The 143,026-nt window shown below is 44.6% G+C and overlaps 2 protein-coding genes across 2 annotated transcripts; one reads left to right on the forward strand and one right to left on the reverse strand.

Annotated features, from left to right (window-relative positions):
• Positions 1 to 20,963: 20,963 nt before the first annotated feature.
• On the forward strand, positions 20,964 to 49,453 carry LOC144686917 (mannose-1-phosphate guanylyltransferase regulatory subunit alpha-A-like). Its single transcript, XM_078552756.1, has 12 exons — positions 20,964 to 21,117; positions 24,673 to 24,770; positions 30,864 to 30,967; positions 33,381 to 33,573; positions 34,732 to 34,791; positions 37,725 to 37,855; positions 44,324 to 44,458; positions 46,260 to 46,357; positions 46,799 to 46,845; positions 47,232 to 47,324; positions 48,321 to 48,489; positions 48,896 to 49,453. The coding sequence occupies exons 1-12, from the start codon at positions 21,078 to 21,080 to the stop codon at positions 48,994 to 48,996; spliced, it is 1,269 nt and encodes a 422-aa protein (XP_078408882.1). The 5' UTR covers positions 20,964 to 21,077; the 3' UTR covers positions 48,997 to 49,453.
• Positions 49,454 to 52,735: 3,282 nt separating this feature from the next.
• Positions 52,736 to 88,697, reverse strand: LOC144686233 (rac GTPase-activating protein 1-like). The gene is made up of 9 exons (XM_078551324.1): positions 88,574 to 88,697; positions 78,680 to 78,733; positions 70,529 to 70,662; positions 66,646 to 66,810; positions 61,073 to 61,168; positions 60,523 to 60,721; positions 58,575 to 58,677; positions 56,761 to 56,893; positions 52,736 to 53,087 (listed from the first exon to the last, which is right to left on the reverse strand). Exons 1-9 carry the CDS (start codon positions 88,695 to 88,697, stop codon positions 52,860 to 52,862), a joined length of 1,236 nt encoding a protein of 411 aa, XP_078407450.1. The 3' UTR covers positions 52,736 to 52,859.
• Between the last annotated feature and the right edge of the window lie 54,329 nt (positions 88,698 to 143,026).

Genomic DNA, 143,026 nt, shown 5'->3' on the forward strand with positions numbered 1-143,026 from the left:
TTCAACATATATCATTCATCACATCTGGAGACCAGCACTGTGCACAGTGCTCCAAGTGTGGCCTAATGAATGTGTAAGGAGACCAAGGCCAGGATACTTCAGACCATAAGACCATAAGACATAGGAGCAGAAATTAGGCCATTCGGCCCATCGAGTCTGCTCCGCCAAAATCATGGCTGATAGGTTTCTCAACCCCATTTTCCCACCTTCTCCCCGTAACCTTTGATCCCCTTACCAATCGAGAACCTATCTATCTCGGTCTTAAATACACTCAATGTCCTGGCCTCCACAGCCTTCTGTGGCGATGAATTCCATTCAGATGACGACATTTTTCTTCCCACCCTCTGAGGAGGCAAACACAGCCCCGCCCTGTGGCCAGCTCACGCTCCAATCAGCATTCAGCGGCTGCAGGCGGGACTTTTGCCCCCTCAGTCTGGAGGAAGTCCCGCCCCTGGGAGCTCTCAGCTCATCTGATTGGCTGACAGCTCTGTGTCCCTGTAGCGCCAGAGGCCGCAGTGGACAGGACTGGAACTGCGCGCTATCCCCAGGGTCGAAGTCCCAGGAGTCCAGGACCAGGGTGTGGGAGTCTCAGGGTGGGGAGGGGAGTGAGGCTCAGGGGGCTGGACAGGGGTGGGGTGAGGTTGGGGGGGACGTGGTTGGGGTGTTGGTGGAGAGGGAGCCCTCACACTGGCCATCCCTTCTGAAGGGGTGCCCGATGTTAAAAAGAGGCTGCTGAGGGAGGCACCCACCCCCACGCCCACCCCCCCGACCAAGATTCCACCTGAGGCCCAAACACGATTAACTTTTGGGCTACACAGCAACGCATCCCCCCCACCCCCCACCCCCCCACCCCCTCCCCCTACCTGCCCCCCTGCCCCACTCCTCCCACCAGCCTGAAAATTGAGACTGGGTGGGAAATGGCTGTTATGTGGTCAATAATTGGCCACTTAAGGGCCTAACCCGTCCCAGTGTAAAACTGCCAAGAGGTCAGGGTGGGCAGGAGCCTGATAAGAAGGTCACCTGAGAAATTTTACAGTCACCCCCACCAACCCCTCCCCACCACCTATAAACCTGTTGGCAGGGGAACGTAAAATTCTGCCCCATTGCTGTGCAAGGTGCTCCACACATGGTCTGACCAAGAGACTAGAACTGTGCACAGTGCTCTAAATGTGATCTAACCCAGGCGTATGGAGACCAGAACTGTGCACAGTGCTCCAAGTAGCCCTTGGTTACACCCTATTACTAATGGACTCTATTCTTCCCTTAGCTATCATCTTGCTCTTTATGTATTTATGAAACATCTTTTCGTTTTCCTTGCTTTAACTTGCCAATAATTGTCATGCCCTCTCTTTAATTTTCGAATTTCCTTTTTTAATTTCACACCTGCACTTCCTATACCTCTCAAAGCCTTCTGCAGTATCGAGCTCTGGTTATCTTGCATAAGCTTCCTTTTTTTGCCTTATCCTTACTCTACATGTTCCTTGGTACAAAGGTGGGCTTGATGTATGAGTCTCATCAATTTTCTTTCTGGGAACATGTGTGTTCTGAACTCTACCACCTCCCACTGCCTCCCACTGCTCTGACATGGATTTACCTTCATGTAGCTGTTTCTAACTTTTTCCAAATCACATCTCGTCTTATTAAAATTGGCTTTTCCCCAATTTAAAACTGTTACTCTTGGTCTGCGTTTATTGTTACAGGGAAGAGATGGTCGGATGGTTCCTCCTTTTCCCACCTCTCGACTGACCGAAGATGTTTTTTAAAAAAGCTGTTTTAACCCCTTGAGTTCTGTATATTTTAAGGACAGACAAATGACAAGTTTTCTCAAAAGTCTTAAAAGAAAAAGTTTATGAATCAACAGTCAAAGATATTCACAACCACACCTACTCTCACACTCCAGGAAAGATGGCGATTACAGGCACTTAAGCCGTAAACGTCCAAATATTCACACCTGCTTTTTTTAAAATTTAATTCATTCATGGGATGCAGGCATCGCAGACTAGGCCAGCATTTATTGCCCATCCCAAATTGCCCTTATTCAGAGGGAATTGTTCACATTGTTGTGGGTCTGGAGTCACATGTAGGTCAGACCAGGTAAGGATTTCCTTCCCTGAAGGACATTAATGAACCAGATGGGTTTTTACAACAATCAGCAATGGCTCCATGGTCATCAGGCTTTTAATTCCAGATTTTTATTCAATTCAAATTTCACCATCTGTCGTGGTGGGATTCAAACCCAGGTCCCCAGAGCATTACCCTGGGTCTCTGGATTACTAGCCCAGTGACAATACCACTACGCCACCACCTCCCAAGATGAAGTCTTGAAACATTGCAGGCCTATCGTTCATTTTGTGATCCATTGAAGATTAGAAACTGGAGGTTACAGAAGACAAGTTTGCTGTGGCGTATTGTTTGTGGTAGCAGGTTCCTCCTACTTCACTCTAATCGAGGTGCAGTCAAACCCCTGTAGAAAATGATCTCATTAAATGGCGGAGCAGGCTCAAGGGGCCAAATAGCCTACTCTTGCTCCTTGTTTGTGTTTTCATATGTTCGAAAACCTGGTTTGGTTCCTCAAATAAAGAGGTAAAATAGGTCAACCCGAATTCTCTACCTGCTAATGGTTCTTTGGCAGGGTCCTGCTCATTCATTAATCTAGGTATTGCTCCCTTTTTCTGCTCAAAAGATATGTCTTATTAAAGGGCTTTAATCAGAAATCCAGTTTCTGTCATGTGACCAAAGTATCTGTCTTTCATCATCTGCACAAATGACCTCTGATGACTTGGTCATTGTCAAACAATGAAATCTGAGTTTCACCCCTTCACATGTTTCTTTCCCCATACCATTCTTTGGGATTCCACTCTGAAGTTGAAAAGTTTGCAAACAGTTTGTGAACTAGTTTCTTCAATTATTTGGATGATGGCAGACATTAACCACAGGAAAGGTTTGTTGCAATTTAATGACTTCTCAATGAGATGCGTCGAAAGTTTGTTTGTATTTTAATGTCTTGTGCAGACATGATTGGCTCCAGGGTCTTGTGTAGTTCAATGTATATTGACAGGAAAGAAAAGGTCACCTGACCTCTCATCTCCATTTTGTTTTAAAAATAAAGTATACATTCTCTATTTTCTTTTAATGTAAAGTGTTCATTTTGGATGGACCCATGAGTCCATATTGCATGAACGTGACATTATCTTTCACCACAACCACTTTAAATCTAACTGATCACTGCCACCAAAATGTTCTCTCCCACCCATTCACCTTCCCACCCTTATTCCCCAAATCTAAATCCAGGACTGCCCCATTCTATCACCTTCCTCTGTTGTGCACATACTGACTAAAAAAGTTTGTTTGACTGCATCTTAAGAATTCTGCACCCTCTTTATCTTTTCCATGAATCATAAAAAATTAGTTTGCAGGTGCAGCAAGTGATCATGAAGGCAAATGGAATGCTGGTGTTTATTGCAAGGGGAATGGAATATAAAAGTAGGGATGTTTTACTGCAGCTGTACAGGGCCTTGGTGAGACCACATCTGGAATACTGTGTACAGTTTTGGTCTCCTTATTTGAAAAAAGATATAGTTTTGTTAGGAGCAGTTCAGAGAAGGTTCACTCAACTCATTCCTGGGATGAGGGGCTTATCTTCTGAAGAAAGGTTGAACAGGTTGGGCCTGTACTCATTGGAATTTAGAAGAATGAGAAACATATTATTGAAACATATAAGATTCTGAGGGCATTTGATAGTGTAGATACCGGGAGGATGTTTCTGAACCAGGGGGCACATTTTAAGAATAAGAGGTCTACCGTTTAAGTCGGAGATGAGAATTGTTTTTTTCTCAAAGGGTCATTAGTCTGTGGAATTCTCTTCCCTAGAGAGCAGTGGAGGCTGGGTCATTGAATATATTGAAGACAAGGTTGGACAGATTTTTGATAGACAAGGGAGTCAAGGGTTATGGGGGACAAATGGCAAAGTGGGGTTGAGACCACAACTGGATCAGCCATGATCTTATCGAATGGCAGAGCAGGCTCATAGGGCCGAATGGTCTACTCCTGCTCCTAATTTCTATCTCCCTATTTACACTGATTTTATCCCTATTAATATCAGGTAGTTGAAATCCCCTATTATTATTCCTTATTGTTTTTGCACTTCTCATCAATTTGCCGACATATTTATAACAAAGAAAAGTACAGCACAGGAACAGGGCCTTCGGCCCTCCAAACCTGCGCCGATCATATTGCCCGTCAACTAAAACATTTTGCACTTCCGGGGTCCGTATCCCTCTATTCCCATCCTATTCATGTATTTGTCAAGTTGCCTCTTAAACACCACTATCGTACCTGCTTCCACCACCTCCTCTGGCTCTTTTATCTCTGACTGTGTGGGAATTTACAGTGCACCCCCAACAGTGTGACTGCCTCTTTTTTCTGCCTCAGTTGAACACATAATGGCCTCATTTGATGTTTCTAGCGTATCATCCGCCCTCACAGTTATAATTGTTCATTTAACCAATCCTGTCCCCCCTCCCCTCCATGTTTACCCCCCTCTCTATCTCATCAGAAAACCCTGTAAGATGGAATGACATTCCTATCCCTCTTTAAGCCACGTTTCAGTACCCTAGCTGTATCTGTGTCCTAGCTAGGATACAGTATCTTAATTCCAGTGTGTCTCTGTGTCCTTGACTCACTTGCGTTACCATCAAGCTGTAAAATATTAGGACCCAGGATCTCCTGATTGGCTCCATGTTCCTAAGTTGGAAAAGCATCAAAGATCTAATCAGGGGTTCCTGCCCAAGTTATAGTCCAGGGATGTTCTTCAATTCTGACTGGCAGTGTTGAGCTTTAACACTCTGGCAGCATCACTCCCATCGCACACCTTGGACAGAGTTTCCTGCCTGTCGGGCGGGCGGACCCGACCCAATCACCGGCGGGCAGGAAGCCGATCCCCGCCGGAGAAGCGGGCCCCGCCGCCATTTTATGTGGGCGCCCTAATTAAGGGCCTCCCAGCTTGACGTCCGGCGGGAAGCGCTGTGCACTTCCTGTGTGGGGGAGGGGGGGGAATCCCTAAAATCGAGAGTGTGCTCTTTCACACACACGCATGAAAGAATGCACATCCCCCTGAGGCTAAATGCAGCCTCGGGGAGATCACTTCCACTTTTAAAACTGTTAAAAATAGAGAAAAGAAAAATCCCTTACATGTCCCCGCCATGTGACAATGTCACATGAGTTGGGACATGTTCATAGTTTACATAACAACTTTATTAAACTGTTTAAAACCCTACATGAAGCCTCATCCCGCCGGTGGATGAGGTTTCATGTTTTCTCTATTTGCCGCCGGGGCTCCTGGCCGACCCGCCAACCTTAAGGTTGGACGAGCAGGTCCTTTAATTGTTTAAATGATCCTGTCAGTGGCCTCAATTGGCCATTGACAGGTCGGTGGGCCCACAGCTGATTTTGCTGAGCCCCCGCCTTCCTGAAAATTTAAATGGGGCGCGGTGACATCGGGGGTTCCGCCCGACATCACCGCGTCATTTTATGCATTGGCGAATGGGCCCCGCCCCCTGCTCACCGACAGCAAAATTCTGCCCCTTATGTCTCTTTCTCTCTCTGTTTGTCTCTCTCACTCAGCCTCTCTGCCTCCCACACCTCCCTGAGAATCATATAGCACAGAAGGAGGCCATTCAGCCTGTCATGTTGGTTCATTTCAATGAGTTGGCCAGGTTAATGCCAGTCTCCAGCTTTTTGCTCCTAATCATGTGAATTAGTTCTGTTCAAATGCCTTTTGAAAGTTCCTTTGGAATATGGTTTCACCACTCTTTGATGTGGTATGTTCCAGAACATAACAATCCCTCGTGACAAGGAGATTCCCCTTATTTCTTCTCTAGTTCTTTTACCAATTATTATAACTGTGACCTCTGAATAATAACCTCCAGAGCAACCAGTTTCTCCTTATTCACTCTATCAAAGCCCCTCATGATTTTGAACATCTCTGTTAAATCTCCTCTTAATCTTCTCTGCTCTAAGGAGAACAATCCCAGCTTCTCCAGTCTCTCCACATTAACTGAAGTCCCTCATCCCTGCTCTCATCCTGGTAAATCTCCTCCGCACCCTCTCCAAGGCCTTCACGTCCTTCCTAAAGGGTGGGGCCCAGAATTAGACACAATCCTCCACTGGGGTCTAACTTACTTTCCTATCTACATTTGTGTCATCAGCAAATCTAGCATATGTCCTTTCTTCCAAGTCATTGATTTAAATTGTAAACAGTTGAGGTCCCAGCGCTGATCCCTGTGGTACACCACTCGTCACATCTCACCAATCAGAAAATGACCCATTTATGCCAACTCTGCTTCCTGTTAGCCAGCCAATCCTTTATCTATGCCAATGTGTTACCCCCTACACCATGAGCTTTTATTTCCTGCAATAACCTCCGATGTGACATCTTGTCAAATACCTGACGGGCAGGACTCAGCAGGTGAGCGCGCACCAGACCTAACTGAGCGTGAAATGCCGTTGGCCGGGTATGCCAACGTCTGCATGCAGTCGCGCGGAAGTTTGGTCGGTGGGTGTGCGTAGAAGACGACAGCGCGCCTGCCAACAATTAAAAGGCCAATAAGGCCATTAAGTTATCAATTGTGCTGAATTTTTCACTGCCCGTCCAACCTAAACGGCTGTCGGGCAGATGAAAAAGCCAGGCGGCTTTTGCATTTTTTTGGAAACTTCATCCATGGGCGGGATGAGGTTTCCAAAATAAAATACGAATGAAATAAAAACTTTAATTTTTAATTAAAAACATGTCCCTGCTTATGTGAGAGAGTCACATGTGGGGACATGTTTCATTAATTTTTTCTGTCCTTTATTAATTTTTACAATATATTATATTCTTCTGTGCCTCAGGGAGATTATACAGCGCTCTTCGGCGCACGAATTGTGCGTAGGCCTGCTCGCCCTCCTCCCCCCTCCCGCACAGGCAGCACTCAACGTTGCCGCTAGCGTATCACAATGGGCGGGCCTTAATTGGCCACCCGCGTAAAATGGCGGAGCGCTGCTGACCGTGGGCGGTGGTCAGCTTCCCGACCACTCCCACTGATCCCGCCCACCAAGGGCAAAATTCTGCTCTATGGAAATCTAAGTACAGTACATCCACCAGTTCCCCTTTATCCACAGCACATGTGACTTCCTCAAAGAACTCCAATAAATTGGTTAAACATGAATTCCCTTTGACAAAATCTTGTTGACTCTGCCTGATCACCTTGATTTTTTCTAAGTGCCCTGTTATAACATCTTTAATAACAGCTTCTAACGTTTTCCCTATGACAGATGTTAAGCTAACTGGCCTATAGTTTCCTGCTCTCTGTCTCCCCCACTTCTTGAATAAAGAAGTTACATTCACTATTTTCGATAAACTAATGGAACCTTCCCGAATCTAGGGAATTTTGGAAAATTAAAACCAACACATCAATTATTGTACTAACCACTTTGTCTAAGACCTTAGGATGAAGTCCATCAGGACTCGGGGATTTGTCAGCCCGCAGCTCCAACAATTTACTCAGTACCACTTCCCTGGTGATTGTGATTTTTCTGAGTTCCTTCCTCCCTCCCTTCCATTTCCTGATTTACAGCTATTTCTGGGATGTTACATGTATCCTCTATAGTGAAGACTGATGCAAAATACCTGTTCAATTCATCTGCCATCTCCTTATTTTCCATTATTAATTCCCCAGATTCACTTTCAACACTCACTTCAACTTTTTTCTTTTTAAAATATCTATAGAAACTCTCACTATCTCTCATTATACTTTTAGCTTGTTTTCTCTCCTACTCTAATTTTTCCCTCCTTAATAATATTTTTGTCACACTTTCCTGCTTTTTATATTCCGTCCAATCTTCTGACCTGCCACCCATCTTTGCACAATTATATCCTTTTCTTTAAATTTGATACTATCTTTTACTTTTTTGTTAACCACAGATGGTGGGTCCTCCCCTTGGAAGTTTTCTTTCTCGTTGGAATGTATCTATTCTATGTATTCTGAAATATCTCTTTAAATGTCTGCAACTGCATTTCTATTGACCTATCCCATGACCTAATTTGCCAGTTCACTTTGTGTCATCAGCAAATTTAGCATATGACCCTTCTTCCCTCATAATTGCCATATTTAAGTTTAAAATACTAGTCTTAGACCCACTCTTCTCTCCCTCAAAGTGAATATAAAATTCAACCATATTATGATCACTGCTACCTAGGGGTGCCTTCACCATGAGGTCATTAATTGTTAATTAATCCTATCTCATTGCACAATACTAGGTCTAGTATAGCCTGCTCTCTGGTTTGCGCCAGAGCATGTTGTTCAAAGAAACTATCTCACAACATTCTATGAATTTCTTATCTAGGCTACTTTTGCTCATCTGATTTCTCCTGTGTTATATGTAGATCTGGTCCACAGAAACTGTTCCACCATTCAATAAGATCTGGTTGTGCCTTAAGTCCACTTTCTTGCCTGCACCCATAACCCTTGACTCCCATGTCGATCAAAAATCTAACGCAGCCCTGAATATATTCAATGACCCATCCTCAACTGCTCTCAGGAAAAGACACTAACAACCCCCTGAAAGAAGAAATTTCTCTTCATCTCCATCTTAACTGGGAGATCCCTTATTTTGAAACTGTGTCCCCTAGTTCCATATTTTCCAACGAGAGGAAACATTCCCCCAGCATCAACCCTGTTAAGCCCCATCAGAATCGCATGTTTCATAAGATCATTTTTCATTCTTCTAAACTCCAATAGGTACAGGGCCCAACTTGCTCAACGCCTCCTCGTAAGACAATCCCTTCATCCCAGGAATCAGCTGGGTGAGCCTTCTCTGAACTTCTTCCAATGCAAATATATTCCATCAGGTAAGGAGACCAAAACAATACACAGTATTCCAGGTACGGTCTCACCAATGTCCTACAATTGTAGCAAGACTTACCTACTTTTATACTCCATCCACTGCAAATAAAGGCCAACATTCCATTTGTCTTCCTAATCACTTGCTGTACCTGGATACTGACTTTTTGTGATACAGGGAGTTGAATCCTTGGAATTCTCTACCTCAGAGGGCTGTGGAGCTCAGTCATTGAGTACATTTAAAGCAGATGTGGATAGAATTCTAGAAACCAATGACATCAAGAGATACGGGGATAGTGCGGGAAGATGGCATTGAGGTAGAAGATCAGCCAAGGTCTGGCTGAATGACGGAGCAGGCTCGAGGGACCGAATGGCCTACTCCTGCTCCTATATTCCTATGTACAAGGACACCCAGATCCCTCTGTACCGCAGCATTCTGCAGTCTCTCTCTCTCCGTGTAAGTAATATTCTGCTTTTCTATTCTTCCTGCCAAAGTGGAGAAGTTCACATTTTCCCACATTCTACTCCGTCTGCCCATTTTTTGCCCACTTATTTAACCTGTCCACATCCCTTTGCAGACACTTTGTATCTCCACAACTTGTTTTCCTACCTATCTTTCTATTGTCAGCAAATTTGTCTACAACACGGTCTGTTTCTTCATTCACATTGATGGTAAGTAGTTGAGGCCCCAGGGCTGACCCTGCAGCACTCCACTAGTTAGTTTGCCATCCTGAAAATGACCCATTTAACCTGACTCTGTTTCCTGTTAGTTAGCCAATCCTCTATCTATGCTAATATATCACCCCCAATACCATGAGCTCTTACCTTGTGCAGTAACCTTTTATGTGGCACCTTATCAAATATATCTTGGAATGCTATGGTTATCTATAGGATTATCTATAGGGTTCTCTGTGAGAGTATCTATATGCTATGATTCTCTATAAGATTCTCTATAGGGTTATCTATATACTATGATTCTCTATAGGGTTATATGTATATGCTATTATTCTCTATAGGATTATCAATATAGTTTTCTATGGGATTATCTGTATGCTACGATTATCTACAGGATTCTTTATTGGGTTCTCTATAGGATTATCTATATGCTATGATTCTCTATACGATTATCTAGAGGGTTCTCAATAGGATTATCTAGAGGTTCTTCTAAAGGATTGTTTAGAGGGTTATCTTATAGGATTGTCTAGAGAGTTCCCTATAGGATTATCTAGAGGGTTCCCTGTAGGATTATTTAGAGGGTTCCCTGTAGGATCATTTAGAGGGTTCCCTGTAGGATCATTTAGAGGGTTCCCTAAATGATTATCTAGAGTGTTCCTCAATAGGATTCTCCAGAGAGTTCCCTGTAGGATTCTCTAGAGGGTTCTCTATAAGATTATCTGGAGGGTTTCCTATAGGATTATCTGGAGGCTGACCTCCAGGGACCTGAAGGGGACTAGGCAGCTGGTGAGGGAAGCCCCCGAGTGCATCTCGCTTGCAAACCGTTTATCGGCCTTGGACAACGGTGAGAGTGACGGTTCCTCTCTGGAGGCCAACCAGAACCAAGGCCATGGAACTGTGGGTGGTCCAGCTGCTCGGCAAGGGAGGAAGACGTGTGGAAGGGCAATAGTGGTAGGGGATTCGTGAGTGAGGGGAATAGACAGGTGCTTCTGCGGCCATAGACGTGACTCCAGGATGGTATGTTGCCTCCCGGGTGCCAGGGTCAAGGGTGTCACGGAACGGCTGCAGAGCATTCTGAAGGGGGAGGGTGAACAGCCAGAGGTCATGGTCCATGTTGGGGCCAATGACATAGGAAGAAAGGGAAACTAGGTCCTGCAAGCAGACTTTAGGGAGTTAGGTAGGAAATTGAAAAGCAGGACTTCAAAGGTGGTAATCTCCGGATTACTCCCGGTGCCACGCAATAGTGAATATAGGAACAGAAGGATAGAGCAGATGAATGCGTGGCTGGAGAGATGGTGCAGGAGGGAGGGCTTTAGATTCCTGAGGCATTGGGACTGTTTCTGGGGGAGGTGGGACCTGTACAAGTTGGACGGGGTTACATCTGAACAGGAATGGGACCAACATCCTTGCGGGGAGGTTTGCAAATGCTGTTGGGGTGGATTTAAATTAAATTGGCAGGGGGATGGGATCCTGAAAAGTAGTTCAGAGGGGAGAGAAGCTGAGATGGAATTGAAGTTAAACACTGGTGAGTGAGTGTGGAAAGCAGAGGAAACATAGACTAGATAAGAAAGGAGTGAGTTTAGAGAGGCTAAATGGAATATATTTTAATGCAAGGAGCCTGAGGAATAAGACAGATGAGCTGAGGGCACAGATAGGCATGTGGGAGTATGGTATCATATCTATGACCGAGACTTGGCTAAAAGAAGGGCAGGATTGACAGCTCAACATTCCTGGTTAAAGGGTATTCAGATGAGATAGAGAGGGGGATAGAAGAGGAGGTGGAGTTGCAATATTGATCAAGGAATCAATTTTAGCAGTGAGGAGGGATGATATCTTGGAAGGATCAAAAAATGAAGCCATATGGGTAGAAGTAAAAAACACAAAAGGGGTAAACACGCTGTTGGGTGTGTACTATATGCCCCCAAACAGTCAGGGAGAGTTAGAGGATCAAATATGTAATCAAATTTCAGAAAAGTGTAAGAATAATAGAGCAGTAATAATAGGGGATTTTAACAATGCAAATATTAGCTGGGATAGTTTTAGTATGCAAGGTAGGGAGGGAGCAAAATTCTTAAGTTGCATCCAGGAGAACTTTTTTAGCCAGTACGTAGTAAACCCAGCAAGGGAGGGGACAGTTCTGGACCTAATATTCAGAAATGAGCCCGAGCAGGTGGAAGGCTTATCAGTAGGGGAGCATTTTGGAGATAGTGACCATAACTCAGTTAGATTTAGGATAGTTATGGAAAAGGATAAGGTTGGGCCGTGAATAAAAGTTCTAAACTGGGGAAAGGCTAATTTTACTAAGATGATATACGATTTGGCCCAAGTGGACTGGGAGCAGCTACTCGCAGATAAAACGGTGTCAAAGCAGTGGGAGGCATTCAAGGAGGTAATAGCGGGAGTACAGGGCAAATATGTTCCCATAAAGACAAAGGGGGGGGAGGGGGGGGGCAAGTCCACAGACCCCCAGATGTCAAGGGACATAAAGGTTAGGATTAAGAAGAAAAGAGAAGCTTATGGCAGATACCGAGGGCTCAATATGGCAGAGTCCCTAGAGGAGTATAAAAAGTACAGGGGGGATCTTAAAAAGGAAATTAGGAAAGCTAAGAGAGTGCATGAGAAAGCATTGGTGGGCGGAATAAAGGAAAACCCAAAGGGGTTTATTAAATATATAAAGAGCAAGAGAATAACTAGGGAAAGAGTCGGGCCAGTTAGGGACCATGGGGTAATCTGTGTGTGGACCCGGAAGACGTGGGTACAGTCCTCATTGAATACTTTGCGTCAGTCTTCACAATGGAAAAGGACGACACAGGTATAGACATTAGGGTGGAGGACTGTGAAATATTAGAGGAAATTAACATAGAGAGAGAGGAGGTACTAGCGGGCTTAGTGGCCTTAAAAGTGGATAAATCTCCAGGCCCGGATGAGATGTATCCCAGGCTCTTGAGGGAGGCACGGGAAGAGATATCAGGGGCCCTGGCAGTAATTTTCAAATCCTGTCTGGCCACAGGTGAGGCGCCAGAGGACTGGAGGACAGCTAACATTGTCCCATTATTAAAAAAGGGAGGAAGGGATAGACCAGGAAATTACAGGCCAGTCAGTCTAACCTCAGTGGGGAAGTTACTAGAAAGAATTCTGAGGGACAGAATATATCTGCACTTGGAGAGACACGGATTAGTCAGGGATAGTCAGCATGGATTTGTTAAGGGAAGGTCGTGTTTGACAAATTTGATCGAATTTTTTCAGGAGGTAACCAGGAGTGTTGATGAGGGTAATGCATTTGGGGCAGAATTTTACACAGCTGGATTTTACGTCCCCGCTGTTGTCAATGAGGTTTAGAATGTCTCGCCGCATTTTACAGCCCCATCCTCGCCGAAACGGAACCGTAAAATTCTGCCCTTGATGTGGTCTACATGGACTTTAGTAAGGCTTTTGATAAGGTCCCTCATGGCCGACTGGTCAAGAAAGTAAGAGCCCACGGGATCCAAGGCAAAGGGGCACATTGGATTCAAAATTAGCTGAGAGGCAGGAAGCAGAGGGTGATGGTAGAGGGATGTTTCTGTGACTGGAAGTCTGTTTCCAGTGGGTTCCGCAGGGCTCATTGCTGGGGCCCTTGCTGTTTGTGGTGAACATAAATGATTTGGACTTAAATGTAGGGGGTATGATCAAGAAGTTCACGGATGGCATGAAAATTGGTCGGGTGGTAAATAGTGGGGAGGATAGCCGTAAACTGCAGGAGGATATCAATGGACTGGTCAGGTGGGCAGAGCAGTGGCAAATGGAATTCAACCCAGAAAGGTGTGAGATAATGCACTTGGGGAGGGTAACAAGGCAAGGGATTACACTATGAATGGTAGGACCCTGGAAAGTACTGAAGATCAGAGGGACCTTGGTGTGCATATCCACAGATCCCTGAAGGTCGCAGGGCAGGTAGATAAGATGGTTAAGAAGGCATATGGGATACTTGCCTTTATTAGCCTAGGCATAGAATACAAGAGCAGGGGGGTTATGCTGGAGCTGTATAAAACGCTGGTTAGGCCACAACTGGAGTACTGTGTGCAGTTCTGGTCACCACATTATAGGAAGGATGTGATTGCACTGGAGAGGGTGCAGAGGAGATTTACCAGGATGCTGCCTGGGCTGGAGGGTCTGAGCTATGAGGAAAGATTGGATAGGCTGGGGTTGTTTTCCTTGGAGCAGTGAAGGTTGAGAGGGGACCTGATAGAGATGTATAAGATTATGAGGGGCATAGATAGCGTAGATATGAAGGCACTTTTCCATTAGTAGAGGGGTCAATAACCAGGGGGCATAGATTTAAGGTAGGAGGTAGAAGGCTAAGAGGGGAGTTGAGAAGAAATATTTTCACCCAGAGGATGGCGGGAATCTGAACTCACTGCCTGAAAGGGTGGTTGAGTCAAAAACTCTTGTAACATTTAAGAAATATTTAGATATTCACTTGCGTTGCCATAGCCTCCAGGGCTATGGGCCAAGCGCTGGATAGAGGTTTCTCTATAGGGTTATCTATGTGCTATAATTCCCTATAGGATTATCTAGGTGCTATAATTCTCTAGAGGATTATCTAGGGGGTTCTCTTTGGATTATCTAGAAACTATAATTCTCTATAGAATTATCTAAATGCAATAATTCTCCAGAGATCATCTATAGGGTTCTCTGGTGGATTACCGAGATGCTATAATTCTCTCTGGATTATCTTTAGGGTGCTCTATAGGATTATTTAGATGCTATAATTCTCTAGAGGATTATCTACAGGGCTCTCTAGAGGATTATCTAGACTGTATAATTCTGTGGAAGAATAAAATCCATGTATAATGAAATTACTACAGAGTGTCCTTGAGCAGTCATGCAACCAGCACATAAACTAATAGACTAGTTTTGCCATCAGCTACCTTCCCAGACTAATGGGCGCCAGATGTCAGATATGGTTGTAAACTAAGAAAGAACTATTGTGTGCATGCCCAAGATATGTCACCATAACCATGTTACCAATTAGTGAGGGTTAAGCAACCATTGAAACTGCCTAACCTCGTCACGTACTTTTTTGCTATAACTATTTGTGTACTCCAATGCTCCTCAGAGTGCCGGATCGCTCCATTGCATGCGACTGGGCTCTCCATGATATCACGATTTAATTAAGACTTCCAAGACAAACCTCCTGGGTCCGAGTGTTCACTTCGTTTTCCACGACAAATTCTCTATGGAATTACCTAGATGCTATATTTCTCCATGGGATTATCTGTAAGGTTCTCTAGAGGATTATCTAGATGCTATAATTCTCTGTGGGATTATCCATAACGTTCTCTATAGGATTATCTAGATGCAATAATTCTCTATGGGTTTATCTATAAGGTTCTCTATAGGATTATCTAGATGTTATAGTTCTCGATGGGATGATCTATGGGCTTCTCTGCAGGATTATCTAGATGCTCTGGTTTTCTGTGGGGTTATCTACAGTGTTCTCTGTAGGATTAACTAGATGCTATAATTATGCATGGGGTTGTCCATAGGGTTCTCTAAAGGATTATCTAGATGCTATAATTATCTTTAGGATTATCTATAGGGTCTGCTATAGGATTATCTAGATGTTATAATTCACTATAAGATTGTCTATAGCATTCTCTATAGGATTATCTAGATGCTATAATTCTCTAGAGGATTATCTAGACTGTATATTTATCAATGGTCTTATCTAGACGCTATAATTCTCCATGGGATTACCTATAAGGTTCACTAAAGGATTACCTAGATGCTATAATTCTCTATTGGATTATCTATAGGGTTCCCTAGAGTATTATCTAGAGGCTATAATTCTCTATAGGATTATCTATAGTGTTCCCTAAGGGGTAAACTAGATATATGAATTATCTATAGGATTATCTACCGGGTCCTCCCGTGGATTATCTAGATGCTATACTTCTCTGTAGCATTATCTATAAGGTTCTCTATAGGATTATCTAGATGTTATAATTCTCTATAGGATTATCTATAGGGTTCTCTATGGGATTATCTAGATGCTATAATTCTCTATAGGATTGTCTATGGGGTTCTCTATAGGATTATCTAGATGCTATAATTCTCTGTAGGATTATCTATAGGGTTCTCTGTAGGATGATCTAGATGCTATAGTTTTCTATAGGGTTATCTATAAGGTCCTCGATAGGATTATCTAGATGCTATAATACTCTATAGGATTATCTGTAAGGTTCCCTATAGGATTATCTAGATGCTATAATTATATTTTGGATCATCTATAGGGTGCACTATAGGATGATATAGATGCTATAATTCTCTATAGGATTATATACAGGGTTCTCTATAGGATTATCTAGATGCTATAATTCTCTATAGGATTGTCTACGGGGTTCTCTATAGGATTATCTAGATGCTATAATTCTCTATAGGATTATCTAGATTCTATAATTCACTGTAGGATTATCAATAGGGTTCTTGATAGGGTTATCTAGATGCTATAATTCCCAGTAGGACTATCTACAGGCTTCTCTAGAGGATTATCGAGATGCTATAATTCTCTATGGGAGTGTCTTTAAGGTTCTCTATAGGATTATCTAGATGTTATAATTCTCTATGGGATCATCCATAAGGTTCTCTATAGAATTATCGGGATGCTATAATTCTCTATAGGATTATCTAGATTCTGTAATTCACTGTAGGATTATCAATAGAGTTCTTGATAGGGTTATCTAGATGCTATAATTCCCTGTAGGACTATCTATAGGGTTCTCTAGAGGATTATCGAGACGCTATAATTCTCTGTGGGACTATCTTTAAGGTTCTCTATAGGATTATCTAGATGTTATAATTCTCTATGGGATCATCCATAAGGTTCTCTATAGGATTATCGAGATGCTATAATTCTCTATAGGATTATCTATAAGGTTCTCTATAGTATTATCTCAATGCTATAATTCTCTATGGGGCTACCTTTAAGGTTCTCTAAAGGATTATCTAGATGCTATAATTCTCTATAGGGTTATCTACAGGGTTCTCTATAGGATTATCTAGACTCTATAATTTACTGTAGGATTATCTATAGGGTTCTTGATAGGGTTATCTAGATGCTATAATTCCCCATAGGACTATCTATAGGGTTCTTTATATGATTATCGAGATGCTATAATTCTCTGTAGTATTATCTATAAGGTTCTCTATAGTATTATCTAGATGCTATAATTCATTATGGGATTATATATAAGGTTCTCTATAGTATTATCTAGATGCTATAAAATTATATTTAGGATTATCTATAGGGTATTCTGTAGGATGATCTAGCTGTTGTAACTGTATATAGGACTATCTATAGGATGATCTAGATGCTGTAACTTTCTATAGGATTATCTACGGGTGATCTAGATGCTGTAACTCTCTATAGGATTATTTATAGGATGATCTAGTGTGATGGCCTAGGCAACTATAGGGAACCCATTTAGTGCTAAAAGGTTTAATCGGGAAATTGAATTATATGCCTAGCCTGAGAGATAAATATTGCAACCTTGAGAACAATACCGTCTTGCCTGACCACAGTTGTAGGATGAGCCCTGAGACATTCCATTTTGTTCTTTCTCAGGCCAAATGTAATCGGGATTGTGATAAGCGCTTATGTAAGCGCAACATCTGTTGCGCTGGGAATGTAAATGTACTACTCTGTAGATTGGTCGGCTAATTTATGCAAATAAGCGGATAGGTTTACGCAAAATTTACTGATTGGCTGTAAAAATGCTTTTAACAGGCCTGTGTGTATTGTGCTACGAGACGGTACAGTAGCTCTCGTTGTATTGTTCTCCCTTGTGCACAAGTAATAAATGGGGTTTCAACGTATTAATGGTGACTTGGTGTGATTAATCTCTGACACTAGATGCTGTAACTCTCTTTGGGATTATCTATAGGATGATCTAGATGCTGTGACTCTCTATAGGATTATCAATAGGATGATCTAGATGCTGTAACTTTCTGTAGGATTATCTATAGGATGATCTAGATGCTGTAACTCTCCATAGGATTATCTATAGGATGATCTAGATGCTGTGACTCTCTATGGGATTATCTATAGGATTATCTAGATGCTGTAACTCTCCATAGGATTATCTATAGGATGATCTAGATGCTGTGACTCTCTATGGGATTATCTATAGGATGATCTAGATGCTGTGACTCTCTATGGGATTATCTATAGGGTGATCTAGATGCTGTGACTCACTATAGGATTATCTAATAGGGTGATCTAGATGCTGTAACTCTCCATAGGATTATCTATAGGATGATCTAGATTCTGTGACTCTCTATGGGATTATCTATAGGATGATCTAGATGTTGTAACTCTCCATAGGATTATCTATAGGATGATCTAGATGATGTGACTCTCTATGGGATTATCTATAGGATGATCTAGATGCTGTAACTCTCTATAGGATTATCTATAGGATTATCTAGATGCTGTAACTCTCTATAGGATTATCAATAGGATGATCTAGATGATGTAACTTTCTGTAGGATTATCTATACGATGATCTAGATGCTGTAACTCTCCATAGGATTATCTATAGGATGATCTAGATGCTGTAACTCTCTATGGGATTATCTATAGGATGATCTAGATGCTGTAACTCTCCATAGGATTATCTATAGGATGATCTAGATGCTGTAACTCTCTATAGGATTATCTATAGGATGATCTAGATGCTTTAACTCTCCATAGGATTATCTACAGGATGATCTAGATGCTGTAACTCTCTATATGATTATCTATAGGGTGATCTAGATGCTATAACTATCTACAGGATTATCTATAGGGTGATTGAGATGCTGCAACTCTCTGTAGGATTATCTATAGGTGATCTAGATACTGCAACTCTCTATATGATTATCTATAGGGTGATCTAGATGTTGTAACTCTCCATAGGATTATCTATAGGATGATCTAGATGCTGTGACTCTCTCCGGGACACCCTGGTCCACTCCTCCATCACCCCCTACTCCTCAACCCCCACTTATGGCACCTCCCCATGCGCACGCAGAAGATGCAACACCTGCCCCTTCACTTCCTCTCTCCTCACCGTCCAAGGGCCCAAACACTCCTTTCAAGTGAAGCAGCATTTCACTTGCATTTCCCCTAACTTAGTCTACTGCATTCGTTGCTCCCAATGCGGTCTCCTCTACACTGGAGAGACCAAACGCAAACTGGGCGACCGTTTTGCGGAACACCTGCGGTCTGTCCGCAAGAAAGACCCAAACCTCCCTGTCGCTTGCCATTTTAACACTCCACCCTGTTCTCTTGCCCACATGTCTGTCCTTGGCTTGCTGCATTGTTCCAGTGAAGCACAACGCAAACTGGAGGAACAGCACCTCATCTTCCGACTAGGCACTTTACAGCCTTCCGGGCTGAATATTGAATTCAACAACTTTAAATCTTAAACTCCCCCTCCCCCCATCCCCACCCCGTTTCTTCCCCCTCCCCCCACCCCCCGCTTTTTTTTCAATAATTTATATAGATTCTTCTTTCCCCACCTATTTCCATTATTTTTAAATCTAAAACTAAAACCTTGTTAGCCTTTCCACCCCACCCCCACTAGAGCTGTACTTTGAACATCCTGTCCTCCATTCTTAATTAGCACTTTTCTCAGACAAAACACCTCTTTGACCCTTTTGTCTGTGACATCTTTTGATTATCTGCTCATCTCCACAATCACCACACCCTCAATGTCTCTCTCTCCCCCCACCACCCCCCCCTCCCACCTTAAACCAATTTATATTTCTCCCTTCTTCTAACTATGCTTCAGTTCTGCCGAAGGGCCATGAAGGCTCGAAACGTTAACTGATTTCTTCTCCGCCGATGCTGCCAGACCTGCTGAGTTTTTCCAGGTAATTCTGTTTTTGTTTTAGATGTTGTAACTCTCTGTAGGATTATATATAGGGTGATCTAGATGCAGTAACTCTCTATAGGATTATCTATAGGGTGATCTAGATGCTGTAACTCTCTATGTGATTATCTATAGGGTGATCTAGATGCTGTAACTCTCTATAGGATTATCTATAGGGTGATATAGATGCTGTAACTCTCTAATGATTATCTATAGGATGATCTAGATGCTGTAACTCGCTATAGGATTATCTATTGGGTGATCTAGATGCTGTAACTCTCTATGGGTTTATCTATTGGGTGATCTAGATGCTGTAACTCTCTATAGGATTATCTAAAGGGTGATCTAGATGCTGTGACTCTCTATAGGATTATCTATAGGGTGATCTAGATGCTGTGACTCTCTATAGGATTATCTATAGGGTGATCTAGATGCTGTAACTCTATAGGATTCTCTATAGGATGATCTAGATGCTGTGACTCACTATAGGATTATCTATAGGATGATCTAGATGCTGTAACTCTATAGGATTCTCTATAGGATGATCTAGATGCTGTGACTCACTATAGGATTATCTATAGGATGATCTAGATGCTGTCACTCACTATAGGATTATCTATAGGATGATCTAGATGCTGTGACTCACTATAGGATTATCTATAGGATGATCTAGATGCTGTGACTCACTATAGGATTATCTATAGGATGATCTAGATGCTGTCACTCACTATAGGATTATCTATAGGATGATCTAGATGCTGTCACTCACTATAGGATTATCTATAGGATGATCTAGATGCTGTCACTCACTATAGGATTATCTATAGGGTGATCTAGATGCTGTGACTCACTATAGGATTATCTATAGGGTGATCTAGATGCTGTGACTCACTATAGGATTACCTATAGGGTGATCTAGATGCTGTGACTCACTATAGGGTGATCTAGATGCTGTCACTCTCAATAGGATTATCTATAGGGTGATCTAGATGCTGTGACTCACTATAGGATTATCTATAGGGTGATCTAGATGCTGTCACTCTCTATAGGATTATCTATAGGGTGATCTAGATGCTGTCACTCAATAGGATGATCTAGATGCTGTGACTCACTATAGGATTATCTATAGGGTGATCTAGATGCTGTGACTCACTATAGGATTACCTATAGGATGATCTAGATGCTGTGACTCACTATAGGGTGATCTAGATGCTGTCACTCTCAATAGGATTATCTATAGGGTGATCTAGATGCTGTGACACTATAGGATTATCTATAGGGTGATCTAGATGCTGTCACTCTCTATAGGATTATCTATAGGATGATCTATATGCTGTGACTCACTATAGGATTATCTATAGGGTGATCTAGATGCTGTGACTCACTATAGGATTACCTATAGGATGATCTAGATGCTGTGACTCTCTATAAGAACCTCCGGGGTCCTGAGGAAACTACAGTGAAACCTGCTGATGACATCATCAGGCTGCGACACCGACTTCGCACTGACGGAATCAGAGTGCGCCGGAACTGGTTGGCGAAGCGGAATCACCGACACCGGGAGCTGGAGAAGCCGCTCCTGACCCCTCTCCCGGTCCCGGACCCGGTCCCGGTCCCAGCCGCCGCCGCCATGTTGAAGGCTGTGATTCTGATTGGGGGCTCCCAGAAAGGTACCGGCATTGGGGGGGGGGGGGGGGGGGGGGAGAGAGGATGGGGACAGACGGGAGGCGGGGCCAGGGAGGGGGAGGGGCCAGGGAGGTGGGAGCTGGGTCTGGGAGCTGGGTCTGATGAGAGTGGGCGGGGTTGTAGAGAGGGGCGGGGTTATAGAGAGGGGCGGGGTTATAGAAAGGGGGCGGGGTTATGTCCAGTGGGCGGGTCCCCAGGTCCAAATATTTCATCCAGCTCCTCATTCCCCATGGCAACATCTCCTGTCTCTGTCTGTCCACAGACAACATTAACTCTGTATCTAACCCCGTGCTGTACCTGTCCTGGGAGTGTTTGATGGGGACAGTGTAGAGGGAGCTTTACTCTGTATCTAACCCTGTGCTGTACCTGTCCTGGGAGTGTTTGATGGGGACGGTGTAGAGGGAGCTTTACTCTGTATCTATCCCCGTGCTGTACCTGTCCTGGGAGTGTTTGATGGGGACGGTGTAGAGGGAGCTTTACTCTGTATCTAACCCCGTGCTGTACCTGCCCTGGGAGTGTTTGATGGGGACAGTGTAGAGGGAGCTTTACTCTTTATCTAACCCCGTGCTGTACCTGCCCTGGGAGTGTTTGATGGGGACAGTGTAGAGGGAGCTTTACTCTGTATCTAACCCCGTGCTGTACCTGTCCTGGGAGTGTTTGATGGGGACGGTGTAGAGGGAGCTTTACTCTGTATCTAACCCCGTGCTGTACCTGCCCTGGGAGTGTTTGATGGGGACAGTGTAGAGGGAGCTTTACTCTTTATCTAACCCCGTGCTGTACCTGTCCTGGGAGTGTTTGATGGGGACAGTGTAGAGGGAGCTTTACTCTGTATCTAACCCCGTGCTGTACCTGTCCTGGGAGTGTTTGATGGGGACAGTGTAGAGGGAGCTTTACTCTATATCTAACCCCGTGCTGTACCTGTCCTGGGAGTGTTTGATGGGGACAGTGTAGAGGGAGCTTTACTCTGTATCTAACCCCGTGCTGTACCTGTCCTGGGAGTGTTTGATGGGGACAGTGTAGAGGGAGCTTTACTCTGTATCTAACCCCGTGCTGTACCTGTCCTGGGAGTGTTTGATGGGGACGGTGTAGAGGGAGCTTTACTCTGTATCTAACCCCGTGTTGTACCTGTCCTGGGAGTGTTTGATGGGGACGGTGTAGAGGGAGCTTTAGAACCATAGAACACTACAGCACAGAAAACAGGCCATTCGGCCCTTCTAGTCTGTGCCGAAATATTATTCCGCTAGTCCCATTGACCTGCACCCAGTCCATAACCCTCCAGACCTCTCTCATCCATGTATCTATCTAATTTATTCTTAATACTTAAGAGTGAGCCCGCATTTACCACGTCAGATGGTAGCTCGTTCCACACTCTCACCACTCTCTGAGTGATGAGGTTTCCCCTAATGTTCCCCCTAAACCTTTCCCCTTTCACCCTAAAGCCATGTCCTCTCGTGTTTATTTCTCCTAATCTAAATGGAAAGAGCCTACTCGCATTTACTCTGTCTATACCCCTCACAATTTTGTAAACTTCTATCAAATCTCCCCTCATTCTTCTACGCTCCGAGGAATAAAGTCCTAACCTGTTTAATCTTTCCCTGTAACTCAACTCCTTAAGACCCGGCAACATCCTAGTAAATCTTCTCTGCACTCTCTCAATCTTACTGATATCCTTCCTGTAGTTAGGCGACCAGAACTGCACACAATACTCCAAAGTTGGCCTCACCAATGTCTTATACAACCTCACCATAACATCTCAACTCCTATACTCAATACTTTGATTTATGAAGGCCAGTATGCCAAAAGCTTTCTTTACAACCTTGTCTACCTGTGACGCCACTTTCAGGGAATTATGTATCTGAACTCCCAGATCCCTTTGTTCCTCCGCACTCCTCAGTGCCCTACCATTTACTGTGTATGTCCTACCTTGGTTTTACCTTCCAAAATGTAACACCTCACACTTTTCCGCATTAAATTCCATCTGCCATTTTCTGGCCCATTTTTCCAGTTGGTCCAGATCTCTCTGCAAGCTTTGAAAGCCTTCCTCACTGTCCACAACGCCTCCAATCTTAGTGTCATCAGCAAACTTGCTGATCCAATTTGCCACATTATCATCCAGATCACTGATATCGACAACAAACAACAATGGTCCCAGTACAGATCCCTGAGGCACACCACTAGTCACAGACCTCCAGTCTGAGAAGCAATCATCCGCTACCACTCTCTGTCTTCTCCCACACAGCCAATTTCGAATCCAGTTTACAACCTCTCCATGGATACCAAGTGTCTGAACCTTCTGAACTAACCTCCCATGTGGGACCTTGTCAAAGGCCTTACTAAAGTCCATGTAGACAACATCCACAGCCTTTCCTTCATCTACTTTCTTGGTAACCTCCTCGAAAAACTCTACAAGTTTCGTTAAACACGACCTACCACGCACAAAGCCATGCTGACTATTCTTAATCAGCCCTTGGCTGTCCAAATAATTGTATATCCGATCTCTCAGAACACCTTCCAATAATTTACCTACTACTAACGTCAGGCTCACTGGCCTGTAATTACCTGGTTTACTTTTGGAGCCTTTTTTAAACAACGGAACAACATGAGCTACCCTCCAATTCTCCGGCACCTCACCCGTGGCTAAGGACATTTTAAATATTTCTGCCAGGGCCCCTGCAATTTCTACACTAGTCTCCCTCAAGGTCCGAGGGAATATCATGTCAGGCCTGGGGGATTTATTTACCTTTATTCGCTGTAAGGCAGCAAGCACCTCCTCCTCTTTAATCTCTATATGTTCCATGAAACTACTGCTTGTTTCCCTTCCTTCCTTATACACTATGCCAGTTTCCTGAGTAAATACTGATGCAAAAAAACTGTTTAAGATCTCCCCCATCTCGTGAGGCTCCACACATAGACGGCCATTCTGATCTTCAAGGGGACCAATTGTGTCCCTTACTATCCTTTTACTCTTAATATACTTGTAGAAACCCTTCAGGTTTACCTTCACATTATCTGCCAAAGCAACCTCATGTCTTCTTTTTGCCTTCCTGATTTCCTTCTTTAGTATTTTCTTACATTTTCTATACTCTACAAGTACCTCATTTGCTCCTTGTTGCCTATACCTGCTATACACCTCTCTCTTCTTCTTAACCAGATCGCCAATATCCCTTGAAAACCAAGGTTCCCTATGCCTGTTAACTTTGCCTTTAATCCTGACAGGAACATGCAAACTCTGCACTCTCAAAATTTCGCCTTTGAATGCCTTCCACTTACTGAACACATCCTTGCCAGAAAACAACTTATCCCAATCCACTCTTCCTAGATCCTTTCTCATTTCCACAAAATTGGCCTTTCTCCAATTTACAATCTCAACTCGAGGACTTTACCCTGTATCTAACCCCGTGCTGTACCTGTCCTGGGAGTGTTTGATGGGGACAGTGTAGAGGGAGCTTTACCCTGTATCTAACCCCGTGCTGTACCTGTCCTGGGAGTGTTTTATTGGACACTGGATCTCTCTGAAATTGTTGTTTGCATTTTTCCAGGTACAAGGTTCCGGCCTTTGTCCTTCGAGGTACCAAAGCCCTTGTTCCCAGTGGCAGGTGTTCCAATGATTCAGCATCACATTGAAGCTTGTTCCAAGGTAACACAGACATTTCCTCAATTTCACTTGCATAAGTTACCAAATAATTGTCATAATTGTTTATTCATTCCTGGGATGTGGGTTTCATTGGCAGGGCCAGTACTCGCTTCCTGTGAATGGATACCATAACCTATCTGAACCCGAGTGGTGCAAGGAGAGGTCCAGCAGCCCTCCTCCGACTGTGTTCCCCAGCACACTGTAGCAGACCTGGTGCTAATGCTAGTCAAGGCTGAGTTACACCCTCACAAGCCCGTTCACAGCCAGAGCACCTGGGTTGCTTTCAGTGTCTCTGATGGTTAGCTGTTGACTCTGGCTGCCCTGTGTGTGTATGAATATCAACAGACGACAAAGTTGGACTTGGTCTTGGTGCAGCCCCTATGGTCAAATAGCCTACTGGTAGCCTCACACACCTAATAATTACTTCCATTCAAATAGCCCAGTTAGCATAGAAAAGCATCCCAAGGTGCTTATCAGGAGTGTTAAGAAAGAGAATTTCATACTGAGTCACATATGGAGATATTAGGGCAGATGAACAAAACCTTGGTCAAAGGTGGAGTTTAAGGAACATCTTTAAGGAGGAGAGACAGATGGAGCAGTTTAGGGAGGAAATTCCAAAACTTGGGGCCCAGGCATGACCACAATCCTGGAGAGATTTAAATTGAGGACGCTGAAGAGGTCAGAATTGGAGGAATGCAGAGATTCTGGATGGTTATGGGGCTGGAAGAGATGACAGGGATAGGGAGGCGAGGCCTATTCACTGACCACCTTGGGGAATCGGCCCCTCTCCCAGCATTCCATAATTTTAAACAAGGTCAGTGAGAGCATCGCAGACTCCCTCACCACAACCTTGCAAAGCTCTCTCAGTTTGAGAACCATTCCTTTAGATTGGAAAATTGCACATCATTCTGCCATTTAAGGGAAACCAGGAAAACATTAGAGACCAGTTAGCTGAACATCTGTTGTTGGGACTTTACTAGAGTCTATAATTAAAGATAGAGTGATGGGACACCTTGAAGATTCTCACCTGATAAACGAAGGCCAGCATGGATTTGTAAAGGGTGGTTCATGGCTGACAAACCTGACTGAATCTTTTGAAGAGAGGACTAAAGTAATGGACAGGGAATGTATATGGCTGTTGTTTATATGGACTTCAAAGGGCATTTAAAGTCATCTCTGTTGGCTAAAGTTAAACCTCATGGAATTGAAGGCAAACTATTGACCTGGTTAGGAAATTGCCCGGGTGACAGGAGACAGTGTGAGGATAATGGGAGGTATTCTAATTGGCAGGATGTGTGTTGAGGCCTCAACTATTTATCATATTGATTAACGACATAGCTGATGGGATAAAAAGACACATATCCAGATTTTCTGATGACTAAGAGATAGGTGCACAGGACAGATGGAAACATAACAGGACAGAGAGATTGACGGATTCAGTGAATGGGCAAAACTGCGGCAAATCGATTCTGATGTAGACGGGTGAGAGGTCAACCATTTTGGATTTAAAGACGATGGAACTGGGTCTTTTTCAACGGTGTAGAACTGGAAAAGTGGAGCTGGAGAGACACTTGGGAATCGTCCCAGATTTGCACTGAGTGCGGTGGTGAGCAGGTAAAACGATGTTTTACCCCCCGGCCGCAATGGGGATTTCTCACACCGTATCGTCCCAAACCCGCTGCATTAATTATTCATTCCCGGGAAACAGGCCGTTTCCATGGTGGGCAGGCTCTCAATCACCCACCACACCCTCACCTCGCCACTTCATCACTCCGGGCACCAGATTTAAATCCCAGCCACATACACACCTCTCAGAGCTTCCAGCCCAGGACCAGCTGCACGGGAGACATGGCCCCGAAAGGCAGGACGGCTGCTGCCCCCAGGTTCAATGATGTGTCTCTCGAGCGCCTTTTGGACACAGTGGAGGCTCACGTGATGTCCTCTACTCCCCGCTCTGGCCACAGGATGGGCAGCAACATCACCAATCCAGCACGGGGGGCGGGGGCAGCGGTGGTCAGTGCCAACACCCTGCAAAAGTGGACACTACCCAGTGCCACAAGAGGATGGTCGATCTCCTCTGTTCCCCAGGGTAAGTCACTCTTCTCATCGCTCTCAACTCACACACTCACAAACCCATCCCACACCCACAGGGCCCTCACTCACTGCCAGTGCAAGGGACATCACCATCACTCTCTCACACTCACCGTCATTGTCCTCATCCTGTCCATGGGACCACTCACCACCCACACAGGCCAGGCACACTTATCATCTGGCCTGGCTGGTATCCTGCTTACACTCTCTCCATCTCTATCCATGCAGGACAAGCTGGCTCACAGCAACAGGGAGAGGTCACAGACCGATGGAGAAGTGCCTGAAATCAAGGTCCTCACAGACTTTGGAAACAGAGCCATCCAGCTGGCCGGCGATGACCGGGACCGGTCCTGTGCTGACGGTGAGGTCAGTGCTGCTCTACCAATGAGGGCCCAGCAGTGCAACATCCATCAGATAACCAGGCTGTGAGTGATGTGTCCTGTTTCACAGGCCACTGCCAGGCTCTCATTATCTCCCCTTGCTTTCACAGGCACATCTGGGAAACAGCTGGCAGAGTCCATGGCCCAGGGCCTCCAATCAAGCCCCGAGGGAAGTTCAGAAGAGGAATCTGAAGGCACCGTCCCTGAAGTCCCATCACAGCCTCACCCACACCCTCCACCAGCGCAGAGACACACACCTCGGTGGGACCCAGTTTAGAGTAGCCTCAGGATCACAATCTGGTGAGCACATCGCACTGTCTGATCCACAGCAGGCGAAGGCAGGGACTTCCCAGGTCCCCGGCACTCGGAGGGTTGCTGGAGACCAGAGCGTTGCTGAGTCCGAGTCAGGCGATGAGCCTCTGGACTCGGTCATGTCACAGTTGCTGGAGCTGCAAAGACAAGCTCAGGAACATTAGGAAGGGATGTCCGCTGCACTCCTCAGATTGCAAAGCACGATGGAGAAGTCTGTCCATCTTCAGGCTGAGGTGATAGCTTCAGCATTGCCAACGCACCGAGGTCAACACTGGCAGGATGGCGGCCGCCATGGAGACCTTGGTCCAGGACGTTGCTGCTGCACAGGCTTAACTCCGTCACTGATGCCATAGTTGGCCTCCAACAGTGTGTATGCGAGAGGGGTGTGGGGAAACTCAATCTCACTCCAGCTACCCCTTCTCCTCAAGGAGTCAGCCTGGGTCCCTCGGGCACCCACAGGGAGGAGGATCAGCAGGTGCACATTCTGGGCCCATCCACCCAGGTGATTCTGGGAGTGTCCGGCCCATCCAAATCCCCTCTTCCTGTGACCTCAGCAGCTCCAGCTCCACAGGCCAAGGAGGGTGTCACTGCCACACAGCAGGACCCTGAAAGCAGGCCAGGGCCCTGAAAACAGGTCTCAGTCCTCCAGAGGACGCCCGCCAAAGTCACAGACAGGGTGTCACAGACAGGGTGTCACAGACAGGGTGTCACAGTCAGCAGGCTGCCTCCACCTCCACTGTGGATGTCCGGGGAGCACCAAGACATAGCGGCAGGGTTAGGAAAGCTAAGGAGAATTAGTTGCACAGCCTGGCCATGGGTGTTAATCACTTGTACTTAATGTTCACTATTGTCAATAAACTCCCAAGAATGTCTCCCTGCCTATGGCTCCTTGTTCTGATGAGCAGTGTTTGTGTCACTCAGATGTGAAACCTTTCTGCACAAGATAAAGGCAGGTGTCTCAGTCCAGGGCCTCTTCCCTGTGTCTGTGCAGCCTTCAGACCACAGTGACACTCCAGCCTCACACTCCCTGGACACATTACTGATGCCTGCACCTCGGCAGTGCTGGTCATTGCTGCCTGAATGTAGTGGGCAGGTGTCACAGAGTTCCCTCATACTCTCTGTGTGCTCTCAGCACCTTTAAGGTGGGGCTGGCCCCCATCTCTTCAGCATCTGTGACCAGTGATGCTGTGCACCAGCTCCTGGAGGGCTGAGGTGCTGAAGGCGGGCACAGCATCAGATGCTGCTAAAGTTTCATGGCTGTGTCTCTATGATATGACCCTGCTCACAGAGCCCAAGTGTGTTGCCCTCGGCCAGACAGGAGTCAGACATTCCCAGAGGCCATGTGGAGATTTATGGAGTGTCCTCACTGCCTGTCATCATCAGCGACTATTAGGACCTCCACTGCGTCTCAACAACAGGAGCATTCTCACAGAGGGTATTGGTGCTGCCATAAGCCAGACTGGAGTCAAACGTTCACAGATGCGATGTGAGGATCTATGGTGTCTCCTCACTGCATGTCATCATCATCCTCCACAAATCTAGCAGGTATGAGGGCCTCCCGAACGTGTCTGCCTCATCTGGTCAGTGCAAGGGCCTCATCACCATCATCATCGCCTCTGAGGACCTCTTCAGCCTCACCCCCATTGGCATCCTCCTCATCGGAGGAGACATGCAGATCCTCCATCTCCTCCTCAGCTCCTCTCCCCGTTGCAGCGCCAGGTTGTAAAGGGTGCAGCAGATGATGACGATATGTGACACCCTCTGCGGACTGTATTGCAGGGCTCCACCAGACTGGTCCAGGCACCAGAACCATATCTTCAGCATCCTGATGGTCTGCTCCACCAAGTTGTGAGTTGCTGCATGAGCCTCATTATAGCGTCGCTCTGCTGCAGTCTGAGGCCACTGCACAGGTATCATCAGCCACGGCCTCTGCCCCTTGTCCCTGAGGAGCCAACCCTGCAGCCTCTGTGGACCCTGGAAGACGTCAGGGACCTGTGACCGACTGAGAATGTAGGAGCCGTGGACACTCCCTGGAAACCATGCGCAGACCCGCAGGATGTGTTTGTGGTGGTCACACACCAGCTGCACATTCAGCGATTGGAATCCCTTGCGGTTGATGTGATTCACCGTGTGTTGCGATGGAGACCTGAGCGTCACATGAGTGCAGTCGATCGGACCCTGCACCTGTGGGAAACCTGAGATCAGGGCAAACCCAATCTCTCTTGCATTTTGGATGTCTTGGTCTTGGGCGAAATGTGGACAGTTCTGGGCATTACACCTTAGGAAAGATATATTGACCCTGGAGGGAGTGCAGTGTAGGTTTACCAGGATGATACCTGGACTCCAAGGTTAAAGTTACAAGGAGAAATTCCACAAACAAGGGTTGTAATCGCTGGAATTTAGAAGGCTAAGGGGATGATCTGATTGACATTTTCAATATATCAGGAGGAACTGATAGGGTAGATGGAGAGAAACCTTTTCCACTGATTGGAGAGCCTAGGGCTCAGGAGCAGAGTCTAAAAATGAGAGCCAGACCTTTCAGGAGTGAGATTAGGAAAGACTTCTTCACACAAATGGTGGGAGAAGTTCAGAACTCTTCCACAAACAGCGATTGCTGCTGGATGCATTATTAATTTTCAAACTGAAATTGACATATTATTAGGTTAGGGATATGGGGAAAAGTCAGGTACATGGAGTTAGGTCACAGATCAGACATGATCTCATTAAATGTGCAGTTTTGGTCCCCTTACCTCAGGAAGGATATTATTGCCATGGAGGGAGTGCAACACAGGTTCACCAGACTTGTTCCGGGGAAGGTGGGACTGTCCTATGAAGAGAGATTGGGGAAACTGGGCCTGTATTCTCTAGAGTTTCGAAGAATGAGAGGCGATCTCATTGAAACCAACAAAATACTTAAAGGGATAGACAGGTTGGGGAGTCTAGAACCAGGGGACACAATTTCAAAATAAGGGGGAAGCCACTTAGGGCTGAGATGAGAAGAAATGTCTTTACTCAGAGGGTTGTGAATCTTTGGAATTCTCTACCCCAGAGGGCTGTGGGAGCTCAGTCATTGAGTGTGTTTAAAACAGAGATTGACAGATTTCTAAACACCAATGACATAAAGGGATATGGGGATAGTGTGGGGCAAAGGCGTTGAGGTAGATGATCAGCCATGATAGTATTGAATGGTGGAGCAGGCTCGATGGGCTGAATGGCCTACTCCTGCTCTGATGTTCCTATGAATTGCACAACAGGCTGGAGGGGCTGAATGTCCTGTTCCTATATTCCTACATTCCTCTCTGTCTCTCTGCAGGTTCCAAATATGAAGGAGATTTTACTGATTGGTTTCTACCAGCCAAGCGATGAATTAAGCCGTTTCCTCACATTAGCCCAGCAGGAGTTCAAAGTCTGTATAAGGTAAAGAAAAATCTTCCTAAAATCCCCTGTGCTTGTTGAAGTATAGTATCCATGTTCTGTCAGACATATACCGATCGTATCGGTGGGAGGCAGAGGTGGTGGCGTAGTGGCATTGTCACTGGACTAGTTTCCAGAGATCCAGGGTAATTCCTGGGTTCAAATCCCACCACAGCTGAATGTGAAATTTAAATTCAATAAAAATCTGGAATTAAAAGTCCAATGCTAACCATGAAACCATTGCTGATTGTCCTTTAGGAAAGGAAGTCTGCTGTCCTTACCTGGTCTGGCCTACAGGTGATGTGGTTGACTCTTGAATGCCCTCTAAACAAGGGCAGTTAGGGATGGGCAATAAATGCTGACCTAACCAACGACACCCACATCCCATGAACAAATAAAAAACATATAACATCCATGTGCTGTCGGACATATAACATCCAAGTGCTGTCGGACATATAGCATCCATGTGTTGAAAGACAGACCGCACCAGTTTATTATCCTACTTCTTCATTCAGATACCTGCTGTATTAGTTATGAAGCAGCTACTAATATGGAACATTATCAGAGGCTTAAAATAAGTCAAGCAGAACTGTCCAATTTCAGACAGGTAAAAATAATCAGTGAATGGATGAGGGATTTCAGTTATATGAACAGATTGGAGAACATAAGAAATAGGAACAGGAGTAGACCATTCGGCCCCTCGAGCCTGCTCCCCCATTCAATAAGATCATGGCTGATCTTCTTGTGTTTCGATTTCCACATTCCCATCTAACCCCAATAATCTTTGATTCCCTTGCCTAACAAGAATCTATCTACCTCCGCCTTAAAAATATTCAGTGACACCGCCTCCACCACCTTCTGAGGCAGAGAGTTCCAAAGTTGCACAACCCTCTGAGAGAAAAAAATTCTCCTCATTTCTGTCCTAAAAGGGTGACCCCTAATTTTAAAACAGTGCCCCCTAGTTCTGGGCTCACCCACAAGAGGAAACAACCTTTCCACATCCACTTTATCAAGACCATTTAGATTCTTACATACTTTAATCAAATCACCCCTCACTCTTCTAAACTCCAGTGGAAACAAGCCCAGTCTGTCCAACCTTTCCTCATAAGACAACCCACTCATTCCAGGTATCAATCTAGTAAACCTCCTCTGAACCGCCTCCAATGCATTTACATCCTTCCTTAAATAAGGAGACCAAAACTGCACACAGTATTCGAGGTGTGGTCTCACCAATGCCCTGTATAACTGAAGCACAACATCCTTACTTTTATGTTCAATTCCTCTCGTAATAAAGGATAACATTCCATTAGCCTTCTTACTTACTGTACCTGCATACTAACATTTGTGACTCTTGCAGAAGAACATCTCGATCCCTCTGCACCTCAGAATTGTGCAGTCGTTCTCTGTTTAATTAATACTCTGCTTTTTTATTCTTACTGCCAATGTAAAGAGAAACTGGGGTTGCTCTCTTTAGCGAAGGTTAAGAGGAGATTTAATAGAGCCGTTCAGAATTGTAAAGGGTTTTGAAACAGTAAGATAAGGAGAAACTGTTGCAGTGGCAGGAGGGTCAGGACCCAGAGGGACACAGAGTGACTAAAGACCCAGAGAGGGAGATGAGGAGAATGTTTTTTACACAGTGAGTTATTATGATCTGGAACGTGCTGCCTGAACGGGTGGTGAATCACAGAATTTTAATGTCACAGAAGAAGGCCATTTGGCCCATCATGTCTGCACCAGCTCTCCAAATGAGCATTATGACCTAGTGCCATTGCCCTGCCTTTTCCCTGTACCCCAGCACATTGTTTCTATTCAAATAATCATCTAATACCCTCTTGGATGCCTCGATTGAACCTGCCTCTGCCACACTTCCAGTCAGTGCATTCCAGACCCAAACCACTCGCTGTGTGAAAAAGTTTTTTCTCACATCACATTTGCTTCTTTTGCAAATCACTTTAAATCTTTTCCCTCACATTCTTGATCCTTTTACGAGTGGAAACAGCTTCTCCCTGTCTACTCTGTCCAGCCCCCTCATGATTTGAGCATCTCTATCAAATCTCCTCACAGCCGCCTTCTCTCCAAGGAGAACAGTCCCAATCTCTCCATTCTATCCTCATAGCTGAAATTCCTCATCCCTGGAACCATTCCTGTAAACCTCTTCTGCACTCTCTCTGGTATAAGCAGATTCAGTAATAACTTTCAAAAAGGAATTGGGTAAATACATGAAGGGGAAAAATGTGCAGGTCTATGAAGAAAGAGCAGAGGAGTGGAACTCATTCAAAAAGTTAGCACAGACATGATGGGCCAAATGGCCTCCTTGTGTGATGTATGATTCTGTGATATTTGACATGTTGAAGCTTGGCAGAAGGCTGGTTTTCCAATGAAACATTAATAAGGACCATGTCCTGTTTGCTCGCAGGTATCTGCAGGAATATGTAGCTCTGGGGACTGGTGGTGGGCTGTACCACTTCCGAGACCAGATCCTGTCCGGAAACCCGGAAAAGTTCTTTGTCATGAACACCGATGTTTGCTCCGAGTTTCCACTGATGCAGATGATGGAATTTCAACAAGCTCGGGGACAAATCAACGCATTTGTTATGTTGGGGACAACAGTAAGAAAACTTGTGATCTTTTATATGAAGGTGGGAGAATTCCATTCGGGAGTTCGGCAGGGACGGGGGAGGGGGGTTCCTGGGCAGGGGGTTTCTGGGCAGGGGGGGAGGGAGGTTCCCAGGCGGGGGAGGGGGAGGGAGGTTCCCAGGTGGGGGAGGGGTAGGGAGGTTCCCGGGCGGGGGAGGGGGGTTCCTGGGCAGGGGGGGAGGGAGGTTCCCGGGCAGGGGAGGGAGGTTCCCTGGCGGGGGAGGGGTAGGGAGGTTCCCGGGTGGGGGAGGGGGAGGGAGGTTCCCGGGCAGGGGAGGGGGGTTCCCGGGAGGGGGAGGGACGTTCCCAGGAGGGTGAGGGAGGTTCTATTGAAGGAGCCTTGGTGAGTTGCTGCAGTGCATTATTTTTATTCTTTCATGGGATGTGGGCATCACTGGCATTTATTGCCCATCCCTAGTTGCCCTTGAGAAGGTGGTGGTGAGCTGCCTTCTTGAACCGCTGCAGTCCATGTGGTGTAGGTACACCCACAGTGCTGTTAGGGAGGGAGTTCCAGGATTTTGACCCAGCGACAGTGAAGGAACGACGATATATTTCCAAATCAGGATGGTGAGTGACTTGGAGGGGAACCTCCAGGTGGAGGTGTTCCCATCTATCTGCTGCCCTTGTTGTAGATGGTACACACACTGCTGCTACTGTGTGTCAGTGGTGGAGGGAGTGAATGTTTGTGGATGTGGTGCCAATCAAGCGGGGCTGCTTTGTCCTGGATGGTGTCAAACTTCTTGAGTCTTGTGGGAGCTTCACTCATCCAGGCAAGTGGGGAGTATTCCATCACACTCCTGACCTGTGCTTTGTAGATGGTGGACAGGCTTTGGGGAGTCAGGAGTTGAGTTATTCATCGCTGGATTCCTTGCCCCTGACCTGCTATTGTAGCCACAGTATTTATATGGCTAGTCCAATTCAGTTTCTGGTCAATGGTAACCCCCAGGGTGTTGATAGTGGGGGATTCAGTGATGGTAATGCCATTGAATGTCATGGGGTGATGGTTAGATTCTGCCTTGTTGGAGATGGTCATTGCCTGACACTTGTGTGGTGCGAATGTTATGGTGGATGATGTGTGGCAAGGCTGCATGGTTACTGTTCTTAATCACTCTCCTGGTGTATCTTTGCAGGCAAACAGGAGACAGTCGATGAACTATGGCTGCATTGTGGAGAATCAGCAGACACACGAGGTAAGCCCACGGTTCCTCACAGTCAGACTGTCCGCTAAACTCACTATAGACAACACTGGTGGCAGGGAACATGCTGTGGTCCCCAGCTCATTCCCCACAGTCTGCTTCTATTACACAGTATTTAGACAGAGTTTACAGAACAGAAACAGGCCATTCAGCCCAGCTGCTCTGTGCTGGTGTATCTGCTCCTAACCCTAACCCTCCTCCCACCCTCCATCATCTCGCCCTGTCAACATATCCTTCCATTCCTTTCTCCCTCATGTGTTATCTAGCTTCCCCTTAACTGCATCTATACTATTCACCTCAACCACTCCCTGAGGTAGAGAGTTCCACATTTTCACCCTCTCTGGGTAAAAATGTTTCTCAGTTCTGGGCCCCGCACCTCAGGAAGTATCCATTGGCCTTGGAGTGGGTGCAGCACAGATTCACCAGCATGGTCCCGGGGTGGATAGGGTTAAATTACCGGCCACACAGGCTTAACTTGTATTCACTCAAGTACAGAAGATTAAAGGGTGATGTAGTCAGGGGTTTAGGATGCTTAAAGATTATTAAAGATCTCAATAGGGTCGATGGAGAGAAACTATTTCCTCTGTGGTGGTGGGGGGTGGTGATGGGGAGAGTCCAGAACAAGGGGGCAGAACCTTCAAATTCGAGCCAGGCCGTTCAGGGGTGATGTCAGGAAGCACTTCCTCACACAGAGGGCAGTGGGAATCTGGAACTCCCTCCCCTAGAAAACCGTTAAGACTGAGGGTCAGTGGAGTTTTTAAGACTGTGATTGATAGATTTTCCTTGATAAGGATATCAAGGATAAGGAACCAAGGCAGGAAGATGGAGTTGAGATACAGATCAGAAAAGATCTGATTGAATAACGCAATGGATCAAGCAGCTGAATGGCCTCCTCCTGGTCTTGTGTTCCAGGGAACAGTTGAGAGAGGCTCAGAATGATGAGAGGCTTTGAGAGACTGTTTCCAGTGGCAGGAGAGTTGGTAACCAGAGGGACACAGATTGGAGGGAATCTGGAGGGGGAGATGAGGGGAATTTGTTTTCCACAGTGAGTTATTGTGAATGTACTGCCTGAAAGGATGCTGGGAGAAGATTTCAAAATGGAATTGGTCAAATACAAGAAAAGGAGATATTTCCCAGGTTACAGGAAAAGAGCAGGATCATGGGCATAATTGGATAAGCCTTTCACAGAGCCTGCACACACACAATGGGCCAAATGGCCTTTTTTTATTCATTCATGGAGTGTGGGTATTGCTGGCTAAGCCAATGTTTATTGCCCATCCCTAATTGCCCTTGTTCAGAGGAGCATTTAAGAGTCAACCACATTGCTGTGGGTCTGGGGTCACATGTAGGCCAGACCAGGTAAGGATGGCAGATTCCCCCCCCTAAAGGAAGGGGTGGACATCATCAGACTTTTAATCAATTCAAATTTCATCATCAGTGGTGGTGGGATTTGAACCCAGGCATTACCCTGGGTCTCTGGAATACTAGTCCAGTGACAATACCACTATACCATGGCCTCCTCTATACTGCACAGTTTTATAGACCCACAAGCAAGATCACAGATGACAAGCACCACTTGATCTGAATCTTACAGAATTCCACCTTACTGTCATCATACAGCTTTTAACATCTACCTGAGCAGGCAGACAGCAATTCACTTGTAGGATTGTCTCTGTAGCAGTGCAGCATTCCCTTTGTACCCACTGTTCATACCCTTGAGTGAGGCTCAAACCCATAACCTGACTTTTCCAGGGAGGAGTGCATTATTTTAGTCAGTTTCCTCTTTATCCAGTTTTTATCTTTGTCCTTCCTTCACCCAGAGTGAAGGCTAATGCCATTTTTAAATTCATTCTCGAGATTTATGTGTCATTGGCTGGGCCAGCATTTATTGCCCATCCCTAGTTGCCCTTGAGAAGGTGGGGGTGAGCTGCCTTCTTGAACCGCTGCAGTCCATGTGGTGTAGGTACACCCACAGTGCTGTTAGGGAGGGAGTTCCAGGATTTTGACCCAGCGACAGTGAAGGAACGGTGATATATTTCCAAGTCAGGATGGTGGGTGACTTGGAGGGGAACTTCCAGGTGGTGGTGTTCCCATCTATCTGCTGCCCTTGTCCTTCTAGATGGTAGTGGTCGTGGGTTTGGAAGGTGCTGTCGAAGGAGCCTCCGTGAGTTCCTGCAGTGCATCTTGTAGATGGTACACACACTGCTGCTACTGTGCGTCGGTGGTGGAGGGAGTGAATGTTTGTGGATGTGGTGCCAATCAAGCGGCTGCTTTGTCCGGGATGGTGTCGAGCTTCCTGATCCTAAGAAAGGATATACTTGCCATAGTGGGAGTGCAGCGAAGGTTCACCAGACTGATTCCTGGGATGGCAGGATTGTTGTATGAGGAGAGATTGGGTCGACTAGGCCCTGTATTCACTGGAGTTTAGAAGAATGGGAAGGAATTGGATTGAAATGTATAAAATTCTGGCAGGGATGGACAGACTGGATGCAGGGAGGATGTTTCCTCTGGCGGGGGGAGTCTAGAACAAGGGGTCACAGTCTCAGGATACGGGGTAGACCATTTAGGACTGAAATGAGGAGAAACTTCTTCACTCAGAGGGTGGTGAACCTGTGGAATTCTCAACCACAGAGGCTGTGGAGGCCAAGTCACTGAATATATTTAAGAAGGAAGCAGATTTCTAGACTTTAAAAGCGTCAAAGGGTATGGGGAGGGCACAGGATTCCAACATTGAGATAGAGGATCAGCCATGACCATATTGAATGGTGGAGCAGGCTTGAAGGGCCGAATGGCCTACTCCTGCTCCTATTTTCTTGTTTCTATGTTTAGGTAGTAGCCCAGGATGCGGTTGGTTATGAATATTTTACAGTTCCCACCAGCGTGCTGTTACGTGTGTCTCAGTAAAACTCTCCTCCTGCCCCTCCCAGGTTCTCCACTACGTGGAGAAACCGAGCACCTTTGTCAGTGACATCATCAACTGCGGAATTTACCTCTTCACACCGGATATTTTCCAGTATATCGGAGAAGTGTTCAGGAGAAACCAGCAGGACCTCTCCATGTAAGTACAACAGGTGGATGAGGAGTTTGAACGATGTGTAAACCCCCCCCACCATTCACACAGCACCTGACCCATGGGGTGAGATCTGCTCCTTGCTGCACACAACACAACTCCCACTGTTTATCTTCCCTTCTCCCAGTTGTCCATTTCCTATCCTAATTCTCAGTTCTAAATTGGGGGCAGTAGGTGAAATCACCACACCGGAGACTTTGAGTGATGGAATCATACAGCACAGTAGGAGGCCATTTGGCCCATTCTGCCATCCTGACTCTTTGAAAAACCTATCCAATTGGTCCACTCTCCTGCTCTGTCCCTAATAGCCAATAGAATTTCTCTACTTCAAGCATTTATTAAATTCCGTTTTGAAAGTAACTATTGAATCTGCTTCCACCATCTTCTCAGGCAGCGTACTAAAGTACTTGGGAACATAATCTAAGCTGACATAGTGCAGTACTGAGGGAGTGCTGCACTGTCAGAGGGTCAGTACTGAGGGAGTGCTGCACTGTCGTAGGGTCAGCACTGAGGGAATGCTGCACTGTCAGAGGGTCAGTACTGAGGGAGTGCTGCACTGTCAGAGGGTCAGTACTGAGGGAGTGCTGCACTGTCGTAGGGTCAGCACTGAGGGAGTGCTGCACTGTCAGAGGGTCAGTACTGAGGGAGTGCTGTACTGTCGAAGGGTCAGTACTGAGGGAGTGCTGCACTGTCAGAGGGTCAGTACTGAGGGAGTGCTGTACTGCCGAAGGGTCAGTACTGAGGGAGCGCCGCTCTGTCAGAGGGTCAATACTTAGGGAGTGCTGCACTGTCAGAGGGTCAGTAATGAGGGAGTGCTGCACTGTCGGAGGGTCAGCACTGAGGGTGTGCCGCTCTGTCAGAGGGTCAGTACTGAGGGAGTGCTGCACTGTCAGAGGGTCAGCACTGAGGGAGTGCTGCACTGTCAGAGGGTCAGTACTGAGGGAGTACTGCACTGTCAGAGGGTCAGTACTGAGGGAGTGCAGCACTGTCGGAGTGTTAGTACTGAGGGAGTGCTGCACTGTCAGAGGGTCAGTACTGAGGGAGTGCTGCACTGTCAGAGGGTCAGTACTGAGGGAGTGCTGCACTGTTGGAGGGTCAGTACTGAGGGAATGTTGCAATGTCAGAGGGTCAGTACTGAGGGAGTGCTGCACTGTCAGAGGGTCAGTACTGAGGGAGTGCTGCACTGTCACAGGGTCAGTACTGAGGGAGCGCTGCACTGTCAGAGGGTCAGTATTGAGGGAGTGCTGCACTGTCAGAGGGTCAGTACTGAGGGAGTGCTGCACTGTCAGAGGGTCAGTACTGAGGGAGTGCTGCACTGTCAGAGGGTCAGTACTGAGGGAGCGCTGCACTGTCAGAGGGTCAGTATTGAGGGAGTGCTGCACTGTCAGAGGGGCAGTACTGAGGGAGTGCTGCACTGTCGGAGGGTCAGTACTGAGGGAGTGCTGCACTGTCAGAGGGTCAGTACTGAGGGAGTGCCGCACTGTCAGAGGGTCAGTACTGAGGGAGTGCTGCACTGTCAGAGGGGCAGTACTGAGGGAGTGCTGCACTGTCAGAGGGGCAGTACTGAGGGAGTGCCGCACTGTTGGAGGGTCAGTTGTGACTGAGTGATGAACTTTTGGAGGTGCCGTCATTCGGATGAAATGTTAAACAGAGGCATTGGCTTGGATGTAAAATATCCTCTCCTGCTTCAGGAAGATGAACCAGGGAGTTCTCCCTGGCTTTCTGGCCAGTATCATCCCTCTACCAACTTCAGTAAAATAGATTATCTGCTGATGAACACATTGATTCTATGTGTGCTTCCTGTAGAACAACAGCTTGGATTTATATAATGCTGTTATATAACAGCATTCACAGAAACACTGTGAACCAAAATTTGACACCCAGCTCATAAGGAGATATTAGGTCAGGTGAACAAAAGCTTGGTCAAAGAGGTAGATTTACAGAGCATCTCAAATAAAGAGAGAAGTGGAGAGGTTTAGGGAGGGAGTTCCAGAGCGGAGGTCCCAGGCAGCTGTAGACACGGCCACCAGTATTGTAGTGACCAAAATCGGGATTGGACAAGAGGCCAGAAATGGAGAGCCCAGATATCTCTGAGGGTTGTAAGGGTTAATTGTATACGAATTGTGTTTAAATATATGTGGTTGGAGGGCATTAACTCAGATTTCAATTGAGCACATACGAAGAGACATTCAAACTGTGGTGAGGTTGGGTTAGGAGTTGTATGCTTGCAAAGCTTCACTCTATTAATAAAGACAAGACTGAGTAAAGCCTGGTTTTGGGAGTAGGATAAAACAAGGCTGTTATTACAGAATAATTGAGCTCTTAGATTTTGCCCTGATAAGGGGTTAGTGGTTTGATCCAAGAGAGTGACTCGTGAGGCCATTTCAGAGAGCAGTTCAATCCCATGACCATTGGTGTAGGGCAGACCACGGTAAGGATGGCAGATTGCCTTCCCAGCTACATGGACACTTTTACTGAGGGCAGATTTTCAGTTTGAGCCTTTTTTTTAACTGAATTTATATTCCTAAACTGCTGTGGTGGGATTTGAACTGTCATTCTCTGGATCACACTGTGGATTACAAGTTCTGTAAGGTGACCACAGCACTGGGTGGAGTCCAGAGCTGCGGCCCTGAATTCTGGGTTAAGCAGGATTGTTGCTTTGGGTGGGGTGGCTCTGTACTTTTATGTAAATTTAAAGAATGTGTCACAGTTTTACAGTATTCCCCATGGGTAGAGTGTGAACATACAGAAACCACATTCACTGCCTTCCTGACCCCTCCCTCAGGTCCCATTTGTTGTCCTTGTTCAATGCAGTACAAAGTTTGATCACTGTTCCCACCTCCTGTTCCCCTGAATGTCTGTGGACAGGAGGCTTGGCTTGACAATCCTCATTAATCATCTCTTTCTTTCTTTCCCAATTGTGCCTTCTTCACCTTTGTCTGCCCCACCCTCAGGTATTCTCACTTTGAGTAAGTTTGGCTGTGTTAGTGTAGTGTGCTGCTTAGGGCTTGTTAATCCTAATACGTTCCCATCCAGGACAGGCACTGACCCAGGACTCTTTCTTCCTTTTAACGAAGAACTAAAGAAATCTACGTCACTTACCAAAACAGATCAGCAAAGATATATCGGAGGGCAGAGAAACTTATGGGTCCAAGAAGCAAAATCATTAAGAGTGGGTGGACAGGTACAAAAAGTCATTAAAAAGCTAATAGAATGTTGTCCTTTACCCCAGGGGCTGGAATACAAAGGGGAGGAGGTGAGATTACAGTTATATAAAGCTCTGGTCAGACCCCATCTGGAGTAACTGGGTTCAGTTCTGGGCCCCGCACCTCAGGAAGGAGTGTTGGCCTTGGATGGGGTACAGCACAGATTCACCAGCATGATCCCAGGGTTGGAAGGGTTAAATTATAAGGACAGGTTACACAGACTTGGCTTGTATTTCCTCGAGTATCGAAGATTAATCAAAGATCTAATTGAAGTGTTAAAAAAGCTGAAGGGTTTTGATAGGGTCAATAGAGAGAAACTATTTCCTCTGGTGGAGAGAGCCCAGAACATTCAGATCCAAACCAGGGCGTTCAGAGGTGAATTCTTCCCACAAATCTGGAATATGGAACCAATGTGGGGATGTGGAGTTAAGGTACAGATAAGCCAAGGTCTGATGGAATGACTGCCCAGACTCGTTCCATCAACCCGCAGTAATAGGGGTCACAAGGGTTAACCTTTCAGGCCGGGTGTTCCACCCCCTCAGGAGACAGGTCATTGACAGAGCCATGTTCACATTGACTGTCTCTATTTCTATAGAGAATTTTTCTCCATCTCTCATATCTGTCACTCTCTTTGTCTTTGAATCTCTTTTGATTCCCTTGCTCCATGTGTCTATCTAACTCTGTTTTGTGTGTGGATGTCTCTCTGTGTCTCTCCATCGTACGCTTAATCCCATTTTCCTGGACTTGCCCTGACATCCATTTCCTTGTCTTTCCTCCCTCCTTTATTCTGTTTCTCAATATTTTGTTCCCTGACTATGTTCTCTCTATCTATTGGCAGCCGTGCCCTCAGCTCTGGAACTCTCTCTAAATTTCTCTCTCCTCCTTGAAAATGCCCGCTAAAACCAACCTCTTTAACTAGTCATCTGCCCTGATATCTCCTGATGTGGCTCAATGGCACGTTTTGGCTGATAGCATGCCTGTGAAGCCCCTTGAGGTGTCACTGTGTTAAAGGGACAAGTTATTATCTCTTATCTGTCTGTTTCTCTTTCCCTCACACTCTGTTTCTTTCCATGTGTCTCCCTGTCTTTCTGCTGCTCTCTTTCTGCTGCTCTCTCTCTCTGTCTTTCCCTCTCTTCCACAGTCTCTCTATTTCTCTCACTCGCTTTTCCATTCTCTTTCTCGCCTGTATTTAACTTACCAATATCTTCAGGACCCTATCCGTAACCCATATCTGTGCCTGGATGGGAAGCTGTTCAGTTCTGTAGCTGTTGCAGTGCTTTTCCTTGATGTTTGGAATGTTTCTAGCTTGGCAAGTAGTGGCCCACAGCAAGGATGCCGGAGATTGACATTGCCCATGTTTGTTCCCATTCTATTCCCAGAGTCGGGAAGTGTCACTGGAGTAGGGAGTGTCACTGGGGAGGGAGCAGTGTCACTGGAGTGGGGGGATTGGCACTGGGTGAGTGATACGGAGCTCCGTGTAGAGGGTACCAGTGTAACTGAGGTCTCTACACGGGGTCATTGTTCAGCTTTTGCCTGGTGTTTGATCCCCTCCTTTTGTCCCTATTGCATCTTGGTTTGTGTGCATGTGAATTTTTCACTGGGTTTTCATTTACCTCTTTCCCATTGTCTTTATTTCACTCGGTCACATCTGATGGATCAGTTGAACCTTGTTGTGGAGCCAGTGTCCCCGAACTGCAGTTTCAGACTCTCGGTCACTCCATATCACTGTCTTCAGTGGGCTGACTAACAGAGTCCATGAACAACAGCTTCCCAAGCAGCCTCCTGGAGCTGAGATACTGCCTGGAATCCTTGACTTGGAAGAGTGCTCAGGGTTTGAGTGAGAGAAACCCTCTCTTTACTGGGGGACAGTCTGAATGGATGAGGCCCACTTTCTCAGGGAACGCCTCCAATACCCAGAGGGGTTTTATCAACTTGGAGGAATGGGAATCCACCAGAGGCTGTCTTTGTGGGGCAGGTTGAGGATGGCTGGGTGCATGAGGGTGTGAAAAAGGGCCTTTTTCAGGTTGGAAAGATGTAACTAGTGGAGTGCCACAAGGATCAGTCCTAGGGCCTCAATTATTTACTATCTATATTAATGACTTGGAGGAGAGAGCAGAGTGTAATGTATCCAAATTTGCTGATGATACAAAAATAGGTAGGAGGGCATGTTGTGATGGGGACATAAGGAATCTGCAAGAGGATATAGACAGGTTGAGTGAGTGGGAAAAAACTTGGCAGATGGAGTTTAATGTAGGAAAGTGTGAGGTCATGCACTTTGGTAGGAAGAATCAAAAGGCAGACTATTATTTAAATGGAGAGAAACTCCAAAAAAGTGCAGCACAGAGGGATCAGGGTGTTCTTGTGCATGAAACACAAACAGTTAGCATGCAGGTGCAGCAAGTAATTAAGAAGGCAAATGGAATTTTGGTCTGTATTGCTGGGGGGTTGGAGTTTAAAAATAGGGAAGTCTTGTTACAACTGTACAGGGTGTTGGCGAGGCCGCACCTGGAGTACTGTGTACAGTTTTGGTCCCCGTATTTAAGAAAGGATATACTAGCATTGGAGGCAGTTCAAAAGAGATTCACTAGGCTGATTCCTGGGATGAAGGGGTTGACTTATCAAGAACGGCTAAACAAGTTAGGCCTTTATTCATTAGAGTTTAGAAGAATGAGGGATGATCTTATTGAAATGTACAAGATTCTGAGGGGGCTTGACAGGGTAGATGTTGAGAAGATGTTTCCACTAGTGGGGGAATCTCGGACTTGGGGACATAGTTACAGAATAAGGGGACACTCATTTAAAACTGAGATGTGAAGGAATTTCTTCTCTCAGAGGGTAGTGAATGTCTGGAATTCTCTACCCCAGAAAGTTGTGGAGGTTAGATCACTGAAAGTATTTAAAGAGGAGGTAGATAGATTTTTGAAATATCGGGGAGTTGGGGGCTATGAGGAGCTGGCACGAAAGAGGAGTTGAGGCCTGGGGCAGATCAGCCATGATCGTATTGAATGGCGGGGCAGGCTTGAGGGGCCGAATGGCCTACTCCTGCTCCTAGTTCTTATGTTCTTATGTGAGGAAGGGTGGGGGCAAAAGAGTGGGGCAGGGCCAGTGTCTGGGGTTTGTCACAGTTTCCGATTAAAGGGGAGTAGTGAAACTCATCGGCGTGGTGTCTCCGTGCCCCAGGGTGGGGCATATTTGATTGAGGGAGAGGGCGTGGACACGGTGTCAGTATCTGATGAATTGATCCTTGCAGAGAGGAGGGCACTAATGGCTGGCAGCGAGTCGAGATTATCCGGTTGGAGCAGGACATCTTCACCACCATGGCTGGTCGAGGCTCACTCTATATTTACAAAACTGAGGGCTTCTGGAGTCAAATCAAGTCAGCTGGGTGAGTGTGAACACGGAGGGGGAAAGGGGCTGTCGGCCTTGAGGCACAGAGAGGTGGGCAGACTGAGGGAGGGGAAACAAGGGGGCACTGACAGGTATGGCCTGAGGGACCGGGAGAGCGGGTGGGCGTGACGGGGAGCACGGCGGGGGGAGGATGGGGTGGGGGGGGCGGGGGGAAGATGGGGGAGCATGGGGGTGGGGGGCGAGGGGGAGAGGATGGGGGGGTTGGGGGGATCAGAGATTACGGGAATGGACAGAATGTAGGGATGGAGATGGAGATGGAGGGAGCGATTCTCAGAGGATCGGAGATATAGACAGAAAGACAAAGTGAGGAAAATCCTGCGTTAGATTTGCTGATCTTAATCAGAGCATCAGACCAATGTCCAGTTTGCTCAGTGCTTTGGGATTGACCTGGGGAATGTCCCTGCTCCTGACCGATAGCCGGAACCTCCTGCTGGATAACGGACAGGCAAACATACAGCCAGCAACAGGCTGGGCTCTTACCCAGGATGGTCAATCCGCTCCCCGGGATCTCTAACTGCACCTACAATAAGAGCGGTGAGATGTGGAGGATATGAGGTGGGGGCAGGTTGGGGGAGGGGCTGTTGAGTTGCGGAGGATATGAGGTGGGGCAGGTTGGGGAGGGGGCTGGTGAGATGAGGATATGAGGTGGGGCAGGTTGGGGGAGGGGGCTGGTGAGTTGAGGATATGAGGTGGGGCAGGTTGGGGGAGGGGGCTGGTGAGTTGAGGATATGAGGTGGGGCAGGTTGGGGGAGGGGCTGGTGAGTTGAGGAGGATATGAGGTGGGGCAGGTTGGGGGAGGGGGCTGGTGAGTTGAGGATATGAGGTTGGGGGAGGGGCTGGTGAGTTGAGGATATGAGGTGGGGCAGGTTGGGGGAGGGGCTGGTGAGTTGAGGATATGAGGTGGGGCAGGTTGGGGGAGGGGCTGGTGAGTTGAGGAGGTTATGAGGTGGGGCAGGTTGGGGGAGGGGGCTGGTGAGTTGAGGAGGATATGAGGTGGGGCAGGTTGGGGGAGGGGCTGGTGAGTTGAGGAGGTTATGAGGTGGGGCAGGTTGGGGGAGGGGGCTGGTGAGTTGAGGAGGATATGAGGTGGGGCAGGTTGGGGGAGGGGCTGGTGAGTTGAGGATATGAGGGGCAGGTTGGGGGTGGGGCAGGTTGGGGGAGGGGGCTGGTGAGATGAGGAGGATATGAGGTGGGGGCAGGTTGGGGCAGGTTGGGGGAGGGGCTGGTGAGTTGAGGAGGATATGAGGTGGGGGCAGGTTGGGGCAGGTTGGGGGAGGGCTGGTGAGATGAGGAGGATATGAGGTGGGGGCAGGTTGGGGCAGGTTGGGGGAGGGGCTGGTGAGTTGAGGAGGATATGAGGTGGGGTAGGTTGGGGGTGGGGCAGGTTGGGGGAGGGGCTGGTGAGTTGAGGATATGAGGTGGGGCAGGTTGGGGGAGGGGCTGGTGAGTTGAGGATATGAGGTGGGGCAGGTTGGGGGAGGGGCTGGTGAGTTGAGGATATGAGGTGGGGCAGGTTGGGGGAGGGGCTGGTGAGTTGAGGATATGAGGTGGGGCAGGTTGGGGGAGGGGGCTGGTGAGATGAGGATATGAGGTGGGGCAGGTTGGGGGAGGGGCTGGTGAGTTGAGGATATGAGGTGGGGCAGGTTGGGGGAGGGGGCTGGTGAGATGAGGATATGAGGTGGGGCAGGTTGGGGGAGGGGCTGGTGAGGAGCCCCCGTTGACAGTGAGGGGCAGCCCCCTCCTGGAGAGACTAATGGGATCTGTGGCTCACTCTGCAGGTCTGCTATCTACGCCAATCGATTGTACCTCAACCGATACCAAACAACACACCCAGACCGGCTGGCCGAGGATAGGCAGTGTGGCCCCAGAATCATAGGTATGTGTGTAAACAACAACTTACATTTATATAGCACCTTTAATGTTGTAAAATATGCCAAGGTGTTTCTAAGGAGAGATTATCAAACACCGTTCGACACAGTGAGCCAACTAAGGAGTTATTAGGATGGACAGGCGAGCAAAAGATCGGCCAATGAGTTTGAAGGTAGGGAGGTGAGGTGGTTTAGGGATGGAATTTGAGAGTTTCGAGTGCAGACGGCTGCCACTGGTGGAGTGATGGAAATCAGGAATGAGCAAGAGGTCAGAGTTAGGGGAACACACGGATCTCGGAGGGGGTTCCAGATAAGGAGGGGAGAGGCCCATGGAGGGATTTGAAAAGAATGAAGAAATCAGTGCCTATGGGAAACACAGTGAGATTCCATTAGGGGCTGAGAAAGTTGATATGTGAATGTAATGATGTCTCTGCTCCTTTCATTAACAGGAAATGTTTATATCCATCCAACAGCGACCATTGACCCCACAGCTGTGGTGAGTATCCCCTTGAAAGATCATAGAATTGTCCAATTTTACAGCACCGAAGGAGGCCATTTGGCCCATTGTGCCTGTGCCAGCCCTTTGAAAGGTCTATCCAATTATTCCCACACTCCCTGCTCTTTCCCCATAACACTGAAAATTTCTCCTTTTCAAGTATTTATTCAATTCCTTTTTCAAAGTCCCTGTTGAATCTGGTTCCAATGCCCCTTCAGAACAACAACTCGCTGTGTAAAGAATTCCCCTCATCTTCCCCTCCCCCCGGTTATTTGCCAATTCCCTTCAATCCATGTCCTCTGGTTACAGACCCTCCTGCCAGTTTCCCCATGTCATGGTCTTGTTTTCTGTGCTAATGTCTCTTATGTTCTCACATTTATCCTCAGCTGGGTCCCAATGTCACCATTAGTATGGGAGTGACGATTGGAGCTGGAGTTCGAGTCCGAGAGTCCATCATCTTACACGGAGCCTCGCTGCAGGTAGCACAACACTCACAACTCTCCAGATATCAAACACAAGTTCCACAGACTCAGCGGGGACCTGGAGGGACCTGGAGGGGCAGGGGAGACCAGGCAACTCTACAGGAGCTGGACAGCAACAGAGCAATCAGTAATGTGTGCAGAATAAGGGAGGGGGAGCGAATACTCCTGCTGTACCAAACACTAGCACAGTGAGTGATGTAAACTTGCACAAAGTGTTAACCTCCCTGCCCCATCTTACACAATTTTACACTTAGGGTCGATTGTTCAGCCTGAGATTCCCCAAAACAATTAGAAGAATCTTTATCCACTGCCTATAAATATCTCTACACCGTCCCCATCAAACACCCCCAGGACAGGTACAGCACGGGGTTAGATACAGAGTAAAGCTCCCTCTACACTGTCCCCATCAAACACTCCCAGGACAGGTACAGCACGGGGTTAGACACGGAGTAAAGCTCCCTCTACACTGTCCCCATCAAACACTCCCAGGGCAGGTACAGCACGGGGTTAGATACAGAGTAAAGCTCCCTCTACACCGTCCCCATCAAACACACCCAGAACAGGTACAGCACGGGGTTAGATACAGAGTAAAGCTCCCTCTACACCGTCCCCATCAAACACACCCAGAACAGGTACAGCACAGGGTTAGATACAGAGAGAAGTTGGCCACGGGTGACCGGGTCCAGATGGGCGAGTGGGGCGGGGTGCAGGTGGCCGGGGGAGGGGCAGGCGGGGGAGGGGCGGGTGGGGTGCAGACGGCCGGGGGAGGGGCGGGCGTGGTGCAGACGGCCAGGGGAGGGGCGGGCGGGGGAGGGGCGGGCGGGGTACAGACGGCCGGGGGAGGGGCAGGCGGGGGAGGGGCGGGGTGCAGACGGCCGAGGGGCGGGCGGGGCGCAGACGGCCGGGGGGAGGGGCGGGTGGGGCGCAGACGGCCGGGGGAGGGGCGTCAGTTGAATGTGGACGCACCCAGTGATCACCTTCTGCCTTTTCCAGGACCACAGCTGTGTGCTGAACTGCATTGTGGGCTGGGATAGCACCATTGGAAAATGGTCAAGAGTTGAGGGAACCCCGAGTGACCCCAACCCCAATGACCCCCACGCCAAAATCGACAGTGAAACACTCTTCAGCGATGGGAAACTGAATCCTTCAATTACCATTCTCGGTAAGAGCAGGTATTGAGTGTGAGAATAATGGCTATGTCTGATAGCAGAGAAGTATGTGATTGTGAGAAACCACCGACCCTCCGACAGTGCGGCGCTCCCTCGGTGCCGACCCTCTGACAGCGCGGCCCTCCCTCGGCGCCGACCCTACGACAGCGCGGCGCTCCCTCGGCGCCGACCCTCCGACAGCGCGGCCCTCCCTCGGCGCCGACCCTCCGACAGCGCGGCCCTCCCTCGGTACTGTATTGGGAGTCTGAGCCTGGATTTTAGCCCCTATGTCTGTGGATTTCAACTTGAATGTAGGACCCATTGATTGAGCATTGGGAGTGCCACCCTCCGAGTCCCGGTTGAACCTGGCCTGCAGTCACAGTGGTTTGAATTTGACAGGTTGATATGTTCTCGTTCCAGGATGTAATGTCAGTATTCCCAGTGAGGTGATTATCCTGAACTCCATTGTGCTCCCTCACAAGGAGCTGAATCGTAGCTTCAAGAACCAGATCATTCTGTAGAGCCAGGCTGCTTCATCACTCATCAGGCACGAGTGCCCCTCATCCTGGCCGTGAATCAGTACCTGCACAGACCAACTGACCCGAGTCTCCAACATCAACTTTTTGCACTAAGCAGATTGGTGCCTCGTTATTTTCCTGAGCTTATTTTATATAAATATATAAATCTATTTAGTTTAATTACAATAACTGGATATGACTTTTGGAACAATCAATCCCATCCTCCCACAGCCCCATGTACACTCTCCCCTCCTACAGTACCTTCCTTCTCTCAGGATTGTTCTTAATTCAGTCTGTACTCTCAGGATCGTGGTGGTGTAGACAGACGACGTTTATTTAGACTGGAGGGATTGTCAATGCCTTTTGAACACCTTGCGGCTGTGTTTTGGATGGAAGGATATTGATGGTAAAATTGTTGTGGGTTATTCACCTCATGAATAAAGTGATTGTTTAAAGTGTATTTAAAGCACTATCAGTCTCGAGCTACTGGCACTATTGAAGGGGCAATGATCGACAGGGAGAGTCAGAGTAGAGCAATCATGCACTCAGCCTGTGATCCCCTCAGTGATGGGACATGGGATGTGCTGTAATTTCATTGAAATGGTGCAATATTCACTTCTGCAACTCTTCCTCAGCCTGACACTGCCAACAGTTTAGGCTGTGATATACCCACCCTGCCCACTCTTCACAGCCCCAGCGTGGGTGTTGGGTTCAGTGATAATAGCCACTTTGTACAGCTTTAATAAACCATACTGAACTACCTGCACAGTTTAGTGCAAGTCTCACTCAGTCCCACTCCCCCAGGATCAGAGACTTTTGCAGAGAGACTGGAGAAGCTGGGATTGTTCTCCTTAGAGCAGAGAAGGTTGAGGGGAGAACTTTTAATGCAAGGATTCAAAATCATGAGGGGTTTGGATAGAGTGAATAAGGAGAAATTGTTTCCAACGGCAGGAGGGTCGGTAACCAGAGGGACACAGATTGAAGAGAATCGGTCTCTCCCTCTGGCTCTTTGATTAAGGATTTCTTTCCCCCCATCCCCCAGTGAGTTGTGATCTGGAATGCACTGGCTGAAAGGGTAGTGGAAGCAAATTCAATAATAACTTTCAAAAGAGAATGGAGTTAAAGGAGCAACTTTGCAGGGTTTGGGAGGAGGAATGTGGCACTATTTGGATAGCTTTCATTGCATCTGTGCCTTTGTACTGAAGGGACTCCTTGTGCTGCATCATTCTACAAGTTCCCACCAACACAACTGAGCACCGTGTACAGCAAGTTTCACCGTCACACACAGGCCATTGTAAACTGACGGCTGCACAACAGCAGAAGTTAGCAGACCCGAGGGAGGATGGGGAAGTTCTGCTGCCCCACACCGAGATCAGATCAGCACAAGCTGGTTTGGGAACTGGATATTTTCCTGCTTTGTTGTGGTGAGGCTCAGACAGGAGGTTAGACTTTTATCCACTCGGACAGAACTGTTTAGGTCCAAGTTTAATCATCAGTTCTGAGATCAGAAAGCCTCAAACTCTGCCCTTACCCTCACCCCAGCACATGTTCCAAAAGGCCAGGGGAGAGAGAGAGAGATTTCAAAATAGGGGACGGAACGGTGAATGCAAACGTTTTATTTCACACCAGACAGTAACGTGGTCCCCCGGCCCCCTCCCCACCTCCCCCGGCCCCCTCCCCACCTCCCCCGGCCCCCTCCCCACCTCCCCCGGCCCCCTCCCCACCTCCCCCGGCCCCCTCCCCACGTCTATATTAGCTCATTAGATGCATCCAAAAACAAGACTTTGATTGGGTAAAGTCACAGGGATCCACACGGTGCTTCAGCTGAGTCCACACAACCTGCTCACACCTCAGCTTCATGGACACCCCCAGTCACCACTCCAGCCCCACCCTGGACAATATCCCCAAATCAAAAACAACAAAAAAATACGTCAGAGGACTGGACATGGCTGTGTAAGGGGAACTCTGGAAGGGTTAGTGGGTGGGAGGCAGATTTGGTTAAGGCTGTGGAGCTGCCAATGGGACTGGGGCGGGGGGAGGGGGGGGTGAATATTCAGCCAAGATGCTGGTAGGCTTTTCTCAGTCACATCACTTTTGGTTTAACTCAGGGTTGGTGATGGGAAAATCTTTCCAGACCTGCAGGAGTACAAGAGGAGACACATTAGCAAAGATCCCCCTCATTCTCTCCTCTTCTACCCACCACCCCCCACCAGCAAAACCCCCTTGCAGATACTCACATAGTGAGGATGGCAGGGCGCATACAGCATTTGGGGGACTGGTTCATCATATCACTCACATCAGGAGATGTTAACGGCTTAAACAAATTCCCTAGAGGAGCAGGGGGGAGATGGATTAGAGACCAGCATCGAGGAGAGTGCATGGGAGAGGAACCAGAGGAATCATCCAGTCCCAGGAGAAAGCAGTTCGAACCCATTAGTGTAGGCCTGACACCAACCCCCATCTCAAATGGGGTGGCCAGCCACAAGCTCAGAGACCCCCTGGGTGGGGTTGGATTGATCGAGGAGAACATGAATCCACATGAAATGCTAGACCCATTTCCAGTTTGAGGGTCCAATCAGAAGACACCACTGGTCACACATCCAATAGATCAGAGTCCTTGATGTCAGCATGTGACAGAGCCCAGGACAGAGGATGTGGATCTAAAGCTGCAATGGAGAACCACACTGTCAAAGGGTCAGCATGAGGGAGACACTAAAACAGAGACCTTACCCCCTCAGGAGGATGGAAATGATCTGAGCAGCAGAGCTCCCAATGTCTCGAGCAGTATTTATCCCCAGATCTAAACTGATCTGATCATCAGATTGCTGTTTGTGGAATCTTGCTATGCTCAAATTGGCTGCTGAGTTTCCTGTAATATTGACTACACTTCAAAAAAAATTAATTGGGTCTAAGGGGCTTGGGAATACCTGAGAGCAGTGGCAAATGGAATTCAACCCAGAAAAGTGTAAGGTAATGCACTTGGGGAGGGCTAACAAGGCAAGGGATTACACTATGAATGGTAGGACCCTGGAAAGTACTGAAGATCAGAGGGAACTTGATGTGCACATCCACAGATCCCTGAAGGTAACAGGGCAGGTAGATAAGGTGGGTAAGAAAGCATATGGGATATTTGTATTCTAGGCCTCGGCTATTAAAGGCAAGAGCAGGGAGGTTATGCTGGGACTGTATAAAACGCTGGTTAGGCCACAGCTGGAGTACTGCGTGCAGTTCTGGTCACTACACTATAGGAAGGATGTGATTGCACTGGAGAGGGTGCAGAGGAGATTTACCAGGATGCTGCTTGGGCTGGAAGGTCTGAGTTATGAGGAAAGATTGGATAGGCTGGGGTTGTTTTCCTTGGAGCAGTGAAGGTTGAGAGGGGACCTGATAGAGATGTATAAGATTGAGGGGAATGGATAGGAAGGCACTTTTTCCATTAGTAGAGGGATCAATAACCAGGGGGCATAGACCTAAGGTAAGAGGTAGAAGGCTAAGAGGGGAGTTGAGGAGTAATTTTTTCACCCAGAGGATGGTGAGAGTCTGGAACTCACTGTCTGAAAGGGTGGTTGAGTCAGAAACTCTTGTAACATTTAAGAAATATTTAGATATTCACTTGCATTGCCATAGCCTCCAGGGCTATGGGCCAAGCGCTGGAAAATGGGATTAGTGTAGTCAGATCTTTGTTGACTGGCACAGACTCGATGGGCTGAACAGCCCTCTGTGCTGTAAATGTCTATGAGTATGTTGTTCCACACTCAACTGCTTTAAGTGTGCCCCCCTCCCACCCCACATGCATTGCTTTGTTCACCTACCCACTCCTCTTTCCAACACCCTCAGTAACCCCCCAAACTGGCCTCCACCACCATTCACCACTGGCTGACCTCTGAATCCCAGACACTCCATCCCAATTTGTTCTTCTGCGCAGAGCTTTGGTCTGTCACCAAGATTTCTACTAAAAATAAAACAAGAGCATTCTCACCAACTATGAGGAGACCTGGTTCAGTGTTGCTGGGTCCCATCTGGGCTGTCTCCTGTCCCACCGGCACTATCTGGTTCCAGTAGTCAGAGGACAATGAGAGAAGCTGCTCCACAACCTGAAGGAGTGAAGAATATGCAACAGCAGCAAAGGGATTGAGACCAACCAGACAGAGGATTCAGCGTCTGATCCTTCTCAACATTTCAGTGAAATTCAATTAGGGGTATAGTGTTGCTGATAGCAGTACGATCACCTACAGGTGACAGTTCACCAAGACCCTCAAAGTACCTTCCAAACCCACGATCACTACCATCTAGAAGGACAAGGGCAGCAGATAGATGGGAACACCACCGCCTGGAAGTTCCCCTCCAAGTCACTCACCATCCTGACTTGGAAATATATCACCGTTCCTTCACTGTCACTGGGTCAAAATCCTGGAACTCCCACCCTAACAGCACTGTGGGTGTACCTACACCACACGGACTGCAGCGGTTCAAGAAGGCAGCTCACCACCACCTTCTCAAGGGGCAATTAGGGATGGGCAGGCCAACAATGCCCAGATCCCTGAACGAATAAGAAAGTTTCCAGGATTAAGAACATTTTTCTTTTGTTCAGGTGGACAGATGTGGGATAATTAGATCAGTGCATGGATTTAATTCAATTCCCATTTTCATTTAGTCACAGAATCTCAGTGTAGAAGAGGCCCTTCGGCCCATCGAGTCTGCACCGACACGTGAGAAACACCTGACCTACCTACCTAATCCCATTTACCAGCACTTGGCCCATAGCCTTGAATGTTATGACGTGCCAAGTGCTCATCCAGGTACCTTTTAAAGGATGTGAGGCAACCCGCCTCCACCACCCTCCCAGGCAGTGCATTCCAGACCGTCACCACCCTCTGGGTAAAAGAGTTTTTCCTCACATCCCCCCTAAACCTCCTGCCCTTCACCTTGAATTTATGCCCCCTTGTGACTGACCCTTCAACTAAGGGGAACAGCTGCTCCATATCCACCCTGTCCATGCCCCTCATAATCTTGTACACCTCGATCAGGTCGCCCCTCAGTCTTCTCTGCTCCAACGAAAACAACCCAAGTCTATCCAACCTCTCTTCATAACTTAAATGTTTCATCCCAGGCAACATCCTGGTGAATCTCCTCTGCACCCCCTCCAGTGCAATCACATCCTTCCTATAATGTGGTGACCAGAACTGCACACAGTACTCCAGCTGTGGCCTCACCAAGGTTCTATACAACTCCAACATGACCTCCCTACTTTTGTAATCTATGCCTCGATTGATAAAGGCAAGTATCCCATATGCCTTTTTCACCACCCCACTAACATGCCCCTCCGCCTTCAGAGATCTATGGACACACATGCCAAGGTCCCTTTGTTCCTCAGAACTTCCTAGTGCCATGCTGTTCATTGAATACTTCCTTGTCAAACTACTCCTTCCAAAGTGCATCACCTCACACTTTTCAGGGTTAAATTCCATCTGCCACTTATCTGCCCATTTGACCATCCCGTCTATATCTTCCTGTAGCCCAAGACACTCAACCTCACTGTTAACCACCTGGCCAATCTTTGTGTCATCTGCAAACTTACTAATCCTACCCCCTACAAAGTCATCTATGTCGTTTATATAAATAAACGATAAAATCAATTCCCAATTCCCATTTACAGACAATTTCCAGTGTAAATGGGTTACTGCAATTACACCAGTGACCCAGGGCTGTACTCAGCATCAATGAAACAGAGGAACTTGCAGCTGACATGTTCACAGGTAATTCCTGTTATAGTGGAGACAGAAACTCAATGGAAACAGCTGACAGGAAGGTTTTTTTTTTATTCATTTAGGGAATCTGGGTGTCACTGTCTGGGCCAACATTTATTATCCTGAAGGAGGTGGTGAGCTGCCTTCTTGAGCCGCTGCAGTCCACAGTGCTGTTAGGGAGGGAGTTCCAGGATTTTGACCCAGCGACAGTGAAGGAACGGTGATATATTTCCAAATCAGGATGGTGAGTGACTTGGAGGGGAACTTCCAGGCGGTGGTGTTCCCATCTATCTGCTGCCCTTGTCCTTCTAGATGGTAGTGGTCGTGGGTTTGGAAGGTGCTGTTTATGGAGCCTTGGTGAGTGGGTTCAGTGCATCACGTGTGGCTGCTACTGTGCATCGGTGGTGAAGGGAGTGAATGTTTCGATTTTTAAAATCGAACCATACCAGACTGATTCCAGATTCCTGGGACGGCAGGATTGTTGTATGAGGAGAGATTGGGCTGACTAGGCTTGTATTCACTGGAGTTTAGAAGAATGAGAGAAGATCTCATTGAAACAAAATTCTGACAGGGATGGACAGTCTGGATGCAGGGAGGATGTCTCCTCTGGCTGGGGGGGTCTAGAACAAGGGGTCACAGTCTCAGGATATGGAGTAGACCATTTAGGACTGAGATGAGGAGAAACTTCTTCACTCAGAGGGTGGTGAACCTGTGGAATTCTCTACCACAGAGGCTGTGGAGGCCAAGCACTGAATATATTTAAGGAAATAGATTTCTAGACTCTAAAGCCGTCAAGGGGTATGAGGAGAGAGCGGAAGTACGGCATTGAGATAGAGGATCAGCCATGACCATATTGAATGGCAGAGCAGGCTCGAAGGGCCGAATGGCCTACTCCTGCTCCTATTTTCTATGTTCCACATGAGCACAAGGGGTGAAAGGGAATAGAAGGATATGTTGATGGGTGAGATGAAGAGGGGGGTGGGAAGACGCTTGTGTGTGAAGCATAAACACCAAAATGCACCTGATGGTTTTGTAAGTTTGATATAATTGTGTTTGTCAATCTGGCCATTGGATTAAACAGAAACACAAACTCTCCAAAAAACACCAACAGACAAGAGGAGATTAACTAACTGTTCATAAAACTTAATACTATCCATCAGGGTCATTTGGGACAATACCCTGGGGTCCAGTTCTCCTCACCCTCCCCAATTTGTGCTCCTCTTAACTCCAGATGAATCAAACAGACCTGCTGGTGATATATCCTTTCAGAGGGTGCAGTCACCCTCACACAAGGTTGAAAGATCCCAGTTGTCCCCAGTTTGTTCCACACAGGATCTGGGAGAAACATTTACCAGAATCTCAAGTTTCCATTGTGGCCTTGCTGTTGGACCCCCAATTATTGACAGACCTGATCATGTCACTACTCTAGAGAGGGTGGGGAGGGAGTTTTACTGGAACAGTTCCAGGGATGAGGGGCTTCAGTTAATGTGGAGAGACTGGAGAAGCTGGGATTGTTCTCCTGAGAGCAGAGAAGGATAAGGGAAGATTTACTAGAGGGGTTTTGATAGAGTAAATAAGGAGCAATTGTGGGGTAGATTTAAAGTAATTAGCAAAAGAACCAGAGGTGAAATAGAGGCACAATGGGCTGAATGGCCTCCTCTTCTGCTGTATCATTCTAGTCCTTACCCTGCCCCCTTCAGTAAAACCTAGTTCAGTTGCTTGAACTTCTCCATCTCATTCTTTCCCTCCAAGGCTCAGAACAATCCAGAATCTTGGATGACAATGACATCAAGGGATATGGAGATAGCATAGGAAAGTGGCATTGAGGTAGATAATCAGCCATGATCTAATGAATGGTGGAGCAGGCTTGATAGGAACAGGAGTAGGCCATTCAGCCTATGTTCCTTCAATAGGATGCCCAAACCCAGATCCACATACTCTAGGAGCAGATCCCTCCACTGATCACTCTGCCTTGGAAATGTGTTACTAAAAGACAGAGTCCCAAGGACTGGACACAAACCTTTGGCTGGCGTTGTGTGTCCTCAAAGACCTCCAGTGGATTTGGGTTGGGGTTGGAGTGACCCACGATGGTTGGACCAAAGACTCTGGCAATGTTCTGTTTATCCATCCTACATTCTGGACTCTCCATCACCCTGGCAGCAGACAGACAGACAGACAGACGGGGTCAACAATCATTGTTCCCTCCACCACCTTCATTTCGCTGACAAAACCCAAACTAGACCTTGCAACCTGAGCAACTGCTTCACTGGTTGGGCTGGAGCACAAGTCCAGGCGCAAGCTGCAAACCTTGGGATAGGCCCACCCCAAGCACAGATCCTGCAGGTGTTACTGGTGTGGTATTCGCTTGCACTGTCATAGAGCCATAGAGGTCTACAGCACAGAAAAAGGCCCTTCGGCCCATCGAGTCTGGGTGGGAGGGTGAGCTGTGAGGAGGATGCAGAGATGCTTCAGGGTGATTTGGACAAGCTGAGTGAGTGGGCAAATGCATGGCAGATGTAGGATAATGTGGATAAATGTAAGGTTATCCACTTTGGTAGCAAAAACAGGAAGGCAGATTATCTAAATGGCTATAAATTGAGAGAGGGGAATGTGCAACGAGACCTGGGTGTCCTCGTACACCAATCGCTGAAGGTAAGCATGCAGGTGCAGCAGGCGGTAAAGAAGGCAAATGGTATGTTGGCCTTCATAGCCAGAGGATTCGAGTACAGGAACAGGGATGTCTTGCTGCAATTATACAGGGCCTTGGTGAGACCACACCTGGAATATTGTGTGCAGTTTTGGTCTCCTTATCTGAGGAAGGATGTTCTTGCTATAGAGGGAGTGCAGCAAAGGTTTACCAGACTGATTCCTGGGATGGCGGGACTGACATATGAGAAGAGATTGAGTCGATTAGGATTATATTCACTGGAGTTCAGAAGAATGAGGGGGGATCTCATAGAAACCTATAAAATTCTAACAGGACTAGACAGGGTAGATGCAGGAAGGATGTTCCTGATGGTGGGGGAGTCCAGAACCAGGGGTCACAGTCTGAGGATATGGGGTAGACCATTTAGGACTGAGATGATGAGAAATTTCTTCACCCAGAGAGTGGTGAGCCTGTGGAATTCGTTACCACAGAAAGTAGTTGAGACCAAAACATTGTATGTTTTCAAGAAGGAGTTAGATATAGCTCTTGGGGCGAAAGGGATCAAAGGATATGGGGAGAAAGCGGGAGCAGGTTATTGAGTTGGATGATCAGCCATGATCATAATGGGGAATGGTGGAGCAGGCTCGAAGGGCCGAATGGCCTACTCCTGCTCCTAGTTTCTATGTTTCTATGAGTGTGCGTTGGTCAAACAAGTACCTAACTATTCTAATCCCATTTTCCAGCATTAGCACATATGACATGGCATCGCAAGTGCACACCCAAATACTTAAATGTTATGAGGGTTTCTGCCTCTACCACCCTTTCAGGCAGTGAGTTCCAGATGTCAGAGGGGCAGACCTCCAGTGACACATTCAACTGAGATCCTGCCCACTTGGGTGCATGGTAAGGATCCAATGGAACTATTGCGAATGCAGAGACTTCACTCTCAAACCAATCACGTGGTCATTCATTGCAATGCTGCTTCTCTGGGATCTTGCTGTGCAAAGCTCTGCCAAAATCTTTGCTTCATTGTAGGTTAAGCACACAAGAGAAGCTTTGCATGGATGTTACACGGTGATGTAGAAATGCAAATCTGTGGAACCCAACAAGGACTTGGGCCTTAAACTGGATCAAAGCCGCTCAGGACATTGCAAACATTCAGCCAGCTTCAGACCGGTGAGTCTTACCTCTGAAGATGGATGATGAGAAAGGCCAACGTGTCTCGATTAGCTCGAGGCAGACTGCACACAGCTCGACTGAGGCCTCTGCTGCTCTCATTATCTGGGAGGTCTGGAGAGAGAATAGAAACATAGACTGGAGCTTCACAGTTTAGCAGAACTGCACAGGTCTCACACATCATTCCTGAACTCACCCCTGCCTAACAGCACTGTGGGAACATCTTTAGCACACAGGCCGCAGGGGTTCAAGGTAGCTCACTACCGCCTTAAGGACAAAATACCAGCCTCAGTGACACCCACTTCCCCAAACATTACCTGATCTTGACCGTGTGGAGCAGACAGCAGGTGATGTTGTTGGTGTGGGATGGGGCCGGAGAGCTGGGCTGGTTAAGGATGGCAGGTTTCCTTCTCGAAAGGACGTTGGTTTATCAGTTCCCTTTTGAATTAAAATCTATTGTCTTTGCGCCAAATCAGGCTGCTTCATTTTAATGCTAACATGACCAAATTAAAATCAACTCCAAGACAAGTGGGATATTTATTGAACTGTCTGCTCAGTGCCTTCAAATTATTCAAAGTGAAAAAAAATCAAATAAATTTCCCACTTTAGTGTTTAACAAACAATAACTACAGTCAACCATTAAAAACAGCAGGCATGGATAGTGAATTTTGAACAAATTAGAGGACTCATACAATCAGAACAGTTACAGCACAAAAGGAGGCCATTCAGCCCATCATGTCAGTGCTGGCCCACTGCAGGAGCATTCACCACGGTATTTCAGGCACAGAAACAGGTCCTTGTAGATGGTTATGCTGCACTCGAACCCAAAATATAAAATACTACAGAATCTTCCATCCAGGTTCAGGATTGTCCTGCATTCTTTTGTTGAGAAATTCTAATATCAAATCTTCAAACCTTTGACGAGTTTGCTTTTTGCAATAGATGATGGCAATGACCTGTTTGGTATCCAATGGATGGAATGCATCATGGTTATTAGCACAGTTAAAGGGAGATTAGGCTGGATGGCTCGTTTCTGGGCTGGCACAGACATGTGGGCAGAGTGGCCTCTTTCTGTGCTGTAAACTTTCTATGATTAAAAGGACTTGGCGCAAACCCAGTTACGTTAAATTTGAATCACACCTCAGTTGAGCTACACGCGAAACATTGAACATGTGTTCTCTCCATAGTCAAGGAAAAGGAGAGAGGTTCTTGGGGCTAGTGTAGAAAAGGTGATATCAGGATGGAGAGGTTACAGCCATCAGAAAAGATTCAAAAAGACCCCCAGCCTGTTCATAGGGAACAAGAGATGGAGGGGTACCTGGTAGAGGTCTTTAAAATTACAAGGAGATTTGAAAGGCTAGACCTGGGGGTGATGATTCCACTTGGATGGGGGTGGGGGGGTGGATGGGATTGGTGTTTAGGCAAATGATATGTTTATACTGATAAACACCACTCAAGGGATTGGGTAAACATCTTGTTGGTTCATTTATTAAGACTAGGCACATGAGAACAGTTATACGCAGGTATAAAGCTGGAAGACATCAGCGGCAGAGCTGTGCGTGTGCGCTTGGCTCAATAGCGAAAGTGAAACCAAGACTGGATTGCACAACATACTTCCCTTTTAGTGATGTCATGCTGCTATCCCTTAAAGACATTACAACAAATAGTATGGATGGATTCATGGGGAAGCTGGATAGACATGAGGGAGAAAGGAATAGAAGGATATGCTGATAGGGGGAGATGAAAGAGTTTGGGAGGAGGTCCGGGTAGAGCAGAAACACCAGCATGGAGCGGATAGGCAGAATGGCCTGTTTCTGTGATGTTAATTCCATGAACATCCAGGAAGGATCCAACACAATAAAACCCAACCTCCATGTCCTGAACTGTACAGAATGCAGAGGATAGGAAGTGGAGAATGTCATGACCACAGGGAGCTTGGTGGGAGAGGAGCTGTCATACCCGTCAGTGCCATGAATGTTGAGTGGAGCTTGAAGGTCACCAGAGGCTCTTTCAGTTTACGGAGAAAGTCCTTCAGCAACCCACAAACCACATGGATGTTGGAGACGCGACTGAGCAATGGGAGACCCTTCCCTCGCACGTAGTTTTCTTTCAGCTCCCTCACTGTCCGCTCACCACCAGGTATCCTGTAAATCCCAGGCTGGGAAAGAGAGAGACAGTGAGCAGAGTGTTAGGACAACATGCCACCCCAACACACTGCACCACACAACACATTGTCCCAATTACACACAGCATCCCAGCTGACAGCACCCTGGGCCTGGTCAGCACTCTGCTAAAGGCAGTGTGGAGACTGGTCAGACCCAGCAACCACCCAATAACCCCTCCCACCCACACCAGAGCAAATAACCTGTAAACAAATCCCCGAATCCCTCAATTAGATTCCAGCCTTACGGTTACTCTAATACACACACACACACACACACACACACACACACCTCTCAATGGTCACGAATAAACCTCATTCTCTGAGTTGGTTGACAAAGCTCCTCACCTCCTGTAAGCCTCTTTGTTCAATTTCATTGATACAATGGATGACCAGAGATGGGATCATGGGAATTGTCTGTGGAGCAAAATCTGCAACTGTTCCCTGAAAGAGGACATGTCGAGGTTAGTGACTGGAAACTCACCCCTTTGTTAGCCTCTGTTACTCACTCAGTCTGTCCCTTCCATTGGCTTTACACCCCTGGACACCAGCGTCTCTCTGGTACCTCAAAGCCAGGATACTGAACCTGGAAGCACCAGATTAACACCAACTCCTCAGCCTACATCCACCTAGGGTCACTGGACATGGTCAGGAGCCAGGACCCTCTTCCCTCCCACCTAATGGCACTGAGACCAACCCTCACTCCAACTCCTGACATGACTAAGACCAATGAACTCTGCTCTGACTGGACAGACCAGAGGAACAAGCTGGTGTTTTCTCACCTCTTCTCGGTTTCTGATTACATATCTGTATCATCACCAGACTTCACCCCAGCGTCAGCTATTCTGCTGCTGAAACCCTCATCTATGTCTGTGAAACTCCCTCCAGAATGTCTTCCCACATTCTACCCTTAGTAAACTTAAGCTCATCTAAAATCACTGTCCAACCTTTACACCAAGTACTGTTCCCCTATCGCCCCTCTGCTCACTGAGCTACATTGTTTAACCAGGAGCCAGTGTCTCTATTTTAAAATTCTCATCCTTGTTTTCAAATCCCTCCAGGCTCTCTCCACTCCCCACCTCTAATTGCTTCCAGGCCTACAATCCTCAGGGATCTGTGCTCCTCTAATTCTCACCTCTGGAGCATCCAGGCTTTCCACTTTCACCATTGGCAGCCAAACCTTCAACCACCTTGACCTCAGGCTCTGGAATTCTCTCCCCGACCCTCCCCACCCCTCTCCCCGACCCTCCCCACCCCTCTCCCCGACCCTCCCCACCCCTCTCCCCGACCCTCCCCACCCCCTTTAAGATGCACCTGAAAACCTACTTTTCTTCTGTCGTGCTATTTCCTTATCTGACTCACTGTTAAATTATGTTTGATAATGCTCCAGTGAAGGTCCAGGAGACATTTTACAAAGTTAAACAGGCCTCATGCTCTGAAGAGTTTCACAGACTCAAAACATTAACTCAGTTTCTCTGGTGCTGCCAGACCTGAATTTTTCTGGCTGTTTTTTATTCCAGATTTCCAGCATCCTCAATATTTTGCTTTTAATTTAAGCTGTAGAAAGGCAAGACCACAACCATAAGATGTAGGAGAAGTAGGCCATTCAGCCCATCGAGTCTGCTCCACCATTCAATGAGATCATGGCTGATCTGATAATCCTCAATTCCACTTTCCTGCCTTGTCCCCATAACCCTCGATTCCCTTACTGATTAAAAATCTGTCTATCTCAGCCTTGAATATACTTAACGACCCAGCCTCTGCAGCCCTCTGTGGTAAAGAATTCCACAGATTCACTACACTCAGAAGAAATTTCTCCTCATCTGTCTTTAATGGGCCACCCCTTACTCAGTTTATGCCCTCCAGTCCTAGACTCTCCCACAAGGGGAAACAACCTCTCAGCATCTACCCTGTCAAGCCCCCTAAAGGTCGCCTCTCATTCTTCTAAACTCCAATGAGTACAGGCCCAACCTACTCAACATTTCCTCATAAGAAAATCCCTCCATACCCAGAATCAACCTAGTGAACCTTCTCTAGACTGCCTCCAATGCCAGGATATCTTTCCTTAGATCAGGGGACCAAAACTGTTCACAGTATTCTAGGTGTGGTCTAACTAGTGCCTTGTATAGTTTTAGCAAGAATTCCCTATTTTTAAACTCCATTTACTTTGAAATAAAGGCCAACATTCCATTTGCCTTCCCTATTACCTGCTGAACTTGTATGTTAGCTTTTTGGGATTCATGCACGAGGACCCCCAAATCCCTCTGTGCTGCAGCTTTCTGCAGTCTTTCTCCAGTTAAATAATATTCAGCTCCTCTATTCTTCCTGCCAAAGTGCATAACCTCACATTTTCCCACATTATATTCCATCTGCCAAGTTTTTTCCCCACTCACTTAACCTGTTTCTCTACCTCTGTAGACTGTCATCCTCAGCACTTGCTTTCCCACCTATTTTTGTGTCATCTGCAAACTTGGCAATAGATGAGGGAAGTGAATGTACTAAGTCATTAATATATATTTAAATCATTGTGGCCCCAGCACTGATCCCTGTAGCACACCACTAGTTACAGGTTGCCACCCTGAAAATTCTCCCCTTATCCCAACTCTCTGTCTTCTATTAGTTAGCCAATCCTCTATCCATGCTAATATACTATCCCCAACACCTTGGGCTCTTACCTTATTAAAAAGCCTTGTGCGGTACCTTATCAAACACCTTCTGGAAACCCAAATATATTACATCTACTATTTCCCCTTTATCTATCCTGCTTGTTTCCTCCTCAAAACATTCTAATAAATTTGTCAGGCATGATTTCCCCTTCATGAAGCCATGCAGACTCTGCTTGATTAGATTGTGCATTTCTAAATTCTCTGCTATTACATCCTTTATAAAAGACTCTAACATTTTCCCAATGACAGATGTTAAGCTAATTGGCCTATAGTTACCTGTTTTTTGTCTCCCTCCCTTTTTGAATAAGGGTGTTACATTGGCTGTTTTCAGATCCTTTGGGGCTTTTCCAGAATCTAAAGATTCTTGGAAGGTTACTGCCAGTGCATCCACTATCTCTGTAGCTACTCCCTTTAATATCCTAGGATGCAGCCCATCAGGTCCAGGGGACTTATCGTCCTTTAGCCCCATTAGTTTCCCTTGTACTTTTTCTCTAGCGATAGTTATTGTATTTATTTCCTCCCCCCCCCCCCTTTTGCCCCTTGATTATTTAGTATTTTTGGAATGCTATTAGTATCTTCTACTGTGAAGACTGATGCAAAGTATTTATTCAACTTCTCTGCCATTTCCTGGTTCTCCATTATTATTTCCCCAGCCTCATTCTCTAAGGGGCCTATGTTCACTTTGGCCTCTCTCTTCCTGTTTATATATTTAAAGAAGCTCTGACTGTCCATTTTTATATTACTTGTAATTTACCCTCAGTTTATTTTCTCTTTTTTTGGGTCATTTTTTGTTGGTTTTTAAAATTTTCCCAATCCTCTGGCTTACCACTAATCTTTGCCACATTGTATCAAATTGAAAGAAAAACAATATGCAATCCTCAACTTCCTTGGTTAACCTTTGTTGGTTTATCCTCTTCCTAGAATCCTTCTTCCTCACTGGGATATATCTTTGTTGAACTATTTTCTTAAATGTCTGCCATTGTTCATCAACCTTCTTTTCTGCTAAATTCCTTTCCCGGACCACTCAAACCAACTTCCTTTGTAATTACCCTTATATAAGTTTAGCACAATTGTTTCTGACCCAAGTTTCTCACTTTCAAGCTGAATGCTAAATTCTACATGTTATGGTCACTATTTCCTAGGGCATCCTTCACTCAGATCATCTATTAAACCTGCATCATTACACATTACCAAATGCAAAATAACCTGATCCCTGGTGGGATTCACAATATATTGTTTTAGGAAAATGTCCTGAATATACTATCGTTAGTAAATAAAGATAGCTTAAGTAAGTTATACTTGTATTTGTGGGTTAGGAATGGAATTTAAACTTTAAAGCTAAAGTTTGATTTATATTTCTGTATCTGTGTTAAGAAAGGTCAAATGGAATTTTAGTTTCACTTTAAAAGGCTGCTTGCATTTCTAATGAGAAATTTACAGCCCCCATAAAGTGAAAGTAAACACACAAGAGTAGGAAGAACAATTCTGTTGCCTAGCAACAGGGGCCAGATAGGTTGATTCCTCCACAGACACAGAAGAGGAGGAAAGACAGCAGTTTGTTTTGGAAGCTATTTGAGTTCAGTTGGTTTGAAGGCAGCTGTGAAGCAGAAGCAGCCTAAAAAGGAACAGATAGCAAGTCCCAAGCCAAGAAAAATCCCAAAAGCCCAGGAAAGTGGAAGGAGAGAAAGTCCAAAGACGACTTTCTAGTTAAAGGAAGGACAGGAGCCTGGGAAAAGGTCCTGTTAAGTGAAGCTAAGATGGAGGGTCAGAGAGAAAGGTTCCAAGCTTCAGATTTAAAATGAGAACAGCTTGCAAGAAGCTAGAAGGTTCAAAGAGACAACTGAAGGTCTATAATTCTTTGCTATGTGCATGTGAAGCAGTGGCGTACTGTTAAGGCTGAGCTGGAGAGAGAGAGAGAGAGAGAGTGAGTGGAAGACAGTTTGAATGCATGTGGTGACCCAGGGAAGAGGAACATCAGAAGGAGAGTTCGAAACCCTGGGGGTGAACCCTTGTGGAAGGTGTCTAAGTGAAAACATCAGTTTGGGAGAAGATTCCAAGGTGAGGTCCTGAAGACTGGAGATTGGAATCCCTTGTGTGAGGGATGGAATTCAGTGAGACTGGTTGGCCCTCGGTGTGATAAGCGTCTGGGGGGAGTTGAGGAGAGATCCATAGTATCTGTTTTAGGTGGCATCTGACACTTGGTTTCAGAGTGTGGTGTGTCTGACCGCAGGGTGACATAGGTTTACATGGACTGTGTACTTACTGTCAACATTAGAATATAAGATAGCTTTTGTAACTTGTGTTAGCCTTAAAAATCTGTATACATCGTGGGTGAAGGAGTATTGTAATATAGTTCATCTTTTCTTGTTAAAAGAATGTTTTACTCCTTTGTTAAAAGTACATCAGCTGACTCCAGTGACTCTGTTTATTAGCCACTCTCCACATATCTAAACAAACAAAAATAAAAGTTAGGATCGATCAGTCTGGGTTCCACTCTGGGATCGGGCTTGTCCAGGGGTAAGCTCAGCTGGGATCATAACACTAAATTCTTGCTCATGTCTACCTCTGCCAATTTTATTTTCCCAATCTACAAGAAGGTTTTTTACATGTCCTAATTATCTCCTGATTTATTCCCTGTCCTACAGTATAGCTACCATCAGGGGGCCTATAGACCACGCCCCCTCTGTCTTCTTCTCCTTGTTATTTTTTTATCTCCACCCATATGGATTCCAATCTTCCAATCCAAGATGCTTTCTTGCTATTGGACTTATTCCATCTCGTGGTAACAAAGCTACCCCACCACCCTTTCCTTCCTGCCTGTCCTTTCGAAAAGTTACATACCCCTGAATATTTAGTTCCCAGCTTTGATCTCCTTGTAAACATGTCTCTGTAATGGCTATAAGATCATACCCATTAACCTCTATTAGTGCCATTAATAAATGTATTTTGTTTTGAATGCAATACACATTTAAGAGCCATTAATTATGCTTTTTTTTAAAAAAAAAAACCCATTATTTTCCCTCTTTGAGCCTATTTACTGCTGTTTTTTAATGTTTGTACACTCTGTCCCTTCCTGTCACACTCTGGGTATCATTACCTAAGTAGCTACCCAGCAAGGCTGCCATATCCTTTTGCTTTGTAAGCCTGTGTATCCCCTTTCCAGAATCCTCCCCATTTAGTTTAAAGCCCTCTCTACAGCAAGTTGTTGTTGTTGCTTGAGACTGAAAAGGGAACTATTCCACCCCCTGTCCTTACCTCACCATTTTTGACAGAGGTCACAGTGAAATTGGGTGCACAAAGCGCCGGACATCGATCCTTACAATCCGGATGGGCCACCACACTGCAGCTCCGACACTTCAGGGCTATCCTCCCAAATCGGATCCGTTTCCCACAGGGAACGCATGCCTCTGGCATAATGATCTGAGGGACAAGACAAAGAAAATCTGACTTCAAACAGTTGATAACTCATTTCACTGACCAAGGCAAAGCAAACACCCAATTAAAAGCAGCAATTGGCATCTTGGTATCAAGGAATATAATCCCTCCAATAGCTCGAAGTGAAATATTAAACCGAGGTCCTGTCTGCCTCGAGGTGGCTGGAAAATAAAAACGCCCCTCGAGACCGCCCCACCAGCTGATCTGATTGGAGCTCCATTCACACTTTCCCACCTATCCCCAAAAGCCTTAGGTTCCAGACTAACAAGGGAGTCCATCTACCGCTGCCTTAAAAATACTGAATGACCCTGTCTCCACCGCTCTCCCGGGGAAAACCGTCCCAAAGATTCATGACTCTCAGAAAAAAAATTCTCCTCATCTTCGTCTTAAATGAGACCTTATTTTTTTTAAAAACATCCCCAGTTCTAGTTTTACCCACAAGGCTAAACATCCTCTCAGCATCCACCCTGTCAAGTCCCCTCAGGATCTCATGTTTCAATAAGGTCATCTCTCATTCTTCTAAACTATACTGGATACAGGCCCAGCCTATCCAACCTGGAAGTTCCCCTCCAAGTCACTCACCATCCTGACTTGGAAATATATCACCGTTCCCTCACTGTCGCTGGGTCAAAATCCTGGAACTCCCTCCCTAACAGCACTGTGGGTGTACCTATACCACATGGACTGCAGCGGTTCAAGAAGGCAGCTCACCACCACCTTCAAAGGACAATAAATGCTGGTCGATCCATCGACACCCACATCCCATGAATGAATAAATAAAAAACCTTTCCACATAAGAACCCACCCCACCACATCCCAGTGTGTGAACCTTCTCTGAACTGCTTCTAACACAATTAAATCCTCTCTCAAGGAAGAGACCGAAACAGTACACAGTATTCCAGATGTGGTCTCACCAGTGCCCTGTACAGCTGCAGTAAAATTTCCCTACTTTTATATTCCATTCCCCCTGCAATAAACACCAACATTCCATTTGCTTCCTAATCACTTGCTGTATCTCCATACTCACTTAATGATTCATGTACCAGGACACCCAGATTCTTTTTCTTTTTAAATTCATTCACAGGATGTGGTCTTCGCTGGCTGGGCCCAGCATTTATTGCCCATCCCTAATTGCCCTTGAGAAGGTGGTGGTGAGCTGCCTTCTTGAGCCGCTGCAGTCCATGTGGTGTAGTACACCCACTGTGCTGTTAGGGAGGGAGTTCCAGGATTTTGACCCAGCGACAGTGAAGGAACGGTGATATATTTCCAAGTCCGGATGGTGAGTGACTTGGAGGGGAACTTCCAGGCGGTGGTGTTCCCATCTCTCTGCTGCCCTTGTCCTTCTAGATGGTGGTCATGTGTTTGGAAGGTGCTGCCTAAGGAGCCTTGGTGAATTCCTGTAGTGCATCTTGTAGATGGTACACACACTGCTGCTACTATGTGTCGGTGGTGGAGGGAGTTAACGTTTGTGGATGGGGTGCCAATCAAACGGGCTGATTTGTCCCGGATAGTGTCAAGCTCCTTGAGTGTTGTGGGAGCTGCACTCATCCAGGCAAGTGGGGAGTATTTCATTACACTCCTAACTTGTGCCTTGTAGATAGTGGACAGGCTTTGGGGAGTCAGGAGGTGAGTTATTCACTGCAGGATTCCCAGCCTCTGACCTGCTCTTGTAGCCACAGTATTTATATGGCTAATCCAGTTCAGCTTCTGGTCAATGGTAACCCCCAGGATGTTAGTGAGGGATTCAGTGATGGGAATGACATTTGAGTGCCATCAGGCAATGGTTAGATTCTCTCTTGAAGGTGGTCATTACCTGGCACTTGTGTGGCACAAATGTTATTTGCCACTTGTCAGCCCAAGCCTGGATATTGTCCAGGTCTTGCTGCATTTGGACATGGACTGCTTCAGTATCTGAGGAGTCGCGAATGGTGCTGAACATTGTGCAATCATCAGCGAACACTCCCACTTCTGACCTTATGATGGAAGGAAGGTCATTGATGAAGCAGCTGAAGATGGTTGGGCTGAGGACACTACCCTGAGGAACTCCTGCAGTGATGTCCTGGAGCTGAGATGATTGACCTCCAACAACCACAACCATCTTCCTTTGTGCTGGGTGTCTCCCCAACCAGTGAGAGGTTTTCCCTGATTCCCACTGACTCCAGTTTTGCTCGGGCTCCTTGATGCCACACTCGGTCAAATGTGGCCTTGATGTCAAGGGCAGTCACTCTCACCTCACCTCTGGAGTTCAGCTGTTTTGTCCATGTTTGAACCAAGGCTGTAATGAGGTCAGGAGCTGAGTGGCCCTGGCAGAACCCAAACTGGGCATAAGGGAGCAGGTTATTGCTAAGCAAGTGCTGCTTGATAGCACTGTTGATGACCCCTTCCATTACTTTACTGATGAGTAGACTGATTGGCCGAGTTGGATTTGTCCTGCTTCTTGTGTACAGGACATACCTGGGCAATTTTCCACATAGCCGGGTAGATGCCAGTGTTGTAGCTGTACTGGAACAGCTTGGCTAGGGGCGCGGCAAGTTCTGGAGCACAAGTCTTCAGCACTATTGCTGGAATATTGTCTGGGCCCATAGCCTTTGCAGTATCCAGTGCCTTCAGCCATTTCTTGATATCACGTGAATTGAATCAAATTGGCTGAAGACTGGCACCTGTGATGCTGGGGACCTCTGGAGGACCCTGAGATGGATCATCCACTCGGCACTTCTGGTTGAAGATTATTGCAAATGCTTCAGCCTTATCTTTTGCACTGATATGTTGGGCTCCCCCATCATTGAGGATGGGGATATTTGTGGAGCCTCCTCCTCCAGTGAGTTGTTTAATTGTCCACCACCATTCATGACTGGATGTGGCAGGACTGCAGAGATTAGATCTGATCCATTGGTTGTGGAATCGCGTAGCTCTATCGCTTGCTGCTTATGCTGTTTGGCACACAAGTTGTCCCGTGTTCTAGCTTCACCAGGTTGACACTTCATTTTTAGGTACACCTGGTGCTGCTCCTGGCATGTCCTCCTGTACCACTGAGTTCTGCAATCTCTCTTATTAAAATAATTTGCTACTTTTTTATACTTCCTACCAAAGGTGACAAGTTCACATTTTCTCACATTATTCTCCATCTGCCAAATTTTTGCCCACTCACTTAACCTGTCTATATTGCTTAACAGACTCCTTATATCTTCTTCACAATTTACTTTCCAACCTATCTTTGTGTCATCAGCAAATTTAGCAACCATCCCTTCAGTCCCTTCATCCAAGTGATTGATACAAAGCATAAATAGTCCAGGCCCCTGGGCTGATCCCTGTGACACTCCAGTAGTCAGCTTGCCAACCTGAAAAAGGTAACCTTTGATGTGGCACCTTATCAAATACCTTCTGGAAATCCAAGTACAGCACATCCACAGGTTCCCCTTTATCCATGTTGTTTGTTTCTTCCTCAAAAGAACTCCAATAAATTAGTCAAACATGATTTTCCCTTTCACAAAACCATGTTGACTCTGCCTGATTGCATTGAGATTTTCTGAGTGCCCCACTATAACCTCAATAATAGATTCCAGCAATTTCCCAGTGACAGATGTTAGGCTAACTGGTCTATAGTTTCCTGCTTTCTGTCTCCCTCCTTTCTTTAATAAGAACGTTACATTACTTTCTCACTCATCTCACCCACTGCAGCCCAACTGGCAGCGTATCCTTTTACCGTTTTAGAGACAAAGATGTGCGGCCTGGTTTGGGCTGCCTCTCTTGGGGTTGTGAATAGGTCTCCTGGAGGTGCTCCTGGGGCAGTCAAGAGGGCCTGTTGGCTTCCCACAATGCGGTTCCCTGGAGTCTGCTCTGTAACAGAAGGGACAGAGTCAGTGAGCTTCCCTCAACACTTACAACTGCACAAATCAGAGCACAAGGTACAGGTCTTAGTTCCCATTTGGAATACTAAATCGGAGGATCTTTATTTGCACTGATCACTTTCAACATTAGTTCCTGACGGCTGGGTGTAGAGGCTCAGATTACAAAGTAAAGTTTTGTCTGCAAGCTGTGATTTTAATGTTATTGCTATTCATGTTCGGAGCTGAGAGAATCACACCTATGATAAAGTTAGTCTATTCTGAAGTGGAGGGAGAAGGTGGGGAGAATTAAATTCAAATACAAACATCCTGTGGGCCTTTTGAAAGTGAGTCCTTCACTATAGATTGAATTGCAGACATTTCCAAGGGCTGTGGGGCTGGAGAAGGATAGAGGGATTTGAAAATAAGGATGAAAACAAAAATAATTGGAGGTGTTGCCAGACCAGTGTGCATCAGCAAGCACTGGGAGGTGGGTGAACAGGAATCGATAGGGGTTGGTAGTCCCAGAAGTGCTCCCTTCACCTGGCTCCCGCGACCTGCACAAACCTGCCAACAGGGGGAGTTGCCTGTTCCAGTCGGCGTGCCGGCGACGAAGTAATTCCCTCGGGGATCCTGTGTGCACCTCCCTCTCACTTCCTGTTTTACTGTCCGCAGTATCACTGTCCTGGAATCAACAGAAAGGCAGATAGAACATACTGAAAAGGTGCTATAGAAATGCAAGTCCAAGTGCTTACAGCCAACTAAATACTTCTAAGTGGAACACTAATGGAGGAAACCTAGCAGATAATGTGTACATAGCAAGATCCCACAAACAGCAATGTGATATGACCAAATGTTGTTATTGTGATGTTGTTTGAGATAAACATCGGCTGGACCAGGGAATTCCTGCTCTTCCAAATAGTGCCTTGGGGTAATTATGATTTTATTTAGTGTGTAATATACCTTTAACAATAATGCCCATTAAGATCACATCATCTTTAGCACCCAGTAGGGGAGTAGTGCGGGTTACCTCAGCAGTTAGTCGTGTAGAGATAGAGTTTGAGTTGTAAGCACACATGTAGATGTTGCTGAGTACCTTGTAAATAAACAAATTTTCCACCTAAGAAGTGTCTGCTGATCAACTCTATCATAGTTACCAACTCAGCCACCACTCAACACGTTCCTTCACATCCACACGAGGCAGATATAGCCTCAACTTTCTGTTACATCCAAAATTCTACAGGCCTCCAACTAATGGGAAAGATAGAGGAACAAATTTGCAAAAAAAATTTAGGAAGTAGTGCAAAAACTACAATAGGGGACTTAGTTATTCTAGTATGGGCTGGAAACGTGGTTGTATAAATGGCAGAAGTGGGGTGCGGGTAGAAGAGCTGAGAGAGAGTGTCCAGGAGAATTTCCTACACCACTAGGTTTCTGAGCAAGGAGACACTGCTGGACCTGGCTCTTGGAAACAAAGTGGGCCCAAGTCAATCAAGTGTCAGCAGGTGTAGGAGAACATTAGGAGACAAATTCTCAGAAGGTTTAGCCAGGGGGAAGGTGGTGATGTTGTTGTCACTGGATTAGTAACCCAGGGACCTGGGTTCAAATCCCACCACAGCAGATGGTGAAATTCAATAAAAATCTGGAAGTAAAAGTCAAATGAAACTATTGTCATAAACACTCACCTGGTTCACTAATGTCCTTTAGGAAAGGAAATCTGTCATCTTACCTGGCCTACATGTGACTTCAGATCCACAGCAATGTGGGTGACTCTTAACTGCCCTCTGAATTGGTCTCAGTTATAAAACCACTAACCAGACAGACCACCAGAAACATCAATGACAAATCCAGCCCTGTTGACCCTCCTTGCTAACATCTGGGGGCTAATGGAGAGCTGGCTTACAGACTAGTCAAGCAAAAGCTTGACAGTCATACACTGAACCATACCTTACTGACCACCATCACCAGAAGTGGCGGCACAGGGGTTTGCAGTCAGAGGGAGTTGCCCTGGGAGCCCTCAACATCAACTCTGGACCCCATGAAGTCTCATGGCATCAAGTCAAAAGGGCAAGGACACCTGCTCCTGATTAGCACATACCGTGCCCTTGCCTGCACATAGACCCCCACTTCACACCCCAACCACCACCTCAGCTGATGAATCAGTACTCCATGTTGAATACCACTTGAAGGAAGCACTGAATGTACTCTGAATAGGGGCTTAAATGTTCATCATCAAGAGTGGCTCAGTAGCACCACTACAGACTGAGCTGGCCAAGTCCTAAAGGACATAGCTGCTAAACTGGGTCTGCAGCAGGTGCTGAGGGAACCAAGAGGGAAAAACATACTTGACCTCATCCTTACCAACCTGCCTGCCGCAGTGTCAAGGACAGATGTATCTGTCAGTAGGAGCGACCACCGCACAGTCATTGTGGAAACCAAGTCCTGTCTTCACATTGAGGATACCCTCCATCGTGTTGTGTGGCACTACCACCGTGCTAAATGGGATAGATTTTGAACAGATCTAGCAACTCAAGACTGGGCATCCATGAGGTGCTGTGGGCCATCAGCAGCAGCAGAATTGTACTCAAACACAATCTGTAACCTCATGGCCCAGCATATCCCCCACTCTACCATTACCATCAGGCCAGGGGATCAACCCTTGTTCAATGAGTTCATCAGAGCAGTGACCTCAGCCCAACCATCTTCAGCTGCTTCATCAATGACCTTCCTTCCATCATAAGGTCAGAAGTGGGGATGTTCGCTGATGATTGCACAATGTTCAGCACCATTCGTAACTCCTCAGATACTGAAGCAGTCCATGTCCAAATGCAACAAAACCTGGACAATATCCAGGCTTGGACTGACAAATGGCAAGTAACATTCACACCACACAAGTGCCAGGCAATGACTATCTCCAACAAGGGAGAATCTAACCATCATCACTTGACATTCAATGGCATTACCATCACTGAATCCTCCACTATCAACATCCTGGGGGTTACCATTGACCAGAAACTGAACTAGACTGGCCATTTAAATACTGTGGCTACAAAAACAGGTCAGAGGCTAGAAATCGTGCGACGAGTAACTCACCTCCTGACTCCCCAAAGCCTGTCCACCATCTACAAGGCACAAGTCAGGAGTGTGATGGAATATTCCCCACTTGCCTGGATGAGTGCAGCTCCCACAACACTCAAGAAGCTTGACACTATCCAGGACAAAGCAGCCCACTTGATTGGCACCACATCCACAAACATTCACTCCCTCCACCACCGACGCACAGTAGCAGCAGTGTGTACCATCTACAAGATCCACTGCAGGAATTCACCAAGGCTCCTTAGACAGCACCTTCCAAACCCACGACCACTACCATCTAGAAGGACAAGGGCAGCAGATAGATGGGAACATCACCACTTGGAAGTTCCCCTCCAAGTCACTCACCATCCTGACTTGGAAATATATCACCTGGAGATTAATTAAGGAAATTCAGCAAGGATTTATTAGTTAGTGTCTACATTGATTGTTTTTGAGATAACAGAAGCTTGATGAGGTGTTCATGGACTTCCAAAGGGCCATTTGATAAAGGTGCTACCTAAGCAACTTGGATGTGAGGTTGGAGAGTGACTGGAACCCGGTGTAGTTAGTTGTTTTTCAGACTGGAAGGTGGTTTAAAGTTTCCAAGGGTCAGTGTTATGACCTCTGCTTTTCCTGATCTAGCATAGAGCATAACTTCAAAATTTGCCAATGACAGAAAACTTGCAACTATTGTCAACTGTGAACCATGAGGTGGATAGTGATGGGCTTGAAAAGGATATAGACAGCTCGATGGACTGGGTCAACAAGTGGCAGATAAAGTTCAATACAGAGAGTGCGAAGTGAAACATCTTAGTAGGAAGAACATGGAGACAAAAACTACAGAGATAAAATAAAGGGTACTGTCATGCCCAGTAAAGGCTGTACATAGTGAATTTTCAGTCAATACTTCCATAAATTGGAGACAATCAAGCTGCTAAGATGGCCACTGCAAATCATGTTACTTTTGGCATTTGGACTACAGGCAGCATCAAATCTCCAGTATATGTGAACATAGGTGAGACTGTCTCAATCATCTGTGGAATTCAAACACCTCATTGTTTAAGGATGGACCAGTTTCCAGACTGACTATCCAGGTTTCAAACCGGACTAAAAGGAAAGATTAAACTCAATAGTCACTATAACTTCCAATTGTACCACAGTGGCCTCCCGATCCAAACTAGACTGGGTGGGCCTCAAGTGACTGGTTTCAGAGACTGCACCCTTATTACCACAGAGCCAGACTCAAACAAACTGCAAATTATCAAACAGTGAAAATACTTAACCTGTTCCAGTTTCAAAGTTCATCAGAGAACCAACCTCCTGGATATTCAACTTCAAGAAACCTCAAACTGCTGTGAACGCTCCACTGAGGCCTTAACTTCAACTTTAAAATCATTGAATCCATTCAAAAAAAAAATCACAGGTTTGCCATGTGGGAGACTGGAAATTGTAAATCAGAGACTGAATTGACTGTAATCCATAACTGTCTGTATTCATGTTTGTGCGTACACACATGTGTTGTGTTACTTCAGTACAGTGTGTGAGAATAAATAACATTAAAACTCATGAAATCTTGCTGCTGAATTATTTAATTAGAATACACACTCCCAAGAGTAAGAAATTACATCTCTTTCTATAAAAAGCATCCTGATGACAGGCTGCAGAATCACAGAATTTTAACAGCACAGGAGGCCATTCAGCCCATCATGTCTGCATCGACTCTCCAAATGATCATTATGACCTAGTGCCATTGCCCTGCCTTTTCCCCATACCCCTGCACATTAGCTGATTATTTGAATAGAAACAATGCCCTCTTGAATGCCTCGATTGAACCTGCCTCTGCCACACTTCCAGGCAGTGCATTCCAGACCCAAACCACTCGCTGTGTGAAAGAGTTTTTTCTTGCATCACATTTGCTTCTTTTGCAAATCACTTTAAATCTGTGCCCTCTCGTTCTTGATCCTTTTATGAGTGGGAACAGTTTCTCCCTGTCTACTCTGTCCAGCCCCATGATTTTGAACATCTTTATCAAATCTCCTCTTAGCCACCTTCTCTCCAAGGAGAACAGTCCCAACCTCTCCAATCTATCCTCATAGCTGAAGTTTCTCATCCCTGGAACCATTCTTGTAAACCTCTTCTGCACTCTCTCCAATGTGTTCACATCCTTCCTATAATGTGGCTCCCAGAACTGTACACAATACTCCAGCTGGGGTCTAACAAGTGTCTTATATAAATTAAGCATAACCTCCCTGCTCTTGTACTCTGTGCCCCTATTAAAAAGCCCAGGATACTATATACTTTATTAACTGCTCTCTCCACCTTCAAAGGTCTACGCACATATACACCCAAGTCTCTGCTCCTGCACCCCCGTCAAAGTTTCACCCTTCATTTTATATTGTCTGTCTATGTTCTTCCTACCAAAATGCATCACCTCACACTTCTCCACATTGAGCTTCACCTGTAAGAAAGCATGTGACAATGCAATTCCAAGGGGTGGGGAGTGGCTGGAACAAAGGGGCCTGGGGTATATGTGCACAAAATCACTGAAGATGGCAGAAGGATTGAGAGACCATGGTTAATAAAGCATACAGTATCCTGGACTTTATTAACAGGGTATCATGAAACTAACAATTTTTCATTATATTATTGGGGTTTATTGTAAAGTAGGTTGTGTGTGTGGGAGTGTGGATGGTTGTCTGTAGCTGATTTAATTGAATTAGAGTCAGATAGACTACAAGTTTGAAATTATCAAAAGTAGTTGGGGTAAAAGGCATTTGAAATGCTAATGAGTAAACATGGGAGAGGGCTTAGCTTGTCAGGTGTGAAGGGAATTTGCATTTTTAGATACATGAAGGGATTGTTTAGGTTTCAAAGGGATAGGATGTTTACAACTAACGAGATAAGCAAAGCCAAGCAGTATACTTATTTTCCCCAAAGGTATTGACCATATTGGCACCATGAAAGATTTTTATATTATGGGAAAAGTAAATTTCTAAAGACATATAGGACAATGGAATTTACAGATTAACGGAGAAACATATATAAAGAGAATGGAAAGGCTGTCGGTGGCCATGTAAGATTTAAAAAGGACCATGTAAAACATAGACATTGGCATAGGCATAGAACGAGGAGGAGTAGGCCATTCGGCCCTTCGAGCCTGCTCCGCCATTCAATATGATCATGGCTGATGCACTATCTCAACGCCGTACTCCGTCTCTCCCTGTACCCCTTGATGGCGCTAGTATCAAAAAAATATTTTCTTGAATATACTCAGTGACCCGGCCTCCACAGCTTCTGTGATAGAGAATTCCACAGGTTGACCACCCTCTGAAGAAATCTTTCCTCATCTCAGTTATAAATGGCCTGCCTTGTATCCTGAGACTGTGGCCCCTGGTTCTAGACTCCCCAACCAGAGGAAACTTCCTCCCTACATCCAGTCTGTCTAGCCCTGTTAGAATTTTATACTTTTCAATCATATCCCCTCTCATTCTTCTAAACTCTAGTGAACACAGGCCCAATCGAACCAATCACTCCTCATACGCCAGTCCTGCCATCCCTGGCATCAGCCTGGTGAACCTTCACTGCACTCCCTCTATGGTAAGTATATCTTTTCTTAGGTAGGGAGACCAAAGCTGCACACAATATTCCAGACGTGGTCTCACCAAGGCCCTGTCCAGCTGCAGTAAGAGTCTTGGGGAAAGCCTCCAGCCACTTTTTCCAGATGTCTGCCATGTCCAGTAACCAAGGGTGGAAAAGAGCCTTTGGAATTCCACTGTTGAGTGGGTGCTGTGGTAAACTTGCTGGTTTGCATACTTAAATGTAAAATCTATTTTGGAACTGTTACTTTAAAGGGGTGTGTAGCTGGGAGCCAGGTTAATTAGGAATTTTGGGATTTAGTAACTGTAATCTTATGTACATGCTTGAAATCTTGTTAATAAAAACTAAATTAAAACATTTAAAATCTATAAAGGTGTTAGTGGACTCATTACTTCTGAATTCAATGCGTGAATTTTCTCATAATAATCAAACTGCAAACCCATTGTGACAGCGTGGCCAAGTTCCCCTTGTGGATTTGACCTGACACACATCACCTGCCACATCATAACAAGGGGCATTCAGTACAAAAACAATAGGAGGTGATGTTAAACCTGGCTAAAACACTAGTGCAGCCTCAAGTACAGCATTGAATCCAATTTTGGACACCATACTTTAGGAAGGATGTGAAGGCATTAGAGAGGGTGCATAAAAGATTAGAATGAAGCTCCTCATCCCTGAAGCCAGGCTATGAGAAAAGATTGGAGAAGCTGAGGCTGTTTCCCATGGGAGAAGGTTCAGAGGTGATTTGATCGAGGTTTTCAAAATCATGAGGACAGAGTAGGTAGGGAGACAGAGTTTCCATTGGTGGAAGGATTAAGGGCACCTCCAGTAATGCAGCCCTCCCTCAGCACTGCACCATGATTGTCAGCATGGGTTATGGGATGAAGTATTTTGAGTGAAGTTTGAATCAGATGGGAGATGCCCACACACAGGGGCCATGTCTGGTATCAGCTGTCAGGCTGTGTCAGACTGTCCATTACATAAACACTGCTGCAGCTTTATCTGCAGAAGAGATTCTCAATGCACAGGCCATCTTCTCTGCTTTCACACAAACATTCCCCACACCCTCACCCTCCACTCCTTCAGCACTCTCAACGGTTATCCAGGCATCTCCAACACCACCCAGTCAGGATGGTCCAGAGCCAACATCCACTTACTCCTCCAGGTGTGGAGCCCACACCATCCAAAATCTGGTCAATAGAGGGTGAGCGGGATCTCCTGGGAGCAATTGGACGACGATCCACGAGAATACGACTGGAACGCTGGAAAAGACAAAGGAAGATCCCAGGTTGACTGGCCTGTCGCAGTCTCACAGCCCATGAAAAAGCAGAGCAAGAGGCAAGTTGGTGGATTCCTACCCTCTTGTCCCGATTTCTCAGCTTTATTGGTTTCACTGTTGACAAATGTGTAACCTGTAAGAGGACAGAAATGTTAACGGAGTCCCACCCTTTCCAATAACATTGCCGGATGTCCATTATTCCATTCCTCTTCCCTGCACACCACCCCCATCAAAACATGGCACTCCACCCCAACAGCCATAAACAGGACCTTCTTCCCCCACCCCACCCTCACAGAATGGAGAGAAAAGACCAGAGCAATACCAATAGCCCACCCACCCACCCACATCTTCCCCCTTGCACCCTTACATAGAACTCAACACTCACTGACCGATAGTTCATCACAGGTTCTGTCGTAACTGATGCAGGAGTTGGAAGTCAACGTTTCATCAACTGCACGGAGTCTGGATAAGGAGACAGGAGATCAGGCCAAGGGAAGGAAGGTCTTGCATTTATATAGCACTTCTCTACCTCAGGTCATCTTAAAATATTTCAGAGCCCATGAAATCTGCTTTCTAACTGTTTTAGGACAGGATTGCCAGTTAGTTCCATACAAAATCAACAACTTGGAGCAATAATAAATGCTGGAAACACTCAAGCAGGTCAGGTAGCAGCTGTGGAGAGACAAGAGAGTTAACGTCAATGTGCTTTGAGCAAAGCTTCCAATGAGTGACAGACGCATGTCCATCAAACACCGATCTGGCAGCAAATGCTTGGTTCAGAGAAGCAGGGTACGTATCCCAGGGTCATTTCGATAGCATCTCCCAAACCCACAACCACTATGACAGGAGAATGGTCTTTATACTTCAAATGTAAAAGGATAAAGGCTGTGGCTAAAACAATAAAAGAACAATGTGAGGAACATAGTGAGAGAGCAGAGGGGTTTGTGAATTGTTGTCAATGCACAATAAACAGAACCAGAGAGCGAGCTCAAAGTCACTCAGGCTCAGGGATCTGCGCTGAAACCTTGCCTTGTTTTGTGCCTATAAAGAAGGATCTGCATTGCTCCAGCACCTTCCACAACCTCAATGTCCCAAAGCACTTTTACAGCTAATGAAGTACTTTTGAAGTTGTAATTTAGGAAAGTTGCCAATTTGTACACAGCAAGCTCCCACAAACAGCAGCACGTCGATGAGCAGAAAACCTGCTTTCGCAAAGGTGGAGGTGAAATATTGACCAGGGCGAATTCAGGTTGTTCATAAAAACATCAGTAGAGGGCAGGCCTGAGTTTACCATTTCATCCAAAGGACAACAGCTGGCAGTGCAGCTCACTAATGTCCTTTAGGGAAGGAAATCTACTGTCATTAACTGGTATAGTTTGCATGTGACTCCAGACCCACAGTAATGTGGTTGACTCTTAAACACCCTCTGAAATGGCCGAGCAACATACTCAGTTGTAACAAACCACAACAAACTCTCAAAAAATGAATGAAACCGGATGGACCACCCGGCATCGACCGAGGCACCGGAAACGACAACAGTAAACTCAGCCCTGTCAACCCTGCAAATTCCTCCTTACTAACATCTGGGGGCTAGTGCCAAAATTGGGAGAGCTGTCTCAGACCAGTCAAGCAAGCAACAGCCTGACAGTCATACTCACAGAATCATACCTTACAGATAATGTCCCAGACACCACCATCGCCATCCCTGGGTATGTCCTGTCCCACCGGCAGGACAGAGCCAGCAGAGGTGGCGGCACAGTGGTATACAGTCGGGATGGAGCTGCCCTGGGAATCCTCAACATTGACTCTGGACCCCATGAAGTCTCATAGCATCAGGTCAAACATGGGCAAGGAAACCTCCTGCTGATTACCACGTACCGCCCTCCCTCAGCTGATGAATCAGTGCCTCCTCCATGTTGAACACCACTTGGAGGAAGCACTGAGGGTGGCAGGGGTGCAGAATGTACTCTGGGTGGAGAACTTCAATGTCCATCACCAAGACTGGCTCGGTAGCACCACTACAGACCGAGCTGGCCGAGTCCTAAATGACATAGCTGCTAGACTGGGTCTGCGGCAGGTGGTGAAGGAACCAAGAGGGAAAAAACATACTTGACCTCATCCTCACCAACCTGCCTGTCTCAGATGCATCTGTCCATGACAGTATCGGTAGGAGTGACCACCACACTGTCCTTGTGGAGATGAAGTCCTGTCTTCACATTGAGGATACCCTCCATCGTGTTGTGTGGCACTACCACCGTGCTAAATGGGATAGATTTTAAACAGATCTAGCAACTCAAGACTGGGCATCCATGAGGTGCTGTGGGCCATCAGCAGCAGCAGAATTGTACTCGAACACATTCTGTAACCTCATGGCCCGGCTTATCCCCCACTCTACCATTACCATCAAGCCAGGGGATCAACCCTGGTTCAATGAGGAGTGCAGGAGGACATGCCAGGAGCAGCACCAGGCATACCTAAAAATGAGGTGTCAACCTGGTGAAGCTATAACACAGGACTACTTGTGTGCCAAATAGTATAAGCAGCAAGTGATAGACAGGGCTAAGCGATTCCACAACCAATGGATCAGATCTAAGCTCTACAGTTCTGCCACATCCAGTCGTGAATGGTGGTGGATAATTAAACAACTCACTGGAGGAGGAGGCTCCACAAATATCTCCATCCTCAATGATGGAGGAGCCCAGCACAGAGGGTGCACAAGATAAGGCTTTGCAATAATCTTTAGCCAGAAGCACTGTCTCAATCCACCTTAACCTCCTCCGGAGGTCCCCAGCGTCACAGATGCCAGTCTTCAGCCAATTCAATTCACTCCACGTGATATCAAGAAACAGCTGAAGGCACTGGATACTGTGGGTATGGGCACTGACAATTTTGCGGCAATAGTATTAAGACTTGTGCTCCAGAACTTGCCGTGCCCCTAGCCAAGCTGTTCCAGTACAGCTACAACACTGGCATCTACCCGGCTATGTGGAAAATTGCCCAGGTATGTCCTGCACACAAAAAGCAGGACAACTCCAACCCAGCCAATTACCGCCCCATCAGTCTACTCTCCATCATCAGTAAAGTAACGGAAGGGGTCATCAACAGTGCTGTCAAGTAGCACTTGCTTAGCAATAACCTGCTCACTGACACCCAGTTTGGGTTCTGCCAGGGCCACTCAGCTCCTGACCTCATTACAGCCTTGGTTCAAACATGGACAAAAGAGCTGAACTCCCGAGGTGAGGTGAGAGTGACTGCCCTTGACATCAAGGCAGCATTTGACCGAGTGTGGCATCAAGGAGCCCTAGCAAAACTGGAGTCAATGGGAATCGGGGGGGAAACTCTCCGCTGGTTGGAGTCATACCTAGCACAAAGGAAGATGGTTGTGGTTGTTGGAGGTCAATCATCTCAGCTCCAGGACATCACTGCAGGAGTTCCTCAGGATAGTGTCCTCGGCCCAACCATCTTCAGCTGCTTCATCAATGACCTTCCTTCCATCATAAGGTCAGAAGTGGGGATGTTCGCTGATGATTGCACAATGTTCAGCACCATTCGCGACTCTTCAGATACTGAAGCAGTCCATGTCCAAATGCAGCAAGACCTGGACAATATCCAGGTTTGGGCTGACAAGTGGCAAGTAACCTTTCACATCAGGAAATGACCGAGAATCAAACCATTGCCCCTTGCCTTTCAATGGCATTATCATCACTGAATCCCCCACGATCAACATTCTAGGGGTTACCACAGACCAGAACTAGCCATATAAATACTGTGGCTACAAGAGCAGGTCAGAGGCTGGGAATCCTGTGACGAGTAACTCACCTCCTGACTCCCCAAAGCCTGTCCACCATCTACAAGGCACAAGTCAGGAGTGTGATGGAATATTCCCCACTTGCCTGGATGAGTGCAGCTCCAACAACGCTCAAGAAGCTTGACACTATCCAAGACAAAGCAGTCTGCTTGATTGGCACCACATCCACAAACATTCACTCCCTCCACCACCGACGCACAGTAGCAGCAGTGTGTGTACCATCTACAAGATGCACTGCAGGAATTCACCAAGGCTCCTTTGGCAGCACCTTCCAAACCCACGATCACTACCACCTAGAAGGACAAGGGCAGCAGATAGATGGAAACACCATCACCTGGAAGTTCCCCTCCAAGTCACTCACCATCCTGACTTGGAAATATATCACCGTTCCTTCACTGTCGCTGGGTCAAAATCCTGGAACTCCCTCCCTAACAGCACTGTGGGTGTACCTACACCACATGGACTGCAGCAGTTCAAGAAGGCAGCTCACCACCACCTTCTCAAGGGAAATTAGGGATGGGCAATAAATGCTGGCCCAGCCAGCGACACCCACATCCCATGAATGAAAAAGAGTGCCCCCTCCATACTGTCCCTCTGTCAGTGCAGCAACCTGTCTGTGGGTACAACAGCCTGGACTTTGTGCTCAAGTTCAGGGAGTGGGACTTGACCCCAAAAGCTTGTGACTCTTTCTATCCACTGAGTCATCCAAACTATTGACAGCAAGTCCCAGCATGGAATGTGGGAGGTGTGGTGGAGAAAGGCTGGATAGTGTTGGGAGGTCAGAGGCCAGTGCATAGACAGCAAATTCACATGATGCAGAGACACTAAAGATGCTCATCAACCCAGATTCACAACAGAATGCAAGATAACAAGTCATGATACTTAGTATTCATTCTTGGCATGTGAGTATCACTGTCTAAGCCAGCATTTATTGCCCATCCCTAATTGGAAGTGATTGTGAGCTGCCTTCTTGAACCACTGCAGTAGCAAGTTTGGTCAAAACAGTCAACGATGTTGTTGCTGGACTGGAGTTTTAACCAGTGTGTAGAAAGCCCAAGGGAGGGGGCAGCTCAGGACCTAATATTCGGAAATGAGCTCAGGCAGGTGGGAGGTGTATCAGTAGGGGAGCATTCTGGAGATAGTGACCATAACTCAGTTAGATTTAGGATAGTTATGGAAAAAGATAAGGTTGGGCTGGGAATAAAAGTTCTGAACTGGGGAAAGGCTAATTTTACTAAGATTTGGCCCAAGTGGACTGGGAGCAGCTACATGCAGATAAAACTCTGTCAGAGCAGTGGGAGGCATTCAAGGAGGAAATAGCGAGAGTACAGGACAAATATGTTCCCGTAAAGACAAAGGGGACAACCAAGTCCGGAGAATCCTGGATGTCAAGGGGCATAAAGGTTAGGATTAAGAAAAAAAAGGAGGAAGTTATGGCAGATACCATGGGCTCGATACAGTAAAGTCCCCAGAGTATAAAAAGTGCAGGGGGGAGTTTAAAAAGATTAGGGAAGCTAAGTGCATGAGAAAGAATTGGTGGGCAGAATAAAGGGAAAACCCAAAGGGGTTTTAAAAAAAATATACAAAGGGCAAGAGAATAATTAGGGAGAGAGTAGGGCCAATTGGAGACCATAGAGATAATGTGTCTGTGGACCCGGAAGACGTGGGTACAGTCCTCAATGAATACTTTGCATCAGTCTTCACAATGGAAAAGGACGACACAGGTAAAGACATCAGGGTGGAGGACTGTGAAATATTAAAGGAAATTAACATAGAGAGAGAGGAGGCACTAGCGGGTTTAGTGGCCTTAAACATGGATAAATCCGCAGGCCCGGATGAGATGTATCCCAGGCTGTTGAGTGAGGAAAGGGAAGAGATATCAGGGGCCCTGGCAGTAATTTTCAAATCCTCTTTGGCCACAGGTGAGGTGCCAGAGGACTGGAGGACAGCTAACATTGTCACATTATTAAAAAAGGGAGGAAGGGATAGACCAGGAAATAACAGGCCAGTCAGTCTAACCTCAGTGGTGGGGAAGTTACTAGAAAGAATTCTGAGGAACAGAATATATCTGCATTTAGAGAGACACAGATTAACCAGGGATAGTCAGCATGGATTTGTTAAGGGAAGGTTGTGTTTGACAAATTTGATCAAATTTTTTGAGGAGGTAACCAGGAGTGTTGATGAGGGTAATGCATTTGATGTGGTCTACATGGACTTTAGCAAGGCTTTTGATAAGGTCCCTCATGGCAGACTGGTCAAGAAAGTAAGAGCCGATGGGATCCAAGACAAAGTGGCACATTGGATCCAAAATTGGCTGAGAGGCAGGAAGCAGAGGGTGATGGTAGAGGGATGTTTCTGTGACTGGAAGTCTGTTTCCAGTGGGTTCCGCAGGGCTCGGTGCTGGGAACCTTGCTGTTTGTGATGTACATAAATGATTTGGACTTAAATGTAGGGGGTATGATCAAGAAGTTCGCGGATGACACAAAAATTGGTAAATAGTGAGGAGGATAGCCGTAAACTGCAGGAGGATATCAATGGACTGGTCAGGTGGGCAGAGCAGTGGTAAATGGAATTCAACCTGCAGAAGTGTGAGGTAATGCACTTGGGGAGGGCTAACAAGGTAAGGGATTACACTATAAATGGTAGAGCCCTGGAAAGTACTGAAGATCAGAGGGACCTTGGTGTGCGTGTCCACAGATCCCTGAAGATAGCAGGGCATGTAGATAAGATGGTTAAGAAGGCATATGGGATACTTGCCTTTATTAGCCGAGGCACAGAATACAAGAGCAGGGAGGTTATGCTGGAACTGTATAAAACGCTGGTTAGGCCACAGCTGGAGTACTGTGTGTAGTTCTGGTCACCACATTATAGGAAGGATGTGATTGCACTGGAGAGGGTGCAGAGGAGATTTACCAGGATGCTGCCTGGGCTGGAGGGTCTGAGCTATGAGGAAAGATTGGATAGGCTGGGATTGTTTTCCTTGGAGCAGCAAAGGTTGGGAAGGGACCTGATAGAGATGTATAAGATTATGAGGGGATTAGATAGGGTGGATACGAAGGCACTTTTTTCATTAGTAGAGGGATCAATTACCTTAAATCTATGCCCCGTGGTTAGAGGTAGAAGGGTAAGAGGGGAGTTGAGGAGAAATCCTTTCATCCAGAGGGTGGTGGGATTCTGGAACTCTCTGATTGAAAGAGTGGTTGAGTCAGAAAATCTCGTAACTTTTAAGAAGTATTCAGATGTTCATTTGCGTTGCCATAGCCTCCAGGGCTATGGGCCAAATGCTGGAAAATGCGGTTAGTGTTGTCAGATCTTTGTTGACCAGCACAGACACGATGGGCCGAATGGCCACCTTCTGTGCTGCAAACAAATAAGAGTTGCATTTAGATCAGGCTGGGTAAGGATGGCAGATTTCCTTCCCTAAAGGACATTACTGAGGGCAATAATAGTAGGAGACTTCAACTATCCTAATATCAACTGGGATTCAAACAATGTAAGGGGCACTGAGGGAGAAAAATTCATGCAGTGTGTCCAGGAAAATATTTTCAACCAATTAGTGACAAACCCAACGATAGGAGATGCAATTCTAGACCTAGTCTCGGGGAACGAAGAAGGGTAAGTGGGTGAAGTGACAGTTGGCGACCATATCAGGGACAGTGATCACAATTCAGTTAGATTTAGCATTACCATGGGAAAGGACAGAGATAAGGCAGGAGTCAAAGTCTTGAACTGGGGGAAGACAAATTTTACAGAAATGAGAAGGGACTTGGCTGAGGTGGACTGGACAGCACTGCTGGAGGATAAAACAGTAGAAAACCAGTGGGAAGCACTAAAAAGCGAGATCCTAATTGTACAAAGTAGACATGTCCCCTACAAAAATAAGAGTGGTACTGCCAAATCTAGATCCCCCCTGGTTGTCTAGAGTAATACAGGGGAAGATCAAACAGAAAAAGAAAGCGTACGATAGGCACAAAGAACTAAGCACTGCAGATAGCCTAGACGAATATAGGAAGTGCAGGGACGAAGTAAAAAAGGAAATAAGGAAATCAAAGAGAGGGCATGAAAGAAGATTAGCAAGTAAACTTAAAGATAACCCAAAGATGTTTTACCAATACATTAATGCTAAAAAGTTAGTTAAGGAAAAAGTGGGACCTATCAGTGATGAAGATGGAAACTTGTGTGTAGATGAAGAGACTGTGGGAAGGGTTTTGAATGAATATTGTGTCTCCGTGTTTACAAAGGAAAGGGAGGATGTAGATACAGTCCAGGAGGAACACTGCGAGATATTGGAAGGGATAGTCATAAAGAGAGAGGAAGTACTCGAAGGGTTGAAATCCTTGAAAGTTGATAAGTCACCAGGGCCAGATGGTTTGTTCCCAAGGCTGCTGAAGGAAGTCAGGGTGGAGATAGCAGATGCTCTGAGGATAATTTTCCAATCTTCACTAGATACAGGGGAGGTACCAGAGGACTGGAGAAATGCAAACGTAGTTCCATTGTTTAAAAAGGGATCAACAGAAATGCTAAATAATTATAGGCCAGTTAGTCTTACATCAGTGGTGAGCAAATTAGTAGAATCAATCCTGAGAGATAGGATTAACCGTCATGTGGAAAGGCATGGACTAGTCAGGGATGGTCAGCATGGATTTGTTAAAGAAAGGTCTTGCCTCGCAAATTTGATTGAACTCTTTGAGGAAGTGACAAGAAGGGTTGATGAAGGTAGTGCAGTGGATGTTGTGTACATGGATTTTAGCAAGGCATTTGACAAGGTCAGGAAAATAAAAGCCCATGGGATTCAGGATAATGTGGCAAACTGGATAAAAGGTTGGCTTTGTAACAGGAAACAAAGGGTAATGGTCAATAGATGCCCTTGCAAATGGAAAGTTGTCTCAAGTGGTGTTCCACAGGGCTTGGTGTTGGGATCTTGCTGTTTGTGTTGTATATTAACGATTTGGACATGAACGTGAGGGGCATGATTGGGAAATTTGCAGATGACACAAAGATTGGCTGAGTAGTGGAGAGTGTAGAGGATAGCCATAATCTTCAAAACAATATAAATGGGTTGGTGGAGTGGGCGGTAAAGTGGCAGATGGATTTTAACATAGATAAGTGTGAGGTCATACATTTAGGGAGGTCAAACAGTTACAAGGATTACACAATAAATGGGAATATACTAAGAGGGGTAGATGAAGTGAGAGGTCTTGGCGTACAAGTACACAGGTCCCTGAAGGCAGCAGTTCAAGTAGACAAGGTTGTAAGGAAGGCATGTGGAATGCTCTCCTTCACTGGCAGAGGTATAGAATATAAAAGTAAGGATATAATGTTGGAATTGTATAAAACACTGGTGAAGCCACAACTGGAGTATTGTGTGCAGTTCTGGTCACCACATTACAGGAAGGACATAATGGCCCTGGAGAGAGTGCAGAGGAGGTTTACAAGAATGTTGTCAGGGTTAGAAAAGTGTAACTACGAGGAGAGATTGGATAGGTTGGGGTTATTTTCCTTAGAACAAAGAAGGCTGAGAGGTGACTTGATTGAGGGGAATAGATAGAGTGGACAGGATAAAATTGATTCCCTTGGTGGGAGTGGACAGGATAAAATTGTTTCCCTTGGTGGAGAATTCTAGAACCAGGGGACATAGATTCAAGATAAGTGGCAGAAGGTGTAGGGGGGACATGAGGAAGAACTTTTTTATGCAGAGGGTAGTGGGTGTCTGGAATTCGCTGCCCAAGTTGGTGGTAGAGGCAGAAACTCTAAACTCTTTTAAAAAGTATCTGGATCTGCACCTTAAGAGCTGTAAGCTGCAGGGCTATGGGCCGGGTGCAGGAAGGTGAGATTAGAAAGGGCACCTGGGTGTCCTCGGGCTGGCATGGACAAGATGGGCCGAATGGCCTCCTTTTGTGCTGTAACTTTTCTATGGTTCTATTGAACCAGTTGGGCTTTTACAGCAACCTGGCACCTTTTCACCAGGATCAGCTTTCTATTTTAAGTGAATTTTAAATTTGCAAGCTGCTCACTCTAATTTGATCTAGTGTTCTACTGGGTTGTTAATCCAGTAATCTAACAATGACACTACCGTTCCCACAAGAAACTCATCCCCACACCGGGTGAGATTAGCACATTTTCTGTTCTGCGTGAGGCTCAGGAGCCCCAGACTGACACACGTACCCATGAGTTCTCCAGTTTCACTCTCCAGTCTGTGCTCGAAACGTGGGGGAATGTTGGTGTAGTGATAATGTAACTGGGCTAAATCCAGAGACCCAGGCTCTAGAGAGGAGAGTTCAAATCCCATCATGGGAGAATTTACATTTCATTAATAAATCTGGAATATAAAGCTAGCCTTAGTAACTATTGATTTTGGTCGGTTCACCAACACTCTGGGAATGTTACGACTAGGACGAGGGGAGTGAGAGAATTATCAAACCCCACTGTCTGCAGGTCATACCATTCATTTAAATGTTTAATTCTCTCACTGTAGTGGCCAATCGTTTACCTATACCTCTAGTACCCAGATCAGGCTTCTTCAAAAAAACTCAATGATTAATTTATTACAAAACAAAAACTTCTTTTAACAAGTTGCAAGTACTGGTTAACACAATTGTAAATTGGGAAGCATACCTATCTATCTCTTCCTAAAGAATTCCCCCAGCACACAACACAGACAGAGTCTCTCTGCGGAGATGGGCTTTAGAGAATGGACATTATAAAATAAAGGATAAAGTCCACAGGGTCTCGATGCTGTTAATCTGGAGTTCCCTCATGTGAAGACAGGCTGGATGCCTGGAAGTTCCCACCACTGGTCTCAGCTTTGCAGGTCCCAATGCAGACCAGTTACACACAGATGAGGGTCTCTGACTTCAGGTTGATAGCCACACACAATTTTAGGTGAGGCAGAGAGACGGAGCCAGCTGGGGTGGTCTTCCTTCCTCAGCTTCTTCCCCAATAAGACTGGGAGCAAAACCACAGGTTCAAACTGAAGGTTGGCCTCTGCCATGTGATGGCCTTTCTGTCTTTTGACAAATCCCCAGGTCTGGGTGGGCTTCACCCTAAGGTCTTGAGGAAAGTGCCTAGTGAGGTAGCTGGTGCACTGGTTTTAATTTTCCAAAATTTCCTAGATTCGGGGGAGGTTCCATTAGATTGTGAAGTAGCCAATGTAACTCCCTTATTCAAAAAGGGAGGGAGACAGAGCAGGAAACTACAGGCCAGTTAGCTTAACATCTGTCATGGGGAAAACGTTAGAAGCTGTTAGTAAAGATGTTATAGCAGGGCACTGAGAAAAATTCAAGCCAATCAGGCAGAGTCAACATGGTTTTGAGAAAGGGAAATCATGTTTAACTAATTTATTGGAGTTCTTTGAAGGAGTCACATGTGCTGTGGATAAAAGGGATGTGCTGTACTTAGATTTCCAGAAGTTATTTGATAAGGTGCCACATCAAAGGTTATTCCAGAAAGTGCAAGCTCATGGTGCAGAGGGTAATATATCAAGCTTTTCATTCATTACATTTCTTTGCAGTTAAAAACAAACTCCTCCTTCTCAAGTACCATAAAGGTCCGGTGATTTATTGGAAGAGGCCCGATTGTTTACAGTTCCAAAGTGAATTTATGACTTTTAAAAAAAATCCCAAGTTAGCAACCAAATATCCAGATCATACCATGTCCTTCCATTTTGTACAAGAGAAAAAACATCAGTCTTGAGAGACATAATTCTAACAGGAAGGAAATCTGCCATCTTTACTTGATCTGGCCTACATGTAATTCCAGGTCCACAGAAATGTTGTTGATTTAGCAGCCCTGAGAAATGGTGTGGGAAGCGACTCAGCTGGATCACACCAGGAGAGAAGGCGGCACTGGGGTCAGCACAGGTGGCAGTGGGTCAAGAAGGTGGCTCATAACCACATTACAGGGCACCTGGAGATGGACATTAAATGCTGCCCTTGCCAGAAATGCCCACATCAAGAACAAAAAAAGCAACCAAAATGTGATTGTCGGCCTTCCAAAGAGAACAGGTGCAGGCAGCAGAAAATTCTGGGGTCAGGGCTAAGCAGGTAGTTCCAATCAGATCAGCCATGATCTTATTGAATGGCAGAGCAGTCTGGAGGGGCCGAGTGGCCTCCTCCTGCTTGTAATTCATAGGTCTTCATACAAACATATGAAGAAAGCTCTTGCAGAGTCTGCAGAGAAGATGGTGGCCCTGGGAGCTGGGAGGGAAGCTAGCTAGTGGAAGATGATTGTGCAGATTGTACCTGGCACTGGTCTGTCCCTCAGGCCCAGTCTGGCCTGTCAGAGCCTCGAGAAGACTCCTCTGATCTTCATTTTGCAACGTTGGGCTCGAAGCTTCACTCTTCAGAATGTCATGAACCAGCTGCAGCCTGCGTTCCTGGCGAGAGGGAAGAAGGGAAAAGGACAATAAATAGGAGGAAGAGAGACTAGACCCAGGGGTCAGGGGTAGGATAAAGGGGTAAGCCGTTTAGGATGGGGTAGGGGAGGGGAGGGCTGATGTGGGGAAATAAGGAAAGGCACCTGGAGACAGGACAGCGGAGTTTCAATCCAGGTCCTCATCTTGCGCTGCCATGGGAATGATAGAGATGATCCGAATGGAGAGAGTGGGATTGAAACATGGAGTGATAATCTGTACCTAGTCCATCAGCCTCCACTGCCTGCAAATATAATCTAAACCACCCCATTGTGGGGGGTGGAAGAGCAGAAGGGCGTGGGTGATAAATATTCACAAATTGGCAGCATAAGTTGTTTAAGTGAATGGGACACTTGGATTTGTAAATAGGGGCACTGAATACACAAGAGGAAGTCATGTTAAACCTTGAGAAATCTCTGGTTTAGGGGTATGTATCCGATAATGGGCATCAAGACACTGGAAAATAACATAAGTAGGAGCAGGATTAGGCCATTCGGCCCCTCAAGCTTGCCCTACTATTCAATAAGATCATGGCTGATCTGCCCCAGGCCTCAACTCCTCTTTCGTGCCAGCTCCTCATAGCCCTCAACTCCCCAAGATTCCAAAAATCTATCTACCTCCTCTTTAAATACTTTCAGTGATCTAGCCTCCACAACTCTGTGGGGTAGAGAATCCCAGACATTCACTACCCTCAGAGAAGAAATTCCTTTGCATCTCCACTTTAAATGACTATCCTCTTATTCTGTAACTATGCCGTCTAGTTTGAGATTCCCCCGCTGGTGGAAATATCTTCTCAACAGTTACCCTGTCAAGCCCCCTCAGAATCTTGTACATTTCAAATAGATCACCCCTCATTCTTCTAAACTCGAATGAATAAAGGCCTAACCTGTTTAGCCATTCTTGATAAGTCAACCCCAGGAGTCAGCCTAGTGAATCTCTTTTGAACTGCCTCCAATGTCAGTATATCCTTACTTAAATACGGGGACCAAAACTGTACACAGTACTCCAGGTGCGGCCTCACCAACACCCTGTACAGTTGTAACAAGACTTCCCTATTTTTAAACTCCAACCCCCCAGCAATACAGACCAAAATTCCATTTGCCTTCTGAATTACTTGCTGCACCTGCATGCTAACTGTTTGTGTTTCGTGCACAAGAACACCCAGATCCCTCTGTGCTGCGCTTTTTTGGAGTTTCTCTCCATTTAAATAGTAGTCTGCCTTTTGATTCTTCCTACCAAAGCGCATGACCTCACACTTTCCTACATTAAACTCCATCTGCCAAGTTTTTGCCCACTCACTCAATCTATCTATAATCCCCTTGCAGATTCCTTATGTCCTCATCACAACATGCCTTCCCACCTATATTTGTATCATCAGCAAATTTGGATACATTACACTCTGCCCTCTCCTCCAAGTCATTAATAAAAATAAATAATTGAGGCTCTAGGACTGATACTTGTGGCACTCCACTAGTGACATCTTTCCAACCCGAAAAGGATCCATTAATCCCAGCTCTCGTCTTGTGTGTTAACCAATCCTCAATCCATGCTAATATATTATCCCCAGTGATGGTATTACCATCACTGAATCCTCCACTATCAACATCCTGGGGGTTACCATTGACCAGAAACTGAACTGGACTAGCCATATAAATACTGTGGCTACAAGAGCAGGTCAGAGGCTGGGAATCCTGCAGCAAGTAACTCACCTCCTGACTCCCCAAAGCCTGTCCACTATCTACAAGGCACAAGTCAGGAGTGTGATGGAATACTCCCCACTTGCCTGGATAGGTGCAGCTCTCACAACACTCAAGAAACTTGACAATCCTGGACAAAGCAGCCCACTTGATTGGCACCACATCCACTCCCTCCATCACTGACGCACAGTAGCAGCAGTGTGTGTACTGTCTAGAAGATGCACTGCAGGAACTCACCAAGGCTCCTTCAACAGCACCTTCCAAACCCACAATCACTACCATCTAGAAGGACAAGGGCAGCAGGTAGATGGGAACACCACCACCTGGAAGTTCCCCTCCAAGTCACACACCATCCTGACTTGGAAATATATCACCGTTCCTTCACTGTCGCTGGGTCCAAATCCTGGAACTCCCTTCCTAAGAGCACTGTGTATCCAAAGATCGGTATCGCAGATGAGATTTACGGGGATGTTGCCAGGACTGGAAAATTGCAGCTATGAGGAGAGATTGGAGAGGCTGGAGTTGTTCTCTCTGGAACAGAGGAGGCTGAGGGCAGGTTTGATCAAGGGGTACAAAATTGTGAGGGGCCTGGATAGAGTGGATGGGAAGGGCCTATTTACTTTAGCAGACAGATAGGTGACTAGGGGGCATAGATTTAAAGGGAGTGGTAGAATTTTTTCACCGAGAGGGTTGTGGGAGTTTGTGACTCGCTGCTTGTAAAGGTGCTAGAGGAAGAAACCCTCAACTCATTTAAAAAGGTGTCGGATATCACCTGAAGTGCTGTAACCTGCAGGACTACAGACCCGCAGAGATGTGATTTGGCCCAAGCAGACTGGCAGCAGTTACTTGCAGATATATAAAGGGTATTTTACCAGATTATTTTGGATATATAAAGGGTAAGAGAGAGGCAAAAGTGGACATTGGGCCGCTGGAAAATGACACTGGAGAAGTAGTAGTGGGGAACAAAGAAATGGCGGAGGAACTGAATAGGTACTTTGCGTCAGTCTTCACGGTGGAAGACACGAGTAACATCCCCAAAGTTCAAGAGAGTCGGGGGCAGAGGTGAGAATGGTGGCCATTACCAAGGAGAAGGTGCTAGGAAAACTGAAAGGTCTGAAGCTGGATAAATCACCTGGACCAGATGAATTACACCCCAGAGTTCTGAAGGAGATAGCTGAAGAGATAGTGGAGGCGTTGGTGGTGATCTTTCAGGAATCACTGGAGTCAGGGAGGGTCCCAGAGGACTGGAAAATCGCTAATGTAACCCCCCTGTTTAAGAAGGGAGTGAGGCAAAAGACGGGAAATTACAGGCCAATTTGCCAGACCTCAGTCGTTGGTAAGATTTTAGAGTCCATTATTAAGGATGAGAATTCAGAATACTTGGAAGTGCATGGTAAAATCGGGCAAAGTCAGCATGGTTTTATCAATGGGAGGTCATGCCTGACAAATCTGTTAGAATTCTTTGAGGAGGTAACAAGCAGGTTAGATAAAGGAGAGCCAATGGATGTTATCTACTTGGACTTCCAGAAGGCCTTTGACAAGGTGCCGCACAGGAGGCTGCTCAGTAAGATAAGAGCCCAAGGTGTTAGAGGCAAGGTACTAGCATGGATAGAAGATTGGCTGTCTGGCAGGAGGCAGAGAGTGGGGATAAGGGGGTCCTTCTCAGGATGGCGGCCGGTGACTAGTGGAGTTCCGCAGGGGTCAGTGTTGGGACCACAACTTTTCACTTGATACATTAATGATTTAGATGAAGGAACTGAGGGCATCCTGGCTAAGTTTGCAGATGATACAAAGATAAGTGGAGGGACAGGTAGTATTGAGGAGGCGGGGAGGCTGCAGAAGGATTTGGACAGGTTAGGAGAAGAATGGGCAAAGAAGTGGCAGATGGAATACAACGTGGGGAAGTGTGAGGTCATGCACTTTGGTAGGAAGAATAGAGGCATTGACTATTTTCTAAATGGGGAGAGAATTCAGAAATCTGGAGTGCAAAGGGACTTGGGAGTCCTAGTCTAGGGTTGTCTTAAGGTTAACTTGCAGGTTGAGTCGGTAGTTAGGAAGGCAAATGCAATGTTGGCATTTATTTCGAGAGGACTAGAATATAAAAGCAGGGATGTGCTGCTGAGGCTTTATAAGGCTCTGGTCAGACCACATTTAGAATATTGTGAGCAATTGTTGGGCCCCGTATCTCAGGAAGGATGTTCTGGCCCTGGAGAGGGTCCAGAGGAGGTTCACGAGAACGATCCAAGGAATGAAAGTCTTAACACATGAGGAACGTTTGAGGACTCTGGGTCTATACTCGATGGAGTTTAGAAGGATGAGGGGGGATCTGATTGAAATTTACAGAATACTGAAAGGCCTGGATAGAGTGGATGTGGGGAAGATGTTTCCATTAGTAGGAGAGACTAGGACCAGAGGGCACAGCCTCAGAGTAAAGGAAGACCTTTTAGAACAGAGATGAGGAGAAACTTCTTTAGCCAGAGAGTGGTGAATCTATGGAATTCATTGCCACAGAAGGCTGTTGAGGCCAGGTCATTGAGTGTATTTAAGACCGAGATAGATAGGTTCTTGATTGGTAAGGGGATCAAAGGTTACAGGGAGAAGGCGGGAGAATGGGGTTGAGAAACTTATCAGCCATGATTGAATGGCAGAGCAGACTCGATGGCCTAATTTCTGCTCCTATGTCTTATGGTCTTATAAAACTGTGTCAGAGCAGTGGGAGGCATTCAAGGAGGAAATAGCGAGAGTACAGGGCAAATATGTTCCCATAAAGACAAAGGGGCAGTAGGGAGAACCAAATCCAGAGAACTCTGGGTGTCAAGGGACATAAAGGTCAGGATTAAGAAAAAACAGAAACATGCTTATGGCAGATACTTAGGGCTCAATATGGCAGGGTGCCTAGAGGAGTATAAAAAATGCAGGGAGGGAAGTTAAAAAGGAAATTAGGAAAGCTAAGAGAGTGCATGAGAAAGCATTTGGTGGGTAGAATAAAGGAAAACCCAAAGGGGTTTATTAAATATATAAAGAGCAAGAGAATAACTAGGGAAAGAGTCGGGCCAATTAGGGACCACTGAGGTAATCTGTGTGTTGACCAGGCCGGGGTACAATCCTCAATGAATACTTTGTGTCGGTCTTCACAATGGAAAAGGACGACACAGGTATAGACATCAGGGTGGAGGACTGTGTAATATTAGAGGAAATTAACATAGAGAGAGGAGGTACTAGCAGGTTTAGCAGCCTTAAAAGTGGATAAATCTCCAGGCCCGGATGAGATGTATCCCAGGCTGTTGAGGGAGGCACGGGAAGAGATATCAGGGGCCCTGGCAGTAATTTTCAAATCCTCTCTGGCCACAGGTGAGGTGCCAGAGGACTGGAGGACAGCTAACATTGTCACATTATTAAAAAAGGGAGGAAGGGATAGACCAGGAAACAACAGGCCAGTCAGTCTAACCTCGGTGGTGGGGAAGCTACTAGAAAGAATTCTGAGGAACAGAATATATCTGCACTTGGAGAGACACGGATTAATCAGGGATAGTCAGCATGGATTTGTTAAGGGAAGGTCGTGTTTGACAAATTTGATCGTGTTTTTTGAGGAGGTAACCAGGAGTGTTGATGAGGATAATGCATTTGATGTGGTCTACATGGACTTTAGCAAGGCTTTTGATAAGGTCCCTCATGGCCGACTGGTCAAGAAAATAAGAGTCCATGGGATCCAAGGCAAAGTGACACATTGGATCCAAAATTGGCTGAGAGGCTGGAAGCAGAGGGTGATGGTAGAGGGATGTTTCTGTGACTGGAAGTCTGTTTCCAGTGGGGTTCCACGGGGCCCGGTGCTGGGGTCCCTTGCTGTTTGTGGTGAACATAAATGATTTGGACTTAAATGTAGGGGGTACGATCAAGAAGTTCACGGATGACACGAAAATTGCTAGGGTGGTAAATAGTGAGGAGGATAGCCGTAAACTGCAGGAGGATATCAATAGACTGGTCAGGTGGGCAGAGCGTGGCAAATGGAATTCAACCCGGAAAAGTGTGAGGCAATGCACTTGGGGAGGGTAACAGGCAAGGGATTACACTATGAATGGTAGGACCCTGGAAAGTACTGAAGATCAGAGGGAACTTGATGTGCACATCCACAGATCCCTGAAGGTAGCAGGGCAGGTAGATAAGGTGGTTAAGAAGGCAGATGGGATACTTGCCTTTATTAGCTGAGGCATAGAATACAAGAGCAGGGAGGTTATGCTGGAACTGTATAAAATGCTGGTTAGGCCACAGCTGGAGTACTGTGTGTAGTTCTGGTCACCACATTATAGGAAGGATGTGATTGCACTGGAGACGGTGCAGAGGAGATTTACCAGGATGCTGCCTGGGCTGGAGGTTCTGAGCTATGAGGAAAGATTGGATAGGCTGGGGTTGTTTTCCTTGGAGCAGTGAAGGTTGAGAGGGGACCTGATAGAGGTGTATAAGATTATGAGGGAAATGGATAGGGCGGATAGGAAGGCGCTTTTTCCATTAGTAGAGGGGTCAATAACCAGGGGGCATAGATTTAAGGTAAGGGGCAGTAGGCTATGAGGGGAGTTGAGGAGAATTTTTTTCACCAGAGCGTGGTGGGAGTCTGGAACTCACTGTCTGAAAGGGTGGTTGAGTCAGAAACTCTCAAACATTTAAGTAGTATTTAGATATTCACTTGCGTTGTCATAGCCTCCAGGGCTATGGGCCCAGCGCTGGAAAATGGGATTAGTGTAGCCAGATCTTTGTTGACCAGTGCGGGCACGATGGGCTGAATGGCCTTTTTGTGCTGTAAATGTCTATGAGTCCAAATACCGGAAAGTGGGATTAGGCTGATTGGCTCGTTTTTCAGCTGGTGCAGACACGATGGGCCGAGTGGCCTCTTGCTATGCCATAAACTTTCTATGATTCTAAAATCCCCCATCCCTGGAAGCATTCTGGTAAATGTCCTCTGCACCCTCTGGAGGACCCTCACATCCTTCCTAAAGTGTGGTGACCAGAGCTGGACACAATACACTAGTTTGGGCCCTAACCAGAGTTTTAAAAAGGTTCAACATAAATTCCCTGTTTTTGTTCTTAATGTCTCTATTGATGAAACCCAAGATCCCATATCCTTTGCTAAACACACTCTCAATATGTCCTGCCACCTTCAAAGATCGATGTACATGTACCCCCAGGTCCCTCTGTCCCTGCACACTATTTAGAACTGTGCCATTCAGTCTATACTGCCTCTGCCCGTCCCTTATGCTAAAATGTGTCACCTCACACTCCTCTGTATTCAACTCCATCTGCCACTTGCCTGCCCATTCTGCTAGACTATCTATGTCCTGTTGCTTCAGTGTCATCATTTGCCTCACCAATTTGGAATCATCAACAAACTGAAATGTTATTGCTTTCTAACCTCACATTTAAACAAAACCCAAATCAGCGCTCCTATCACTGACCGATGGGGAACACCACTGTCTACCATCCTCCAGTCTGAAAGACAACCATTTACCACCACTCGCTGTTAGATTATTTTTTAAATCCAAGCTGAGAATGACCCTCGATTGTAGTAACCAGCCTTTTGTGGCAGTTTGTCAAATGCTTTTTTAAAACCTACATAAACAAGGCCTATTGCTTGCTCTTCAGTCTTCACTGTTAATTAATTAGACTAGTCAAACAGGATTGCTTTGATGTTACAAATCTTTGCTGCCTCTCCTTAATTCAGAGTTTTCCAAATGGCTATTGATTTCTCCTTTTTCTCCTACCATCCACCCCCTCATGTCTCCAGATCATTAGTCCTGACTTTCTGGCCTCTAGCTTGCGAGGTTAGTAACAGGACCACTATAGCCTGTAAATAAAATAACCATTGAGCTCAGATGCCTTGTTACATCCAAACTAATCGATCGTAAACCAACAGGAATGAGTTATCACAGTTTTAACCTGTGCAAACACAATCTGCTCGGCTGAAGATTACACCTCCAGTTTACTGTGGGTTTTCCTCAGAGCTCCCAGATTTCCCCAAATTCCTACCAGCTGTTCACAAGCCACTTCTGCCTTTTGTCTTCTCCTCATCTCCACATCCAGCTGGCTGCATGCGTGTTTGAACCTCACATTGAGAGCAGTCAATTCCATCTCCACCTTTGTCAACCGACTCTGGCTCTCCAGCAGCTCCTCCTCTGCGTTCCTCCATCTCTTCCTGCACTTCTCAAAGCTCTTCGCCAGCTGAATTGCTGGAAGACAAGACAGCAAGTTTCATATCACCAAGAGACTACTTTCCCACACCTTCATCTTGGAGAAGGGAGATGTTGTGCTCCTATCACACAAGAACTCACATTGATCCAGTACTTTTGATGCAGTAACACATCCCAAGGTGCTTCACAGGAATGACTATCAAAACAAACTGGATACGCGGCCATATAAAGAGATATGGGGACAAGTGGCCAAACACTCAGTCAAAGATGTAAGTTAAGGAGCATAGAGAGAGAGAGAGAGAGAGTGAGGACCATAGAACGCAAACAGCTATAGGCACAGCCAGCAACATTAAAACTTGGGATGCACAAGAATCACGAATTGGACAAGCAGAGAGATCTCAGGGTGTGTGGGGTTTACAGAGAAAAGAAAGAGAGGGGCAAGGAACTTGAATAAAAGGCTGTAAACATACTGTGTAACGGAGACTCAAGTAAGACAGGTAGAGAACATAAAAGGCTAGGACTCAAACTCAGTTCCCAGGTTATGCTAACAGGATGAACCCACTTCCAGCCAAACTGGCTGTAAACACAGTCGGTTTGAGTAGATACACTGACTACTCCCCTATATACATTTTGGAGGTTCCAATCATAGAGCTTCATCACAGTGAAGTTCTGTAGAGTCAAGTAGAGGGAAAAGGCTTCAGCAGTGTTCAGGTAAGGTGGTGTATTAAAAGGTGCAGGTAGCAAGGGCTCAGTTATCAGATTATTTCAACATAAATTCAATTCTCACTATGGCAGATTGAGGATTTAAATTCAATTTTAAAAAGAAATTTATAAAAGTGACCCTGAAATGGTCAGTAAAATTAAACTAATTCACAAATGGGCTTTCAGGACAAGATCCTCCACATCCCTGCCCAGGGTTATACTGACTTGAAACATTAACTCGGTTTCTCTCTGCACTGATGCTACCAGGCCTGCTGAGTTTTTCCAGCATTTTCTGATTTTATTTCAGTTCCACACCAACCTGGTGGCCCTCAACTGTCCTCTGCTCTAGTAAGATGCTTGGTTGCATCGAACAACTAAGCAGGGCAGTTAGGGACAGGCAAATAGCACCAGCCTTGTTAGTGACTAACATCTTGTGAATGAACTGACAAAGTATACTCCAGCCCCAGATTCAGTCCTGACTCTGAGTACAATGCCCCACAATTACCTTGCTCATTACTGTAGAATATTCCTTCACACAATCCTATCAGGATATCTAGTTTCTTCTCCACACTTGCTTCAAACATAACCATTGTCCAATAACTGAAAGGGGGAAACCTGTTATTTGCTCTGAGTCCCAGAAATTCTAAACTACAACATCCCCACACAATCCCAGAGTGTGACTGGAACATTTCTTTAAAACCAGCAGCAATTGATCAATTAAGCAGCCAGTTAATTGTAGACTCTGAACTCGAGCAACAAGCTGGGGGTTGTAGATAAACTAATGAGTCCTACAGTGTCCAGGTGTCTCTTTTTCTCAATTGTTGCCGGACAATTGGTCAATCCAGAATAAAGATTTACTCCCTTAACTTTTCAACAAGAAATAGCTACACTCAACAAACACCACAACCAATCCAGGGAGTTTCCTAAACAACAGCCAGCTTTATATAGTAATTCAGAGCCACTGCAGCAGGGTTGGTCTCCTGATTAAGGTACCAAGCTGCCTGTGAATCCCACTGGTGAAAACCTTAGTGTTTATCCCATGGGCCAGACCTGGAGCCTGTATGATCCAGGCCTCATCCCAGCTCTGGGCTGTCCTTTGCTGTCAGACAATCCTCCTATAATATGCCGTCACCTCCTCATTACCTCAGGGTCTCTGTTCAGGTCTGAGACAGGGACCTACAGTTCAGTCCAGGTCCTCTGCCCCTTGTTTCTGCTTGAGCCACTTCTAACTGCAACCACCACCCACCCTGTCCCTCTCAGGCCGAGCCCATATTTCTCCCCTTGCTTTCTCTCTCAGGTCTATCCTGGGTTACTCTTACCTCTCCTTCTCTCTCTTGCATCTAAAACAGCAGCTTTCAGTTATTACCACCCACACCCCACAACAGGGGCATTATGAAGCAAATTTTCATACCGAGCCATCTGAAGAGATATTAGGACTGTCCAAAAGCTTGATCAAAGAGTCAGTTTTAAGGAATGTCATAAAGGAGGAGGGAGAGGTGGAGAGGTTTAGGGAGAGAATTCCAGAGCTCGGGCAGCTTTCCTTTATCTGGACATATACATTATCTTGCTAAAAACAAAAAACTACTGTGGATGCTGGAAATCCAAAACAAAAACAGAATTACCTGGAAAAACTCAGCAGGTCTGGCAGCATCGGCGGAGAAGAAAAGTCGACGTTTCGAGTCCTCATGACCCTTGCTGTTGTGCTTGTTTTATCTCCTGCAGCTTCTTTGCAATAGCCAGTAGTTGTTTGGTAATGAGAGATGTATACACTTCCACCTCCCCGATGAAATTCAAATCTCTATTTTGGTTCTTTCAACTGTTATTCTTGATAGTACATCTGCTGTCGTCTGGTAATTCTCTTGAATAAACTCAGTTACTGAATCATACCTCATTAGTCTCAGCCTGAAGCAATAAATTCTAGGCGGCATCTTCACAATCTCCTTCATGTTCAGAAGAGTGATTGATGGCTTATGTCGGTTTCAATTTTAAACCACAATCCCATCACGTAACCTGAGAACTTTTCACACACCCATGTTGCTGCCAATATTTCCTTCTCAATTGTCGCATATCTCTTTCTTGTGTCTCTGAGTGACCTTGAGGTGTAGTCAACTCTTCTACCTTTACCATGACTTTGTACTTGGAATAAAACTGCACCCTGACCCATAGATAATACACGTTGTACTTGGAATAAAACTGCACCCTGACCCATAGATAATGCACGTTGTACTTGGAATAAAACTGCAGAACCTGGCTTTATAGATCCTAACTTTTATTTTTTGTTTAGAAAAGTGGAGAGTGGTTATTGAACACATTCACAGGAGTCAGCTGAGGAGCTTTTAACAAAAGAATAAAACATTTATTAAACAAGAAAAAAGAACTATATTACACTACTCCCTCACTCACAACTATATATTAACAGATATATACAGGTTCTTAAAGATGACACAAGTTACAAAATCTACTTTATACTCTAATGTTCACAGTAAGTATACAGTCCATGTTTTAAAAGGTGATCTGTAGTCGGACACACCACTCTCCAAGATCAAGGACATATACCACCCAAAGCAGATACATTGCATCACTCATCACTTCCTCCCAGACACTTGTCACACCGCGTCAAGCTTGTTAACTGGTCTCATGGAACTCCATCTTTCTCCCGAGCATTTCCAATCTCAACGCTCGAAGAACATGTTTTGGAACCTTCCCCCAAACAATGATTTCACTTGATCATCTTCCACAAAGATCCACCTCCAGGATCTCAAACTCTCCTTCTGGGTCACCATGTGCATTCAAGCTTCACCATCCACACTCTCTCTCTCAGTTACTCAGCCATGCCAACACTGTTTCACAGGCCGGTAGTAAGGGGTCACCAACACTTGGCTGTCTCCTTGGATCTTCAGGATTCTTGCAAGCCAATTTTGCCTTGGTTCTGCTCTTTGCAGCTTTCTCTCTTTAATTCAGAGCCTTTTCCTCTGCTCCTTACTTTAACTTCACTGAACAGGATCTTGCTCCAGATTCCTGTCTTTGTCCTTTGACTTCTTAGGACCTTTCTCCTTTTCCTTTATGTAAGGAACATACCTTTTTATTTTCTGTTGGACTGTGGATTAAAATTACAATGGCTGCAGTTTGAAGGACATGTCCACTGGAACAGGACGAGAGATATATACAATGTAGCAGTCCTAGAACAGAGTGTGTCATGAAAGTCAGGATGGTGCTGGAAAGGAGTCCTGGACCAAGGGAGCTGCCTGGCAACATTTTAATTGTCTCCTGACCAGGTGACCAGGTTTTGTGTGAGGGCAGTGCAGCAGAATAGCTCCTAGCCTGAAAGGAAAAAGACCTAAATCCTCTCTCTCCTGTGTGTGGAAGGTTCCAGTAATTCTACAGTAATAGCTAGCTGGCTTTTTCTCCTCCTATCTCTATAACCTGGTCTCTCGCTGAAAACCCCTGTCAAGAGGCAAAGGGGAAATCATTGTTAGAGACATTGAAAGGCAAGTGAACAAAATATTGAAAGTGCTGGAAGACCACCTCATGTCATCAACAAGAATTGAACGGAATTTGGGTGACATTGATCAAAATCAACACATCGAATCCTGCACTCTGCAATTGGTGCTATTGAACTGTTTTATCCCACCCTTAAAATCCATGTTTTTGGGTCTTATGTGTCTTGTATGTGTGTGTATAGGGGTTTAAGAAGGGGGTAGAGTTTAGGTTATAGAGTTAGAAATTAGCAGTTCAAATTTCTTTCATTTCCCTCTGGTTAACAACAATTTGTTCAATAAACAGTTATTTACTTATTAAATTTACAAACCTGGTGCCCGTATTCTGTGAACCTAAATTAAACAGTTAGGTAGAATCGGGGAAATCTGGTGATTTGGTCAAACTTTTTACATTAGTCACAGCTCGGGGAACAGTGGGGCTGATATTACAGCGCACTATCCCCAGTGAGTCGTGACATGAGGGAGTGCTGCACTGTTAGGGTCAGTACTGAGGGAGTGCTGCACTGTCAGAGGGCTGGTACTGAGGGAGTACTGCACTGTCAGAGGGCTGGTACTGAGGGAGTACTACACTGTTGAAGGGTGAGTACTGAGAAAGTGCTGCACTCTCAGAGAGTCAGTTCTGAGGGAGTGCTGCACTGTCAGAGGGTCAGTACTGAGGGAGTGCTGCACTCTCAGAGGGTCAGTACTGAGGGAGTGCTGCACTGTCGGAGGGTCAGTACTGAGGGAGTGCTGCACTGTCAGAGGGTCAGTGGGTCAGTACTGAGGGAGTGCTGCACTGTCAGAGGGTCAGTACTGAGGGAGTGCTGCACTGTCAGAGGGTCAGTACTGAGGGAGTGCTGCACTCTCAGAGTGTCAGTTCTGAGGGAGTGCTGCACTGTCAGAGGGTCAGCACTGAGGGAGTGCTGCACTGTCAGAGGGTCAGCACTGAGGGAGTGCTGCACTGTCAGAGGGTCAGTATTGAGGTAGTGCTGCACTGTTGGAGGGTCAGTGCTGAGGGAGTGCTGCACTGTCAGAGGGTCAGTACTGAGGGTGTGCTGCACTGTCAGAGATTCAGCACTGAGGGAGAGCTACACTGTTTGTGAATCAGGACTGAGGGAGTGGTGATGTGATTCCATCTGTGATGCTGGGGACCTTTGGATGAGGCCAAGATGGATCATCCACTCAGCACTTCAGGCTGAATATTGTAGCAAATACTTCAGCCTTATGTTTTGCACTGATGTGCTGGGCTCCTCTGTCATTGAGGATGGGGATATTTGTGCAGCCTCTTCCTCCAGTGAGTTGTTCAATTGTCCACCACCATTCAAGACTGGATGTTGCCGTTCCTTCACTGTCGCTGGGTCAAAATCCTGGAACTCCCTCCCTAACAGCACTGTGGGTGTACCTACACCACATGGACTGCAGTGGTTCAAGAAGGCAGCTCACCACCACCTTCTCAAGGGCAACTAGGGATGGCCAATAAATGCTGGCCCAACCAGCGAAGCCCCACATCCTGTGAATTATTTTAAAAATATACCTGCGATGCACCAGTTGCCCCATTGCCTGCCATCACTCACAGTCTTGGCCCCACATGGTCAGTGAAACTGGGCACCAGGAACTCAATTCCTAAATGATCTGAGTGAGAAGAGGGCAAAACATTTTGAAAACAAAGTATTTAACAAATAAAGTGAAGGAGTGCTGGGTGTGTGAGACTGGGGAGGGAGAGGGGAATGGGTGTGTGAGACTGGGGAGGGAGAGGTGAATGGGTATGTGAGACTGGGGAGGGAGAGGTGAATGGGTGTGTGAGACAGGGGAGGGAGAGGTGAATGGGTGTGTCAGACTGGGGAGGGAGAGGTGAATGGGTGTGTGAGACTGGGGAGGGAGAGGTGAATGGGTGTGTGAGACAGGGGAGGGAGAGCTGAATGGGTGTGTGAGACAGGGGAGGGAGAGGTGAATGGGTGTGTCAGACTGGGGAGGGAGAGGTGAACGAGTGACCTAGGGTCAGATGAATAAAATTTTAGGTGTTGGGTCTCTGTTTTTCGGATCTCCCTGGGACCTCTTTGGGATCGATTTGGGATCTTTGACTGGTATACTGCTGGGATGTCTTGGGAATTCCCTGTCTCTCTGGGATCTCTCTGGCTCAGTATCTCTTTGATTTATCTCTGTCTGGGATCTCTGCTTGGCATCTCTCAGTGAAAGATCCATCTGAGATCTCTCTCTCTCTCTCTCTGGAACTACTCTTTGATTTCCCTCTGTCTTGGATTCTCAAGAAGATATAATAATTCTCAAAATGTTATTGGAATTCATTATAACTTAGAATAATAGTGAGTTGTGTCTATGTGTCTCTGTGTGTGTGTGTGTGTGAGAGAGACTTAATTGAATTAGTCTGGGTGCTTTGACCTAAGGAAAGAGAATGAGGTTTGAAATGTTAATTAGGTAAACAGGGAAGTTTAGAAACAGGTGACAATGGGACATTTGCAATTTTGGAATAAACCAGACTAGATTGTTTTCAAAGGAGGGGTGAAATGTATCACCTAGCCAGGTGAAGTTTAGAAACAGTGTGTTTATTTTTCCCAATGATTACTGGTAAAACCTAGTACTATGAGGGGGTTTTATTATCAGGGAGATAAAGTCCAAATTCATAGTGAAACAGTGGGTATCTGCATTCAAAGAGGAAGATATGTATAAAGAAGAGAAGACTAAGGAAATACATGTTAAAGATCTCACAAGTGTGAAAAAGCCTTCAGCATCTATGCCTCAAGCTGATGTCTTCAAAGAGCTGAAGTTGAGAGAACTCACTTGGAAGTTGACTTGTTCAGAGTATCATGTTTCTTGCCTGGGTCTTTTAAAATCGATGTGTCTCACTGTTGCCTTAACGAAAGTGTAACTGGGGGTTAGATTGATTAGGGGATTTAGAAGTTTTCCTAGTGGTAATTTGTAGATCTATGTATGTGTTTAAAAACCATTTCTCTTATTAATAAATGTTTAATCTAGTTTTATAAAAAACCAGTAAGACTTGATGGTCTTATTACTACTGAATTGAAGTCACACATGTCAAAATTATACAAATTGAAAATTAGTTATGACAGTAGTTTCAGGTTTCGCTCTGGGATTTGAGCAGCTCAGCATTTACCATCAGCTGTGTCATAACAGGGATCCCTATTTAGGATCTATGGCCAGAATTTTCCTGGCGGCGATTTGGGGGCGGGGCCCGGTCGCCGAGGGGAAAATGACCCAGGATCTCTCTGGCTCAGTATCTCTTTGATTTATCTCTGTCTGGGATCTCTGCTTGGCATCTCTCAGTGAAAGATCCATCTGAGATCTCTCTCTCTCTCTCTCTGGAACTACTCTTTGATTTCCCTCTGTCTTGGATTCTCAAGAAGATATAATAATTCTCAAAATGTTATTGGAATTCATTATAACTTAGAATAATAGTGGGTTGTGTCTATGTGTCTCTGTGTGTGTGTGTGTGTGAGAGAGACTTAATTGAATTAGTCTGGGTGCTTTGACCTAAGGAAAGAGAATGAGGTTTGAAATGTTAATTAGGTAACGGGAGGAACCCCCGACATAATCCCGGTCCCTTTAAATTTTTAGGAAGGGGGGGCGGACAGTGAAATCAGCTGTCCACCCGCCGACCTGTCACTGGCCAATTGAGGCCAATAACAGGCTAATTAAGGTCATTAAAGACCTGCCCGTCCAACCTTAAGGCTGGTGGACAGGCCAGGAGCACCGGGGGCTTCTGATAAAACATCAAACCTCATCCACTGGCGGGGTGAGGTTTCATGTTCATTTTTAAAAAGTGTAATAAAGTTTATATCATTTTTATTAACATGTCCCATCTCATTTTTTAACTGTTGTGCACTGTCGCTAATCTCCCTGAGACAGCACTTAGCCTCAGAGGGATGTGCGCTCTTTCGCGTGCAGGTATGAAAGAGCGCACTCTGACAGCTGGGGATTCCCTCCCTCCCCCGCACAGGAAGCACATAGCGCATATCACTTCCTGTCAGGCAGGCCACTCACCACTCAAAATGGCGGCAGGACCCGCTTCGGCGGCGGGGGTCAGCTGTCCGCCCTCTGCTGAGCCGGTGGGGCCTGCCCGCCCATCAAGGGCATAATTCTGCCCTATATGTGTGATCTCTCCGCCTGTCTCTCACTCTGGGATCTCTCTCTCTCTTCCTTGGGTCTCAGTTCCTCTGGGATCTCCAAATCTATCTCTGTGATCTCTCTCTATGGGATCTCTGGATCTCTCTCTGGTATCTGTTTAGTATGATCTCTCTCTCTGGGATCACTCCCTCGCATTCACTTGGATTCTCTCTCACTGGGATCTTTCTCTCTCTCTGGGATCTCTCTCTCTCTCTCACTAGGATCTCTCTGTCTCTCCCTCTCTCTGGGATCTCTTTTTCTCTCTGGGATCTGTCTTTCTCTGGGACCTCTCTAGCTCTCTTTGGATTTCCCTCACTCTCATTCACTTGGATTCTCTCTCACTGGGATCTATCTCCCACTGGGATAGCTCTCTGTTTCCCACTCAGACATTGGGCCAGGGATTTTGGGTTGTTGGGTGGGCTTGGTGTGAGTGAGTGGGAGCAGGCATGAAACAGGCCACGGCCGGCGATCGGGCCTGGACCGCGATTTCCCACTGGCTGGCTAATTAACGGGCAGCCAGTGTGAAACCCGTACAGCACCGCTCAGTGCTGACAGGGTGGGGGCAGGAGGATCGCCAATGCCGAAGTTTGCACAGTAAACGCTGCCTCAGGGTGTTGAAGATTTCTATCAATAAAATTGATTTTAAAACAATGTAAACATGACTCCTCACGTGACTCTGTCACATGAGCAGGGACATGTAAAATATGAGCGCTAAATGTTTTTTAAAATCTCTAGTTGAAACCTCGCCCAGCCCGTGGATAAGGGTTTGATTGGCCTTTCCACCTACCCACCAACCAAACTGTTGGACGGACGGTGAAAAATTCCTATCGATTAGTTGATTAAGGGCCTTAATAGGTTGTTCAATTGTTGGTGGACACGCTGCCGAATCCCGCACGTATCGGGCCAACCGAAATATTGCACGAGTGCGGGATGATGTTGGGACGCTTGGGATGAGCGTCATCTTCCACTTGTTGGGTCAGGAAAACGCCCGCAAATTGAACCAAAAACTTTGTCCTTGAATCTCTCTCTGTTTGGGATTTTTCTCTCTCTCTGTTTGGGATTTTTCTCTCTCTCTCTGTTTGGGATTTTTCTCTCTCTCTGTTTGGGATTTCTCTCTCTGTTTGGGATTTCTCTCTCTCTCTGTGTGGGATTTTTCTCTCTCTCTGTTTGGGATTTCTCTCTCTCTGTTTGGGATTTTTCTCTCTCTGTTTGGGATTTTTCTCTCTCTCTGTTTGGGATTATTCTCTCTCACTGTTTGTGATTTTTCTCTCTCTCTGTATGTGGATTTTTCTCTCTCTCTGTTTGGGATTATTCTCTCTCTCTGTTTGGGATTTTTCTCTCTCTCTGTTTGGGATTTTTCTATCTCTCTGGGATTTTTCTCTCTGTTAGGGATTTTTCTCTCTCTCTGGGATTATTCTCTCTCTCTGTTTGGGATTTTTCTTTCCCTCTGTTTGGGATTTTTCTTTCTCTCTGTTTGGGATTCTTCTCTCTCTCAGTTAGGGATTTTTCCCTCTCTCTCTGTTTGGGATTTCCCTCTCTCTCTGTTTGGGATTTTTCTCTCTCTCAGTTTGGGATTTTTCTCTCTCTCTGTTTGGGATTTCTCTCTCTCTCTCTCTCTGGGATTTTTCTCTCTCTCTGTTTGGGATTTTTCTCTCTCTCTGTTTGGGATTTCTCACTCTCTCTGTTTGGGATTTCTCTATGTCTCTGTTTGGGAATTCTCTCTCTCTCTGTTTGGGATTTTTCTCTCTCTCTGTTAGGGATTTTTCTCTCTCTCTGTTTGGGATTTTTCTCTCACTCTGTTTGGGATTTTTCTGTCTCTCTGTTTGGGATTTCTCTCTCTCTCTGTTTGGGAATTCTCTCTCTCTCTGTTTGGGATTTTTCTCTCTCTCTGTTTGGGATTTTTCTCTCTCTGTTTGGGATTTTTCTCTCTCTCTTTTTGGGATTTTTCTCTCTATCTGTTTGAGATTTTTCTCTCTCTCTGTTTGGGATTTCTATCTCTCTCGGTTTGGGATTTTTTTCTGTCTCTGTCTGGGATTTCTCTCTCTCTCTGTTTGGGATTTTTCTCTCTCTCTGTTTGGGATTTTTCTCTCTCTCTGTTTGGGATTTTTCTCGATCTCTGTTTGGGATTATTCACTGTCTCTGTTTGGGATTTTTCTCTCTCTCTGGGATTTTTCTCTATCACTCAGGGATTTTTCTCTCTCTCTATTTGGGATTTTTCTCTCTCTCTCTCTCTGGGATCTTTCTCTCTCTCTGTTTGGGATTTTTCTCTCTCTCTCTCTGGGATTTTTCTCTCTCTCTGTTTGGGATTTCTCTCTCTCTCTCTGTTTGGGATTTCTCTCTCTCTCTCTCTCTGGGATTTTTCTCTCTCTCTGTTTGGGATTTCTCTCTCTCTCTCTGTTTGGGATTTTTCTCTCTCTCTCTCTCTCTCTGGGATTTTTCTCTCCCTCTGTTTGGGATTTTTCTCTCTCTCTGTTTGGGATTTTTCTCTCTCTCTTTGTTTGGGATTTTTCTCTCTCTCTCTGTTTGGGATATTTCTCTCTATCTGTTTGGGATTTTTCTCTCTTTCTGTTTGGGATTTTTCTCTCTCTCTCTCTGGGATTTTTCTCTCTCTCTGCTTGGGATTTTTCTCTCTCTCTGTTTGGGATTTTTCTCTCTCTCTGTTTGGGATTTTTCTCTCTCTCTTTTTGGGATTTTGCTCTCTCCCTGTTTGGGATTTCTCTCTCTCTCTATGTTTGGGATTTTTCACTCTCTCTCTGGGATTTTTCTCTCTCTCTGGGATTTTTCTCTCTCTCTGTTTGGGATTTTTCTCTCTCTCTGTTTGGGATTTCTCTCTCTCTCAGTTTGGGATTTTTCTCTCTCTCTGTGAGGGAGTTTTGTCTCTCTCTGTTTGGGATTATTCTCTCTCTCTGTTTGGGATTTTTCACTCTCTCTCTGGGATTTTTCTCTCTCTCTGTTTGGGATTTTTCTGTGTCTCTGTATGTGGATTTTTCTCTCTCTCTGTTTGGGATTTTTCTCGATCTCTGTTTGGGATTATTCACTGTCTCTGTTTGGGATTTTTCTCTCTCTCTGGGATTTTTCTCTCTCTCTGGGATTTTTCTCTCTCTCTGTTTGGGATTTTTCTCTCTCTCTGTTAGGAATTTCTCTCTCTCTCAGTTTGGGATTTATCTCTCTCTCTGTGAGGGAGTTTTGTCTCTCTCTGTTTGGGATTTTTCTCTCCCTCTGTTTGGGATTTTTCACTCTCTCTCTGGGATTTTTCTGTCTCTCTGTTTGGGATTTTTCTCTGTCTCTGTATGTGGATTTTTCTCTCTCTCTGTTTGGGATTTTTCTCTCCCTCTGTTTGGAATTTTTCTCTCTCGCTATGTTTGGGATTTTTCTCTCCCTCTGTTTGGGATTTTTCTCTCTCTCAGTTTGGGATTTTTCTCTGTCTCTGTTTGGGATTTTTCTCTCTCTCTGTTTGGGATTTTTCTCTGTCTCTGTTTGGGATTTTTCTCTCTCTTTGTTTGGGATTTTTCTCTCTCTCTGTTTGGGATTTTTCTCTCTCTCTCTGGGATATTTCTCTCGCTCTGTTTGGGATTTTTCTCTCTCTCTGTTTGGGATTTTTCTCTCTCTCTGTTTGGGATTTTTCTCTCTCTGTTTGGGATTTTTCTCTCTCTCTTTTTGGGATTTTTCTCTCTATCTGTTTGAGATTTTTCTCTCTCTCTGTTTGGGATTTCTATCTCTCTCGGTTTGGGATTTTTTTCTGTCTCTGTCTGGGATTTCTCTCTCTCTCTGTTTGGGATTTTTCTCTCTCTCTGTTTGGGATTTTTCTCTCTCTCTGTTTGGGATTTTTCTCGATCTCTGTTTGGGATTATTTACTGTCTCTGTTTGGGATTTTTCTCTCTCTCTGGGATTTTTCTCTATCACTCAGGGATTTTTCTCTCTCTCTATTTGGGATTTTTCTCTCTCTCTCTCTCTGGGATCTTTCTCTCTCTCTGTTTGGGATTTTTCTCTCTCTCTCTCTGGGATTTTTCTCTCTCTCTGTTTGGGATTTCTCTCTCTCTCTCTGTTTGGGATTTCTCTCTCTCTCTCTCTCTGGGATTTTTCTCTCTCTCTGTTTGGGATTTCTCTCTCTCTCTCTGTTTGGGATTTTTCTCTCTCTCTCTCTCTCTCTGGGATTTTTCTCTCCCTCTGTTTGGGATTTTTCTCTCTCTCTGTTTGGGATTTTTCTCTCTCTCTTTGTTTGGGATTTTTCTCTCTCTCTCTGTTTGGGATATTTCTCTCTATCTGTTTGGGATTTTTCTCTCTTTCTGTTTGGGATTTTTCTCTCTCTCTCTCTGGGATTTTTCTCTCTCTCTGCTTGGGATTTTTCTCTCTCTCTGTTTGGGATTTTTCTCTCTCTCTGTTTGGGATTTTTCTCTCTCTCTTTTTGGGATTTTGCTCTCTCCCTGTTTGGGATTTCTCTCTCTCTCTATGTTTGGGATTTTTCACTCTCTCTCTGGGATTTTTCTCTCTCTCTGTTTGGGATTTTTCTCTCTCTCTGTTTGGGATTTCTCTCTCTCTCAGTTTGGGATTTTTCTCTCTCTCTGTGAGGGAGTTTTGTCTCTCTCTGTTTGGGATTATTCTCTCTCTCTGTTTGGGATTTTTCACTCTCTCTCTGGGATTTTTCTCTCTCTCTGTTTGGGATTTTTCTGTGTCTCTGTATGTGTATTTTTCTCTCTCTCTGTTTGGGATTTTTCTCGATCTCTGTTTGGGATTATTCACTGTCTCTGTTTGGGATTTTTCTCTCTCTCTGGGATTTTTCTCTCTCTCTGGGATTTTTCTCTCTCTCTGTTTGGGATTTTTCTCTCTCTCTGTTAGGAATTTCTCTCTCTCTCAGTTTGGGATTTATCTCTCTCTCTGTGAGGGAGTTTTGTCTCTCTCTGTTTGGGATTTTTCTCTCCCTCTGTTTGGGATTTTTCACTCTCTCTCTGGGATTTTTCTGTCTCTCTGTTTGGGATTTTTCTCTGTCTCTGTATGTGGATTTTTCTCTCTCTCTGTTTGGGATTTTTCTCTCCCTCTGTTTGGAATTTTTCTCTCTCGCTATGTTTGGGATTTTTCTCTCCCTCTGTTTGGGATTTTTCTCTCTCTCAGTTTGGGATTTTTCTCTGTCTCTGTTTGGGATTTTTCTCTCTCTCTGTTTGGGATTTTTCTCTGTCTCTGTTTGGGATTTTTCTCTCTCTTTGTTTGGGATTTTTCTCTCTCTCTGTTTGGGATTTTTCTCTCTCTCTCTGGGATATTTCTCTCGCTCTGTTTGGGATTTTTCTCTCTCTCTGTTTGGGATTTTTCTCTCTCTCTGTTTGGGATTTTTCTCTCTCTCTGTTTGGGATTTTTCTCTCTCTCTGTTTGGGATTTTTCTCTCTCTCTGTTTGGGAATTTTCTCTCTCTCCGTTTGGGATATTTCTCTCTCTCTGTTTGGGATATTTCTCTCTCTCTGTTTGGGATTTTTCTCTCTCTCTGTTTGGGATTTTTCTCTCTCTCTGTTTTGGGATTTTTCTCTCTCTCTGTTTGGGATTTTTCTCTCTCTCTGTTTGGGATTTTTCTCTCTCTCTGTTTGGGATTTCTCTCTCTCTCTGGTTGGGATTTTTCTCTCTCTCTGTTTGGGATTTTTCTCTCTCTCTGTTGGGATTTTCCTCTCTCTGGGATTTTTCTCTCTCTCTGTTTGGGATTTCTCTCTCTCTCTGTTTGGGATTTTTCTCTCTCTCTGTTTGGGATTTTTCTCTCTGTCTGTTTGGGATTTTTCTTTCACTCTGTTTGGGACTTTTCTTTCTCTCTGTTTGGGATTTTTCTCTCTCTCTGTTTGGGAATTCTCTCTCTCTCTCTCTGGGATTTTTCTCTCTCTCTGTTTGGGATTTTTCTCTCTCTCTGTTTGGGATTTTTCTCTGTCTCTGTTTGGGATTTTTCTCTCTCTCTGTTTGGGATTTTTCTCTCTCTCTCTCTGGGATATTTCTCTCTCTCTGTTTGGGATTTTTCTCTCTCTCTGTTTGGGATTTTTCTCTCTGTCTGTTTGGGATTTTTCTTTCTCTCTGTTTGGGATTTTTCTTTCTCTCTGTTTGGGATTTTTCTCTCTCTCTGTTTGGGATTTTTTTCTCTCTCTCTCTGGGATATTTCTCTCTCTCTGTTTGGGATTTTTCTCTCCCTCTGTTTGGGATTTTTCTCTCTCTCTGTTTGGGATTTCTCTCTCTCTCTGTTTGGGATTTTTCTCTCTCTCTGGGATTTTTCTCTCTCTCTGTTTGGGATTTACCTCTCTCTGGGAATTCTCTCTCTCTCTGTTTGGGATTTTTCTCTCTCTCTGTTTGGGATTTCTCACTCTCTCTGTTTGGGATTTTTCCCTCTCTGGGATTTTTCTCTCTCTCTGTTTGGGATTTTTCTCTCTCTCTGTTTGGGATTTTCCTCTCTCTGTTTGGGATTTTTCTCTCTGTCTGTTTGGGATTTTTCTCTCTCTCTGTTTGGGATTTTTCTCTCTCTCCGATTTGGGATTTTTCTCTCTCTCTGTTTGGGATTTTTCTCTCTCTGGGATTTTTCTCTCTCTCTGTTTTGGGATTTTTCTCTCTCTCTGTTTGGGATTTTTCTCTCTCACTGTTTGGGATATTTCTCTCTTTCTGTTTGGGATTTTTCTCTCACTCTGTTTGGGATTTTTCTGTCTCTCTGTTTGGGATTTCTCTCTCTCTCTGTTTGGGATTTTTCTCTCTCTCTGTTTGGGATTTTTCTCTCTCTCTGTTTGGGATTTTTCTCTCTCTCTGTTTGGGATTTTTCTCTCTCTCTTTTTGGGATTTTTCTCTCTATCTGTTTGGGATTTTTCTCTCTCTCTGTTTGGGATTTCTCTCTCTCTCGGTTTGGGATTTTTCTCTGTCTCTATTTGGGATTTTTCTCTCTCTCTGTTTGGGATTTTTCTCTATCTCTGTTTGGGATTTTTCTCTCTCTCTCCGTTAGGGATTTTTCTCTCTCTCTCTGTTTGGGATATTTCTCTCCCTCTGTTTGGGATTATTCTCTCTCTCTGTTTGGGATTTTTCTCTCTCTCTGTTTGGGATTTTTCTCTCTCTCTCTCTCTGGGATTTTTCTCTCTCTCTGTTTGGGATTTTTCTCTCTCTCTGTTTGGGATTTTTCTCTGTCTCTGTATGGAATTTTTCACTCTCTCTGTTTGGGATTTTTCTCTCCCTTTGTTTGGGATTTTTCTCTCTCTCTCTCTCAGGGACTTTTCTCTCTCTCTGTTTGGGATTTTTCTCTCTGTCTCACTGGGATTTTTCTCTCTCTCTGTTTGGGATTTCTCTCTCTCTCTCTGTTTGGGATATTTCTCTCTCTCTCTCTCTGGGATATTTCTCACCCTCTGTTTGGGATTTTTCTCTCTCTCTCTGTTTGGGATTTTTCTCTCTCTTTGTTTGGGATTTTTCTCTCTCTCTGTTTGGAATTTTTCTCCCTCTCTCTGTTTGGGATTTTTCTCTGTCTCTGTTTGGGATTTTTCTCTCTCTCTGTTTGGGATTTTTCTCTCTCTCTGTTTGGGATTTTTCTCTCTCTCTCTGGGATTTTTCTCTCTCTCTGTTTGGGACTTTTCTCTCTCTCAGATTGGGATTTATCTCATTCTCTGTTTGGGTTTTTCTCTCACTCTGTATGTGGATTTTTCTCTCGCTCTGTTAGGGATTTTTCTCTCTATGCCTCTGTTTGGGATTTTTCTCTCTCTCTGTTTGGGATTTTTCTCTCTCCCTGTTTGGGATTCCTCTCTCTCTGTTTGTTATTTTTCTCTCTCTCTCTGGGATTTTTCTCTCTCTCTGTTTGGGATTTTTCTCTCTCTCTGTTTGGGATTTTCTCTCTCTCTGTTTGGGATTTTTCTCTCTCTCTGTTTGGGATTTTTCTCTCTCTCTGTTTGGTATTTTTCTCTCTCTCTGTTTGGGATTATTCTCTCTCTCTGTTTGGGATATTTCTCTCTCTCTCTCTGTTTGGGATTTCTCTCTCTCTCTGTTTGGGATTTTTCTCTCTCTCTGTTTGGGATTTTTCTCTCTCTCTGTTTGGGATTTTTCTCTCTCTCTGGGATTTTTCTCTCTCTCTGTTTGGGATTTTTCTCTCTCTCTGTTTGGGAGTTTTCTCTCTATCTGTTTGGGATTTTTCTCTCTCTCTGTTTGGGATTTTTAGCTCTCTCTGTTTGGGATTTTTCTCTCTCTCTGTTTGGGAGTTTTCTCTCTATCTGTTTGGGATTTTTCTCTCTCTCTGTTTGGGATTTTTCGCTCTCTCTGTTTGGGATTTTTCTCTCTCTCTGGGATTTTTCTCTCTCTCTGGGATTTTTCTCTCTCTCTGTTTGGGATTTTTCTCTCTCTCTGGGATTTTTCTCTCTCTCTGTTTGGGATTTTTCTTTCTATCTGTTATGGATTTTTCTTTGTCTCTGTTTGGGATTTTTCTCTCTCTCTGTTTTGGGATTTTACTCTCTCTCTGTTTGGGATATCTCTCTCTCTCTGTTTGGGATTTTTCTCTCTCTCTGTTTGGGATTTCTCTCTCTCTCTGTTTGGGATTTTTCTCCCTCTGGGATTTTTCTCTCTCTCTGTTTGGGATTTTTCTCTCTCTCTGTTTGGGATTTTTCTCTCTCTATGTTTGGGATTTTTCTCTCTGTCTGTTTGGGATTTTTCTTTCTCTCTGTTTGGGATTTTTCTTTCTCTCTGTTTGGGATTTTTCTCTCTCTCTGTTTGGGATCTTTCTCTCTCTCTCTCTGGGATTTTTCTCTCTCTCTCTTTGGGGTTTTTCTCGCACTCTGTTTGGGATTTATCTCTCTCTCTCTGGGATTTTTCTCTCTCTCTGTTTGGGATTTTTCTCTCTATCTTTTTGGGATTTTCTCTCTCTTTGTTTGGGATTTTTCTCTCTCTCTGTTTGGGATTTTTCTCTCTCTCTGTTTGGGATTTGTCTCTCTCTCTGTTTGGGATTTCACTCTCTCTCTGTTTGGGATTTTTCTCTCTCTCTGTTTGGTATTTTTCTCTCTCTCTGTTTGGGATTATTCTCTCTCTCTGTTTGGGATATTTCTCTCTCTCTCTCTGTTTGGGATTTCTCTCTCTCTCTGTTTGGGATTTTTCTCTCTCTCTGTTTGGGATTTTTCTCTCTCTCTGGGATTTTTCTCTCTCTCTGTTTGGGATTTTTCTCTCTCTCTGGGATTTTTCTCTCTCTCTGTTTGGGATTTTTCTCACTCTCTGTTTGGGAGTTTTCTCTCTATCTGTTCGGGATTTTTCTCTCTCTCTGTTTGGGATTTTTCGCTCTCTCTGTTTGGGATTTTTCTCTCTCCCTGGGATTTTTCTCTCTCTCTGGGATTTTTCTCTCTCTCTGTTTGGGATTTTTCTCTCTCTCTGTTTGGGATTTTTCTCTCTCTCTGGGATTTTTCTCTCTCTCTGTTTGGGATTTTTCTTTCTATGTGTTATGGATTTTTCTTTGTCTCTGTTTGGGATTTTTCTCTCTCTCTGTTTGGGATTTTACTCTCTCTCTATTTGGGATTTCTCTCTCTCTCTGTTTGGGATTTTTCTCTCTGTCTGTTTGGGATTTCTCTCTCTCTCTGTTTGGGATTTTTCTCTCTCTGGGATTTTTCTCTCTCTCTGTTTGGGATTTTTCTCTCTCTCTGTTTGGGATTTTTCTCTCTCTATGTTTGGGATTTTTCTCTCTGTCTGTTTGGGATTTTTCTTTCTCTCTGTTGGGGATTTTTCTTTCTCTCTGTTTGGGATTTTTCTCTCTCTCTCTTTTTGGGATTTTTCTCTCTCTCTCTCTGGGATTTTTCTCTCTCTCTCTTTGGGGTTTTTCTCGCACTCTGTTTGGGATTTTTCTCTCTCTCTCTGGGATTTTTCTCTCTCTCTGTTTGGGATTTTTCTCTCTCTCTGTTTGGGATTTTCTCTCTCTCTGTTTGGGATTTTTCTCTCTCTCTGTTTGGGATTTTTCTCTCTCTCTGTTTGGGATTTGTCTCTCTCTCTGTTTGGGATTTCACTCTCTCTCTGTTTGGGATTTTTCTCTCTCTCTGTTTGGGATTTTTCTCTCTCTCTGTTTGGGATTATTCTCTCTCTCTGTTTGGGATATTTCTCTCTCTCTCTCTGTTTGGGATTTTTCTCTCTCTCTGTTTGGGATTTTACTCTCTGGGATTTTTCTCTCTCTCTGTTTGGGATTTTTCTCTCTCTCTGGGATTTTTCTTTCTCTCTGTTTGGGATTTTTCTTTCACTCTGTTTGGGATTTTTCTCTCTCTCTTTTTGGGATTTTTCTCTCTCTCTCTCTGGGATTTTTCTCTCTCTCTCTTTGGGGTTTTTCTCGCACTCTGTTTGGGATTTTACTCTCTCTCTCTGGGATTTTTCTCTCTCTCTGTTTGGGATTTTTCTCTCTCTCTGTTTGGGATTTTCTCTGTCTCTGTTTGGGATTTTTCTCTCTCTCTGTTTGGGATTTTTCTCTCTCTCTGGTTGGGATTTGTCTCTCTCTCTGTTTGGGATTTCACACTCTCTCTGTTTGGGATTTTTCTCTCTCTCTGTTTGGTATTTTTCTCTCTCTCTGTTTGGGATTATTCTCTCTCTCTGTTTGGGATATTTCTCTCTCTCTCTCTGTTTGGGATTTCTCTCTCTTTCTGTTTGGGATTTTTCTCTCTCTCTGTTTGGGATTTTTCTCTCTCTCTGGGATTTTTCTCTCTCTCTGTTTGGGATTTTTCTCTCTCTCTGGGATTTTTCTCTCTCTTTGTTTGGGATTTTTCTCTCTCTCTGTTTGGGAGTATTCTCTCTATCTGTTTGGGATTTTTCTCACTCTCTGTTTGGGATTTTTCGCTCTCTCTGTTTGGGATTTTTCTCTCTCTCTGGGATTTTTCTCTCTCTCTGTTTGGGATTTTTCACTCTCTCTGGGATTTTTCTCTCTCTCTGTTTGGGATTTTTCTCTCTATCTGTTTGGGATTTTTCTCTCTCTCTGGGATTTTTTTCTCTCTCTGTTTGTGATTTTTCTTTCTATCTGTTTGGGATTTTTCTTTGTCTATGTTTGGGATATTTCTCTCTCTCTGTTTGGGATTTTACTCTCTCTCTGTTTGGGATTTTTCTCTCTCTCTGTTTGGGATTTTTCTCTTTCTCTGTTTGGGATTTATCTCTCTCTCTGTTTGGGAATTCTCTCTCTCTCTGTTTGGGATTTCTCTCTCTCTCTGATTGGGATTTTTCTCTCTCTGTTTGGGATTTTTCTCTCTCTCTGTTTGGGATTTTTCTCTCTCTCTCTGTTTGGGATTTTTCTCTCTCTCTGTTTGGGATTTTTCTCTCCCTCTGTTTGGGATTGTTCTCTCACTCTGTTTTGGGATTTTTCTCTCTCTGTGTTGGGGATTTTTCTCTCTCTCTGTTTGGGATTTTTCTCTCCCTCTCTCTGTTTGGGATTTCTCTCTCTCTCTGTTTGGGATTTTTCTCTCTCTCTGTTTGGGATTTCTCTCTCTCTCTGTTTGGGATTTTTCACTCTCTCTGGGATTTTTCTCTCTCTCTGTTTGGGATTTACCTCTCTCTCTGGGATTTCACTCTCTCTCTGTTTGGGATTTTTCTCTCTGTTTGGGATTTCTCTCTCTCTCTGTTTGGGATTTTTCTCTCTCTGGGATTTTTCTCTCTCTCTGTTTGGGATTTTTCTCTCTCTCTGTTTGGGATTTTTCTCTCTCTCTGTTTGGGATTTTTCTCTCTGTCTGTTTGGGATTTTTCTTTCTCTCTGTTTGGGATTTTTCTTTCTCTCTGTTTGGGATTTTTCTCTCTCTCTGTTTGGGATTTTTTTCTCTCTCTCTCTGGGATTTTTCTCTCTCTCTGTTTGGGATTTCTCTCTCTCTCTATTTGGGATTTTTCTCTCTGTCTGTTTGGGATTTTTCTTTCTCTCTGTTTGGGATTTTTCTCTCTCTCTGTTTGGGATTTCTCTCTCTCTCTGATTGGGATTTTTCTCTCTCTCTGTTTGGGATTTTTCTCTCTATCTGTTTGGGATTTTTCTCTCTCTCTGGGATTTTTTTCTCTCTCTGTTTGGGATTTTACTCTCTCTCTGTTTGGGATTTTTCTTTGTCTCTGTTTGGGATTTTTCTCTTTCTCTGTTTGGGATTTATCTCTCTCTCTGTTTGGGAATTCTCTCTCTCTCTGTTTGGGATTTCTCTCTCTCTCTGATTGGGATTTTTCTCTCTCTCTCTTTGGGATTTTTCTCTCTCTCTATTTGGGATTTTTCTCTCTCTCTCTGTTTGGGATTTTTCTCTCTCTCTGTTTGGGATTTTTCTCGCTCTCTGTTTGGGATTGTTCTCTCTCTCTGTTTTGGGATTTTTCTCTCTCTCTGTTTGGGATTTCTCTCTCTCTCTGTTTGGGATTTTTCTCTCTCTCTGGGATTTTTCTCTCTCTCTGTTTGGGATTTACCTCTCTCTGGGAATTCTCTCTCTCTCTGTTTGGGATTTTTCTCTCTCTCTGTTTGGGATTTCTCACTCTCTCTGTTTGGGATTTTTCCCTCTCTGGGATTTTTCTCTCTCTCTGTTTGGGATTTTTCTCTCTCTCTGTTTGGGATTTTCCTCTCTCTGTTTGGGATTTTTCTCTCTGTCTGTTTGGGATTTTTCTCTCTCTCTGTTTGGGATTTTTCTCTCTCTCCGATTTGGGATTTTTCTCTCTCTCTGTTTGGGATTTTTCTCTCTCTGGGATTTTTCTCTCTCTCTGTTTTGGGATTTTTCTCTCTCTCTGTTTGGGATTTTTCTCTCTCACTGTTTGGGATATTTCTCTCTTTCTGTTTGGGATTTTTCTCTCACTCTGTTTGGGATTTTTCTGTCTCTCTGTTTGGGATTTCTCTCTCTCTCTGTTTGGGATTTTTCTCTCTCTCTGTTTGGGATTTTTCTCTCTCTCTGTTTGGGATTTTTCTCTCTCTCTGTTTGGGATTTTTCTCTCTCTCTTTTTGGGATTTTTCTCTCTATCTGTTTGGGATTTTTCTCTCTCTCTGTTTGGGATTTCTCTCTCTCTCGGTTTGGGATTTTTCTCTGTCTCTATTTGGGATTTTTCTCTCTCTCTGTTTGGGATTTTTCTCTATCTCTGTTTGGGATTTTTCTCTCTCTCTCCGTTAGGGATTTTTCTCTCTCTCTCTGTTTGGGATATTTCTCTCCCTCTGTTTGGGATTATTCTCTCTCTCTGTTTGGGATTTTTCTCTCTCTCTGTTTGGGATTTTTCTCTCTCTCTCTCTCTGGGATTTTTCTCTCTCTCTGTTTGGGATTTTTCTCTCTCTCTGTTTGGGATTTTTCTCTGTCTCTGTATGGAATTTTTCACTCTCTCTGTTTGGGATTTTTCTCTCCCTTTGTTTGGGATTTTTCTCTCTCTCTCTCTCAGGGACTTTTCTCTCTCTCTGTTTGGGATTTTTCTCTCTGTCTCACTGGGATTTTTCTCTCTCTCTGTTTGGGATTTCTCTCTCTCTCTCTGTTTGGGATATTTCTCTCTCTCTCTCTCTGGGATATTTCTCTCCCTCTGTTTGGGATTTTTCTCTCTCTCTCTGTTTGGGATTTTTCTCTCTCTTTGTTTGGGATTTTTCTCTCTCTCTGTTTGGAATTTTTCTCCCTCTCTCTGTTTGGGATTTTTCTCTGTCTCTGTTTGGGATTTTTCTCTCTCTCTGTTTGGGATTTTTCTCTCTCTCTGTTTGGGATTTTTCTCTCTCTCTCTGGGATTTTTCTCTCTCTCTGTTTGGGACTTTTCTCTCTCTCAGATTGGGATTTATCTCATTCTCTGTTTGGGTTTTTCTCTCACTCTGTATGTGGATTTTTCTCTCGCTCTGTTAGGGATTTTTCTCTCTATGCCTCTGTTTGGGATTTTTCTCTCTCTCTGTTTGGGATTTTTCTCTCTCCCTGTTTGGGATTCCTCTCTCTCTGTTTGTTATTTTTCTCTCTCTCTCTGGGATTTTTCTCTCTCTCTGTTTGGGATTTTTCTCTCTCTCTGTTTGGGATTTTCTCTCTCTCTGTTTGGGATTTTTCTCTCTCTCTGTTTGGGATTTTTCTCTCTCTCTGTTTGGTATTTTTCTCTCTCTCTGTTTGGGATTATTCTCTCTCTCTGTTTGGGATATTTCTCTCTCTCTCTCTGTTTGGGATTTCTCTCTCTCTCTGTTTGGGATTTTTCTCTCTCTCTGTTTGGGATTTTTCTCTCTCTCTGTTTGGGATTTTTCTCTCTCTCTGGGATTTTTCTCTCTCTCTGTTTGGGATTTTTCTCTCTCTCTGTTTGGGAGTTTTCTCTCTATCTGTTTGGGATTTTTCTCTCTCTCTGTTTGGGATTTTTAGCTCTCTCTGTTTGGGATTTTTCTCTCTCTCTGTTTGGGAGTTTTCTCTCTATCTGTTTGGGATTTTTCTCTCTCTCTGTTTGGGATTTTTCGCTCTCTCTGTTTGGGATTTTTCTCTCTCTCTGGGATTTTTCTCTCTCTCTGGGATTTTTCTCTCTCTCTGTTTGGGATTTTTCTCTCTCTCTGTTTGGGATTTTTCTCTCTCTCTGGGATTTTTCTCTCTCTCTGTTTGAGATTTTTCTTTCTCTCTGTTTGGGATTTTTCTCTCTCTCTGTTTGGGATCTTTCTCTCTCTCTCTCTGGGATTTTTCTCTCTCTCTCTTTGGGGTTTTTCTCGCACTCTGTTTGGGATTTATCTCTCTCTCTCTGGGATTTTTCTCTCTCTCTGTTTGGGATTTTTCTCTCTATCTTTTTGGGATTTTCTCTCTCTTTGTTTGGGATTTTTCTCTCTCTCTGTTTGGGATTTTTCTCTCTCTCTGTTTGGGATTTGTCTCTCTCTCTGTTTGGGATTTCACTCTCTCTCTGTTTGGGATTTTTCTCTCTCTCTGTTTGGTATTTTTCTCTCTCTCTGTTTGGGATTATTCTCTCTCTCTGTTTGGGATATTTCTCTCTCTCTCTCTGTTTGGGATTTCTCTCTCTCTCTGTTTGGGATTTTTCTCTCTCTCTGTTTGGGATTTTTCTCTCTCTCTGGGATTTTTCTCTCTCTCTGTTTGGGATTTTTCTCTCTCTCTGGGATTTTTCTCTCTCTCTGTTTGGGATTTTTCTCACTCTCTTTTTGGGAGTTTTCTCTCTATCTGTTCGGGATTTTTCTCTCTCTCTGTTTGGGATTTTTCGCTCTCTCTGTTTGGGATTTTTCTCTCTCCCTGGGATTTTTCTCTCTCTCTGGGATTTTTCTCTCTCTCTGTTTGGGATTTTTCTCTCTCTCTGTTTGGGATTTTTCTCTCTCTCTGGGATTTTTCTCTCTCTCTGTTTGGGAGTTTTCTTTCTATCTGTTATGGATTTTTCTTTGTCTCTGTTTGGGATTTTTCTCTCTCTCTGTTTGGGATTTTACTCTCTCTCTATTTGGGATTTCTCTCTCTCTCTGTTTGGGATTTTTCTCTCTGTCTGTTTGGGATTTCTCTCTCTCTCTGTTTGGGATTTTTCTCTCTCTGGGATTTTTCTCTCTCTCTGTTTGGGATTTTTCTCTCTCTCTGTTTGGGATTTTTCTCTCTCTATGTTTGGGATTTTTCTCTCTGTCTGTTTGGGATTTTTCTTTCTCTCTGTTGGGGATTTTTCTTTCTCTCTGTTTGGGATTTTTCTCTCTCTCTGTTTGGGATTTTTCTCTCTCTCTCTCTGGGATTTTTCTCTCTCACTCTTTGGGGTTTTTCTCGCACTCTGTTTGGGATTTTTCTCTCTCTCTCTGGGATTTTTCTCTCTCTCTGTTTGGGATATTTCTCTCTCTCTGTTTGGGATTTTCTCTCTCTCTGTTTGGGATTTTTCTCTCTCTCTGTTTGGGATTTTTCTCTCTCTCTGTTTGGGATTTGTCTCTCTCTCTGTTTGGGATTTCACTCTCTCTCTGTTTGGGATTTTTCTCTCTCTCTGTTTGGGATTTTTCTCTCTCTCTGTTTGGGATTATTCTCTCTCTCTGTTTGGGATATTTCTCTCTCTCTCTCTGTTTGGGATTTTTCTCTCTCTCTGTTTGGGATTTTACTCTCTGGGATTTTTCTCTCTCTCTGTTTGGGATTTTTCTCTCTCTCTGGGATTTTTCTTTCTCTCTGTTTGGGATTTTTCTTTCACTCTGTTTGGGATTTTTCTCTCTCTCTTTTTGGGATTTTTCTCTCTCTCTCTCTGGGATTTTTCTCTCTCTCTCTTTGGGGTTTTTCTCGCACTCTGTTTGGGATTTTTCTCTCTCTCTGGTTGGGATTTGTCTCTCTCTCTGTTTGGGATTTCACACTCTCTCTGTTTGGGATTTTTCTCTCTCTCTGTTTGGTATTTTTCTCTCTCTCTGTTTGGGATTATTCTCTCTCTCTGTTTGGGATATTTCTCTCTCTCTCTCTGTTTGGGATTTCTCTCTCTTTCTGTTTGGGATTTTTCTCTCTCTCTGTTTGGGATTTTTCTCTCTCTCTGGGATTTTTCTCTCTCTCTGTTTGGGATTTTTCTCTCTCTCTGGGATTTTTCTCTCTCTTTGTTTGGGATTTTTCTCTCTCTCTGTTTGGGAGTATTCTCTCTATCTGTTTGGGATTTTTCTCACTCTCTGTTTGGGATTTTTCGCTCTCTCTGTTTGGGATTTTTCTCTCTCTCTGGGATTTTTCTCTCTCTCTGTTTGGGATTTTTCACTCTCTCTGGGATTTTTCTCTCTCTCTGTTTGGGATTTTTCTCTCTATCTGTTTGGGATTTTTCTCTCTCTCTGGGATTTTTTTCTCTCTCTGTTTGTGATTTTTCTTTCTATCTGTTTGGGATTTTTCTTTGTCTATGTTTGGGATATTTCTCTCTCTCTGTTTGGGATTTTACTCTCTCTCTGTTTGGGATTTTTCTCTCTCTCTGTTTGGGATTTTTCTCTTTCTCTGTTTGGGATTTATCTCTCTCTCTGTTTGGGAATTCTCTCTCTCTCTGTTTGGGATTTCTCTCTCTCTCTGATTGGGATTTTTCTCTCTCTCTGTTTGGGATTTTTCTCTCTCTCTGTTTGGGATTTTTCTCTCTCTCTCTGTTTGGGATTTTTCTCTCTCTCTGTTTGGGATTTTTCTCTCCCTCTGTTTGGGATTGTTCTCTCACTCTGTTTTGGGATTTTTCTCTCTCTGTGTTTGGGATTTTTCTCTCTCTCTGTTTGGGATTTTTCTCTCCCTCTCTCTGTTTGGGATTTCCCTCTCTCTCTGTTTGGGATTTTTCTCTCTCTCTGTTTGGGATTTCTCTCTCTCTCTGTTTGGGATTTTTCAGTCTCTCTGGGATTTTTCTCTCTCTCTGTTTGGGATTTTTCTCTCTCTCTGTTTGGGATTTCTCTCTCTCTCTGTTTGGGATTTTTCACTCTCTCTGGGATTTCACTCTCTCTCTGTTTGGGATTTTTCTCTCTGTTTGGGATTTCTCTCTCTCTCTGTTTGGGATTTTTCTCTCTCTGGGATTTTTCTCTCTCTCTGTTTGGGATTTTTCTCTCTCTCTGTTTGGGATTTTTCTCTCTCTCTGTTTGGGATTTTTCTCTCTGTCTGTTTGGGATTTTTCTTTCTCTCTGTTTGGGATTTTTCTTTCTCTCTGTTTGGGATTTTTCTCTCTCTCTGTTTGGGATTTTTTTCTCTCTCTCTCTGGGATTTTTCTCTCTCTCTGTTTGGGATTTCTCTCTCTCTCTATTTGGGATTTTTCTCTCTGTCTGTTTGGGATTTTTCTTTCTCTCTGTTTGGGATTTTTCTCTCTCTCTGTTTGGGATTTCTCTCTCTCTCTGATTGGGATTTTTCTCTCTCTCTGTTTGGGATTTTTCTCTCTATCTGTTTGGGATTTTTCTCTCTCTCTGGGATTTTTTTCTCTCTCTGTTTGGGATTTTACTCTCTCTCTGTTTGGGATTTTTCTTTGTCTCTGTTTGGGATTTTTCTCTTTCTCTGTTTGGGATTTATCTCTCTCTCTGTTTGGGAATTCTCTCTCTCTCTGTTTGGGATTTCTCTCTCTCTCTGATTGGGATTTTTCTCTCTCTCTCTTTGGGATTTTTCTCTCTCTCTATTTGGGATTTTTCTCTCTCTCTCTGTTTGGGATTTTTCTCTCTCTCTGTTTGGGATTTTTCTCGCTCTCTGTTTGGGATTGTTCTCTCTCTCTGTTTTGGGATTTTTCTCTCTCTCTGTTTGGGATTTTTCTCTCTCTCTGTTTGGGATTTTTCTCTGCCTCTCTCTGTTTGGGATTTTTCTCTCTCTCTGGGATTTTTCTCTCTCTCTCTCTGGGATTTTTCTCTCTCTCTGTTTGGGATTTTTCTCTCTCTCTGTTCGGGATTTTTCTCTCAGTCTGTTTGGGATTTTTCTTTCTCTCTGTTTGGGATTTTTCTTTCTCTCTGTTTGGGATTTTTCTCGCTCTCTGTTTGGGATTTTTCTCTCTCTCTGTTTGGGATTTCTCTCTCTCTCTGTTTGGGATTTTTCTCTATCTCTGTTTTGGATTTTTCTCTCTCTCTCCGTTAGGGATTTTTCTCTCTCTCTCTGTTTGGGATTTTTCTCTCCCTCTGTTTGGGATTTTTCTCTCTCTCTGTTTGTGATTTTTCTCTCTCTCTGTTTGGGATTTTTCTCTCTCTCTCTCTCTGGGATTTTTCTCTCTCTCTGTTTGGGATTTTTCTCTCTCTCTGTTTGGGATTTTTCTCTGTCTCTGTTTGGGATTTTTCACTCTCTCTGTTTGGGATTTTTCTCTCCCTTTGTTTGGGATTTTTTTCTCTCTCTCTCTCAGGGACTTTTCTCTCTCTCTGTTTGGGATATTTCTCTCTCTCTGGGATATTTCTCTCCCTCTGTTTGGGATTTTTCTCTCTCTCTCTGTTTGGGATTTTTCTCTCTCTCTGTTTGGGATTTTTCTCTCTCTCTGTATGGAATTTTTCTCCCTCTCTCCGTTTGGGATTTTTCTCTGTCTCTGTTTGGGATTTTTCTCTCTCTCTGTTTGGGATTTTTCTCTGTCTCTGTTTGGGATTTTTCTCTCTCTCTGTTTGGGATTTTTCTCTCTCTCTCTTGGATTTTTCTCTCTCTCTGTTTGGGACTTTTCTCTCTCTCTGTTTGGGATTTTTCTCACACTCTGTTTGGGTTTTTCTCTCACTCTGTATGTGGATTTTTCTCTCGCTCTGTTTGGGATTTTTCTCTCTATGCCTCTGTTTGGGATTTTCCTCTCTCTCTGTTTGGGATTTTTCTCTCTCCCTGTTTGGGATTCCTCTCTCTCTGTTTGGGATTTTTCTCTCTCTCTGTTTGGGATTTTTCTCTCTCTCTGTTTGGGATTTTTCTCTCTCTCTGTTTGGGATTTTTCTCTCTCTCTCTGGGATTTTTCTCTCTCTCTGTTTGGGATTTTCTCTCTCTCTGTTTGTGATTTTTCTCTCTCTCTGTTTGGGATTTTTCTCTCTCTCTGTTTGGGATTTGTCTCTCTCTCTGTTTGGGATTTCACTCTCTCTCTGTTTGGGATTTTTCTCTCTCTCTGTTTGGGATTTTTCTCTCTCTCTGTTTGGGATTTCTCTCTCTCTCTGTTTGGGATTTTTCTCTCTCTCTGTTTGGGATTTTTCTCTCTCTCTGGGATTTCTCTCTCTCTCTGTTTGGGATTTTTCTCTCTCTCTGGGATTTTTCTCTCTCTCTGTTTGGGATTTTTCTCTCTCTCTGTTTGGGAATTTTCTCTCTATCTGTTTGGGATTTTTCTCTCTCTCTGTTTGGGATTTATCGCTCTCTCTGTTTGGGATTTTTCTCTCTCTCTGGGATTTTTCTCTCTCTCTGGGATTTTTCTCTCCCTCTGTTTGGGATTTCTCTCTCTCTCTGTTTGGGATTTTTCTCTCTCTGGGATTTTTCTCTCTCTCTGTTTGGGATTTTTCTCTCTCTCTGTTTGGGATTTCTCTCTCTCTATGTTTGGGATTTTTCTCTCTGTCTGTTTGGGATTTTTCTTTCTCTCTGTTTGGGATTTTTCTTTCTCTCTGTTTGGGATTTTTCTCTCTCTCTGTTTGGGATTTTTCTCTCTCTCTCTCTTGGATTTTTCTCTCTCTCTCTTTGGGGTTTTTCTCGCACTCTGTTTGGGATTTTTCTCTCTCTCTCTGGGATTTTTCTCTCTCTCTGTTTGGGATTTTTCTCTCTCTCTGTTTGGGATTTTCTCTCTCTCTGGGATTTTTCTCTCTCTCTGTTTGGGATTTTTCTCTCTCTCTGTTTGGGATTTGTCTCTCTCTCTGTTTGGGATTTCACTCTCTCTCTGTTTGGGATTTTTCTCTATCTCTGTTTGGTATTTTTCTCTCTCTCTGTTTGGGATTATTCTCTCTCTCTGTTTGGGATATTTCTCTCTCTCTCTCTGTTTGGGATTTCTCTCTGTCTCTGTTTGGGATTTTTCTCTCTCTCTGATTGGGATTTTTCTCACTCACTGTTTGGGTTTTTCTCTCACTCTGTATGTGGATTTTTCTCTCGCTCTGTTTGGGATTTTTCTCTCTATGCCTCTGTTTGGGATTATTCTCCCTCTCTGTTTGGGATTTTTCTCTCTCCCTGTTTGGGATTCCTCTCTCTCTGTTTGGTATTTTTCTCTCTCTCTCTGGGATTTTTCTCTCTCTCTGTTTGGGATTTTTCTCTCTCTCTGTTTGGGATTTTCTCTCTCTCTGTTTGGGATTTTTCTCTCTCTCTGTTTGGGATTTTTCTCTCTCTCTGTTTGGTATTTTTCTCTCTCTCTGTTTGGGATTATTCTCTCTCTCTGTTTGGGATATTTCTCTCTCTCTCTCTGTTTGGGATTTCTCTCTCTGTTTGGGATTTTTCTCTCTCTCTGTTTGGGATTTTTTTCTCTCTTTGTTTGGGATTTTTCTCTCTCTCTGGGATTTTTCTCTCTCTCTGTTTGGGATTTTTTTTTCTATCTGTTATGGATTTTTCTTTGTCTCTGTTTGGGATTTTTCTCTCTCTCTGTTTGGGATTTTACTCTCTCTCTGTTTGGGATTTCTCTCTCTCTCTGTTTGGGATTTTTCTCTCTCTCTGTTTGGGATTTCTCTCTCTCTCTGTTTGGGATTTTTCTCCCTCTGGGATTTTTCTCTCTCTCTGTTTGGCATTTTTCTCTCTCTCTGTTTGGGATTTCTCTCTCTCTATGTTTGGGATTTTTCTCTCTCTCTGTTTGGGATTTTTCTTTCTCTCTGTTTGGGATTTTTCTTTCTCTCTGTTTGGGATTTTTCTCTCTCTCTGTTTGGGATTTTTCTCTCTCTCTCTCTGGGATTTTTCTCTCTCTCTCTTTGGGGTTTTTCTCGCACTCTGTTTGGGATTTTTCTCTCTCTCTCTGGGATTTTTCTCACTCTCTGTTTGGGATTTTTCTCTCTATCTTTTTGGGATTTTCTCTGTCTCTGTTTGGGATTTTTCTCTCTCACTGTTTGGGACTTTTCTCTCTCTCTGTTTGGGATTTGTCTCTCTCTCTGTTTGGGATTTCACTCTCTCTCTGTTTGGGGTTTTTCTCTCTCTCTGTTTGGTATTTTTCTCTCTCTCTGTTTGGGATTATTCTCTCTCTCTGTTTGGGATATTTATCTCTCTCTCTCTGTTTGGGATTTCTCTCTCTCTCTGTTTGGGATTTTTCTCTCTCTCTGTTTGGGATTTTTCTCTCTCTCTGGGATTTTTCTCTCTCTGTGTTTGGGATTTTTCTCTCTCTCTGGTATTTTTTCTCTCTCTCTGTTTGGGATTTTTCTCTCTCTCTGTTTGGGAGTTTTCTCTCTATCTGTTTGGGATTTTTCTCTCTCTCTGTTTGGGATTTTTCGCTCTCTCTGTTTGGGATTTTTCTCTCTCTCTGGGATTTTTCTCTCTCTCTGGGATTTTTCTCTCTCTCTGTTTGGGATTTTTCTCTCTCTGTGTTTGGGATTTTTCTCTCTCTCTGGGATTTTTCTCTCTCTCTGTTTGGGATTTTACTTTCTATCTGTTATGGATTTTTCTTTGTCTCTGTTTGGGATTTTTCTCTCTCTCTGTTTGGGATTTTACTCTCTCTCTGTTTGGGATTTCTCTCTCTCTCTGTTTGGGATTTTTCTCTCTCTCTGTTTGGGATTTCTCTCTCTCTCTGTTTGGGATTTTTCTCTCTGGGATTTTTCTCTCTCTCTGTTTGGGATTTTTCTCTCTCTCTGTTTGGGATTTTTCTCTCTCTATGTTTGGGATTTTTCTCTCTGTCTGTTTGGGATTTTTCTTTCTCTCTGTTTGGGATTTTTCTTTCTCTCTGTCTGGGATTTTTCTCTCTCTCTATTTGGGATTTTTCTCTCTCTCTCTCTGAGATTTTTCTCTCTCTCTCTTTGGGGTTTTTCTCGCACTCTGTTTGGGATTTTTCTCTCTCTCTCTGGGATTTTTCTCTCTCTCTGTTTGGGATTTTTCTCTCTATCTGTTTGGGATTTTCTCTCTCTCTGTTTGGGATTTTTCTCTCTCTCTGCTTGGGATTTTTCTCTCTCTCTGTTTGGGATTTGTCTCTCTCTCTGTTTGGGATTTCACTCTCTCTCTGTTTGGGATTTTTCTCTCTCTCTGTTTGGGATTTTTCTCTCTCTCTGTTTGGGATTATTCTCTCTCTCTGTTTGGGATATTTCTCTCTCTCTCTCTGTTTGGGATTTCTCTCTCTCTCTGTTTGGGATTTTACTCTCTGGGATTTTTCTCTCTCTCTGTTTGGGATTTTTCTCTCTCTGTGGGATTTTTCTTTCACTCTGGGATTTTTCTCTCTCTCTTTTTGGGATTTTTCTCTCTCTCTCTTTGGGGTTTTTCTCTCTCTCAGTTTGGGATTTTCTCTGTCTCTGTTTGGGATTTTTCTCTCTCTCTGTTTGGGATTTTTCTCTCTCTCTGTTTGGGATATGTCTCACTCTCTGTTTGGGATTTCACTCTCTCTCTGTTTGGGATTTTTCTCTCTCTCTGTTTGGTATTTTTCTCTCTCTCTGTTTGGGATTATTCTCTCTCTCTGTTTGGGATATTTCTCTCTCTCTCTCTGTTTGGGATTTCTCTCTCTTTCTGTTTGGGATTTTTCTCTCTCTCTGTTTGGGATTTTTCTCTCTCTCTGGGATTTTTCTCTCTCTCTGTTTGGGATTTTTCTCTCTCTCTGGGATTTTTCTCTCTCTTTGTTTGGGATTTTTCTCTCTCTCTGTTGGGGAGTATTCTCTCTATCTGTTTGGGATTTTTCTCTCTCTCTGTTTGGGATTTTTCGCTCTCTCTGTTTGGGATTATTCTCTCTCTCTGGGATTTTTCTCTCTCTCTGTTTGGGATTTTTCACTCTCTCTGGGATTTTTCTCTCTCTCTGTTTGGGATTTTTCTCTCTATCTGTTTGGGATTTTTCTCTCTCTCTGGGATTTTTTTCTCTCTCTGTTTGTGATTTTTCTTTGTATCTGTTTGGGATTTTTCTTTGTCTCTGTTTGGGATATTTCTCTCTCTCTGTTTGGGATTTTACTCTCTCTCTGTTTGGGATTTTTCTCTCTGTCTGTTTGGGATTTTTCTCTCTCTCTGTTTGGGATTTTTCTCTCTCTCTGTTTGGGATTTTTCTCTCTCTCTGTTTGGGATTTTTCTCTCTCTCTGTTTGGGATTTCTCTCTCTCTCTGTTTGCGATTTTTCTCTCTCTCTGGGATTTTTCTCTCTCTCTGTTTGGGATTTACCTCTCTCTGGGAATTCTCTCTCTCTCTGTTTGGGATTTTTCTCTCTCTCTGTTTGGGATTTCTGTCTCTGCCTGTTTGGGATTTTTCCCTCTCTGGGATTTTTCTCTCTCTCTGTTTGGGATTTTTCTCTCTCTCTGTTTGGGATTTTCCTCTCTCTGTTTGGGATTTTTCTCTCTGTCTGTTTGGGATTTTTCTCTCTCTCTGTTTGAGATTTTTCTCTCTCTCTGTTTGGCATTTTTCTCTCTCTCTGTTTGGGATTTTTCTCTCTCTGGGATTTTTCTCTCTCTCTGTTTTGGGATTTTTCTCTCTCTCTGTTTGGCATTTTTCTCTCTCACTGTTTGGGATTTTTCTCTCTCTCTGTTTGGGATTTTTCTCTCTCTCTGTTTGGGATTTTTCTCTCTCTCGGTTTGGGATTTTTCTCTCTCTCTGTTTGGGATTTTCTCTCTGTCTGTTTGGGATATTTCTTTCTCTCTGTTTGGGATTTTTCTTTCTCTCTGTTTGGGATTTTTCTCGCTCTATGTTTGGGATTGTTCTCTCTCTTTGTTTGGGATTTCTCTCTCTCTCTGTTTGGGATGTTTCTCTCTCTGTGTTTGGGATTTTTCTCTCTCTCTCTTTGGGATTTTTCTCTATCTCTGTTTGGGATTTTTCTCTCTCTCTCCGTTAGGGATTTTTCTCTCTCTCTCTGTTTGGGATTTTTCTCTCTCTCTGTTTGGGATTTTTCTCTCTCTCTGTTTGGGATTTTTCTCTCTCTCTGTTTGGGATTTTTCTCTCTCTCTCTCTCTGGGATTTTTCTCTCTCTCTGTTTGGGATTTTTCTCTCTCTCTGTTTGGGATTTTTCTCTGTCTCTGTTTCGGATTTTTCACTCTCTCTGTTTGGGTTTTTTCTCTCCCTTTGTTTGGGATTTTTCTCTCTCTCTCTCTCAGGGACTTTTCTCTCTCTCTGTTTGGGATTTTTCTCTCTGTCTCACTGGGATTTTTCTCTCTCTCTGTTTGGGATTTCTCTCTCTCTCTCTGTTTGGGATATTTCTCTCTCTCTCTCTCTGGGATATTTCTCTCCCTCTGTTTGGGATTTTTCTCTCTCTCTCTGTTTGGGATTTTTCTCTCTCTCTGTTTGGGATTTTTCTCTCTCCCTGTTTGGAATTTTTCTCCCTCTCTCTGTTTGGGATTTTTCTCTGTCTTTGTTTGGGATTTTTCTCTCTCTCTGTTTGGGATTTTTCTCTGTCTCTGTTTGGGATTTTTCTCTCTCTCTGTTTGGGATTTTTCTCTCTCTCTGTTTGGGATTTTTCTCTCTCTCTGTTTGGGACTTTTCTCTCTCTCTGTTTGGGATTTTTCTCACTCTCTGTTTGGGTTTTTCTCTCACTCTGTATGTGGATTTTTCTCTCGCTCTGTTTGGGATTTTTCTCTCTATGCCTCTGTTTGGGATTTTTCTCTCTCTCTGTTTGGGATTTTTCTCTCTCCCTGTTTGGGATTCCTCTCTCTCTGTTTCGGATTTTTCTCTCTCTCTCTGGGATATTTCTCTCTCTCTGTTTGGGATTTTTCTCTCTCTCTGTTTGGGATTTTTCGCTCTCTCTGTTTGGGATTTTTCTTTCTATCTGTTATGGATTTTTCTTTGTTTCTGTTTGGGATTTTTCTCTCTCTCTGTTTGGGATTTTTCTCTCTCTCTGTTTGGGATTTCTCTCTCTCTCTGTTTGGGATTTTTCTCTCTCTCTGTTTGGGATTACTCTCTCTCTCTGTTTGGGATTTTTCTCTCTCTGGGATTTTTCTATCTCTCTGTTTGGGATTTTTCTCTCTCTCTGTTTGGGATTTTTCTCTCTGTCTGTTTGGGATTTTTCTTTCTCTCTGTTTGGGATTTTTCTTTCTCTCTGTTTGGGATTTTTCTCTCTCTCTGTTTGGGATTTTTCTCACTCTCTCTCTGGGATTTTTCTCTCTCTCTCTTTGGGGTTTTTCTCGCACTCTGTTTGGGATTTTTCTCTCTCTCTCTGGGATTTTTCTCTCACTCTGTTTGGGATTGTTCTCTCTCTCTGTTTGGGATTTTCTCTCTCTCTGTTTGGGATTTTTCTCTCTCTCTGTTTGGGATTTTTCTCTCTCTCTGTTTGGGATTTGTCTCTCTCTCTGTTTGTGATTTCACTCTGTCTCTGTTTGGGATTTTTCTCTCTCTCTGTTTGGTATTTTTCTCTCTCTCTGTTTGGGATTATTCTCTCTCTCTGTTTGGGATATTTCTCTCTCTCTCTCTGTTTGGGATTTCTCTCTCTCTCTGTTTGGGATTTTTCTCTCTCTCTGTTTGGGATTTTTCTCTCTCTCTGGGATTTTTCTCTCTCTCTGTTTGGGATTTTTCTCTCTCTCTGGGATTTTTCTTTCTCTCTGTTTGGGATTTTTCTTTCTCTCTGTTTGGGATTTTTCTCTCTCTCTGTTTGGGATTATCCTCTCTCTCTCTCTGGGATTTTTCTCTCTCTCTCTGGGATTTTTCTCTCTCTCTTTTTGGGATTTTTCTCTCTCTCTGTTTGAGATTTTCTCTGTCTCTGTTTGGGATTTTTCTCTCTCTCTGTTTGGGATATTTCTCTCTCTCTGTTTGGGATTTGTCTCTCTCTCTGTTTGGGATTTCACTCTCTCTCTGTTTGGGATTTTTCTCTCTCTCTGGTATTTTTCTCTCTCTCTGTTTGGGATTATTCTCTCTCTCTGTTTGGGATATTTCTCTCTCTCTCTCTGTTTGGGATTTCTCTCTCTTTCTGTTTGGGATTTTTCTCTCTCTCTGTTTGGGATTTTTCTCTCTCTCTGTTTGGGATTTTTCTCTCTCTCTGTTTGGGATTTTTCTCTCTCTCTGGGATTTTTCTCTCTCTTTGTTTGGGATTTTTCTCTCTCTCTGTTTGGGAGTATTCTCTCTATCTGTTTGGGATTTTTCTCTCTCTCTGTTTGGGATTTTTCGCTCTCTCTGTTTGGGATTTTTCTCTCTCTCTAGGATTTTTCTCTCTCTCTGTTTGGGATTTTTCACTCTCTCTGGGATTTTTCTCTCTCTATGTTTGGGATTTTTCTCTCTATCTGTTTGGAATTTTTCTCTCTCTCTGGGATTTTTTTCTCTCTCTGTTTGTGATTTTTCTTTCTATCTGTTTGGGATTTTTCTTTGTCTCTGTTTGGGATATTTCTCTCTCTCTGTTTGGGATTTTACTCTCTCTCTGTTTGGGATTTTTCTCTCTCTCTGTTTGGGATTTTTCTCTTTCTCTGTTTGGGATTTATCTCTCTCTCTGTTTGGGAATTCTCTCTCTCTCTGTTTGGGATTTCTCTCTCTCTCTGATTGGGATTTTTCTCTCTCTCTGTTTGGGATTTTTCTCTCTCTCTGTTTGGGATTTTTCGTTCTCTCTGTTTGGGATTTTTCTTTCTCTCTGCTTGGGATTTTTCTTTCTCTCTGTTTGGGATTTTTCTCTCTCTCTGTTTGGGATTTTTCTCACTCTCTCTCTGGGATTTTTCTCTCTCTCTCTTTGGGGTTTTTCTCGCACTCTGTTTGGGATTTTTCTCTCTCTCTCTGGGAATTTTCTCTCACTCTGTTTGGGATTGTTCTCTCTCTCTGTTTGGGATTTTCTCTCTCTCTGTTTGGGATTTTTCTCTCTCTCTGTTTGGGATTTTTCTCTCTCTCTGTTTGGGATTTGTCTCTCTCTCTGTTTGGGATTTCACTCTCTCTCTGTTTGGGATTTTTCTCTCTCTCTGTTTGGGATTTTTCTCTCTCTCTGTTTGGGATTATTCTCTCTCTCTGTTTGGGATATTTCTCTCTCTCTCTCTGTTTGGGATTTTTCTCTCTCTCTGTTTGGGATTTTACTCTCTGGGATTTTTCTCTCTCTCTGTTTGGGATTTCACTCTGTCTCTGTTTGGGATTTTTCTCTCTCTCTGTTTGGTATTTTTCTCTCTCTCTGTTTGGGATTATTCTCTCTCTCTGTTTGGGATATTTCTCTCTCTCTCTCTGTTTGGGATTTCTCTCTCTCTCTGTTTGGGATTTTTCTCTCTCTCTGTTTGGGATTTTTCTCTCTCTCTGGGATTTTTCTCTCTCTCTGTTTGGGATTTTTCTCTCTCTCTGGGATTTTTCTTTCTCTCTGTTTGGGATTTTTCTTTCTCTCTGTTTGGGATTTTTCTCTCTCTCTGTTTGGGATTATCCTCTCTCTCTCTCTGGGATTTTTCTCTCTCTCTCTGGGATTTTTCTCTCTCTCTGTTTGGGATTTTTCTCTCTCTCTGTTTGGGATTTTCTCTGTCTCTGTTTGGGATTTTTCTCTCTCTCTGTTTGGGATATTTCTCTCTCTCTGTTTGGGATTTGTCTCTCTCCCTGTTTGGGATTTCACTCTCTCTCTGTTTGGGATTTTTCTCTCTCTCTGGTATTTTTCTCTCTCTCTGTTTGGGATTATTCTCTCTCTCTGTTTGGGATATTTCTCTCTCTCTCTCTGTTTGGGATTTCTCTCTCTTTCTGTTTGGGATTTTTCTCTCTCTCTGTTTGGGATTTTTCTCTCTCTCTGTTTGGGATTTTTCTCTCTCTCTGTTTGGGATTTTTCTCTCTCTCTGGGATTTTTCTCTCTCTTTGTTTGGGATTTTTCTCTCTCTCTGTTTTGGAGTATTCTCTCTATCTGTTTGGGATTTTTCTCTCTCTCTGTTTGGGATTTTTCGCTCTCTCTGTTTGGGATTTTTCTCTCTCTCTGGGATTTTTCTCTCTCTCTGTTTGGGATTTTTCACTCTCTCTGGGATTTTTCTCTCTCTATGTTTGGGATTTTTCTCTCTATCTGTTTGGAATTTTTCTCTCTCTCTGGGATTTTTTTCTCTCTCTGTTTGTGATTTTTCTTTCTATCTGTTTGGGATTTTTCTTTGTCTCTGTTTGGGATATTTCTCTCTCTCTGTTTGGGATTTTACTCTCTCTCTGTTTGGGATTTTTCTCTCTCTCTGTTTGGGATTTTTCTCTTTCTCTGTTTGGGATTTATCTCTCTCTCTGTTTGGGAATTCTCACTCTCTCTGTTTGGGATTTCTCTCTCTCTCTGATTGGGATTTTTCTCTCTCTCTGTTTGGGATTTTTCTCTCTCTCTGTTTGGGATTTTTCGCTCTCTCTGTTTGGGATTTTTCTTTCTCTCTGTTTGGGATTTTTCTTTCTCTCTGTTTGGGATTTTTCTCTCTCTCTGTTTGGGATTTTTCTCACTCTCTCTCTGGGATTTTTCTCTCTCTCTCTTTGGGGTTTTTCTCGCACTCTGTTTGGGATTTTTCTCTCTCTCTCTGGGATTTTTCTCTCACTCTGTTTGGGATTGTTCTCTCTCTCTGTTTGGGATTTTCTCTCTCTCTGTTTGGGATTTTTCTCTCTCTCTGTTTGGGATTTTTCTCTCTCTCTGTTTGGGATTTGTCGCTCTCTCTGTTTGGGATTTCACTCTGTCTCTGTTTGGGATTTTTCTCTCTCTCTGTTTGGTATTTTTCTCTCTCTCTGTTTGGGATTATTCTCTCTCTCTGTTTGGGATATTTCTCTCTCTCTCTCTGTTTGGGATTTCTCTCTCTCTCTGTTTGGGATTTTTCTCTCTCTCTGTTTGGGATTTTTCTCTCTCTCTGGGATTTTTCTCTCTCTCTGTTTGGGATTTTTCTCTCTCTCTGGGATTTTTCTTTCTCTCTGTTTGGGATTTTTCTTTCTCTCTGTTTGGGATTTTTCTCTCTCTCTGTTTGGGATTATCCTCTCTCTCTCTCTGGGATTTTTCTCTCTCTCTCTGGGATTTTTCTCTCTCTCTGTTTGGGATTTTTCTCTCTCTCTGTTTGGGATTTTCTCTCTCTCTGTTTGGGATTTTTCTCTCTCTCTGTTTGGGATATTTCTCTCTCTCTGTTTGGGATTTGTCTCTCTCTCTGTTTGGGATTTCACTCTCTCTCTGTTTGGGATTTTTCTCTCTCTCTGGTATTTTTCTCTCTCTCTGTTTGGGATTATTCTCTCTCTCTGTTTGGGATATTTCTCTCTCTCTCTCTGTTTGGGATTTCTCTCTCTTTCTGTTTGGGATTATTCTCTCTCTCTGTTTGGGATTTTTCTCTCTCTCTGTTTGGGATTTTTCTCTCTCTCTGTTTGGGATTTTTCTCTCTCTCTGGGATTTTTCTCTCTCTTTGTTTGGGATTTTTCTCTCTCTCTGTTTGGGAGTATTCTCTCTATCTGTTTGGGATTTTTCTCTCTCTCTGTTTGGGATTTTTCGCTCTCTCTGTTTGGGATTTTTCTCTCTCTCTGGGATTTTTCTCTCTCTCTGTTTGGGATTTTTCACTCTCTCTGGGATTTTTCTCTCTCTATGTTTGGGATTTTTCTCTCTATCTGTTTGGAATTTTTCTCTCTCTCTGGGATTTTTTTCTCTCTCTGTTTGTGATTTTTCTTTCTATCTGTTTGGGATTTTTCTTTGTCTCTGTTTGGGATATTTCTCTCTCTCTGTTTGGGATTTTACTCTCTCTCTGTTTGGGATTTTTCTCTCTCTCTGTTTGGGATTTTCCTCTTTCTCTGTTTGGGATTTATCTCTCTCTCTGTTTGGGAATTCTCTCTCTCTCTGTTTGGGATTTCTCTCTCTCTCTGATTGGGATTTTTCTCTCTCTCTGTTTGGGATTTTTCTCTCTCTCTGTTTGGGATTTTTCTCTCTCTCTCTGTTTGGGATTTTTCTCTCTCTCTGTTTGGGATTTTTCTCTCTCTCTGTTTGGGATTGTTCTCTCACTCTGTTTTGGGATTTTTCTCTCTCTCTGTTTGGTATTTTTCTCTCTCTCTGTTTGGGATTTTTCTCTCCCTCTCTCTGTTTGGTATTTTTCTCTCTCTCTGTTTGGGATTATTCTCTCTCTCTGTTTGGGATATTTCTCTCTCTCTCTCTGTTTGGGATTTCTCTCTCTCTCTGTTTGGGATTTTTCTCTCTCTCTGTTTGGTATTTTTCTCTCTCTCTGTTTGGGATTTTTCTCTCTCTCTGGGATTTTTCTCTCTCTTTGTTTGGGATTTTTCTTTCTATCTGTTATGGATTTTTCTTTGTCTCTGTTTGGGATTTTTCTCTCTCTCAGTTTGGGATTTTACTCTCTCTCTGTTTGGGATTTCTCTCTTTCTCTGTTTGGGATTTTTCTCTCTCTCTGTTTGGCATTTTTCTCTCTCTCTGTTTGGGATTTTTCTCTCTCTATGTTTGGGATTTTTCTCTCTCTCTGTTTGGGATTTTTCTTTCTCTCTGTTTGGGATTTTTCTTTCTCTCTGTTTGGGATTTTTCTCTCTCTCTGTTTGGGATTTTTCTCTCTCTCTCTCTGGGATTTTTCTCTCTCTCTCTTTGGGGTTTTTCTCGCACTCTGTTTGGGATTTTTCTCTCTCTCTCTGGGATTTTTCTCTCTCTCTGTTTGGGATTTTTCTCTCTATCTTTTTGGGATTTTCTCTGTCTCTGTTTGGGATTTTTCTCTCTCACTGTTTGGGATTTTTCTCTCTCTCTGTTTGGGATTTGTCTCTCTCTCTGTTTGGGATTTCACTCTCTCTCTGTTTGGGATTTTTCTCTCTCTCTGTTTGGTATTTTTCTCTCTCTCTGTTTGGGATTATTCTCTCTCTCTGTTTGGGATATTTCTCTCTCTCTCTCTGTTTGGGATTTCTCTCTCTCTCTGTTTGGGATTTTTCTCTCTCTCTGTTTGGGATTTTTCTCTCTCTCTGGGATTTTTCTCTCTCTCTGTTTGGGATTTTTCTCTCTCTCTGGGATTTTTCTCTCTCTCTGTTTGGGATTTTTCTCTCTCTCTGTTTGGGAGTTTTCTCTCTATATGTTTGGGATTTTTCTCTCTCTCTGTTTGGGATTTTTGGCTCTGTCTGTTTGGGATTTTTCTCTCTCTCTGGGATTTTTCTCTCTCTCTGGGATTTTTCTCTCTCTCTGTTTGGGATTTCTCTCTCTCTCTGTTTGGGATTTTTCTCTCTCTGGGATTTTTCTCTCTCTCTGTTTGGGATTTTTCTCTGTCTCTGTTTGGGATTTTTCTCTCTCTATGTTTGGGATTTTTCTCTCTGTCTGTTTGGGATTTTTCTTTCTCTCTGTTTGGGATTTTTCTTTCTCTCTGTTTGGGATTTTTCTCTCTCTCTATTTGGGATTTTTCTCTCTCTCTCTCTGGGATTTTTCTCTCTCTCTCTTTGGGGTTTTTCTCGCACTCTGTTTGGGATTTTTCTCTCTCTCTCTGGGATTTTTCTCTCTCTCTGTTTGGGATTTTTCTCTCTATCTGTTTGGGATTTTCTCTCTCTCTGTTTGGGATTTTTCTCTCTCTCTGCTTGGGATTTTTCTCTCTCTCTGTTTGGGATTTGTCTCTCTCTCTGTTTGGGATTTCACTCTCTCTCTGTTTGGGATTTTTCTCTCTCTCTGGGATTTTTCTCTCTCTCTGTTTGGGATTATTCTCTCTCTCTGGTTGGGATATTTCTCTCTCTCTCTCTGTTTGGGATTTCTCTCTCTCTCTGTTTGGGATTTATCTCTCTCTCTGTTTGGGATTTTACTCTCTGGGATTTTTCTCTCTCTCTGTTTGGGATTTTTCTCTCTCTCTGGGATTTTTCTTTCTCTCTGTTTGGGATTTTTCTTTCACTCTGTTTGGGATTTTTCTCTCTCTCTTTTTGGGATTTTTCTCTCTCTCTCTCTGGGATTTTTCTCTCTCTCTCTTTGGGGTTTTTCTCGCACTCTGTTTGGGATTTTTCTCTCTCTCTCTGGGATTTTTCTCTCTCTCTGTTTGGGATTTTTCTCTCTCTCTGTTTGGGATTTTCTCTGTCTCTGTTTGGGATTTATCTCTCTCTCTGTTTGGGATTTTTCTCTCTCTCTGTTTGGAATTTGTCTCTCTCTCTGTTTGGGATTTCACTCTCTCTCTGTTTGGGATTTTTCTCTCTCTCTGTTTGGTATTTTTCTCTCTCTCTGTTTGGGATTATTCTCTCTCTCTGTTTGGGATATTTCTCTCTCTCTCTCTGTTTGGGATTTCTCTCTCTTTCTGTTTGGGATTTTTCTCTCTCTCTGTTTGGGATTTTTCTCTCTCTCTGGGATTTTTCTCTCTATCTGTTTGGGATTTTTCTCTCTCTCTGGGATTTTTCTCTCTCTTTGTTTGGGATTTTTCTCTCTCTCTGTTGGGGAGTATTCTCTCTATCTGTTTGGGATTTTTCTCTCTCTCTGTTTGGGATTTTTCGCTCTCTCTGTTTGGGATTTTTCTCTCTCTCTGTGATTTTTCTCTCTCTCTGCTTGGGATTTTTCACTCTCTCTGGGATTTTTCTCTCTCTCTGTTTGGGATTTTTCTCTCTATCTGTTTGGGATTTTTCTCTCTCTCTGGGATTTTTTTCTCTCTCTGTTTGTGATTTTTCTTTCTATCTGTTTGGGATTTTTCTTTGTCTCTGTTTGGGATATTTCTCTCTCTCTGTTTGGGATTTTACTCTCTCTCTGTTTGGGATTTTTCTCTCTGTCTGTTTGGGATTTTTCTCTCTCTCTGTTTGGGATTTTTCTCTCTCTCTGTTTGGGATTTTTCTCTCTCTCTGTTTGGGATTTTTCTCTCTCTCTGTTTGGGATTTCTCTCTCTCTCTGTTTGGGATTTTTCTCTCTCTCTGGGATTTTTCTCTCTCTCTGTTTGGGATTTACCTCTCTCTGGGAATTCTCTCTCTCTCTGTTTGGGATTTTTCTCTCTCTCTGTTTGGGATTTCTGTCTCTCTCTGTTTGGGATTTTTCCCTCTCTGGGATTTTTCTCTCTCTCTGTTTGGGATTTTTCTCTCTCTCTGTTTGGGATTTTCCTCTCTCTGTTTGGGATTTTTCTCTCTGTCTGTTTGGGATTTTTCTCTCTCTCTGTTTGAGATTTTTCTCTCTCTCTGTTTGGCATTTTTCTCTCTCAATGTTTGGGATTTTTCTCTCTCTCTGTTTGGGATTTTTCTCTCTCTCTGTTTGGGATTTTTCTCTCTCTCGGTTTGGGATTTTTCTCTCTCTCTGTTTGGGATTTTCTCTCTGTCTGTTTGGGATATTTCTTTCTCTCTGTTTGGGATTTTTCTTTCTCTCTGTTTGGGATTTTTCTCGCTCTCTGTTTGGGATTGTTCTCTCTCTCTGTTTGGGATTTCTCTCTCTCTCTGTTTGGGATGTTTCTCTCTGTCTGTTTGGGATATTTCTTTCTCTCTGTTTGGGATTTTTCTTTCTCTCTGTTTGGGATTTTTCTCGCTCTCTGTTTGGGATTGTTCTCTCTCTCTGTTTGGGATTTCTCTCTCTCTCTGTTTGGGATGTTTCTCTCTCTCTGTTTGGGATTTTTCTCTCTCTCTCTTTGGGATTTTTCTCTATCTCTGTTTGGGATTTTTCTCTCTCTCTCCGTTAGGGATTTTTCTCTCTCTCTCTGTTTGGGATTTTTCTCTCTCTCTGTTTGGGATTTTTCTCTCTCTCTGTTTGGGATTTTTCTCTCTCTCTCTCTCTGGGATTTTTCTCTCTCTCTGTTTGGGATTTTTCTCTCTCTCTGTTTGGGATTTTTCTCTGTCTCTGTTTCGGATTTTTCACTCTCTCTGTTTGGGTTTTTTCTCTCCCTTTGTTTGGGATTTTTCTCTCTCTCTCTCTCAGGGACTTTTCTCTCTCTCTGTTTGGGATTTTTCTCTCTGTCTCACTGGGATTTTTCTCTCTCTCTGTTTGGGATTTCTCTCTCTCTCTCTGTTTGGGATATTTCTCTCTCTCTCTCTCTGGGATATTTCTCTCCCTCTGTTTGGGATTTTTCTCTCTCTCTCTGTTTGGGATTTTTCTCTCTCTCTGTTTGGGATTTTTCTCTCTCCCTGTTTGGAATTTTTCTCCCTCTCTCTGTTTGGGATTTTTCTCTGTCTTTGTTTGGGATTTTTCTCTCTCTCTGTTTGGGATTTTTCTCTGTCTCTGTTTGGGATTTTTCTCTCTCTCTGTTTGGGATTTTTCTCTCTCTCTGTTTGGGATTTTTCTCTCTCTCTGTTTGGGACTTTTCTCTCTCTCTGTTTGGGATTTTTCTCACTCTCTGTTTGGGTTTTTCTCTCACTCTGTATGTGGATTTTTGTCTCGCTCTGTTTGGGATTTTTCTCTCTATGCCTCTGTTTGGGATTTTTCTCTCACTCTGTTTGGGATTTTTCTCTCTCCCTGTTTGGGATTCCTCTCTCTCTGTTTGGGATTTTTCTCTCTCTCTCTGGGATTTTTCTCTCTCTCTGTTTGGGATTTTTCTCTCTCTCTGTTTGGGATTTTTCGCTCTCTCTGTTTGGGATTTTTCTCTCTCTCTGGGATTTTTCTCTCTCTCTGGGATTTTTCTCTCTCTCTGTTTGGGATTTTTCTCTCTCTCTGTTTGGGATTTTTCTCTATCTCTGGGATTATTCTCTCTCTCTGTTTGGAATGTTTCTTTCTATCTGTTATGGATTTTTCTTTGTCTCTGTTTGGGATTTTTCTCTCTCTCTGTTTGGGATTTTTCTCTCTCTCTGTTTGGGATTTCTCTCTCTCTCTGTTTGGGATTTTTCTCTCTCTCTGTTTGGGATTTCTCTCTCTCTCTGTTTGGGATTTTTCTCTCTCTGGGATTTTTCTATCTCTCTGTTTGGGATTTTTCTCTCTCTCTGTTTGGGATTTTTCTCTCTCTATGTTTGGGATTTTTCTCTCTATCTGTTTGGGATTTTCTCTCTCTCTGTTTGGGATTTTTCTCTCTCTCTGCTTGGGATTTTTCTCTCTCTCTGTTTGGGATTTGTCTCTCTCTCTGTTTGGGATTTCACTCTCTCTCTGTTTGGGATTTTTCTCTCTCTCTGTTTGGGATTTTTCTCTCTCTCTGTTTGGGATTATTCTCTCTCTCTGTTTGGGATATTTCTCTCTCTCTCTCTGTTTGGGATTTCTCTCTCTCTCTGTTTGGGACTTATCTCTCTCTCTGTTTGGGATTTTACTCTCTGGGATTTTTCTCTCTCTCTGTTTGGGATTTTTCTCTCTCTCTGGGATTTTTCTTTCTCTCTGTTTGGGATTTTTCTTTCACTCTGTTTGGGATTTTTCTCTCTCTCTTTTTGGGATTTTTCTCTCTCTCTCTCTGGGATTTTTCTCTCTCTCTCTTTGGGGTTTTTCTCGCACTCTGTTTGGGATTTTTCTCTCTCTCTCTGGGATTTTTCTCTCTCTCTGTTTGGGATTTTTCTCTCTCTCTGTTTGGGATTTTCTCTGTCTCTGTTTGGGATTTATCTCTCTCTCTGTTTGGGATTTTTCTCTCTCTCTGTTTGGAATTTGTCTCTCTCTCTGTTTGGGATTTCACTCTCTCTCTGTTTGGGATTTTTCTCTCTCTTTGTTTGGTATTTTTCTCTCTCTCTGTTTGGGATTATTCTCTCTCTCTGTTTGGGATATTTCTCTCTCTCTCTCTGTTTGGGATTTCTCTCTCTTTCTGTTTGGGATTTTTCTCTCTCTCTGTTTGGGATTTTTCTCTCTCTCTGGGATTTTTCTCTCTATCTGTTTGGGATTTTTCTCTCTCTCTGGGATTTTTCTCTCTCTTTGTTTGGGATTTTTCTCTCTCGCTGTTGGGGAGTATTCTCTCTATCTGTTTGGGATTTTTCTCTCTCTCTGTTTGGGATTTTTCGCTCTCTCTGTTTGGGATTATTCTCTCTCTCTGGGATTTTTCTCT

Source organism: Cetorhinus maximus, chromosome 11, assembly GCF_964194155.1.
Source record: "Cetorhinus maximus chromosome 11, sCetMax3.hap1.1, whole genome shotgun sequence".
Classification (NCBI taxonomy): domain Eukaryota; kingdom Metazoa; phylum Chordata; class Chondrichthyes; order Lamniformes; family Cetorhinidae; genus Cetorhinus; species Cetorhinus maximus.

Coding starts and splice junctions, on each gene's coding strand:
- LOC144686917 (XM_078552756.1), top strand. CDS start 21,078: ATGTTGAAGGCTGTGATTCTGATTGGGGGCTCCCAGAAAG. Junction 30,968..33,380: donor GAGTTCAAAGTCTGTATAAG/GTAAAGAAAAAT, acceptor GTTTGCTCGCAG/GTATCTGCAGGAATATGTAG. Junction 47,325..48,320: donor TACACGGAGCCTCGCTGCAG/GTAGCACAACAC, acceptor TGCCTTTTCCAG/GACCACAGCTGTGTGCTGAA.
- LOC144686233 (XM_078551324.1), bottom strand. CDS start 88,697: ATGGGATTTGAACTCTCCTCTCTAGAGCCTGGGTCTCTGGATTTAGCC. Junction 61,169..66,645: donor CCTCTGTCAAAAATGGTGAG/GTAAGGACAGGG, acceptor GTCCTCTTTCAG/GGAACAGTTGCAGATTTTGC. Junction 60,722..61,072: donor AACAAAGAGGCTTACAGGAG/GTGAGGAGCTTT, acceptor TCTCTTTCCCAG/CCTGGGATTTACAGGATACC.